This window comes from Patella vulgata, chromosome 2 (assembly GCF_932274485.2).
Source record: "Patella vulgata chromosome 2, xgPatVulg1.2, whole genome shotgun sequence".
Lineage (NCBI taxonomy): Eukaryota > Metazoa > Mollusca > Gastropoda > Patellidae > Patella > Patella vulgata.
The window spans coordinates 49,853,437-49,975,332 of record NC_065880.2 but is presented as its reverse complement, the minus strand read 5'-3'; the positions used below and the strand labels follow the sequence as shown (position 1 = coordinate 49,975,332).

General features: G+C 35.6%; 5 protein-coding genes across 12 annotated transcripts; all 5 read right to left on the bottom strand.

Annotated features, from left to right (window-relative positions):
* Nucleotides 1-307: 307 nt before the first annotated feature.
* LOC126810019 (sodium/calcium exchanger 2) lies at nt 308-20,275 on the bottom strand. 3 transcript variants are annotated; one of them, XM_050534926.2, is made up of 14 exons: nt 20,215-20,275; nt 16,033-16,967; nt 15,713-15,757; nt 14,491-14,550; nt 13,991-14,068; nt 13,755-13,804; nt 12,391-12,519; nt 11,767-11,942; nt 4,811-5,040; nt 4,070-4,308; nt 3,787-3,892; nt 3,154-3,326; nt 2,210-2,539; nt 308-1,429 (listed from the first exon to the last, which is right to left on the bottom strand). In XM_050534926.2, the coding sequence occupies exons 2-14, from the start codon at nt 16,859-16,861 to the stop codon at nt 1,187-1,189; spliced, it is 2,688 nt and encodes an 895-aa protein (XP_050390883.1). In that variant the 5' UTR covers nt 16,862-16,967; nt 20,215-20,275; the 3' UTR covers nt 308-1,186. The 3 variants fall into 3 exon arrangements, with proteins under 3 accessions (XP_050390883.1, XP_050390882.1, XP_050390881.1); XM_050534925.1 differs by lacking the exon at nt 20,215-20,275 and adding an exon at nt 19,962-20,096; XM_050534924.2 differs by lacking the exon at nt 20,215-20,275 and adding an exon at nt 19,152-19,296.
* Nucleotides 20,276-21,561: 1,286 nt separating this feature from the next.
* Nucleotides 21,562-51,683, bottom strand: LOC126810022 (sodium/calcium exchanger 3). Of its 5 annotated transcripts, none has more exons than XM_050534933.2 (13): nt 51,528-51,683; nt 32,605-33,340; nt 32,252-32,338; nt 29,682-29,714; nt 28,381-28,454; nt 28,003-28,170; nt 26,866-27,059; nt 26,348-26,583; nt 25,715-25,947; nt 25,047-25,152; nt 24,497-24,675; nt 23,714-24,043; nt 21,562-23,157 (listed from the first exon to the last, which is right to left on the bottom strand). In XM_050534933.2, exons 2-13 carry the CDS (start codon nt 33,317-33,319, stop codon nt 22,915-22,917), a joined length of 2,598 nt encoding a protein of 865 aa, XP_050390890.1. In that variant the 5' UTR covers nt 33,320-33,340; nt 51,528-51,683; the 3' UTR covers nt 21,562-22,914. The 5 variants fall into 5 exon arrangements, with proteins under 5 accessions (XP_050390890.1, XP_050390891.1, XP_050390892.1 ...); XM_050534934.2 differs by lacking the exon at nt 51,528-51,683 and adding an exon at nt 41,133-41,305; XM_050534935.2 differs by lacking the exons at nt 29,682-29,714; nt 32,252-32,338 and adding an exon at nt 30,397-30,450.
* Nucleotides 51,684-53,902: 2,219 nt separating this feature from the next.
* LOC126810028 (transmembrane protein 26) lies at nt 53,903-62,125 on the bottom strand. Its single transcript, XM_050534946.2, has 3 exons — nt 60,519-62,125; nt 56,312-56,438; nt 53,903-55,141 (listed from the first exon to the last, which is right to left on the bottom strand). The coding sequence occupies exons 1-3, from the start codon at nt 60,704-60,706 to the stop codon at nt 54,086-54,088; spliced, it is 1,371 nt and encodes a 456-aa protein (XP_050390903.1). The 5' UTR covers nt 60,707-62,125; the 3' UTR covers nt 53,903-54,085.
* A 7,793-nt stretch (nt 62,126-69,918) lies between these two features.
* Nucleotides 69,919-88,033, bottom strand: LOC126810026 (high affinity choline transporter 1). 2 transcript variants are annotated; one of them, XM_050534943.1, is made up of 9 exons: nt 87,901-88,033; nt 79,275-79,466; nt 78,683-78,790; nt 76,548-76,703; nt 76,202-76,350; nt 74,759-74,911; nt 74,364-74,493; nt 73,842-74,068; nt 69,919-73,118 (listed from the first exon to the last, which is right to left on the bottom strand). In XM_050534943.1, the coding sequence occupies exons 2-9, from the start codon at nt 79,444-79,446 to the stop codon at nt 72,561-72,563; spliced, it is 1,653 nt and encodes a 550-aa protein (XP_050390900.1). In that variant the 5' UTR covers nt 79,447-79,466; nt 87,901-88,033; the 3' UTR covers nt 69,919-72,560. The 2 variants fall into 2 exon arrangements, with proteins under 2 accessions (XP_050390900.1, XP_050390899.1); XM_050534942.1 differs by lacking the exon at nt 87,901-88,033 and adding an exon at nt 87,543-87,692.
* Nucleotides 88,034-92,922: 4,889 nt separating this feature from the next.
* LOC126810033 (relaxin receptor 1-like) lies at nt 92,923-95,169 on the bottom strand (the record flags this gene model as incomplete). Its single annotated transcript, XM_050534951.2, has 2 exons — nt 94,338-95,169; nt 92,923-93,047 (listed from the first exon to the last, which is right to left on the bottom strand). Coding segments are annotated over exons 1-2 (945 nt in total), but the record flags the coding sequence as incomplete, so codon positions are not given.
* Between the last annotated feature and the right edge of the window lie 26,727 nt (nt 95,170-121,896).

Below are 121,896 nucleotides of genomic sequence, written 5' to 3'. Positions count from 1 at the left end.
CAAGGACAGCTGTTTAGTCATTCTGATGGGACGAAAAACCGAGGTCCCGTGTACATATTGGCGTGCACGTAAAAGATCCCTTGACAGTTGGAATTCGATATAAGAGTAGGCTGTAGTGCCGCCGTCCGGGCATAATGTCCCTTACCACACTGTATGGCGTATGTCCGTCTTCATTAGCCCAGTTCGGAGCAGAACAGTAGAACGTTAAACCCCATTTCATTTCAATCAAAGGGAAGTAACTACAATTTAGGTCTCGCCCTGGCAACAAAGCTAAGTGTATCTCCCATTTGACAATCTGACAACGAAGTCCGTTTATATCAAATTTAATCGGTATTATCTATAGAAGTAGAACATTGTTAATATTAACAACTATTATATTCAATAATGAAACGTATATAAAAATACTGAATTATGCATAGTAACAAAAATAGCTTTTTAAATATAATATAATATATATAACAAATATGAAAAATAAGAAAACAATACATATAAATGGTATACAGTATTTGGGATAAATCTGTTTGATTTAGGTCAAAAATAAAATATTGAAATTGGAGGGATCTTATATTATATTGATTGTTCTATAACGTTAAATATTTGTATATACAGTAGCCGGTCTCAGTGGATAAGACGTTGACTCGCTAACCTTTGTGGGCCGGGAAAGTACGTATGGATTTTAGGGCGTAGTTGCCCCTTGTCAGTGGTGTAGAACAGAGGGCCTGACAAGGGTCAACGTATAGGACGTAATAACGAGGTCCTGTGTACATATTGGTGTGTACGTAAAGGAACCCTTGGCATTTGGAATTCGATATAAGAGTAGTCATAGCGCAGCTGCCCGGGCAACTTTACCTCCATAGCACACTCTATGGCGTATGGCCGTCTTCATTATCCCAGTCGGAGCAGACATCATTGGCTTTATCTGTGGCAAGAATCCCAAACCCGGGGGCGGGGGGGGGGGGGGCGCACACACGGACCCCTTGGCCCACCCGTGCGGCCCACTACCCCCCTGTAAGTGGTCCGTTAGACCCTGCCTTGTTTTGAATTTTGATGTACTCTTTCTGCCAGCATCTTCATTTAGCCTAGTATACGAAATTGTGGACGAAACATATTAGTCAATGGAACTGAAACGTGTGACAGTTATCTACTAGGTATACTAACATAAGTGACTTAAAACACAGTAATACAATCATATCTGAAAACTGATGATTTTCTTGGCTTGTAGAGCTGAAAATAAAACATATAGGACCCATAATGTAATGAATATAACACCACACGTGATCTTTCCAGCTGTAGGTCCACCAAGTTCGGCATTTCCGAAAAATTTAACATTACGTCTTATTACCAATAGACTGAGAGCTATGACAGCAGCAATGGTATAGAGAATCACACTAAATACCAAAGATCCAACCGGAACCTGGAATGTCGAACCCTGAAAAAAGTACAAGGAAACAGAATAACTGATGATCTGATAATAAATTTTTTTTAATTAGGATGAAAAAAGGGTATAAGTGTGTATATATACACTTCCTTTCAACAAAACAAGCTACACTTTATGGCCCACAAATGTAGTCTAATTGACTAGCCTTTAATAAAATTATAGTTAGCATACTTTAAAAAAAAACAACAACTATTTATGCCCTATTAACCCTTGTCCAACATGGCCTTTATACGAGAAAAAAACATTTCATACATGTCAATTGTTTCCGATTGCGCAATATAGTAGGCTATAATTGGCACTATTGCAATGTTCAGTGTCGTAGGCAGTAATTTGGTAAAGGGAGATTGGGTTTGAATGAACGAGAGTCATATATAGCGAGCATGGAAGTGTAGCATTCGCTGAGGAATTCCCCCGAGACAATTTTGAACTTTTGGCTCCATTCAGAAGAGCCTCAGTAAATTTCATACAAAATGTGGGTAAACTGATTGGATTATTAATTCATTAAAATATATTTAATTCAGTGTCAAATTCATAAGTATTCATTGGAACTACAACAAATATTTGTATATATAAAATAAATTCTCCATTGAGAAGTGTTTTCAGATGTAAACACAAACAGATTATCCATCCAGTTTAAAGAAAGTAATCGAATGGTACTATACACATAGCTCCTTATGATCATTTAATATTCCATGCAATCTCAGTGAATTTGGGGCAAATATTTGGTGTATTTTCATTAGTTAACTATGAATGCACTAAAAAATTACTTACTTTTGCCTCCCAATATATACTAGCAATAACCCACGGTAGGCCTAATCCTAGAAACACGTTGACAGAGTTACTCCCGGTTACATTTCCAACAGAACTGTCGGCATATCTTTCCATAAGGGCAGCAGTTTTACTAGCAAACGTATCAGGCATACTGGTTCCCAATGCAACCAAAGTAATTGCGGTAATACTATCCTCTAGACCAATCAAACAACCAAATAAACTGGCCAAATCACCAATGAGAGCCGTTAAGAAACCGATCATTGCTAATGAAATTAAAAAGGTTGGCCATCCACCTAGGAAGTGGACTGGTGGTATGAAAGCAAATATAATCTACAATAAAATGAGAATAATAAATTTATAAATAGATATAGATATTGCTGGTTAAGATATTCATATTAACTATCACGTCCAATTTGTTTTGCGTTTCTACGCATTTGGACAGCGTCGCAAATGTCATCGTTAACTAATGTTACAGCAGATGAGTGAAGAGATTAAAAATGGCCCGATTCGCTGTACAAGGCTTATTACCCACAAAGTTTAAATGAAGCTGCTACCCATTGCAAGTCCAGTCATTAAACATCTCATTTTAGGCGTATATCATCTCATCGTGAGACCAAATCCGGAGGATCCTGTCGTGAGTTTGCTTGTTAGACATCTCATCCTGGGCCCAGGTGCTAAACATCCTACCGTGGACTCATTTGTTAAGGATCTAGTCATAAGCTCGTTATGAGCCCAGATGATTGGCATCGCATCGCTAGCCTTTGATAAAGTTGCCGAGCCTCGGGTGTTGAGGATAACGCAATTATTAACCAACCAAGCGTAATCTGGGATGTATATGATACATGCGACTATTTTGACGTAACCGAAAGAGCCATAATGATGCAAATTATTAATGTAATCTTTGCATGGATTATAAAATAAGATATAAGATTTAATTTAACTACCTTCCAAATAAATGTTAAAAAATGGAATATGTAATCTACAAATGTCGCTTCTTCTATATTTCCACCATTCACGTTCATAGCATTCTTAAATTGATCAATATAGGATGTGTCTTCAATCTCATCTAAATAACTAAATGTTCTGCTCATAATCCGACCCACCATTCCAACAAATTCTGAAAGAGAAAATATATACATGTATTACTTTTTCTAGAACAAAGGATGCTGGTTGGGGGGGGGGGGGCAATATTTGGTGAGCTAGGTCTGTAACAAGACAGCAGCATATCGCCTATCTAACTGTGATTAAGCACCGGTACAGTAATGTAAGGCAAATTTAATATAGCACGAATATTGTGAATTATACCTGCTTTGTGTCCGGTGATCGTTGTCATGACAAGTAAATTATCGGTCAACAACCACATCCAGATGAAAGACGTTAATATTACCATACATTAAATTGTATTATTACCACTACTCAATAGTATGCGAATTCAGAAAAAATCCCTAACACATCTTTTTTGGTACGTTTGCGTTGAATATCTTGATGTTCTTAAGAATCTTATCGACTCATAATTCATAACGGATATCTGGATGTGGTTCATATAAAGATCAGAAATTGGATTTATTTATCATTACCTTTATCATTAACTATAGTAACAATAGTTCTGTTTAACTTTCCTAATTCAGCTCCACCTGTACACTGACCTAATTCAACTTCAAAGCTATCATCTCTCTCTCGTTTCTATTTATAATACAGGACAAAAATATATTTAGACGGATCACCAAAAATGTCAAAAATATCCAGATAAAATGAACAATACCAATTTAAATAAAGTAGATTTACCCCCCCCCCCACGTTGTAGATAAGTAATATTTCAAAATAAAACAATAATGGAAACATCTGTATTATGTAACTTACCTCATTGTTAGTACCAAGAAGTGGTATGACTATGAATTTGTTCGTTTCTCCGGAAACGAATTTTAATTCCCCTTCTCCCCCATCGTAGTCTTTTCCATGTTTAGCTGAGATGTCTTTAGTTTTCCATTTTACAGATATATTACCGTCAGCACCGTTAACTCGCTGTACTGGTATCTTAATACGACTTGCACTCCCCCTGACAATGATGCTTGGTTTAGCAAACCTCAAAAGTCCTGGCTCTATGAAATATTAAAGAAATGACACTTTCACCAATGTTTGCATTGTCAAACTTTTGGAAAGCAGTAACTACAGCTTTCCTTTAAAAAATAGCTCAAGTTTTGTAGTCACTCTTGTCAGTGTGGGTTGGCTTGCATGCTATAAAGATAAACATTCAGCGTACAACTAATCTACTTCATTTTGACCATGTAGACTTGTGTACATCAGCAATCGAGATATTTCGGATATAATTAGTGCAATATCAGTGAATTTGATATCAAATCTTGGCGGAATTGTCTGATATTTCTAACAGTTGCAGGATAAGAATAAAATAGATAAGTAGGACCTGAACTCTATCTAGCGGGGCAAAGAAACTTGTGAATAAATGATATGGATTTACCTGGTGAGGTTTGGGGCTCGCCACTGAAATCTCCAGCGAAACGTTGGGAAGAGAACAGATTATAAAATAATATAAACAGTCCAACAATTGGACTTATGTTCACCGCGCTTTATTCTAAAACTTACCATCATCATCAATGATAGTCACTTCACAGATAGTATGCTCTCCAAATGCAAATACTTGCCCCGGAACAGCAGATAGCCTTACGAAGAATATCTCATCCTCTTCCCATTCGTCATCATCAATAATGTCTATAAATACTTCTTGTAATTCTTCATTAGCGGCAAAGTGGATAATGTCGTTATATTCCTTGTAATCACTCCCTTCCTGTGCTGATCCGTCACCAGTTTCTACCCTATTTAATAAATAAAAGGTCTATAATACTGAAGTATCAATTATCTATTATTATTCTCGAATTGAGGTTACCATAAGCAATGTAGATCATAACATCTATTATTTATGAAGTCGTGTATACGACCAAAGAATATAGTCGTCTGTGGAAATATAACTTTCTACTATCTGGGGTTGATTTGAAGTGATAAACGAGTGTATATTCAAAATTACCCCACAACATGAAAGAAATGAATAAAGATGGCAGTTTAGTACACTGAAAAAAACTTGTGTTGAAACAACACAAATTTTCAACACAAGTTAGGTGTCTCTATTTAACAACACAATCTTGTGTTAAATGTTGAAACAACACAAAACTTGTGTTAAATGTTGAAACAACACAAAACTTGTGTTAAATGTTGAAACAACACAAAACTTGTGTGAAAATCTACACATTATTTGTGTTGAAATTTCTGAAACTTGTTTGTGTTGAAATTTCTGAAACTTGTGTTGAAATTTCTGAAACTTGTGTTGAAATTTCTGAAACTTGTGTTGAAATTTCTGAAACTCGTGTTGTTTCGTACAAACTTGTGTATAACAAAAACTTGTGTTGTATTTTACCAATTTATATCCAGTATAGCAACCTTTCGAATGCAACCCCTTCCATTCGTTCTGTTTAGACTGTAATTATTGATAAATGACATAATAATTTTGTTTGTTAAATTATTATTTATTCAATAAATGATATGAAAAAATAAATTAATGCCTAATTAATACCAATACAGACATCTCGAAGGTTAATAAACAAAGTTAATTCCAATACTAATAAAATTTAAATTGAAAAATAAAGCACCGAGACATTTGGAATATTAATCAAAAAAGTTAATTTCAATACTAATAAAATTTTGTTCAATAATAACAATATCCCCCCACCCCTCAAAAAAAGCTATTTAATTTTTTTTTACAATTAACCTTAAAAAGAACTGAGAATATAATATATATGTTCACAATATCCCTACCCCATGGTCCCAAAACATACATTTTAAATATATCTAAATTTAATATCAACCAAACCAAGCACTAAAGACATTAATAATTAATAATGCACTAAATTGAAATACTTTTAAGAAAAAATAGTCCCTTTAACAGATTAGGAATTCAAAATTTTCTACAGTATATAAATGGGAACTAATAGATAAAGCACAGGCAAATAATTATAGATAGATAAAATAAATATAGCATAAAAATCAAACAAAATGGAGAAAATTAAAAATTTGTAAAACAAAAATTGATTAATTAATAAAACCATTTTATATAAAAGAGGCATTAACATTCGAAATGTTCACTAAATGTTTAAAAATAAAGGTTGATTTCATCCTACAATAATACATTTTTATAATTATCGAATGTTACTATTAATTATTGATGATCCCTCTATATTATTTCAAATTTTCAGGCCAAATCTTTAGTGTTTAGGATTACACTGCATTCTATATAATGAAACAATATTAGAGATGGTTTGGTATTTGACATTAAAAACAAAAATGTGATTAAAAAGGCAATGGTGACATATAACTTTTGGGTTTCCACAATAAGATCTGTAAAAGAATTTGATGACTTTATATTCAGAATTTAGAGTTGTTTTCTTTCTTTGGTATTAATATTCACTAAATAGATATAATTCTCCAAGGATGTTCAAGTGATTATTATAAATACACTTATCGACAAATGGGGTTTTGATGTGGATTTAACTTGGTACACCAGTCATGGGTATAGAGTTGAAAAGAGCATAATTTAACAATATATTATATTATTTTGAGACTCATATGTATGACTACATGCGAATGCAAGAGGGGGGGGGGGTATTTTAGTCAGGTAGCATTATTGCTTACTCATGTACACCAAAAACACGTCATCTCGCCTAAACAGATGTTTTACGCCAAAACAAAAATCATACCCAAAATCGGGGAATTTTCTGAGAGCGATATCTCGTAATCAGTGTGTTTTACTATTTACTCGTTGGATTATAAATGATTTCTTTTTAAATTCCTCAAACACAGAGTGGTTATGCAAGCGAAATGTGCCGAAAAATCGAATTTGACAAACGTCAAATTAAAAAAAAGAAGTATTTGTTATATGGTGCCGGGCGTTTCTTTCATAATGGCCGCCAAATTTGGTAATATTATTATTATTATTATTATTACAGCATATTTATAGCGCGCCCTTTCATAAAACATGTTCAGGGGCACTTTACAAAATTACAATGTAATCATAAATAAACAACAAGATTATGGACATGTTAACAATTGTATACAGAGTCAGTTAAAAGCCTCATTAAATAAATGTGATTTAAGTTGTTTTTTAAAAGAATATAGAGATGTACAACATCTTAAACTAAATGGTAGATTACCCCATAAAACAGGTGCTTGATAACTAAAAGAGACTAGTTGAATAGTTTTGGGCTTTAAAAATAGTTTATCTGATGTACGTAATATTCGACCATTATATCGTGGTTATGTACGCGAAATGTGCGGAAATCGAATTTGACAAACATCAATTAAAGAAATGTATTTTCCATGTGGTGCCGGGCATTTCTTTTAAAAGGGCTACCGAATTTGGTAATACATGTATAAGGCAATTCAACAAAAAAAACATAAATTTGGTAGACTAAAAGGGCATCTCTTAAGATACGTAAGATATGACTTTTGCAATGTCCTTTATATGGTTTTCGATGTCTCTGAATTTGAAGATAAATTTTGAAAATACAAAATAGCAGCAACACCAATTGGCGGATATTAAATTAATCGTCATTTTTCCTGTTGGATATTAGATAGTGTCTCTTAAGCATGATGTACACTGTAGTTCGATGTACCCTGTAGTTCAGATACAGTCTCCAAACCGTGTTTACACTGACTGTAGTTTGGGTGTAGTTCGTCAAATGAAGATGAATTTTACGATACAAAAAAATGAATATATTGTAAACGCGCTTTAAATATCTGGATGCGATAGACTTCGTGATAAAAAATTCAAGGTACATTATATCATTGGCAATAATAAGATCCAATTTTAGTTTTTAGTTACACACTGTTAACCACCAATAGATGTTTTAATGACAATAAATCATAAAATGTATTCAGCTCGACGTAAGACATAAATAGATACAGTTGGTTTAACTTGAATAGAAGTTTTAATTATCTATGCTGCATATATGCATATATCACCTTGCAGCTGAATCACATTACATATCTTTTTAGTTGATGTTCATATCGTCTTACGTATTTGTGAACATCAAGGTTAGTGCGACCCATTTGTGACAATTTCTAGTTCCCAAATATTAGCGATTTAGCTCCTTTAAAAGCGAATGCAAGTTAAATATGTTTAATCAGAGGCGGATTCGATGGGGGGCGCGGGATGAGCCCCCCCCCCCCCTAATTTTCAACAGTGCCTTTTTTTACGGCTGAAAGTGCCTTTTCTCAGACTCAAATATGTCAGTTCCCAACCCGTTGTAGGGATCCCAAATGACTCGAACCATCGACTCAAACACACCAGTCTGGGAAATAGCTCTTGGAATGGCTACAGATGCAAGGAAATGACGGATAATTTTCTTGGGGACACCCCCCCCCCCCTCAGCGGCAAGCACCGTCTCCGCGGTCAATGCCTTCATTTTGCAGCCCCCCCCCTTTTCAAAATTCCTAGATCCGCCCCTGGTTTAATAGTACTTTTATCTAGTGTATCTTTTATTTTGATTTTTCTTATAGAATAAGGCTATATAACAATAATGTGCGCTTCTTGTTGTATAATACTAATAATAGTATGTTCAGCTATACTTTTCGTTTAAAAAATGTATGTTTTATGTCCTATATACACTTATTCGCTGAAATCTATGACATCCAACAATATAATAGGTCATATAAATAGATAATAAGTTTGCATGACGTCATATGAAATTCCTGGCTTCACAGTTGTCGCAACTTTATCTATACACGGCGTTGCGTCGACCAACCATGCAATGTGAAGTAGATGTCAATATGGTTATGTGCATAGGCGTACGAGCTGGGGGGGGGGGGGGCTGGGGGCGGCGCCCCCCCCCCCCCCCCCATTTTGGGAACCAAATGCTGGGAAAATTTGGGCACACAATTGTACTTTGTAAAAGTTGTATAAAAAAAATATTGTGTTCTTGAATGTGTCCAATTTAACAGCGAATTTATTATTATTATGTAACATACTAAGAACCTAACTACATTTTTGGGGCACCAACCACCACCGCCCCCCAGTCAAAAATTTCCCCGTACGCCTATGGTTATGTGTAAGAATATTCAGTTCAATATATTCACGGTGTATGATTTTATTCATACTTCAATTTTAGTGAGTTACTTCTGCAACGTTTTTAGAAAAAATTGCTATTAATTTGGCCAATACTATAATAGCAAGTGTATAAATATTTTCTGTTCACTCTGTACACAGTAACATATCTGAGAACCATATTATCATTTCTGCCCAAGGTTCCCTGTGATTTATAGTTAGCAGTGATACAAGGCAATTACCAATTTTCCATGCTCTTGGCCTGAAGAAATAAAATAATAAAAGTCAAATTTTTATTATTATGCAAGTGGAAAAATACAATTCTTCATGGTATGATTTGAATAAATACAACTGATTTGAAGTTGGAATTATTATTTGTCTAAGATGACTGGGCATTTACTAATTGAAATAGCTACTCTTCATCAAGAAAATACATGCATATTTTTCCCAATCCACCTGGATTTTATTGTAGGTCTTTGTACGTGAAATAGCTTTATTTAACGTCCGCTTCCACCGAAGTGATATTGCAGAAAATTAACAAATTCGGATTCCCTTTTAAAGGAATTAGACTACACTATCGCTGGATTGTATTATATTCAAAATGGCGCCTAGAACACAAAACAAACATTGCAATTCAGGGCGGACTGGTGTCGAGGTTGTATCCTAAGAATGATTTTTTGAATATTTAATCAAACAGAACACAATTATGCACATGCAGTTATGATATAATATTAAATTAGCTTACCTCAAATACCTCGAAATATACTGTTTGGTCAGTTTGTCCGCCCGCCATACATTGTATTAAAAAATACCAAAATCACAAACCTGATGTTCTTATTTTCTGAACAAACTTTTTTCACAACAATATCACTTTTTTTCGATACTAATGCTTAATAATACAGTTAACATTTGCAGTACCACAGGGTTTAATACCGCAAAATTACTTCAATAAATATTTCTTTCTTTGTTTTAAGAGTAATTCATTTTAATTGGTCATTTACAGGTAAGAATAAATTTCCAATTTCGATTAATGAACCAATTAAATTAAATAAAAAGATTAACTCGACTATTTCCACGCCCATTCAAACATTTTTTTAAAACGTAGATATAACACAATTGTTATTGTCTTTGATGTATCAAGTTTATTGGGGCGATATCAATCAGACACTTCCAAATGCAGACATTGTAATAACCTGTCTCTGTATATTGTCTGAGACAAGATGTGAAAATAAACAAAGAGTAGAATCAGAATAATCTTTTATTATATCTAATTAAATAAATAGTTTATATTTAGATAATAATTGACTAAAACTTTGATCTCTTATATCAGTATACTGTTATAAAATACGTTGTTTTAAAAGAGATATTAAATGCATCGCACGATACATACATTGCGATTTCTACTTAATGTTTGTAATAATTAATATAATATCCTTTTAGATAATTAGAAATATTAAAAAATAAATCAAGTGAATTACTCGACATTCAAATTCAGGAAGAGTGGTTTTACATATAGGCTAGGCCAGATCCCTAATCCAGTTCCCCAATCCCATTCAGATTTTCTCAATAAATAAAAAACATAATGTGATAAAGGAACATAATAAATGTTATCTTTAATGTCGACGTAATTAATTATATGGAAAAAAAAACCACATAAGATTTTATAAATGTACAAAAGTTTGTGTTAAGACATTGAAAAGAACACAAACTTGTGTCATTGCAATGCAATACAACACAAACATGTGTTAAATATTTTTAACACAAGTTCTTGTGTTGAGATCCAACACAAGGGTTTTTTCAGTGTAGATATCATGTCTTTGTACCTGCAATGTTATAATTAATAGACAGGGACCATATTTACCCCAATACTTAAAGCTGTATCATGTCAGGTTTAGATAAAGAGCTGACATTTCTTGAAATAAAAGTTTGAAAATTGATAATGAAAACGGAATATATTAAAATGCCAAATTACTTAATTCTGAGCTGAACTATGAACATTTGAAGAATAACGTCGCCTCGATTTCAATTGCTACAGTTATAACGATAATAAACAAATCCTCGATTATCCATTTTTAAATTAAATTATTAAATGGCGATGGTGTTTCAATCCGTTCAAAATCATGACCAACCGATGATCTAGAGAATTGATTATGGGCTTATCGTGTAATGTCGAATTAATAATATAACATTTGGGGCCAAATACATCTTTGCCTTTTGACAGAATAGTCAGAATACGACGAAAATTGTATTAAATGATGTCTACGGCGCTATGAAAGATACACCTAGCTATAACAGCGCGATAGTAATAACCATGAACTATTCGGAACAGTTCATTGTATTCATGGTAAAAATATATTCAGGCCTATCTTTTTTCTCTGTCTTTGCTTAATAGAGCAAGAGATTTCACAGAAAATTTAGCGGTAGATGAAATTTCAGATTGATTACTCACCTGACGGATACAGGTGGCGCTATATTACCAGATCGTCTGATACCTATTCGAACCTGTCCCTGACTTTCAAGAACAGCTACTGTAGGTGAGGTAAATTCTATTACAGGTTTAACACCCCCCTCACTGGCATCTTTATATCTCGTGGCTTTTTCTGACAGTTTAACAAGGTCATAGATCTATAAAGAAAAACAGTATCATCACTAGGCCTATATTAGCACAGAACAAAATTATTTCAAACTCACATGGGTTCAACAAACGAATCCCAGGAAAGCCTGACCAACGATATAGTTAGGTAATGGTCGTAAAGGGATGAGTGAAATTGAGTGCTAAATCAGCGACGGACTGACAACGACCGTCATGAACACGTGTTGTGGTCTGTACCCGACGACGTCCAGCTTGCTGCAAAGACACATTTTAGTCATCACAAAGAATGCACAGGCTGGTTGTTTACGAAATGACGTATTTCAGTATAATTATTCAAGAAATGTTATAAATGTTCAAACGACTGAAAGACGGTCCAAATGAAACTCCCGTTTTACAGTAATGTATAAAAGAACTACAAACTAGAATCCCAGACATTGTAGTCATTTAAATATATCCATATTGATGGTCAAAATGTAATACCTCTCTAATATTTTGTTTTTTGGTTGGTATGATCCTCTTACTACCAGAAAGCCTTCGTATAGCATTAATTCTATAATACCCAGAATTGTGGTTGTGATTTCGCATCATCAGCTTTGCTGCATTTTTTACCTGAAAATAATTATGGGCAAGAATGTTTACAATTCACTATGTAAGTCCAATGTCGGTAAAACTGAAATAACAATAACTGTAATGAACGGATCACAGAGTCCTAAAGATGAGACTGCTGTCTTAGTTATGATGGGTTTTGCCTAATCATGGTATGCCACAAACGTGATATCAGATATGCGACGTCAAATCGTTATAAAATGGAAAATTATTCATTTCTGCAAATAATCAATTTGGCAGAGAGAAATTATCAAAAAAAATAAAAATGATACCTTTACAAACTAGCGAGACCAGAATGGTAAGCATGCGACGTGAAATGGTCAATCCCGTAAATTTTATTAGATAGTTGTGACACGTTTGGCTCTTTATGACTATAAAGATTTTAAGATAAAAAATCAATGACAATATTATTACAGGTCTGAGTCCAACATTCAACCACGAAGTATTTCAAGGTGGAACAGATGTCATACGGGAAATCCATGTCATACCAGAAAATATTTTGCCTGTTACATCAACAGTTTCCATATTATCACTATAGCCGCTATTGTGAACAATTGATAATGAGCCACGTACACAGTATGTTTTCTTTGAGTTTTCTTTAGAATTTCCATGTCACAATGTGCCTCTTTGTTTTGGCACGAAATCATCAATCAACATCCGAGGTTTATTCGGATCGTTAAAAAAATTGCAATGCGATTTTGAAGAAAAATCTAACACACCAAACAAACAATGAGAGCGGCGCTACGGCCTACTCTTATATCGAATTCCAACTGCCAATTAACGCACACGCCAATGTGTACACAGGACCTCGGCCAAAGAAACAGAATAAAGGACAAGTTAAATGAGAAACGTTTGATTGTATAAAGTAACCGGTCCATCGCCCAGTGCCGTATAGTTTAAATTCATAGCAGGATTGATTAAATATTTTAAAACTTATATACAATACATATAATAAACAATGTTTAAGTTTCGCCATGTTATCTAATCGATCAGGATTATTTCATGACTTTACTTTTTGTTTTGTTTTTTTGGCCTACTCTGATATCAATCACCCTGTTTTGTTTCTTCTATGCAAAAGTGTGGATGTTTTAGTATCTCAAAGTATTATTAAAATCATAAGTTATTATTTTCGTTTTGTTTATTCGGTTGGTCATTCAATAAATATTTAAAGGCATGTTAAATGTAAGTATTTGACAAATACCATTTACTAGATCAAATACCACGAAGGTAACTCTTACCTCATCTTTCTTTGGTTTATGCATATTGTCCTCATCATCCGTTTCGTGTTCTGTAAAACATTTAAACAATAAACTGATAAATATATTACTAATATTGCAAATAAAAACTAGTGCTTATAGGTTACATATGTTTTAAAAAAAATATTAACAATTACATTCGGAAAACAAAAAAACATTCTAATTCTCGTTTTTCTACACCGATTTATTTTTAAAAAAGTAGACGATAAATTAATTACCATGATGCTCTATTACAATGGCTGGAACTTTTGCATCATTGACTTCTATGTCATCAAACGATGGATTATCTTTCCCTTCTGAAACGCAACGAACATGAATATAGAATAAACCAAATTCGAAATTGATATTAGTATCATTATTATTACAATACATAGAACTGTCGTCGTTGAATTTCTCCGATGCCCTTTACACTTAAGTATGTACATTTTAAAATGTGAATGATTAATACAAGAATATAAAATACATCACAGTGAGAAGTAAATAAATATAAAAAATAAATGGGTTTTGAATATGTTCTTCAAAATATCTCTAGAGGGTGGCCCTTTGCCGTGTGATACAAAATTTTATTTACAGGGTTTTAATAAACTTAGATGAGAAGATGATTTTAGACTTCTACTAGATGAATATAAAATCGCATAGTGCCATACCATTTTGTAACGATTTTAGATATAAATATTGTAAATTATATCTGTGGATATTCCGGTACAATATTACTTACTGGGTTCGCCATCTTTACTTGCATCTTGATAATACGATTTACGATCTGATAGAGCCATACCTATAAAAATATAATACACGTCTTACTTTTATTTACTATACCTATGTGTTTTAAAATCTTCCTTTTTAATTAGTAAAATTCCGTCACTTTAAATAGTTAGTCATCTTTTAATCACAGTGGCAAATTGGACCTTTCATTCACAAGCCAATATTTAAAACAATTGATTGGGTGTCAGTTTCCGTGCTATTCAATTAACGCTTACAATACAAATGCCCATCGTATATATCGTAATTAATGGGTATTAACAGCAGATAAAAAGGTAACTTCTCCACTAAAAAGAAACTAAATGGAAGAAATGACCAGGGTCGGTGTGTTACTTTAACCCCATGTTGATGATGGTAGTCTGGAGGCTCAGATTGGAGGGTTGTCCATCAAATGGGCACAAAACCAGACCCGACTTTTCTATAGTAAAATTTTGCGTAGAATATGATTCCGAGTGGTAATCAGTCCGTTTTGGGGGCGTTTCGAGATATTCGGGGTCAAAGGTCAAATGAGTTCATTTGCACTGAAGGTGAATTCGCAGCAACTCTTGCATCCTGAAAATAAGCTGAAAATGATCGAAAGTAATCACCCTTTCAATAAAAATGTAAATTTGATAAATTCATCTTTGTTCTTTGTGACCCCGGACGTCAAAAGATGAAATTTTCCGTTTTTGCACTAGGAAGATTTAAAGCAATAAAATGTCAGCGCAAAATATAAAAACTAAAGCGAAACCTGTTCTAATTAATAATAAGAACATTTAAAATGTATCTTTAGGTGGTCTTAGCACCGAATTTTTACTTTGGAATGTCGAAAAAGATCTTGCATAACAGAACCAAAACACTTCGAAACCTGTTTCAAAAACACGTAAGAACTGTCAAATCAAAATCTCTCCGAATTTGTTTTACAACGAATGCTATACATAATGATACTAGTTGTCTGAAAATTTCACCTTTTGACCTCCGAATATGTCGAAAACGCCCCAACGGCGTACTTATTACCACTCGCCATCGCATTCTATGTTAAATAGGTTCCTATTCGCCTTGGTGGTTACATAGATAATATATTTATATAAGTGTCCACCCACATTATGAAATCTCTTGTAGTTATTGAAATACTTATGACTAAGATCTGAGGACAAGCATAAACACTTGCAAGAAGATGAATAATAAATAATAATTACCAGTATTCTCCTCATCATTAACTGTGTACCTGTTGTCTGTATTACCTGGTTGAATATATAATATATACAATACAATTTTCTAATAGAATATAATATAAAATCGTACACCCACTCATTCTTTAGGACCATGTTATACATGTACTTATGACAGAAAATGTTTCTCAGTTTTTTATTTTCAAAGCCTTGTTTTATCTTTATTGACAGATTCAATTCTATTCACATGTATCTTCCTGATTTAGACAAAAGTTTCAATGCAAATCGAATTCTTTCACTCGACCAAAAGGGCTATAAGAAGAAAATAAAACCTAAAAAATATTTACCTTGTTTGCATTTAATGAAAAAGTTCTTTTCAGCCAGGAAAGCAATAACAATAAGCAGGGGGAAGAACAATAAAGTTATGAAAGCTTCCCAAATTTCAACTCTTCCAGGAGATATCCCAACCAATACAATAATCAACCAAACGTAAGCAAATATACAAGAGAAGGCTGTAACAGCAAACACTTTCATATTATTTATACGTCGTACATCGCCACCAGGTATAGACATGATACAAATAGCGGATATAACCAATAAGTTAAACGAGGCAGAACCAACAATGGTACCAGGACCAAGATCTCCTGCTTGAAAATTATTCCCAACAATTTCTATAACAGACAGTAAGATCTCTGGAGCACTGGTACCTAAAGCTAATAAACTGAGATTAGCAACAGTATCATTCCACACCTTGACTTCCCTCACCTCAGCACCCCCTCCTTGAAGAGCTACACGAATCTTCCTCGTCTTACTTGTAATCTTTTCAATTGAGCACATAAAAATATCAGCAATGATAGCTACAGCTAAGAAGCACCATAATAGGGCTACCAGATACAAGAAGGCCCGAACACCAGGATTCCAGGTAGCTTCACTGATTACAGGTAATAACAACGCTTTACTACACCTGTAATTAAAGGGATCAAAAGCCATGTAGCCAGTACTCATGCTCATAGTTGAATTGTTCTGGTCAGTGATGGTAGAGGTTGTAAGGTTCCCAATCGTCGTGATCACGTTTGTAGTGATTTGTTCTGTCGTGTTCGTGGTGATAACGGCCTGGCTGGTGTTCATCGTTTCATTAGTCGTGGCCGGGCTTATGGTATTAGTCGTAGTATTCATAACTGTAATGATCTGGTTGGTCAACACTAAACCTTTAATAGTAGTCTCGACTCTGATAAAACTACTGTTGTAGAGTATCCAAATGATCCTTACTCAAACTAAACTCCTGTAAAGCAACAAAATAAATGAGTACGTGTGAGGAAAAGATACAGAAATACAAAATTGTATGAAATACATGATTGTATGGTAATTCCTATAATAAAGTTCACGAGTTCAATGCATAAGAATAATAATGGGCCAATCTTACAAGAGTTATTTATACAAATCATATATTGAATGAAAACAAATTTTGAAAAAACGCTACATTACTATGTAGGTATAGTGCTATTCAGGGTGTAGTCACTATAATGAAAACATTCAGAGTTTGTATTATTTTGAAAAGATTAAATAGACCTTATCAGTGTCTATTTTTAACTGACTTAAACTAAAAATAACCCCTTAACCTTAAAATGTAAAGTGTAACCATTTATAAAAAAAGAATAAGTAATGACAGAAACATTGACGTCAAGCATACGTCAGAGATGAATGTATACGTTTATTGGTGAGGTATATCGTCCAATCATTTACCTGTTGTCGAGCGCAGTAATTTTTGGTTGAATCGTTTTATCCACCACGCTGATAGGGGAAATCCATATATACAACTAAGACGTATTTGTAACGCGCGATGTAAATTATATTCTTATTGTGTTTGGGCACTACTTTCATACAGAAAATACGAAAGGGTTCATAATTTTTCAACTTTGATTCACCTGGTAACATACTTAAAAGGCGAGGGAATTTTTAAAATTAGAAAATTCGACCCTTTTGTTTATTAAATAGAAATAAACAATTTTTTTATGCCCCCAATGTAATGATATATATTACGTAATTATAGTTAACACGTTTTCTTGCTATGTTTATATCATCTTCTGTATTTAAACATGTCTCCTATGTGCAATTTAGCTCTAAACCAACACGTGTCACGGTTTGAGAGATATTGGCAAATATACTGATACACAAAGTACACAATACACAATTATAAGGTACTTAATGGAAGAGCCAATAATAAATATTGGATGATTATAAATAAAAGACTTCATAATAAACAGTTGGATTGTTGAAAATCTCTCCAGCAGAGTGTTTTATAAACTTTATGAAGAGAAAGTAAAGCAACATTATTGACCATTTGTTTATGTAAACTGAGGTAAGTGTGAAATTATGGCGGTATATTTCAATCTGTAAAATACAAAGTAGTTTAACATAGTTCTGGTCAGATTTGAACAAAATGTGGAATTCGCTTGTTTTCGGTTACAACAAATCAGACAAATGTATTTTGGCACATATGACAAATTTCCCCAAATTGGGTCCTACACTAGAAAGGGGCCCCTCAGCTCATCAACTTAAAACATTTCCAGGCAATGTGGCGAGAGTTTAACGTCCACTCGACACAAATCAGGTTATTTCGGGACTAACACATGGTTCAGTTTTATTTCAATAGTTCGCTTGCGCGTAGGGGTCTTTAGCAGTGGGAGGAAAACGAAGGACCCGGAGAAGACCCACGAGGTTGGACAGGCGACCCTACTCATTGTCACGTACAACTGGGGAATCGAAACCACGCCAGTTGACTCAATGACAGACCTTATGATACTGTGCGAACGTGGGAAGTGATATGAGATGTTCGTACACAGCGCAGACCACTACTTATAATCAGACGTTAATTTCAGAAGCGGCATACTAAAATTTCTCAGAAATACAACACCCACGAAAAAGAAAATTACAAAGGGGCATAAAATGTACAAATCGGGCCTGGAATTCAATCTGGATAGGCTAAAATGAAACAGAATTAAAATTTACACTGAACAAATAAAGAAGTTGGATTATACGTTGGCTCAATTTAGAAATTACATGAATAGAAGAAAGAAATTACATGAATAGAAGTTAGAAATTAGTCAATAGCATGTTAGAATTTTGAATCTTATATACCGCCATATGAAATGACTTATCAGTCCATCAAAAACTTTATTTGAAATGTTCTTTTAAATCTCATACTATATTAATACTATTTGATTAGTGAACCCGCAATTTGGAGCACAGTTGTAAAACATCCATATTGTACTACATGTGAAATGTTAATGGTATAGATAAACTAGTTTTTGAATTATTTCATTTTAAATAGTGTACTCGTTTTTTCTGAGCCCAATATACAAACCCTTTGATCTACATTATACTTGAAAGCCAAATATAACACACATTTAAGATAGTTGCCAAAAAAGGTTAATGATCAATCTTAATATATCTTACATGTACTTACCTGTATTGGCCTGTATGTAATGTGCATGTCGTAATCAACAAGACGTAATATATATATTTTTATCCAGGAAGTAAAGGGACGCCTTTTATGTCACTCCATATTTGGCAATGTTGTAAAATAATCCAAACAAAGATCAGTGGCCTCATATACACATTTGTGTATGTCATAGAGCATATCTTGTACAGTGCGGCAAGTGAATACAATAATGTGTTTAGAATTGGCTTAAGCTCTTTCGACAATAGCCACCATGTTTTCTATAGGTACATGATAATTCCGTTTCGCCTTCATGATATTTGGAAGCACATGCCTACTGTAGCTCAGCGAATACGGCAATATCTCACTATACCCTTGGGTTAGATTCAACTGTTGGTCGAAAAAATTCCGCAAGACTTTCCAGTCTGGTTTACCCTTGTCACTTGTGTCGGACGTAGAGCATGGGAAATCACTTTGTCGTTCGGGTGGTACGTAAAACTCGTTAGTGTGTACGTAAAAGAACCCTTGACAGATGGAATTCGACGTGGAGTCCGAGTAAAACTTCATACTAGCACATTGCATACTGTTGGTGCAGACAATTATGAGGTTAAAACTCATTTTAACTAATTCCCGTCTGGGGCCGATACTTATTCTGAATTCAAACGGCCTAGATTGCCTTTACGTACATGGGACCACGGTCTTTCGTCCCATCCGAACGATGAGACGTTGTTCCTTGGCAGACCCTCCGCCCTGCACCACTGTCAAAAAGAAACATGCCTACCTTTTAGTAATATTAAAAGATTTGAAATCCCGATAAATTAGAAATGACTCACTTACAATATCCGCTGTTGATATAGTGGAAATGACTTGCTTGTTGGCTGACGTTTCACATCTGATATCACAGACAAGACGCAGGAGAAGGAAAACTTGCTCATGTTATAAGAATATGATTTTATAATCTTTCCATTCGTGTCCGCATGGATTTGTGTAGATAGAATGTCTCCCTTTGTTTAAAAACATAAGGACACAATATCTTACATTGTCAATGTATATTGCATATAAAAAAATATATATTGTTGCATATACTCACGATTGATTGTATACAATTATTGATCCTTTCATGGTCGCTCAGTCGATACGATGTGCTATATACTGAGACTGCTTGTTATGTAAAAGAAATGGGGTTTAACGCCCCACTTCTTTTACATAACAAGCAGTGTCAGTATATCGCACATCGTATCGACTGAGCGACCATGAAAGGATCAATAATTGTATACAATCAATCGTGAGTATATGCAAAGAAATGGGGTTTAACGCCCCACTTTGTCTGCGATATCACCTCGGTGGAAGCGGACGTAAAATACAACTAATTCATCATCATAACGCCCCACTGTCCTGCTCCGACTGGGCTAATGAAGGCGTACATACGCCATGTGTGATTTGAGGGGCATTTTGCCTGGAATTCCAACTGTCAAGGGTTCTTTTCTGTGCACGCTAAGCGAACGACTATATATCACTGACAAGGGGGTTCTACGCCAAAAAACCCGGTCAACACAGGGATCTAATACGAAACCTTCAGGTTAGCGAGCCGGCGTCTTAATCACTGAGCCACCGCCGCTCCCTGAAAACAAATGGTTTTGTTGACACATCGCGATCTTACAATTCGCGTACCATCCTCTTTAATTTTCATTTAACTGAACTGATTTACTTTTTAGGAATAGCAGAATCACCCATTTGTTCTTAACTGTCGGTTTCAGGAAAAAAGTCACCCAGTGCGTCGCTTTGCCAAAATTTCATTTTTTTTATAATTTCGTCAACTTTTTATGAAATCATTTCAAGTTTGGATATGGTGTTTTGATCTATAACATGTATTTCCCTGTAGGCCAATTGTTGCATAGTTTGGGCGCCATCGACAATTTAGGCCCACGTCGGTTCTTGTCGGTGATTAAAAACACCCCAATAAAAATTATTGTAATGTTTCAATTCTTTCTATACATTTCAACATATATGTTGGGAATTCCATTGGAAGTTTGCCACACAATATTGATATATTTAAAATATAATAAAAACTTACGTGTTTGTGTATAATGATTATAATATACTTCCTGATATATAATCTTATACCTATATTGCGAAATGAGATGAATATTCTATTGCATTATAGTACAGTGGGTGGTAGACTAATGTATCCACATACCTGTACACCCGTAAAAGTTACGCAAGTGAAAAATACCATGGTAAAAATAGCAAATTATTACTATTACTATTATTGCATATCAATTACTGGGTTTTAAACGTGGTATTTTCTATGGTGGCTGATTGGTATGTCGGGATGTCGTGCTGTCGCTCTTCATAAGGTGAGCGCTGGAAATGAACCAATTTATTGTCAGACCACCAGACGATAAACTGCGTTAAACAAATGAACAACGATTTCATAAATTCTTAAATGTTTTATTTTTAATGAAATTAAGTTAATATCAATGTACAATAAACTACAAATATCTTCTAAAATACGACTATTTGACAATGAGCACTAAAGACCTGACATGAAACTTATAATATCATGATACATAATATTAATAAGCCATGTATTCACCAGTTGTAATAGCCATGTCTAACATTTCAAAATATTGATATACATGGCCTTATTAAGCAATGCACTGGGGCCCTTACCTACACAACCACTTACAAGAATTAATGTAAATGTTATATAGATTAGCATGGGTCCCTGTTGACATAACCATATATACCCATCGATAAACATAACCACAGGATGTAAATCTAGGTATACAATTATTGTCTGAGCGATGATCATCCAGTTTTTAAATTACATCCCCTTCCGTGCATCAGTTCATAACGACTGTGTGTGAGGCATTTGGATGTATTTGCATTCTACGTTTAAAGGCACCCTACAGTGATTTCATTTGAAGATAAAAACCCTATAAATATTTAAAATTATGTAACTTTCGTACAATAGTTTTTATGTTTAAAAAAAGATCACACAAATCCATGAAAGCTGACACTAACAGTAATGAATACAAAATTTAAAAGATTATACTTTGCTTGAGCTGCATGTATTTCAGACACCATCTGATAACTGTACATGAATATTAACAGCAGCACAATAGTTTAAAAAGTTAAAGAAAATAATAATAATATAAAATTGAATTTAAAAAGATAGCAAAAATATAATCAGTAGAGTACAAAAGATGAAAACAATATACAGTTAATATAAACACTGCAACATACCATGACCTTTAACCCTGTGATTCGCCATTTCTTTGTCATTTGCTCACCGTCATGAATAGTTAGTATATACTATCGTTGAGCATATAATATAAATGAATAGAAACATGCCATGTATAATAGGTAATGTTGAAATTTGCACAGTTACATAATATTAATACATTATGCATTGTAAATAGAAACATTTAAGGTTTTCAACTATTGAATTACGGTGCGTTGGATATGACGTTATGAAATGTCTTTTGTTGAAATCCGGATCATTTTAAACGTGCGTTAAATGTGCAGCGTTAAATATACTGGTTCTATTCAGCTGGTCGAACGAATACAAAGCTTTGCTATGGGCAGCGGTGTACCTATTTAAACATAATATATGGTACGTTGTTCACATATGTTTTTCACACACATCTTTAAAAGAGCAAATTTAATGAACTTAGGCACGTTTCAAGCAAAGGCGACTATACACTTAAATATTATTATATGTACAACTTAAAATATTTACTGCAGTGAGCATGAGAATTATTACAGTCGATAAATTGCCATGAACTTAAATTTGGACATTGATAACTTTCTTGGCTTGTAGAGCTGAAAATAAAACATATAAGACCCATAGTGTAATGAATATAATACCACACACGATCTTTCCAACTGTAGGTCCACCAAGTTCGGCATTTCCCAAACATTTAACATTACGTCTTATAACCAATATACTTAGAGCTATGACAGCAGCAATGGTATAGAGAATCACACTAAATACCAAAGATCCAACCGGAACCTCGAATGGTAAACCCTGAAAAGTAGGAAACTGTACTGATTGTAAATTGTATTTGATTAGAAAAAAAAGCGTATAAGTGTGTATATATACACATAATTCCGTTCATCAAAACATGCTACACTTTATGGCCCACAAATCTACTCTAATTGACTAGCTTTTAATTAGTTACCATACTAACAAACTATTTCTGCACTATTAACGCTTGTCGAACATGGCCTTTACAGCTCCCATAGTGTAAAACCGATCGCCATGTTTAAATCCGGTCCTGAGAGTTGACCTCAGCCATTCGTGAATATCTATCACAAATTAAAAATATAATTGGTTGAACGACACTAGCCGTGTTATCCTTCAGAACTACATACCACAACCTCAAATATCACTCATTCTTTTGGATTGAGCCCTGTTTATGTGCCAATATATACTTACAATAACTCACTAAACCCCAGATCCCATCTATTAATGCACCCATCCACTTTCGTGCCAAAGGTTTAAAACGGTTGGCTTTAAATGCCACCCATTTTCGTGCCAAAGGTTTAAAATGGTTGGCTTTAAATACCAATAATTTACTTACTTTTGTGTGCCAATATATACTAGCAATGACCCACGGTATGCCTAATCCTAGAAACACATTGACAGAGTTACTTCCGGTTACATTTCCAACCGAGCTGTCGGCGTATCTTTCCATAATGGCGGCAGTTTTACTAGCAAATGTGTCAGGCATACTAGTTCCCAAGGCAACCAAAGTAATGGCGGTAATACTATCCTCTAGACCAATCAAACAACCAAATAAACTGGCCAAATCACCAATGAGAGCCGTTAAGAAACCAATCATTCCAAGAGATATTACAAACGTTGGCCAACCGCCTAGAATGTGTACTGGTGGTATGAAGGCAAATATGATCTAAAAAGAGATAGAAAAAACAATTCTTTTGACGTTTAGAACACAATTTCGTAGTCTTTTCCGATAAAATTTGCACTTTATTTAGCAATATCTAGGTATAATCAGTTCCCATATAATAAATGATAGCCTACATTTAGATCTTTTATTAGATAATTTAAACCAGTTTCTTTTTATTAATCCGGTTTAATAAAGATTACATTTTTTAAAATGACCAGAGATGAGAATATTTACGCCTAGAGGCAAAACTGGTTTTTGCGATATAACCTTTTTGTCACAATGAGCCAAAAATTAAACGAAAAACAGCGATCAAGCAGGATTCTGATAGCCCCATCAGTAATTTAAATAATACACCAGATCAACCCAATTCAACCCAATAAAACCAAAACAAAGAGGTTTAGCGTCTTGAAGTGGACAATGGCGCCATCAGAGATGAAACTACCGATGAAATATTACCTTCCAAACAAATGTTAAAAAGTGCAATATGTAATCTACAAAAGTTGCCCCTTCAATGTCACCGCCATTAACGTTCATGGCATTCTTAAACTGGCTAATATAGGTAGAGTCTTCTAATGCCAGACCATCCAAATTACCGAACGTCATGTTGACAATCCTACTGACCAATCCATTAAATTCTGCAAAATAAAATGGTCACAATTATTAGAAGATAAGGAAACCACTGCAACTTTAGCATAATTAGGGTATAATTATTTAATTGAAATACAATTAATAAACACCCTTTGCGTGTTTTGCAGATTTTTACTGGTAACCTTTAACCTTTAAATGTCATTGATTCCGATACCAATGAAACATCCGAACACATTTCTTTTACAGTTTTTACTGTCTTGGTTGTGGGGGGGGGGGGGGGGCTCTTCAGAAAAACAAATCTAACACCAACACCATGCATGGGTCCTTGCGCATAGTACACTCGCGGTTACATATCCTTAAATAAAGAGTCTAGATAAGTTGTATTAGGTAGTGTATAATACTCATTTAATCTATTTACCTTCATCATTAACTATAGTTACTACTGTTTTAGTTAATCTTCCTAACTTAGCACCACCAGTAGTCTCTAGTAACTCAACCTGGAAACTATCATCTCTTTCTGGTTTCTGGTATAGAAGAAAAATCAATTAATCTTATTGTCATGAAGGAAATTTGCATGAATATTTCAAGACAGTACAAGATCAGAAATGAGAAGAAACGAAATTGAAATGAAATGAAGTATAACGCCCGACTGTTCTGTAGCAACCGAGTTAATGCATACTTCAAGCAGTCTACTACACTCATTGGATTCCAAAAGCCACTTTTTTTTACGTGCACGTCAACGTGTACACGGGACCTCAGTTTTTCGTTCCGTCCGAACGACTAGACGCTATCCTTTGCCCTCCCCCCCCCCCCCGCCCTACAATGAAACCGCGCTGAAAATTCCTCTTGGTTACCCACCGAGCCCCACAGCTCCCGAAACGTAATTGACATCACATTGGGTTTATACAATGTATTCTCAAAAAGACCGCGGAAGGCCGTCTTCACAACTCGACATTATCCAAAATATATATACACAGAATGTTTTTTTTTAAGTTTTTTGACTTTAACTAATCAGTCGTCAGTCAATATTGTTTCTAATTGTTAAATGGCACAGGGAATCATAATTTAATGCCTCCAAATACTTACATTACTTGGGAACAGGACAAGATCAATTGATTTACTGGTTTCTCCATTATCAAATTTCAGTTCGCCTTCACCACCTTCAAAATCTTTGCCGTCAAACGCCGTCATATCCTTAGTTCTCCACGTGACAGACACGTGGCCATCAGCCCCAGACAATCGTTGTACCGGGATTCTAATACGACGTGAACTTTCCTTGGCAATAATACTGGGTTTGGCAAAATCTAACGTTCCTGGTTCTGTGGAAGGAAATAAGGAAATGTCTTTGAAATTTAGTTTAAATGTTTGAATATAAATAGACCAATATAAATCTGAGCGCTGTTTTCAGGATGGGGAAAAACAAATAATAGTTATTAGATTGAATAGACTTAAAAGGAAATCCGGTACGTGTGAAAGAAATTCTTTGATTGTCGGGTTTCAAAGTAAGGCATCTCTTGTACGATTATTGCGCTATATAGTTCCCAAAGGTTTTGGAAATTGTAGATTGTGCAAGGCATTTACGTTTTAAGGAAATTTCCTTTTTGAGGCGCCCGTGTCGCTGGTCAGAAACGTCACTAACGTAAAACTTACTTTAAAATTTGCCCGTCTATCGACTATTTTTATTATCTTTGAACTGGGGTATAACTGTTTTGTACCTACCATCGTCGTTAATAATGGTGACTTGACAAATAGCTAGGTTTCCTAAAGCGAATTCTTGGTCTCTTGAAGGGACGGGAGCAAGCTTGACAAAGAAAAACTCATCGGGCTCCCACTCAAAGTCATCGACAATCTCGATATATACTTGTCTCAATAGTTCATTAGCAGCAAATGAAACAACTTCATCAAACGCCTTGTAATCACTTCCTTCCAGAGCGGTTCCATTAATGGTCTCAACTCTAATTTACAGAAATAAAAAGTTACACGATAAAAGATTAAAGTTGTAAAATTGAAAATATGACTCGAGTAATCAATACGCGGCGCCCTAGCAGGTGTAATGGAAGCTACAGGAATAAAAATTCTATGATATTCTATGGAATAAAACCAGCACAGAAGTTCCCAAGTCTAATATCCCTCCAAGTGACTTCACAGGTCTGACTAGCGTTTACGATAATCAATAAGACGTCTGTAAATCACAAATGTCAATAAAGAATTATGGTAAAATAATTTTGAGTACGTACCTTACAGAGATGGGCACATCAATTTTACCAGATCGCCTGATACCAATACGAACTTTGCCCTCGTTTTCCAGAACAGCAACAGCTGATGCAGTAAATTCAATAACAGGTTTAGTACCACCTTCACTGTGATCAAAACGTTTTGTAACAGTAGCTTCATCCCTTTCTTCTTCTGGTAGTTGTACTCGATTATACAACTGAAAGATCAAAATCAATAAACCATAAACACTGGAAACGAGAATTACAAAATTAAAGGGAGACAACCGCACAGAGGAAAGTTGTCTAGAAAAACATTTTGAGGAAGTAAAGAAAACGAAATGGAATGCAGTTCTGCTCCTACTGAGCTAATAAGGACGGACATACACCATGCAGTGAGCTATAAGGGAAATTTTTCCCGGGCAGCGGCGCTACGGCCTAATCTTATTTCAAATTCCAACTGTCAAGGTTTCTTTTACCTGCACGCCAATGTGTACACGGGAACGTGGGGGTTCGTCCCATTCAAACGACTATACGTTGTCTCTTGCCAGGCTCTCAGTCCTACATCAATGACAAGAGGGAGCCACACCGGAAAATCCCCATAAACTTTCTCGGCCAATGCAGGGATCGAACACGGGGCCACCAACGTCCTACTCACTGAGTCACCGTGGCTCCTCAGAAAGAAAAGAAGAATATATTCGATGATTGACTTGTGTATAGGCAAAAGCTCCATTGCTCGAGGTAAGATACAAAACAGAAGTGAATGAACGAGGTCAAGGCTTTTCATTCTCTTTACGTCATATAAACCGTCGATAGGCCTATACATACAAAATTCAGAAATACCTCATAGATACATTTTAATGTTTAGAATAAGTCTCCTAATTCTGCTTTATAAAGTTTAGGAGATCACATGTTATCCATATTCAGAATTCACTAGCAATGTTAGAGGAAATGACCTTCATTGGTTTATATCAGAAGTCCAAAGGACTCTTCAAAGCAATTTCATTTGACTTTCAGTTCGTTAGATGTTCGAGATTTATCAGTTTACATTTGGTTAACACTGTCTTTTTAATATAGCAAGCATCTAAATACATATATTTCGATGACATATAAACGAAATTTTAATCTATAAATTTCTTTAATAATTTACAATAGGCAACTTACATCATCGAATGTATTAAGTACTTTGGGTATGAGTTTCTTACCACCAGACATATTTCTGATAGCATTAATTCTGTACCAACCACGATCGTGGTGTTGATGTTCAACTATCTTCTTTGCAGCAATCTTAGCTGCTTCATCTTCGGGTAAGTCTTCAACCATGGCAAGATCCTGGAAATAATTAATAAATGGAGATATTCATCAGCAGGTGAACACACGTACATTAATGATTGGTATTCTAATACACGAGTAAGATCATGCAGCTTTATAATTACCCACTCGGTTCTGCGAATTATCATTACTTAAAGCTCCTGTCTCTTCAATTTTTTTCAATTACGACACTACGATGCTTTTAATTATGGAACTGTGTTATTTACTTACCTTGGCAATTCTATAAATGGAAGCCCGTCCAGAATAGGATTGATCTAAAGCTTCTTGTTCTTCTGGATTACCTTCTGTTTTACAGAAAACAAACAATGTTAAACACCAGTTTCAATTCTTACATAAAAAATGGTTATTTATTATTTACAAAGTCGTTGCAAGGTCGTTGGTTATAGAAGTATTTTTAATTCCTTCATTGAAAAATAATTTATTCGTGAATAAGTCTTGTAGTTAATATAATTCCTCCATTCATTGCGATTTAGTTTATAAGTGGATAATGATTTAACAGTCAATCAACTGGTTAATATTAGTAGGCTAATGGAGAAAAAGAATTTTGTCGACAAATAGGAATAAGGAATAAGTTGTGCCGCCCTTGGCGTCCCCATTGGCCTCATTCCGTTCGATTCCACCCCACCCTGGGTTCATCCATGGGGTATTCACGTATTCAAATTATCTACCCTTATCTACCAATCAATCTTAGCATCGTTGTTTACGTTTGCAACAATATGGCGACTTGTTCGCTCGATTATTAGAAAGTCAACACGAAATTTAATATAAAACAAATGACATGCACACAAAAATATGCCATAAAACATCTTTTTAACGGGAAAGATGTTTCTATGCCAGTCAAAACAGGCAGTGGCAAGTCGTTATGTTATCAAGCGTATTGGTCGATAAAAATAGCACAATCAGCAAGGGCAAATAATTTGAATACGTGTACGCCCGTAGATGAATCCAGGATATAGTGGAATAGAAAGGAATGAGACGACTTGATATGCGAGGGGAGGAGGAGGGTGTGTCTAGACAGCGTCTGTTCCGCCTACTCTTCACCGAATCCTTTTTCATGAACTTCTATGTGCACGCGGTGTACGCTGGCGAACCACAAAGCACACCAATAGCAGGTGAGAGCAGTGTTCTACCACCCGACCACCTTCCCTCCTTTAACGGTGCAGTGGTAGTGCAGACTTTAGTATAACTTTAAGCATCAGCTAAGAATATCGATCAATCGTTAATTTCTTGGCACTTCAACAGGATCATTATTTTCTCTTCTATTAATGCAATAGACGTAAAACACATGTACTCAACAAATAGCATTGTGCAAGTGAAGTGTTCTGTGTTTACATATAAGGTAGTGCCAAGGGGCTAATTTGTAGGGCGACAATATTTGTCCAAGGTTAATGCATTTACATTGAAATCAAGCATGCACACTAAAGGAGATGTTAGTCAATAGTTAGTGGTCATTGGGATCCATTAATTGCGGGTACTATTCAGCAGATTAAGGCCATGCTCGAGGAACTCACCTTGTAGGTCGTGGCGAGGGGACTTGTAGCCAGCTGTAATAAGCCAATCACACAGGTTAATAAAAGGTGTTTATGTTGTTAAAAAGGGTTAAAAGTAAACTGTATAATATGGTTAGTAAATATGAACCCAAGCAAATGGCGAAAAAAGAAAACGTGATTACATAATGAGTAATTTAATAGATGTTTAATTAAAGATTAATTATTGATAAGTAATACCATGTTTTCTTCTTCCTGTGTAAAATGATGAACTAAGTTTAAAACCCGTTCTGGTTATAATGATGTTTAGCGTATACGAATTCTGTCCATCTTGAATCGATAGAATATGAGATGGTTTAGGTACAAGTAGTAAAAACGAATAGCTTTTGTGTTTTTCTAAGTATTAAAGATGGATAGAAAAACTACAATCTGTTTAATACAAAGATTCTAATTCGTTTCATTCTTTAAAGTTCCAAATTTATTTATGTTTTACTTCGTTTTAACTTTAACATCACCTGGTGGGGATCACGTAATGTATGAAAAATCAAACGAAACGAACTATAGATCTGTATTTTAATCAGATTGGAGAAGCTGTAATTTCGTACCGCATACTTTATTAATGTATGATATTAGACAATTAATATGAAAGGTGGTGATTGCTATATATCTATATATATCTACATGTTGGTGAATACTATAAAATTATATTAAACATTCTTTAAGTCTTAAATCCAATTACCGAGTGCCCTTGCATTTTCTGTGTCATTAACAGTATATTTATTGGAAGCTCCATCTGTAATGGTGTTAATATAAAACAATACATGTTAAAAGCAATGGTTTATCCCAAATATATTTACACTGCCATCTCTCATACTGCATAAACTGTCATTCTCCTTATTCTATCGATAATGGACTCATTATTGCATACTGCATATGCTGCCATTGTCCTTATTCTATCGATAATAAACTTATTCTTATATACTGCATATACTGTCATTCTCCTTATTCTATCGATAATGAACTCATTATTGCATACTGCATATGCTGCCATTGTTCTTATTCTATCGATAATAAACTTATTCCTATATACTGCATATATTGTCATTCTCCTTATTCTATCGATAATGAACTCATTACTGCATACTGCATATACTGCTAATGTCCTTATTCTATAGATAATAAACTTAATATTATTATATACTGCATATACTGTTATTTTCGTTATTCTATCGATAATCAACTCTTTATTGTCTACTGCATATACTGTCATTCTCCTTATTCTATTGATAATGTAACAACTCATTATTGTCTTCTGGATATTTTGATAAGACTTTGTATCTCAAGACATTGAAGGTCCATTAGTGTTAAAAGTTTCGTTCCTCCAGAACGTTAGCATTTAACATTTAGTCGAGCGTTAGTCGAATTCCCGATTGCGATCATACTTTAGCAGACCCAATCATTACGACTAAACTTATGTGTTTCAATATATTTCAAACATTTTCAACCAATAATTATGGTTGGTTAATCACACATTGTGCAAGAGCTAAATATGCCGACTGCAGGTCTTTCTTTGGGCCTGAAATGTTATATAAACTATTAATTAGACATTTTTTAACATGAAAAGACCTTAACCATCTTATGTGTCGGATATTCACTGGATTTGAATCCGATTTGATGCTTAACGCCCATTGATAATTAATCCAAAAATTTAAAGGATAATCGAGGCTTTAGTAATGATAATCGAGGCTATGCCTAAAATTCAAACGTTAATATCTCGGTTCAGGTTCAGACTGGAGCAATTTGATGCAATTTTCAGCATATTCCCTTTACATTATCTAGTTTTTAACTATTAAAGTGAGAACTGCCACCTCTTATATATTCTTCCATAATGTCCATTTAAGGATATTACAGTAACATTAGTTTCTCTAATTTTAATCCCCACAGCAATAACACGTCTTAAACAGATTAAGTTGCTATAGATAATAACCCCAGCTAGTATAAGAAAATGACATTTAGCGCTATATAAATCACTAAACAATGATGTTATGTATATAATTGTTTGACATGTGATAATAGAAATAATCTATTGAAATTCTATAAAACACATAACTGCTATTGTCCATTCTACAAAAGAAATTGAACTTTATGATTCTAATTTTTAAACAGCTAAAGAAACGCGATGTCCTGCGTCCACCAGACACCTTTACAAATCTTACTAATGTTTGGTACGCCAGACTCTTTTCGTATAAACTGGTTATGATCGCCCAATGTAATGCCTGGATAAGAAGGCTTTCTGGTACCTCCTTTGTTTATGAAGAAACATTTGAAAGGTTATTGATTTAGCAATATTGCTTTTGTGGCATTCTCAGAGAAGAACTTTGTGTTTTTTTAGCTGTTGGTATATATTGGCGGTAAACAACAATGGTTTTGAATAATGGATGTCTACGATGACTGTCTATAATCACTCAAAACTCTAATAATAAAAGCACAACTCACAGAAAAGTGCAGAAAAGACATTTGTTATTGGTGAATAGGCTTAAAATATGCTACAAATCAAAAAGGTGCTAATTAACCGAGTCAGAGAAAGTGTATACCGATATTTTGTGATGAATTTGTAACCGACACTTGTACTTCATTTGGGTTCGTGGTTTTTCCAGAAGCGTCATTTTTGCTTACTTTTTCTGGAATACATTTTAATTGTCTTGAAATTTAAAAAAAATTTCTAAATGCTATAGCTATATATTAATTCAGTTAAAATCACACATTCAGTTCATGCCATTAGTACATGCAAAACTTAGAGTTAAGAATTCAATTGTTTTCGTGAACGAGACAGTTCAAAAAGTGTGTTCATTGTCGACAAAAAGTGTCATACTAATGAGATCCAGAGAGAATTACTGCATTTAACAACTTCAATAAAGAACACTGATAATATTTTTTAAATACTTACTTAGTGAGATACCGACAAATCCTGAGTCATTTCGTGGTGGTTTCTTTTTCATACAAAAATCTTTCTCCGCTATAAAGGCAATTATGATCAGCAGCGGGAAGAAAAGGAGGGTCAAGAAAGCTTCCCAAATTTCAATTTTTCCTGGAGATATGGCAACCAAGGTAATAATCAGCCAAACGTAAGCAAATATACAAGAGAATGCTGTAACAGCAAACACTTTCATATTATTTATACGTCGTACATCGCCACCAGGTATAGACATGATACAAATAGCGGATATAACCAATAAGTTAAACGCGGCAGAACCAACAATGGTACCAGGACCAAGATCTCCTGCTTTAAAATTATTCCCAACAATTTCTATAACAGACAGTAAGATCTCTGGAGCACTGGTACCTAAGGCTAATAAACTGAGATTAGCAACAGTATCATTCCACACTTTAACCTCTAGTTCTTTGTAGCCTTCTGGTACGGACGAGTCGGCAACGCGAATCTTTCTGGTTTTACTTGTAATCTTTTCGATTGAGCACATAAAAACGTCAGCTATAATAGCTACGGCTAAGAAGCACCATAATAGGGCTAAAATATACAAGAAGGCCCGAACACCAGGATTCCATGTAGCTTCACTGATTATAGGTAATAACAACGCTTCACTACAGGTGTAATTAAAGGGATCAAATGCCCTGTAGTCGTTGGGTATGCTTGAGTTGTTCATTTTGGTAATTTAGACTTCACGCTAAAAAAAAAATAAAAATATATATATCTTTAGTACATATGAACTATTTTTACTATATGTGGTAACACATTACTTCAAAGATAATTTCCATAACTTGGGGTTTTCGCATTATCTAAACAAATCTATGTCCAGTAAAATAGGGCATTTATGTACCTTAAAAAGCATGTATTAGTTATAAGTATTGCCGCTTGTCGTGTACAAGGTAGGGTGTATCTGTTCATTTGTTTGAAGACAAATATTATCAGGAATGCCACCCCCAGTTTCCACTTTGATTAAACATCACCACGGAAGACCTTTCAGTTTGGATTTAAATTTTCTAGTCATACGAAATAATAGTGAATCTTGGGATTAAAGCGAGAATTTCAAATTTTCTAAGAAAGTCAAAACGTAATTATTTCTATGTCTTTTGCTCAATAGGTTGTCAATTCACTATTAAACGATCATAGGCAGTATTTCCCACAATTAAAATTCATTGACACCGGAAATAATAACACAATTACCTCCCTTGTTTTCCTATTAACCCATGGAATAGCTATCTTCAAACGTTTGAATTTGAAGTTGAAAATGATATTTTTGCCAATTTCTCAACTGGCCATAGTGAATTATAGGACTAATAGGATTATTCTTTAACAAGGTAGGACCGTTTATAGATACCGTCTATTTTAAGACTTTATTTTAATACATTTTAAAAATATAACATAAAAATATGAAATTGTAACTTTAAAAGGAGGTTAACTGCTAGCGAAAGTCGAAGATATACTTTACTGCATTATAACAATAAATTAAAGAATATACATTACAATTTTATTCCAAATCCATTTCATAAATAGATATATAGTCATAAGTAAACTTGAAACATGTTTGTATCAGCTCTAAAGGACAACATTACTGACCATTAACTTTCGCCACTTAACAACATAAAAGTATCTCATGAACTGGAAATGATTAATTTTCTCAACGCAATTATGACAACTAGTTGAAAACATGTTCCATGACTTGTTTTATATATTTTACTCTGCCCGTTTCATAGTGTATTTATATCAGGTCAAATTTCTCAACACAATATCGAAGCTATCACAATATTTTTGTGGTAATTAATGGACCAAGCAAGGGACCCCGCACTTCGGTAATTATATTCATGGATAGAAATTAGATACCCAATATCAACAACGCAACGTTTTAGACCCATTTGAAAATGAATATCACGTCTACGCCCAGCTTTATGTAACAATTTAATTAACATATATATATATAAGTATCACTGTAATTATGTAATGTAATTATATGTAGTTGTGAATATTAATAATACGTGTAACTGGTATAAACATAATGAATCATCTGTTTATTACTAGTCTAATAGTGAGAGAGAGAGATAAATGGGGTTTAACGTCCACTCGACACAAACTAGGTCATTTCGGGACTAACATGGTTTAATCACGGTTGGACAGACGACCCTAATTCTTGTCAGGTACAGCCGAGGATTTGAAACCACGCCAGTTGATTAAATGATAGGCCTTATGATACACAGCGCGCGCGCTAACCATTCGGCCATCCAACCCCCTAGTCTACTAGAACTGTAAGTTGATGTAATAATTACACATCACATTCTTCATTCATAATTATTGGCACCTTGCCGAAATGTCATGTCGGTACATTAAGCACTATTTAAACGCATACTCTGGTTATAGCAACATTAGACCAGTGTATTTCGTACCATGTTGGCTGCTTGATGAAATGTACATAACATATCATGACATATCACGGCAGGCGGGGGAGGGGGGAGGAGGAGGGGCCTCTGCGCTTGGGGCTTGAGGCGTCCCCCCCCCCCCACGGAGAAATGTTTTGAAATTTCGACCTGAAATGTTGGTCTGTGGAGTATACCCCGGGCGGGACGTCAAATACTTAGTGATAAGCAGAAAAAAAAACTATCGCAGAGAGGGGGACAGTGGTAAGGGGACCGCACTGCCAGTCAGAGCCCGATGACATTGGTTTGCGATTCTTGTCAAGCGAGCTGGTTAAGTGAGAAACGGGTCCCGACGGAAATATTGGACAGTGCTCCTCCCCCGTAAAATTGTGAAAATTGGACGGCCCCAAATGCATTTTCCAGCCCAGAAAATCGTTCTCTAGCAAACTCTGAACAATGAACATGGACTCCACGACAGTGGGCCATTGGGCAAGCCAGTATAAAATATATGGCAGATAGATGTCAGAATATAACCAATAGGCTAATATGAGACTGGGTGCAAGGTGCCACGTCCCCAAATCAATACCCCACATGATCATCCCTGACTGCTGTCTATTACAAACAGTAGGTATCTTTAGAACTATGTTCAGCAATTTTTTTTCGGGGGGGGGGGGGTCTACGGTGCTGCATCATGGTGCATGAATGAAATTAAATTCGGTTTAACGTCCATCCAAACGACTAGAGGTCTTTTCATTTCTCGTCCCGGTCATGTACCCCTGCAAAGGGCTAACTAGGCTGGGAAATCCCAAAGAGCTTAAAACTGAAAAACTAATTCAACAATACATAATTTTAATCAGATTGAACATACCATAATGTTAAAGTAAGGCAAAAAATGTCTGAGGATCAATGATGTTTAATTTCAAAATTCCAGTCAAACTGTATTATTTGGTCAATTGAAATGTGTAGTAGAACGCAAGGACCGATGTGTAATGTATTTTGTAGGCTATAGTCTATACCTACACACCGTAATGTTTAAGCAATGACCAACACCTATATATAAACAAACTGGTGGAAACTGCAAACATTCCAAAATGTACTATTCAGTTTACCATTAATAAGGCGGGGTTGGATGGCTGAATGGTTAGCGCGTGCGCGTTGAATCATAAGGTCTGTCATTTAGTCAACTGGCGTGGTTTCGATTCCCTGGTTGTACGTGACAAGGAGTAGGGTCGCCTGTTCAACCTCCAGGTTTTCTCTGGGTCCTCCGGTTTCCTTCCACTGCTCAAGATCTCTACGCGCAAGCGAATTATTGAAATAAAATTGAACCATATGTAATGCCGAAATGACCAAGTTTGTGTCGAGTGGGCGACACATTGTGTTCAACATTATTGTGTTCAACGTCCACTGTATTAAACATTGCTAGCACGTACAGGGCAAGTTATTCGCTGGACAAAAAAAATAGTCTAGATATTAGACTATTTTTTGCCCAGCGAATTAAAATATCCAGACTATTTTTTTGCCCAGCGAATTACTTCCCCTGTACGTGCTAGCAATATTTAATAAAGACTGTGTAACAATAATAGTATGTATATAAGAATCTGAATATTCTGCAGGATCATCATTAATTTATGATCTTGTATTATTCATTTATTTTCAAATGACTGATTTTATTCTCTTTATAGCAGACTTCCTTTTCACATCCAAATATGATGGCCTAAATGAACACATGGGACGTTAATAGTTTTTATCTTATCACTTATCGAAGGTCGGTCGGGTATTTAGCAAGTCGCAATATCGTCAATAATTCATGAATCAATCTATTTAATGTGTGTAATAGATGAATTAATATAAGTTATAATACTAATGAAATACTAATGAAATACTTGTCAATTCAACATATACACTCATACCTGATAGATTTGATAACCAATTATCAGAATTATCGTTAATTTTATGGAGGTTAATAACTTATTTGAATGACATTTAGTAATTTGACAGTATGGTTTAAGAATTTGCTTGATAAAGACGAGAGTATACCATCGCCGAAATTTTGCTTGTTAATTAACCAGTATTGTTATTCCATATATACGTTTTTTGGTGTGTTTTGGTTAATACAATAAGATGCCGATTTCGTTAGACGCGGGATAGATCACATAGTGAATACAGGATTCAAACAATAGGAATGGGGATCTAAAGGTCAACACACATTACTGGTCAGCATAATGTGTTTCCACAACTAGACTAGATGTAGAATCTGTCCACACTCGTATTACCAGTAGTGTGAGTGCAGCTCACTTAATTTACCGAAAATCGGCAATGACAATTTTGTGTGGTATGATTTTAGCGCATGATACATCATCGGCACCAACGTGAACTCGTGTGAGCATACCTTTAGTATGAACATTGCCAGCGTTAACAGTTTTTGATGCACTGCAACGAATAACCAGTTATAAAATCATTTAACTTGGGTGACATTTCAATTAGTCATCATTAGGTGTGTTCAATTGTTCTATCATGAGTGTACCTATTGTATAATGTGTTCCAGGATCTTACCACGTTTTGCTCAAAGCATTGTTGAATTTGCACAAACTCTTTAGATATTTTAATCACGTGTTTAAAATGATATTAATACACGTAAGTATATAAGTTTATATGTTGTTTGTGGTAACACGCCCATTATAAATGAGGTCAGTTTAACTTGGTGATAATAATCTCACCACTACTACCACCCACATATTTGCTGGTATTAAACAAAGAGTACTATCCTATAAAATAAAATAAGGGTGTGGACCGACTGGAGTATAAAAACAATACTAGGCATAGGGCCTAATATTTTTAATAAACTATACGCGACAAAAAAACTAAAATACAAGGGTTAAATAAAAATGAAATCGTATTATGTTCCACCTAAATACTAAATATAATAGGACAAGATACAAATGAAATAAAACTGTGGTTTAATGCCTTACTTTTCTGGGCCAACTGGGCTAATGAAGACGGATATACGCCGTGTTGTGTGATATGGGGGGCATTTTACCCGGAGAGTGTGGGTTTCCGCCTACTCTTCCAACTTACAATGGTACTTGAACGTGCACGTTAACTAGTACCCCTTTGGATTCCCGTTTTTGTCCCATCCTAATGACTAGACAAAAATAAATCAAACTGGGACATCCCGAGGAAACTGGGATGGAAGTCTGACCATCATAATTAATGAGACAGTGCAGTACTACTGGTTTCGGGATTTTGACGTTGTGGTGTTCCTTTCGTGACCAAAACTACAAATTACACTTCAAGTTCTTTAAACTGCGAGGCAATTGTTAGTCACAAATCTTCTCCGTTCTCAAGAATAATATCTGGTTTGATATGGCCATTATGACAATCTGCTTGAGTTCTTCTGAATTACACCCCCGCTCCCCGTCTTCTGAATTTGAAACCAATAATTGGTCAAGACCATAATATTGTTACACCAGTACCATACCTAGAAATCGCGGCTCTCAGACACTATACAAACTGTCAATATTAATTGTCAGAAGCCAGCTTGTAGCAAGGTACGTTTCAAATGCTGGCATAAAATAAGTTTTAGACCTGGTCCTCAACGCACACAATATTGCTACAGTACTACCACAGGAGGAATTGATAGCAGACATTACAAATTGGACACTTGTAGAAATATAAGTAAAATATCTAAAGAAAATATCTGTAGTGTACAACCCGCTTTAACCAGTGTTAACAAGAACAGAAAAAAAAATATTAACCAGGTATTTATACAAGGTTCTACTTCAAATATATACATTTTATTCGAGCCAGTGTGTCTACGGTTCAGTTGATTTCACTCACGATTCATCAAACACAACCTCTAGGCAAATATATAATATCTTATAGATGATTCATTAAATAGCTAAAATAAGAAACTACCCAGAACAATCAGTTGATGGTACATCATATTACATCAGATATAATATACCACTTAAAAAATATTATATTGAATATAACACTACGAAACGAATATTATGTTACACCTCTTAGGGAAGTGGGAAGCTTTGTCTGCTAAGAACAACCATATTAGTTATATACATTTCCATGCATATTGAAAGGTTAAGGGACTTAAATCAACTGAGTATTATCTAAATCTCATCTTAAGAGGTTCCTTATTACATTGGTATTTAGCAAATTTGATCCCAACTGCAATTTTGAATATGCAACGTTACAACTGAAGATTTACGTATTGTTGAACCATTCTATCCACTTCCACACGGCTCATTAACAAGGATGCCCCGGTCTCCACCCCGGTGTTGTCTGCCAAAGTTTCTTGTGATATTCAAGACTGGCTTCTCCTTGTAAGTAGCTCAGGGGTGCAGTACACCGTGTGCTTGTTGGTGTAAACGTAAAAGAATTCTTGCAGTCGGAAACACTTTTAGGGCAAAATATCCCCCATAGCACACTGCGTTAAACCCCACTACATTTGAGTTATTCACAAAGCAATAAATATGGTACCTATCTGAATTCAGAAAACTCATGTTAAATTATCAATTATCTAAAGCCATCTAACCTAAAATAGCCCGAAAGTAAATAACAGCAGTTTATTCTCAAGGCCATACGTATCCTACTCAGTGCATGATTATCCGGGTACTACTGAATTAATTAAAACGGCGTTTACTCTACACCAACAAACCTATCATCAGTTATTATAATAGTTTGCTCATTACCATAATTTGATGTCAAATTATTCCTAGAAACCGGGAGTAAGCTGAATGACATCTAGATTTTTAAGAATTGCTCCGAGGATGCTGAAGACAATGGAACAGGTATAAAGCTATAATAACTAAGTCATCTTTGAACCTGTCTGCAAACTTTCATCAAATTCATTTTCGTTATTTAACCTATACTTTTCATGTGTTGTGCACTCAAAGTACAAGATTTCATCTTAGCCATCACAACGGTCCAAGTATGGATATTTTAAGATAATTGTTATCAGTACATAATATTAGGATGGCATGTAAGTTGGTGCATAGTCCCAACAAAATCTAATGTCTGTCAGCTTAATAGGTGGTTGCCGTGGGTAGTCTGTAGTGTGGGTATATTTATTTAAGACAAATAAGATTTCATCACCATTCGGCATTCCCATTGTATTTAATAGGTCAACATCGTAAACATAGCCCACGTTTATTTACTATACCTCCATACAAACTACACAATGATGCGTGGTCTGCATCCTAAAAAGGTCCCCTTTCTGTAACATGGCATTTAGTTCAATATTAAACTGATCGATATCGATATTGTTATAAGAGAAGTCCGCAAACCGTGAATGGGTGCATACAAGCATAACAGAAAAAGTATGACAATTGTTCAAAATGTCATAATTACAGGTACAGTCATCGAGCATAGATATACATACAATATTAGAGAAGTGTTATTCTACCTAGCTAAACTAGGGGATACTCATTTTGCGTCCTTTCCAAACTACTGAAGACCAGATTATTTTATCATTTATTCGCACCTTATGCTTAATCAGTGTATGCAAAGAAGAATGTCGAATGAAATGGGGTTTAACATCCTACTGTTCTGCTCCGACTGGGCTAATGTAGACGTGGAAGAATGTCGAAGTTCAGTGCCATTGCTTTAAAATAACTAATGTACTGCATGGAGCAACTGTTGCAGTGCATTTAAAAACTGCACTGTACTTAGATAAAATTAACCAAATTTAATTTAAACAACGGAAATCATGCGTATTGTTTGTCTGTACGTGCATACAACAAATAATGCATTTGTTCACAATATATATATATATATATATATATATATATATAGAACAGAAAGAAAACTGTCTTGCAGTTTTGGATACTTTAACCATGCATTATACATAGTTAATGTATAATAAATAGCCCAATGCGATAGACGCATGGCGTATTATAATAGGCCTATGCAACTAAAGCAATATATTTACTATGCAATAAAATATTAAATAACAAATACATTCGTCTTAAAATGACGAATTAAAACCAGCTGTCAAGGCTCTGACATACTATTGACGGTAAAACTCATTTTACACAACATTTGGAAAAGGATCAAGAATGTGGGTAGTTATGTCAGGTAAATGAATGAGCTTACCTCGTCTTTGAGCGGAGACTAAAATGCGGCCCAATCCAATTCGAAATTAATGTTGTCTTCACAGATATTAATTAAACTATCTACGCTAAACCAGTAACTTTAACAAGAAATAATAAAATGTGTAGGTAAAAGGGAAAACATGTAAAACGCCCATACAACGTCACGGATACTTGTTTTCCTCCAATGGCGTTCGAGCGTCCCACACAACGCTTGGAAATACAGGTCGCCGCTGTATTACGACCACACCTAATATCATCGCCTTGATCATCACCTGGTTTTAATGTGGGGGCGATATTAAGACAAAGACAGTGTTAGTTCAAGTGCAAGAGATGTTGAACATTTTATATCAATAACTGAATATATTTAACTTCGATTTTTACATTTTCTAAAGTACACACTGTTTTTGTTTACGTTCGAGTTCACACATGTGACCCGTTGTTTACTGTACTAGAGAAATTGTATGAACCCAATTACTTTGGGACAAAGGGTGAAAGATGCGTCAAGTTATTTTGTCTATTGTATATAAAGTCGAGTGAAGCTCATACGGAGCTTTGGCATATTTAAGACAAGACATTGTTTTAAAAAAAGGAAACAAAAGTCTATTCATAAACATTACGTTAACATAAACTTAATATTTACCAATTATGACCCAGTTTTAAAGTGATAAAATCAAATGGTCAACAGGTTTTGTACCAAGTGGGCTAATCATGACGGGCTTGTGCCATTCCCGACGGGCTTGTGCCATTCCTGGACAGCTGCGTTTCCCGATCTCTTCCTCGTCAAAATTGGAAGCGTTCTTTTTTACACGAACACCAATGTGTAAATCGGGCCTCCTAATGCTTCGTCGCTTTCCCTTACCAGGTCCTGAGTCCTCGCACCGCTGGCAAGGTGAAAACAGTCCGGAAAATCCCGAGGAACTTTCTGGTCTCAGATTGAAATCGATCTCGGGTCCTACTGGTTAGTGAGCCATTAGTTTTAAAATCAATTGACTAATTCGCCGAAAAACGTGAAAATGGACTAATTATTGGAGTTTGTACAGAAAGTTCATTCATGGATTGTACATACATTAATTTCGCCAAATCAGCTGATTAAAATGATTCAGCGTTAATATTATGTTCTTATTTGGTGGTGAATTAATTTTCAGGGCAGTGAAATGAAATGAAATGAAATAGGGTTTAACGTCCTACTGTTCTATCCCCACTGGGCTAATGAAGACGGGCATACGCCACAGTGTGCTACGGCTTACTCTTATATCGAAAGACAACAGCCAAGAGACCTATTACGTGCATGTTAATGTGTACACGGGACCTCGGTTTGCGTCGCATCCGAACGACTACGCAGGGCAGGTGAGCTTTGATACTCTTGCGTTAACACCCCCCCCCCTCCAAACAAATTGGTTACCTCAAATTACGGAGAAGCATATACTATATATCTCTTTAAACTGTATATTTTTAAAAATAGAATGACGGGAATGTCCATGTTACATGTGAAAAGTGACACCAAAAACAAACAATACTTTTCCATGTTCAACTACAATTTAAAAATATAATCCTCTCTACAAAACAGGTGATTACAAGTCGGCTTTGTATTACTCATAATATGAGATGAAATATAGAAAACTTGTATACTTTTTACATTGTATACAGTAGGTATATTATACCTACATATAGGGTGGTGAGGGTGTTATTGTTTGATTCGGCACCCAATTTGGCTTGGGGTCTTCTTTAAAAGTACGATAATCCAATTTTAGCGTTAAACGTTTGCATGCATAATAGGGCATCACGTTGCAATACAATACTTTTTGTAAGATTTAGATAAATAGCAAGTCGTTCTTACTACAATATTTTAAAAATAACAATGAAAAATGAATATATTACAAATATCAAGTTAAATTACTTTACTGTGAGTCAAGTTATGAATGTTTGAGTTTTGACAAGAAATATCCTAAACTGTCCTCGACAAGACGATTGACAGTTCATATTCTCGATTGTACTATTGCCATGATAATCAACAAACTCTTGATTTTCCAATCCTTTAATCGACAGTCATCTTACTATCGTTTAACGAAGATATGGCGGGCATTGTCTAGTCCATTCAATATCTAAGCCATCCAATATGCCAGAGAGTTGATTATGGGTGTTGCATGTGAATATAATAATAATTTATGTAACATATGAAGCCAGAAAAAGAGGATGTGCAATTGGCAGTTATAGCTTTTGCATAATGTAGGTCTAAATACTAACAATAAACAGTTGGGTTGTTGAGCAGCTCACTATTAGAGTGTTTCATAAAAACAATGAACCAGCGGCGGCCAAGCAGGATACGCCCGCATTTTGCAAGAGATAGATAGAGAACAAGCTAAACAAAAAGCGATTTTTTGTACAATCAAGGGCCATAATTCAGGAAGACACAATCTGATATGCACGAATATCGACAGGAACCAAATATTTAATTGTTTTTTTTTCAATCAGAAAAAAATTGTGACCTCTAGACGGACCACAAGCTAAAAACGCGATTTTTCGTACAATCAAGGGCCATAATTCAGGAAGTTACGTTCTGATATGCACGAATATCAATAGGAATCAAGATCTTTATATGCAGCTGCTCAATATTTCCTACTGTTTGCTCAGTCTACACGATTGATCAAATTATCTGTGATTCAGAAAACAATATGTATATTCACTGGATAGACTTGCTATTATTATAATTCTTGTTGGTATAGTCTTACATATAGGCTGTAGCGTTATAATAATATACAGTGTTATGTATTTGTCATTAGGGAGTGACCGTACAGTCATGTTTTATTAACAAGACCTGTGAATGCGAACACCAATAGTAATCTTTTAGCGGGTGCAGATTATATAAAGAAAGATAACTATAATATCTGTCTACACGAATGTTGCAATTAACTGCCATAAATATCATAAGGTAGTTTACCACGCAACGCAGTCAACAAGTGTTGTCGCTTATTGTTTTCGTTTGTCAGTAATGAAACAATTATACATCTTAAAGATTAAACTCATTAAGTAATCATCAGAAAATCATTAAAATTTGGCGTCAACTCCTGCCCCTGCTAACGTTTAGTAAACAAAACATTTAGTACCATGGATTTAGCTGTTCAATTTATTAAAAATCATTTAAAATCAATATACTTGTTTGTCTCAAGACCTTAAACTCCGTGTATGAAACTGAAGTTTTGGCCTATAGGCATTCGCAAGATTTTTTCTAAGTAGTCAAGGACCATAACTCTGGCAGTAATCATCTGAAATCCCTGAAATTCTATAGGTGTCTTCGTCCCATGACCGTAAATACTGTTTATAAATTCATAATCAATCGAATGATAAGTTTGGTCTCTAGAGCACCAAGAAGATTTTTCAAGGTTACCCAGGGCCATAACTCTGGCAGAAATTATCGGAAATCGTTGAATAGCAATCCTATATTAACTTTAGCCTCTAGAGCGTCCACAAGATATTTCAAAGAGATCAAGGGCAATCATTATCGGAAATCGTTGAAAATCACTTGATTTCTTCGTCTCCTGACCTTAAACACTGTGTATAAATTTAAAGACATTCAAATATTCACTTTAGCCTCTAAAGCGTCCACAAGATTTTTCAAAGTGATCAAGGATCATAACGCTGGCAGTAATTATTGTAAATCGTTGAAAACCAATAGGCTGCTTTGTCTCATGACCTTAAACACTGTGTATAAATCTAAAGTCAATCGGATATTAACTTTAGCCTCTACAGCGTCTACAAGATATTTCAAAGTGATCAAGAGCCATAACTCTTGCAGTAATTGTCGGAAATCGTTAAACATTAATAGGCTTCTTCGTCGCAATACCTTAAACACTGTGTATAAATTTAAAGTCAATCGGACGGAGGCGACGCCAATATACGACAACATTTCAACGTGAAGGTATAAAACGCAGCAAAACTAAAGTGTTAATTTAATAACACATACGAGGAATGTGCAAAGACTACCACCAACCCCAAAAATCACCCCTCTCTTACTTTTGGGGGCTTGTATATAAAAATAGATGTACATGTATAGCGTTTGAATACGCTAAAAGTAAAATAATTCAACATTGATCGTACAAGTTTAACAGGTTATATATGAAATAGTGACAAGATGATTGAAAAGATCTTTGATATATAACCCTATTGACCTAGCTCTTATAAGTTAACATCTAAACGTGATAAAATGTTATAGAATCTGGAGAGCCCTCATTAACTTTCTACACATGTCAACAACTGTTGACATTAGTTAATAACTTCTACATAAACAAATATGCAATTTATAAGGTGCCTTCTCTACAGATAAAACAGTGGTCTGGTCAGGACATACTAACTATTATATACATTCCCCTCCCAACTGAAATAAAGTAGATAAACAAGTCATTACAGTTTGTGTGGTTAGACTTGGACTGTCTGTGTTATAATTAAACGGACAGTATAATAATAAAACCCTCTAAACAATCACTGAATATAATGCATCGATATTGATCAATGCAAGTTAAATACAATAATTACTGATCATTTGAACTTCTAAATCTAACAAGAAGTAGTATCATATTAAGTGTTCTACTTCTAGTAAAGATACCGATATATACATAAAGTTGACAGTTTGTATTCGAAATATGTTTAGGCCGTAGCGTCACTGTCCGGACAAAATTCCTTTATTGCCCATTGTATGGCGTATGCCCGGCTTTATTTCCCGGTAGGTGCTGAAAAGTAGGAGGTTAAACCTCATTTTATTTCATTTATGTATAGCAAAATCGAAAACTAATTTGTAATCATTCAGCACAGGCCCCCAAGGCCCAAACTCCACTTCAATCCAGGCACGATCAACCTGACAATTATACATGCATTTTCTCAAGACAGGTGTTAAAGTTGCAAAACTAACCCTTGCCATCACTTCTATTTAGTCATCGTATCGGTATTTTTTGTTGTGGTTTTTGCATTTTAGACTTCCATTGACTAGCACATAACTCCCTTAATTTCCAATTATTCTCGCCCCAAAAGGTACTACAAATGGCTTAACATATAATACATTAATACACTTTTGTGTGTACAGAAAAAGTGTCGCCTGCAAGCGTAAACGCATTACCTAAAGAGAAAGGGTTCGGTGATGACTATTTTAATGGTTCACACTTCATTATTTATGATAAAATATTATTTAAATGCAAATGACTTGCGCAAATCATCAATGAATGTACTAAATGTAGAGGCGACCTTGTCGACGCTATACAATATTGCAGCTCATGGAGCATGGCTGCGAGGGTTGAATTTCAGGGAGTACCATTTAACCTTGTATTTTGAAGATGATTTAAATGATGCGAATGCTCCAGCGGATTCTAAAACAGATACAGTTATATAAAACAAAAAGTAGCATTAGACCTCTACAGCATTTATCATTTTAACATATCATCTTCCTTAATTTAAGAAAGGGCATAACTAACTAGGTCATCCGCCCACTCAGAAACCCGTTTAGCCAATACAACCGCGTGTATGTCATAGTTGAAATATTTCTACAGGTAAATAAAATAGATTGTATAAAGTCTAGGCGTTAGCCTACTTACAGTATGCGTCTACATTTATTGAATAAAGTGTAAACATGCTACCCGGCCTCTCATAATAAGAATAGGAATTAAATTAAAGATGCATTATATTGGATTTAGATACAGATCTGGCCGTTCTTGCTATAATAGTTCAAAAATAGATTATCTTAAAAATTCCATTCAAATTACTTTATTCTGTGCGAAGTTATAACTGTTTGGAGTTTAATATCGTAAAATTGGTACTTGTTATTCGAGACTTAGCTTCGATTCTCCATTTCTAAATTAAATCATTAAATGGCCGAAGCGTTCTAGTCTACTTAAAACCGGGGTCATCCGATCGCCTATGATTATGCACTTGACATGTTAATAAATGTTTATATAATAGTTTATTTGACATTTGAAGCCAAAATAAAGACTTGCAATAGGCAGATTTAGCTCTTACATAATGCATCTATAATACATCTTTAAGAGAAAAGGGATTATCATTACACTTATAATTCATAATACCTCAAAGTTTAAAGTCTTATTTAAAGGGGGGGGGGGAATCCAACATTTCCTCTTTTTCATATTTTGTAAGGGTTGGACATTTCAATACATTAGCGAATTCTAAGTTTGGATTTAATTGAAATAGTGAGGGAACGACACCGACACCCCATCCTCCACTCACCTCCCAAACAAAATACGGGAAGCCGTTTTCATGGATACCCACAGTATACTACATCATATGCCCGTATGTACATCTATCTATACAATGACGTGCAGGTATTATTTCTGCCACAGCGCGATGCGTCATTTCACAGAATGATAAATAATAAATAGATGAATTTTTCATGAACACGCCATCTCATATTTCTGCTTTAAACAGATCGATATCTAAGATAAAAAATAAAAAAAACGCATAGTATTAAATATTCCTGATCCCGAGTCTTATGCGATGACCATAACAGTACAAAAACTAAAGATTTACTACATAAGAATGTAGAACTATTTGACCCTGATCTAATCTGGAATGTTATAAGATTATTTACATGCCTTTACGCCAACATAGTTTTTTTTTATATGATAAATAATGTCTGATTATATCTAGTTATATAGTATATTCTCAAGGTTTTGGTTTGAGTGGTAAACTTGCGACATACTGTTTTGATATTTGTTAGGTATTAATTATTGATGTTGTTCATATATATATATATATATATATATATATATATATATATATATATATATATATATATAGAAAAGAACATGTATATTCTTTTGCATCAAATATTCCCGTTTTTTGGTTGGGTATCACTTTTGAGAAATTCAAAGATGGTGGACCATAGATGGGGGGGGGGGGAGGGGTAAGAGGGACCCTTAGATAAAACGTATCCCCGAAATATCCCAAAAAAAGGCGGGGTCATTCACTTAATCTAATGCGGTCATTATGCTATCTATAATATACAATGTGCAAACACTGAAACCAAAGGAAAGATGATATGAAAGAGAATAAACAATGCATTGTGTATACACACCACGCAATTTAATCAAGCTTTACGTAATTGTAAGGACGGATCAACCGAGTTGTTCTTCGATGTAAGTTTAAGCTGTCAAGCGCAAATTCTTAATAATCATGACCTCATATTTAAAATATAATCTAGCCAAGGGAGATAAATTAAGCCCCACTAAAACAATATTAAGTTCGTGTAAATATTATTTTGTTCTATTTAGATGTAGTCATGGTTATATTTGTTACAGAAAGGTAAAATTGACAGTCAGCATGTCTAGTTTAATCAATATTTGGGTTATAACGAATAACACCTGTCACTCATACTTGACATACTTGACTACTTTTATTTATAATTAATCGATGCTGTGATTATACCTGAATATGAACTCGATTATGTGTTTTAATTTAATGTCGTGAACAACTGTGATCTAAACCACGCTAATTCACTCAATGACAGACATTACGATCTAAAGGTTTGAATGAACATGTTCTAAAAGACTGGTTGCATCTGCACGTTATATCGATGGGTTGAGCTTTCATGGTAAATCTGCAATTTCAGCAAATATTTACTAAAATATATGCATGTGTAACACATCTAATCTATTTGAAACATGCGAGAATTATAATTAGGATTCTTCTGGCATTACGTTTTTGAGGATGGATGATCCAGGTCAAGCGACCTTCGTTATATGTATGTGACCCGAATCGAATAACCAGAGTGCTGATTTTCAAAAAAACAAAAGGACGTTACTTTCCCTTTGTTACTAAGCCAAGTATAATAATAGTAATTATATGCCATATTGTAAATAATATTCTCTTATTTTCTAATAACGTCAGCAGCTGTTTTTATACTGTGTATAAAAGAACTAAATACTGTCGGCTAATAATTATGTCAAGCAATAAACCAGCTGTGGCCAGACTTTAGTCAATTGAAAATATGCCTTGATTATAATTTAAGTTCACTTAAAACATTGATTTTTGACAAACTATGAATTAAAACCCAGCAAGCTGTCTGACATAGGTTATATAAAACACTTCAGCATATAAAACTTTATTTCCACTAAATAACTCAAGGCAAGCTGTTAACATTTCTTGATTCTTAGTCATTACTAATGGGGCAATTTTGGCAAGCAACTTTACATTATTAAGACGATGAATGTCTAGTACATAAAATTCACAACCCTCTTCAAGCTAACAGTCATTACACTATTGGTGAATTATCACACCTTAAAAAGGGCGTATACATGTACTACGTCTCATCAATTTTACATAATATAATTATAGCCACAAGCTACATTTTTAAAATGACTCATGAGTTGATATCATGATCAATTGTACCAATGAGCATAATAATTATTTCATACATCATCGAGGCCCTGATCGAAAACGAGAAGGCTTCATTGACTAACGAGTAACGAGTATATATTTTTTAAAAAAATAATTGCATTTGTCTCTCCATCCATTAAAGGACAATATTGGTGCCAGTCATTATCACATACGTGATAGAGCTGGTTAAACACATTCCAAATATAATTTTAACACATAGATCATTGATACCAAGAAATCTTAGATTTCAGTCTCAACTTAACTTAGATGTGCCTACATGGAAATTGAAATCATTTGGATTCAAGTCCTTGGAAGTTGCAGCTGCAATTAAGTGGAATTCACTACCCGTTTCTCTCAAATCTGCACCGTCACTAACAGCATTTAAGTCACGTTTAAAGACATACTTGTTTAATACTTCATACAGATGAACTTAGTTTTGTTAGCGCTTTGAGCAGACACTTTGTTCTGGAGTTTAGCGCAATATAAGAATCCTTATTATTATTTATTATTATAGCTGAGTAAAACAGGTTTCCTGAATCGGAAGTGACGAACGCCAAAGGAAAACACGAGTCATATCTCTATATAACTGACTGATGTGACGAGTGATAACAGATACACGGCCGAATTTCTGCTCACTAATAATTCCTTCCAAGACCAAAAGTTGTTATATAGGACTGTAAGAGGATACCTGACAATTCAATAAAGTAACTGAATATCATGTTATAAGAGAACACGAGGAAAATAGAAATAGTCAGTACATTCCCTTGTTTATATTCATTATATACCTTATAAAAACATGGTAATGCACGGACTTTTTCTGTTTTTCTTTCGTGTTCTCTTATCTAGTGGCAGTCAATTCTTTTTAGGAATTGTCAGATATCCTCTCACAGTCTCACACAACAACTTTTGGTCTTGGAAGGAATTATTAGTTCTATCACATATGTGATAACGACTGACACCAATATTGTCCTTTAAAGGAGAAATAGCTAACATCACACATTTTGGTGACTTATCTTTGAGTCATCTCATTTCCATACCTTCTTTCTATCCATTGTTTAAGTTTAAACCTATAAACAATCCAGTTTCTTATATATGAGAATACACGCTATATAAATGAATACATGACTGATACGGAAATGAATCATTAACCCAGTTAGTTTTGTTGACAAATTTAGACATCCTTGTTTGATTCAGATGGATATTTTAAAACGTAACTAATTTTCTTTCTGTGCCTTTTCCCCAACAAACTCGGCATGCATTTTAAATACTAAACTTTGCAATATCAGTTTCAATATTTTCATAAAAAAAAAATTCACGAATTCCAAATCTCACTATTATAGACCTTATAACATCGATGAATTTCTTATATGAGGAACAGGCCGACATTTTTGCAACCAAGTGTATAATATTTGCCAACAAATGTTTTATACATGACTATTTTGCACTAACAGCATCATTTCCTTTAATTATGAAACACAGTCAGTGATAAATGTTGTATATTAGGCCCACCAACAGCACGGTATGGATGTTAGCCTTGTATGTGACTAGATAATTATTATGTTTACAAGTTATTATACATCAGTAAGGCTAACTTTATTTAGGTGGGAGGTTGGTAGTATTTATATTTCCCGGTGTAAATTAAATGGGGTTTAATATAATACTTTTCAGCACCAACCTGGCTAAGGAGGATGGTCACCATGTCTGTGCTATGAGTAAAATTTGGCCCCCGATAGTGGCGCTATGGTCTCCTCGTATTCCGATTCCCAACAGTCAGGGGGCGTTAGCGTGCAGACTCCCAGATTAGAGTTATTTACACAGGGTTATGTAGTTATAATAAAACACATGACGGGTGTAATGCTAAAAATAGTAAAATACACTGCTATAAATGTATTAATAAACCTACTTATCTTAATTTAATAATACGTTCTGAAAATTAATGTGCAACATAATGCAGCGCATATGAAATCGATATCAATGTTCTCGCCCGACAAATGCTATAAAAGTAAATTATAGATTCACCTACCATGCTAATTACGTCTAAAGGAATCCATAGTCTTAACACAACAGCGGTATTCTAGAAGTTATTATAGTGTAAGATACTAATCGAGGCCGGTTTGCAGAACTGGCTGCTGAAAACGTTTGCCTCGTTGTGGCGTGCCGCATACACGATATATTATAGTGGTCGGACGAATAATGTGTCTAGTAATAAAAGCGTTTCTAGTACTACAATATTCATTTATCGATCTTTAAGCTATGTAATGTTGACTGTTGTTTATGTTCTGTGCTAACAGAGATGTAAAACATATTACTATCCTCCCACTGGTTACTAGTGACACCTTTAGTCGTCCATAGTATAATATATAGATTTTCGACTGGGTTTTGTAAAACGTAAAAGAGGTATATCGATTAATTGTTTTCAATTATTTTTTTTATCAGTTTTCAAAGAAAATGTGTTCTCTACATCGAAAGGTGTCTTGGAAGGTATAGGGATAGAGAATAATAGTTGTATACATGAGCAAATAGTGTAACTCATCAGAATTATATACTGGACAAACACGAGTTCCATCGCAACCAGTAAATATTTTTTTTTATAAAGTATCCTAAATTTCTTCATAGACCAGGCTATGAAAGACAGTTATGGTATATGCAGCGTAGTGTACAGGAGAAAATGTACACAACGACAAAATTATTCATTCGTAAATTGTACACCAAAAAGTGAGCCGCACTTTACCTCAATGGGGCGCTTACTTGGTTTCTGAAATGCCCTGGACTTTGGGGAGAGATTTTGCAGAATTCTGATGGTCAGAAAACACCCCATTAATTCATTTAGTCTGAGACCGACTCCGGTGAGCACTTTTTTTTAGACCGACTATTTTTTTGCCATGGGGTGAAAAACATTTTTTTCAAACATGATAAGTCGACAAGGTTATTTTATACTAAAGTTTTGCGTGAGTAGAGTGACGTATGCAGTGAGCACTTATTTTAATACCGACTGCTCATATCTTACGACCGACTGCACTGATTTTGCGACCGACTTGTATTTGGGATCTATTCTGGCATTATTTGTTTACCTCATTAATTCATTAAGACGGCGATACATAATTTTGAGACCGACTGCAGTGACTGCACTTATTTTGAGACCGACTATTTTTCTCCCTGGGGGAAATTTTGTTCTTAGACCTACATACTCACAACAGAATAAGAGTGAAACCCATCATTTTTTCAAACATGATAAGTTGACAAGGTGTGTGTGTGTGTGTGTGTGTCTGTTGCAGGGGGGGGGGGGGGGCGTGAGTAACCTACTTCCATATACGTTGACAATTAAAGTTAATAAGGGAGACAACTACACTCAGTGGCGGGCACATAAAAGATCCCTTGACAGTTGGAATTCGACAAGAGTAGGACGTACCGCCGCTGTCGGGGAAATTTTCCCTCTTAGCACACTGCATAGGGCATGCCGTTCTTCATTAGCCCAGTATATGCAGAAAAGTAGGACGTTAAACCGCATTCCATTCCATTTCATCTCATTCCTGCACTTGTAACCTCTCATCTAGACTACGCTAATTCATTATTGGCTGGAACACAGATTGCGAGTTGCGCAGCATAATGCTGCTCGGATTATATGTAGAGCTCGAAAAAGGGAACACATCACAACCTATATGAACGATCTTCATTGGCTACCCGTAAAATCCCGCATCTATTTTAAAATACAGTGCAACACATACAATTCTCTATACTCCTATTCCCATCCATTCTATCTTAAAGAACTTCACACATATTATTCCAACCAATGATCTAATCTGAGATCAGCCGAGGACAGAACTCACCTTTCGATCCCAAAATTTAACAAACGAGTTGGCCATTTCTTATACCCCTGTAATTCTGCAAAACTCTGGAACAGTCTTCGTGTAACCATTAGACAATCAAATTCATATTATATATTTAAGCCTAAACTGAAAACTCATCTTTTCGGACAGTGTTATGATTAGTCTTGTGGAGCGCTTAGGAACATTTTGATATGTAATGTAGTGCAATATAAATGAAACGATAATAATAATAATAATTCCATATTCGACGCCAGATTTCGGTAAAGCAACAGAAAAATTAAAACCGGGACAAAACAGAGTTATCTCCCATAAACCTAGATAATCCTACCTGAACGAAGGGCAAGAAATATATCTGAACCATTAGAGAAGAATAGATGTTTCGATCTGTTTGAGTAACAGATACAGAATTATTAATAAATACAACAGCTTTTCACATCACATTGGAAAAAAACCCTACATGGACGTAGCCGGATAATTTGACTTTAAAGGAAGTACATATTAATAAAGCTGTTTGAAAAGACATTCGGATTTAATCAATTTCTTTGAATTTATTTATACGATCATTTAGTAGAATACCTGTTGTTAAATGCAGTCAAGTATGAATAGACATTAGGTTAGCTATTATTTGAGTGTAATATGATATGATAATTGAATATACATGTACTGGGTTATTAGTATGAATAAAGACAGCTAGAGTAGACTAAGCCCAGTCTCTTCCATTTCTTAGTTCGGATATATATAGGATTGTTTAGAATTAAAGTGCTGTTTTGCAACTATCAGTAAACATATTGTCTAATTCCCTTATTGGAGAAGGTGTTTCTTGATTATCAAAATCACTAGAGATATCATTTTTGTCCGACTCAACTACCAAAACCACTTTCTTTGGTTTCGACTTTGTACCGTTATTGTTAATAATAGAACCGTTATTTTTTAGAGTTTCTTGAACACCGGAGGCTGATGGTCCGTCATTGTCAAGTTGACTTTCTAAAACTTCACCACCGTCCCCGAAATCGATATCAAAAGTTTTATCGAAAGGTATGTCTTCTTGCACAATTGTTTGGACAGTGATGTCCGATCGCCCTCCGTAAATGCTATCAAAGTTTGTATCGGGCTGCTGTTTTGTTTTCCGTTTTCGTACCGTGTTCGCGTCTTTCATTAGAGCAGCGATGATGTCTTCTCGAGTCAATTGGTGTTGCGACAACTTCTTAATCTGAAAGTCATCATCATTTGCACCTTTGTCGTCATCAGCATCTGGGCAGCATTTGTCCGAACATTTCACAAACAGTCTGTAGAGAAGTAAAAGAATAACTAAAACATTTTTCGTGGTGAAAAATATTAAACTGTAGTTCACGAGGTTAAACTCTATAATGGTGTAAAGGCGCATGACAAGAAAGGGGCCATCTTGCATGAACAAGCTGACAACGGTTGCTAGCACCTCAAAGGAAGCCGTGCTTTTCTTTTTATCTGGTTCAATGCAGATCATTTTGCTTTCCTCTTCAATAAGACTTATTCTAATTGGTTTAGACGCTACGGTTAGTACCATGGTGAATTGGAGTAAACTCCATGACCACACTCCCAGCAGCGCATAGGTGAATATTAAACTCCCGCGAACCGGTTCCTCATCAAACAAAGCGAATAGTTCCATGATATCAGAAGCTATGCCAATAAAAGTAAACAATAGTTCGGACAGCTGTTCACGACTGACGCGTCCACGAGGAAGCAGCCATCGTCCAATTATCATCAGATACAAGAGCGATTCTTCTATCACTAGCACCCATGTATCTGCTGGTAGTTTTAATGGTATCTTTATCTGAAAAATAATTTGATGTACAGTTACTGTGAAAAATAGTTTGATGAACAGTTATTTTTAATCATAGAATCATCCGCAGTAGCGGATCTAGAAACTGTGAATAGGGGGGCGCTAACCATAATCCCCCCCCCCCCCCCGATGATGTAAAAAAATAAAGTGCATAAAATAACACAATCTGATTAAAATACAGATCTATATTTTGTTCCGTTTTTTTTATACTTTCGATGGCCTACACTACATGAAGATCTGACAAGTTATAGCGATAGGTCACGTCAGGGGTCAAAAGACCGACTTATGACTTTATGATGTCAGACATTTGATTAACCAATCAGCATTGATGTTACTAGTGGATTACCCACAGTTCAGTGCAAAACACGCCTAAAGCTCGCCGTGACAGACCGTTTCATTGGCTTATCCCTGACACCATTCAGAACACGCGTTAAATAACAACTCTTCCAGATCCAAGTGTAGTAAAGACAAGTAAAACGAAATTTTGAACTATAAAAACGAAACGAAATAGGATCTGTGTTTTAACCAGATTGAAAATAACACTGCGCCCCTCGATAGAACATTGATCGTATTACTTATATAGCTGTTTGCCGATCGTTATCTCGCCGGAAAGCAGTTTTATTCAAATTGTCACAAAGTTCATGTCATATTATGATTGTTATTGATTTTGTTATTAGTTTTATTTGTGAACCTTAACGGTACATACTTGGTCTGATGGTGCGGGGGGGATCACGTGGCTAAGTGGGTAAGGCGCTGGCTCGCTAGCCTGGAGGTCGGGTGTTCGATCCCTGCATTGGCCGAGAAAGTTCATCTCGATTTTCCGGCGTGGTTTCCCCTTGTCAGTGATGCAGAACGGAGGGCCTGACAAGGACAGCTGCCTAGTCGTTCGGATGGGACGAAAAACCGAGTCCCGTGTACACATTGGCGTGCACGTAAAAGATCCCTTGGCAGTTGGAATTCGATATAAGAGTAGGCCGTAGCGCCGCTGCCCGGGCAAAATTTCCCTCATAGCACACTGTATGGCGTATGCCCGTCTTCAATTAGCCCAGGTTAGGTGCAGAAGAGTAGGACGTTAAACCCCATTTCATTTCATTTCATTTCTGATGGTGCGGGGGGGGGGGGGCTATCGCCGACAGTTGTATTCTGCACAATGATACTTACCCCACTAATTATAACATCATCTACAGCTGTTGTATTAATTGAACCGAATGTTTTAGTTCTATCAATTTCTAGTAACCATATATTTGGTATAGTGGCCAACAAATATAACACAAAACATGGACAGATCCTGAAATAGTAGACAAGAACGTAAAGTTTTCACTCAGATAAACATAAATAGTTCATGGCGTAAAGTTTTAAAGGGCGAAATGGAACAGGAACTGTCAGGTGAAAAATTGATCATTATATCCAGAAATGATAGATATCGTGTTCTAGCAGAATAAACATGCATTGATTGGGGGGGGGGGGCGTTGAATTAACTAAGGTTTTTAACTTTATTTTATCTATTAGCGACAATAATTCTGTCGTGGGCGTGATTAATCGTAGGTGACGGCTACTAATAGGTAATAAAGCGATTAGGTGTTTCGAAAGTTGTCTTTGTTATGTTCTATGTTCTATTACCATGTTCTAGTGTTGGATTATTATAAATTTGTGTCGGATGTGGCAAGAAATGATTCCTTTTGGCGATCAAAGAAGAATCACGGTGAAAAATAGACGGTAAGGATTCCAAAATAGCCTTAGAACCGAGATGGGGGAAAAGCCTTATTTTTATATTAGTTGTCATTAGGACGCGCCAGTAACGAAGAGAGAGCACTAGGGGGTCTCTAAGACTTCGTTACTAAAGTAACTATCCATATATGTGAGTTGGGGGAGGGTGGCACACCCCGGGTTCCGTGAAAATTTAAAAACAATTTCTGCAAGAACAATTTCGGTTGATTAGCTCATAACAAAAACAAACGGACAGTCTCCCCAGAAGTGGATTAAAAACTTCCAGAATTCTCATATTTACTTTTATAATCAAATAATTCATAGAATTGACAGATTTATATTTTTAACCGAGTGCGAGTATCATTGGCAGTCCAAAGTCGATTCAAAAGCAGTCGAACCTTCACTGTCACCTGCACCTGACGTTTGTCTCATTTGTTCACCGACGAAAACGGTTAATTTTACCAGGCTTAGCAAAGAATTGAATTGAATTGTCACCCCCATTTGTATCAGGCGATGTGACATATTGGACTATCTGTGGTTATAAAGATTAATTTCATCGGAATTTTAAATTATATAGGTCAAGAAATGTCATGGATTTAACTCTGAAGTCAATGAGCAGGTATCTGACACCAGAGAGACTTGGGACGGTTCGATTTTCTGACTAGTATATCAAGATTATACCTGAAAAGTAGTTTAACCTGCATAAGTAGCTATTATATATCCCCCAATAAAATAGTAGCTTCCAATTGACATTAAAAGCAATTTCCTTCCTACCTGATCAAATTGAAATTATTGACACTTTCTAAATAATGATATCAGTATTGAGAGAATACGTTGTACTCACATTATTGCATTCTTTACGTTTTGACATATTATTATCCTTTTGAATACTCACCATAATCCTGTATTATCATCATTATTAAAAACGTCTACATGAATGACACCGAACTACAGAATTAAAATTAACCATGTTGTTAAGGTATCAGATATTAATACAATAAAAACACGTACACGATTTACAGTTTAGAAAAATAGAAAAGTTATTGGATAGCCTCATGGTTTGTGGTTACGAACAGTTTTCACCAACTGTTGACTGGTTATTATGAATAGCGTGTATATATTTTACTGATTGGCATCTTTACATTCTTTACTTACATTGTTAAGTATATTAAATCCAAGGACGTTTAACTGAACCCTTTCAGGTGTGAGAATCATAAAGTTGATCTTTCTCATCTCGGTTGATTAAAATTGCGATATTCTTTTATTAAGAATTAAAGATGGAGTCAAGCATAGATAACGTTCCTTGGAACTTATAACACGTTAGTAAATTCTAGCTCTGGGACAAATGTCACTCTTTATTTAAAAAAAATATCTATGTTTTCCTTTCAATAAAACTTTATATTTTTTTTATTGAATTTTAAACTAAAGCGAAAATATATAACATATATGAAATTCTTCCTTTTCATGGATGACAAAAACAAGGATTAATAAGTAGCATAGTAACCCCCATAGCATGAATAGAATCTAACTGTAGTCTCTTTTAAGCGGGGGGTGTATGGTAGGATTCTATATAATTATAGTAGGCGTTGTACATTAAAAGATTATGACACAGACTGTGTACTGATCGAAAAGAATGATAACTGATATTGATATATCAATAAAAATGGAATGTATAGGTGAGACCTGAATGACGAAAAATTCGTTTAGTACACTTGGGCTAAATCTACAAATATCAATACTCTATACTAACACTTAAGTACAGTAATATCATGTACTAATATATGAGTCTACCAATATAACACAACTTTTAGTAACATGTTCTGAACAATAAATAGATCGTAATCGATCAACGTAAATTTTTGCCAGACTCCTCACTGGTGCTTAGAGGGAGATGGGAACGTGGGACTAAAAGTCCGTGCATTTATTTAATGAGGTATCCAGGATTGAAATTAAAATTAAGTGGTCTGCATAGAAGGAGGTGGGGGCATTTAGGATTGAAATTAAAATTAAGATTTTTAAATTAAATCTATCGATATTAACTTCGTTGTACGAGCTGCACTAATTAATTTAAATAAAATGTTTACTTCATATTATGTTCTACATATTTAAATTGTCCTCCTTCTCACATATCTCATTAGCCTATTAGGTCCTTTACTGGAGTCTTTGGAACATGCAAATCAAAGAGTTGGCCCTAAGCATCCACAAACTTCTACACGCCATTGGCCGGACTTGCTGGGGTTATCTACCAAGCAAGATGGAAATAAAATTGGTGTATTTATATTTTTGTGGAGTTAGTACCACTGTTTCGAACACGGTGTAGATCGTTTAGCTAATATTAAGCAGGATTGAGTTTCCTTTGCATAAATTCTTATGCTCTGTTATCAAAACTTGATATTGTTTCGATATACACAAGGCGGAAATTTGAAAGGAAAATGGAGACACTTAATATTATTTTGGTTCAATTTGGGTTCAATGCCCGAAACGTCGCGTTGATGTCCACGTAGCTGATGGCTGGTGGGCGTATTTTAATATAAATGTATTTGATAGTTCTCTTATTTGATCAATAATGAAGGAGTGTTAGAAGATTATATTCACAAGAACAGACCGACGATTGTTAATCGTATCTCATATACAAGAATTATTAAAAAAGTATGTTACAGTTATATACAATTAGTTATTGTTGCACAAAGAAAAGAACTGACGAGGTATAAGTTCTGTAAAATAAAACATTAATGAGTTTATATAACTATACTGTATACATATCTATAAATCATTTATAGGTAGCTGTAATTTTATCCCCCCCCCCCCCCTATTATTCAATTTTTCATAAAATAAAGTTCTCTTTAATCGATTAAAATCCAGTTTCAAATTCTTAGAACGTGGGATCTTCAAGGGACTTCGCCTGCTTGACTCCAGCTAATGCTCTGTCGTTGGCCCACTGGCCGCTCACTGACAAAAGAACCGCTTGCACGCCAACCCATCCCACTACCGCCCCACCCCCCAGCCTACCCTTACAGAAAAAGATGCAACTAGCCCTTAACCAAGGAATATATCTTATTAACAGGTCAATGAACCATACGGTTCGTCGAATATAATGTCATTAACACCGTGGCAAATATATTGCACTGCTTGATATAAAATATAATGAAAATAACACATGAGGGATATCGTTATTATAATTCCATTGGTCTCACGACATGCCTTTCTTGCAGGGATGTTTGTTTTATAAAAAAAATCAATACCATAAGCTATAGAGATTTATTAAAGGTATATATTTCGTTTACACCCAAGATCATAAATGCATAACCCTCGATTGGAAAATGCCTTCAAACAATATGGTAATATATTTATTACGAGAAACACTATAATGCGAGATATTTTAATAGGAGCTATATGCAAATTTGAACGTTTAAGCCCTTAGTAAATGTATAAGAATGCGACGTACGGCACCAGCACTCTATTAAGATACCAACTACCAAAACAGTGTTTAACACTATATAGTAATTTACGTATTTACTTATTGTTACATTATTACGTTTTGAGTCCGTAATCATATTTTTCATGGACATTAGCAACGGCATACTTTCAGAATAAAATGCATTTTGTGGATTGAATAGACCCAATGTTATTACGTTTCTAAATAATTCAACATGCTACTTACCATTTCCATTCAATACCATTTCTTTTTATGACAGTGTATAATCCTTCCAAGATAAATGGTAAAACTGCCAGGAACAATAAGTAATAGATGTCACCATACACTATACTAACCCTCCATATAGTAAGTAATGTATGTAATAATAGCATAAGTCTTACAGAGACGGCTTTTAATATACTAAACAGCGACATGTTGAAAATATGTTTTCTATTGCACTAATATGTCTGTAAGTCAAGAGCTTAAACTCTACTTATATTAAAAACCTTGATAGTGAAAGTTAGCTGTTTACCCAGTCGAGACAAACTTTAATTTATGTCAGTGGCTTTCGATATTGCTGTTTACTTTTGGCATTAAGAGAACATGATAATGCTTGGATAGATATAAAGTTTGATGTTATTTATATATTAAGACTTCGAGCTGAATACCATTAATATATCATCTAGTAAAATATTGGCATTACTAGAACTACTAGTGTTGGATTGATTTGGTAACCTTTCTAGATCACAGAGTCTAATTACAAAGCTGTTCTCGATCACAATAGAAACACTACATAAAACATCCCACACAATACAATATATTCGGGATTCCACCTGGAAAATAAATGACATTCCCCTTCTAAGAGAAGCATGGTACTTATATCCTATTTATATTTGAATTTACCAATTGTAGACAAAATGACATACTAAGGCACCAAATGCACTAGAATTTAACTCTTTTAACTGGAAAGTACCTTTACGTAACTGAATAATTCCGATCTTCATTCACAGTAACAAAACGAAAGTAGAATTTAATAATACACGGCATTAACACCCCCAAAAACAACATCTGAACAAAAATATTTCAAGATCGACACTTAATCTGCATGTTGTTCCAGAGAACACGTTATCTTGGTGTGAGCTGTTTTACATTAGTATTGTAGTAATGCCACCTTCTTTATAAACTACCTGTTCCAGTGTTCGCCTTTTACATTATACACCATACCTTTCAACAGTTGACTGGGTTTAAATAACGTCCAAATAATAAACTCAGATCTACACTGACCGAACATCTAATAGCAAGTCATATGTTAGGTTCATGAAATCTGATAAGTTTTTCTAAATGTTGTAATGAGTTGGTAAATAGTCGGTCACATTACTTCATTGTAAATAGATGATCAGATCTGACACGGGCCCATCGTTATATGTTAAAACGGTGTGATGAGGTGATATGCCTTCTCTTATTTTCACTCCCATCAAGCCTATAAAGGTCAAAACGTTGCCTCGTTGTTTAATAGCTGGAACACAGGTCCTGCTTGTTGATTTTGGCATAAATCGTGGTATAAATATCATAAACAGTAACCAGATGACAAAAATTAATATAAGTAGGCTGGAGTATAAATCGTTCTTTTTTCATCGTCGAATCTATATATGGTTATATTTTTAATGGGGAATTAATACAGACACTTAGTCCACAGTTGGTTTAAAATTCAAATCATTACTTAACGAACAGGTTCTAATCCCAATTCAGCTCCAAGTTGTCTTCCAAGGTAATGGGTTAAATAAAACGGTTATTTCCTTCTATCTTGTTTGCGTTTTCTTTTGGTGATCTTCAACAAATAGTCCAAACATTTGTTTTAGTTTGTCTGTCTTACGGGTAGAATATCGTATTACACTTTAGTAAGGTAACATTGACAACAAAACGTAGATGTTGGACACTTGACACTTCATTTTAAACAAAACCAAGACGGCATTTTGTTAATGCTCATATGATGCGTGAACATTCATTTTTGTGAATCACAAAAGAGGAATCACATAATCCTGCACTGAATGACTACACATCGCTTTAAACATGAGGATAAAATTTTCTTGTACAATATATGTTTTTTACGTCGTTAAAACCAACTGCTTTTAATTACGTTCTCCGTCAAACCAAACCACCGAAATATAAATACCGTTTTATCTTCGGTTCGTCAATGATATACGATATTAACAAAGCCCCGTCTGTAATTTTTGATATATGTTACACTGTATATACTATTGATAATAAACACCTCTACTAGACACACACCAATAACCACCTCTCACCTATATAGTCCACATCTGTCCTCCAGATTTTCATACAAGAATTCTTTAATTCATACATGTTATATGCGGATATCCGATATTTCGTATATGCCTTACACAGTTTTTTGATATATCATACACTTATGAAAGCGATTCTTGATTCTTGTATAGTCATATACACCCTTCAATGAGTCTTTTCAATGAGGCTTATCTATAGTTATAAAGGTAATTTGGGGGAGTAATTGATTCACAGACATGTATTCAGTGAAAAATTGCTGTAAATTTGCTTTTTGATCAGATAACCAGGTACGAAGAAGAACGTCTGCAGTATACAGTTTAACATGATAAGGCATAATGACTCTTATCGTTGTAGACATTGGTTGTAAAACCTGCTTTAGTGTCAATAAAGTCGTTTTAATTGTGCTATTCTACATTGATCTGGTTACTGCAATGACTTGGGATTGAGGTCTCGTTGACAACTTACCTGGGTTATTTGAAACCAACATCCTGTTATTTTTAATTACTTGTTTACATGTGCAACACGAGCAATGAGAAGTTCGCCTGGAAACTTCTTCGAATTGTAACCGTCATTGGTTCTTTTACCCGTACGCTAGTGTGCACACGGGAATCTATATGGTTGTTTTCTTTTACTCGGATAGGTATGATGAATTGTTCATGTCATCTCCACAAACTTTACCTCTTGGAGTTTTGCGGGAGTTTCCACGACCTTTACATGCGCGGTATTATGTTTGCTATGGAGGACTTTCACCCAATGAAATAGTTTTCTGTGTGTCTTATAATCCATATTCCATAACCGAGGCTAAAATATGGCGGCATGGAGAGATCGCTATTTGATGCACAAGCATTATAAAATTATGTGCACGTAAAAGAATCCAAATTTTCAACTTGCTCCGTAACCACCCGATGGATTCCAGCCAAATTTGGTTTACATGTCGCTTGGGTGATTATTCAATGGGAAAATTCAGTTGTTTCAATAATACTTCATTATATATTTCCTACTTAAATCTTATTCTAAAGTGAGGAGGCGAGTTTTACCGTTACAATTCTTTGAAAGTCCTGCCATTGATTGATATTTATGACTGACAGAAGAACCTATTTAAAGATACATTATGTAAGATTTCGATAAAGAGCTGACCGTTCTCGCTATAATCGTTTAAATAGATAATGTAAAGGGAATATGTTGAAAATTATTTCAGTCAAATTACTTCATTCTGAGCGGTCTTATGGCCGTTTAAAGAACAATGTAGTCTCAATTGTCATTGCTACTGTTGTTACGATTATCTAGTTTTAAAATCAAATTATTAACTGTCAATCGTGTTTAAATCCGTTGGAAATCAAAACCATTCGCTGGTCTATTGAGTTGATTATGAGTCTGATTAATGATTTATACCCGGTCTTCCCAGGACGTTAAACCCCATTTCATTTCATTTCATTTCAATGATTTATATAACATTGGAGACCAAGTCGATATAAAAAAGAATAAACTCAATCGAAGTAATAATATATAAATTAGACTATTATCGTTGTATAATTAGTCTACAGAGGGAAGGCGAGATCCGTCAATGGTGTATTTATATTTTTTGATGCATCAGCTTACAATTCATTAACAACATAACTTATCACAGATTCTCTAGTCTCTACACAAAATTAAAACATGCACACATTATCAAATAACCAATTAGCCACGCTACTAAATGTTTAAACAATCTTGGGTTGCACTCAGATGCACAATTGTAAATTTATATAGTATTAATTTAACTGTCACACACAATTTGACATTTCATTCAGAGTAAATTTTAAAGCAACAGGCGAAGTCCTTCGCACATTGAAGATATTTGTACTGCAGCGTTTTGCTGACAAAATAAAGCAAATAATTCTCAACCTTTGGCTTAAAACGAAATTCTAATTCATGCCATCTTAGTTAAATTAATCATCGCAACAGTCGTCATCACGCTATTGTGAATGTTGATCGGTGTATCTTGTTTATAATTGCAGACCAACAGTTCCGTGGGTAGTGTATTGGACAAAATTGAGGAGATACCAAGGTACTGGCGAGCCTTTGTTTTTCGCAGTTTTGTATCTTATGTATAAAATAAACGCTATCTTGAGTGGAGGGAATCGCAAGATATTGCAGTCTAAGGTCACAGCAATTTTATCTTAAGTCTTGGTATCAACTGAACTTCGTAACATTACTTGAACATCTGCCTCGTCATTTTGCTTTTTCATTTATATTTAGAAATGAAAAATTAAATTCTTGTCTTCCAATGAAACATCTGCCTCGTGCTTTTGCTCCTCGAGAGATTTATGTTTAGAAATGAAAAATTAAATTCTTGTCTTCACTTAAATAGCAACCATAAAATGCGCGTAGACATGTTGAAATATAATACTTTTCCTCGCATATTTCAATGAAATCGCAATAAAAGGCCCAGAGTGATCACCATGCAGTTTTATGGTTGGAGTTAAGCGAAAATAGGTTTAACGTCCTATAATACGCCGCCTTCATTATCGCGGGTTGATACATGGCGTATGCTCTTCTTCGTTTGCGCGGTTGGTGCATAACGGTAGGACGTTAAACCCCATTTCATTTCGAGATAGCACTCTCACATTGCAATAGTGAAACAGAATTGTGGCTTTTGATTTGACATAATGGGAGTCTCCGCTAAAAGCATGAGCGGAAACAATCAGTTTGGAGATATAATGAGGCAATGGTCCAACAGAAATCATATGAATTATACCAATAAGCCAATATTGCAAGGATGGGAAATTTGGCTTATTGGTCAAAACGATTTAGAATTATAGGCGGAATTGTTAGCAAAAGAGCTAGTTGACATTTGCACAGACTGTGTATTTATCCATTCAGAAATTAGTGTTTTGGACTCCTTGAAGTAATCATAATTAACGTTTACTGATGAAATGTACTGTGATACTGTTTAGCTAAGTCAATTGTTTTTATTTCAGGGTTCTATTTCTATTTTTACTGATACATTGTTGTTAACGCATTGAGATGTATATGTAATGCGTATAAGAAATAATAAATTAAAATTAAATGTTTAAATCGTGTTCTGTATAATGCTAGTTATCGTGTTTGTTATCCTAATGATGTTCCAGTCATGTTCTTATCTTAATCACTTCATGCTATTGATAACCAGTTTAAATATAAATGCATGTACACTCTGAATAGCATTTGGCAAGTCGACAAAAACTATATTAATGGTATAAATGGTCTGTAAAAAGTGTCCATATATGCTTTCTCTTTCTACCCCCTATATATGGCTTACCACATATTTGGGATCGTGGGATCAAAGTGATCATCCAAAGAACAGATTTGGATTATTGCTTACAAGACACGTTGGAGAAGTTTGGTAGCGTGGGACTAACTAGGATCGTCACTCACGGTGTAATACTATAGGGGTTATTTTAGTACTATAAAAGGGGCTTGTTTTAATATATTGAAGTCGTTAAACAAATGGGCGACAACGTGAAATAAACTATCAAGAAGTGTGTGACGCTCGCCACCTTTAGGACTCTAAAGTATTTTCAGGCATCATTTAGTATTCCCAGAAGGACTCCCCCACAACCCCCTCGGCTGAGAGGGTGGGAAACAGACATCATTCAGAGTTCCTAGTGAAGACATCATTTAGACACCAGGCAGACTTTAAGACGGCAAGATGTAGCAAGTTCTATCAGTAGACGCGCCCTAGAAAGATATATATATATAGAGAGAAATGGGGTTTAACGTCCACTCGACACAAACTAGGTCATTTCGGGACTAATACGTGGTTCAATTTTATTTCAATAAATCGCTTGCGCGTAGGGGTCTTTAGCAGTGGGAGAAAACCGGAGGACCCGGGGAAAACCCACTTGGTTGGACAGGCGACCCTACTTCTTGTCACGTACAACCGGGGAATCGAAACCCCGTCAGTTGACTCAATGACAGACCCGCCCCCCCCCCCCCTAGAATGATGGTTGGGGTCGTGCGATAGAGAGAATGTCGTTAATTGTAATCTATGCTTGTAACCTATGCATCTATCGCTTAACATAAAAATGTAGAAACGAATTATGATATTGTTATTCCTGAGCGTAACCATAAACCGAATAACCGGAGCAAGATGCAAATCACAACGTGAACTGTGACATTTGAAGAAACATTTTAACGGCTGAGATAAAGATATATACTCAATGTTTAAAGTGGAGTCCTAGAGTAAAGAATTGTAAAAATAACCAGAGACATTACTAGACGATCACAAGGCTATTAAAATATGTAGCAGGGAAGAGGGTATGCGTCACACGTTGGTTGTTGGAAGCTTTTGGTTAGATTGCCTTTACCACATCTAACCATCGACTCATAGCGCTGCATTTGAGTGCTACAACGGGAAGAAATCGAAAGGAGACGCTTATCGTTCAATCTGTATTCTCCCAAAGAGCACTGCCACATAGTTTGTGAAATGGTTTTCATGTAAGTGTAGAGAACATACTCCCCAGACACTTTTGACCACCATGACGTGAGATTTTCTGGTGCAGATATCCCAATTAATGAGAAATGGGTTCGGGTAATATTGGTAAAGAGCGTACAAATTGAACAGACCCCCACTTTGGCAGAAAGCTAAATTGTATTGTATCCTCTACGGCTGTCACGCTTCGACCTCTAGCTGGCCGGTCACCTCTGGCTTGCGGTTGTAGTTTCGATCCCTGGTGTGAGCATATATGTCTTGGCGATAGGGCGCCTTCCAAACTCGTGGGAGCCACGGTGGCTGGGTGGTTAAGACGCTGGCTCGCTAGCCTGGAGGTCGGGTGTTCGATACCTGCATTGGCCGAGAAAGTTCATTTGGATTTTCCGACGTGGTTTCCCCTTGTCAGTGGTGCAGAACTGAGGGCCTGACAAGGACAGCTGTCTAGTCCTTCGGATGAGACGAAAAACCGAGGTCCCATGTATACATTGGAATGCACGTAAAAGATCCCTTAGCGGTTGGAATTCGATATAAGAATAGGCCGTAGCGCCGCTGCCCGGGCAAAATTTCCCTCCTAGCACACTGTATGGCGTATGCCCATCTTCATTAGCCCAGGTTAGGAGCAGAACAGTAGGACGTTAAACCCCATTTCATTTCATTTCTCAACCTCGTGGGTTTAATCTGGGTACTCCGGTTTCCTCCCACAGAAAAGACCACGGTGCGTGCGTTTAGATAATGAAACTAACAAAACGACAACTAGTCTGCGATATCACTTTCAGTGGAAGCGGGCGTTAAACACTAAGAACAACAACAAGCAATGCAAAAACCGTCCCTTTTATAAAGCTAAGTGCACGATTTCACGCTTATATTATTATTTCATTTTTCTTATTTTGGTCATAATTAGGAGATACCAAGTCCTAATAAGTCCTAATTAGGAGTTACTAAGCCCTAATTAGGACATACTAAGTCCTATTTGGGAATTACAAAGTCCTAATGAGGAGATATTAACTCATAATTAGGACATCGTATCTCCCAATTAGGACTTACCATCTCCTAGTTTGAATCATTGGGGTTTTGAGAGGACGAATCCGATCGTTATTCAGCCTTCCGCACCCCCCCCCCCCCTTGCTTAAGTACACCCCATCTAGAAACCACAGTTTATAACTAATATTTTTCAAATTGTGTCTGAAGCATTGATGGGAGGACAAACCATATCGCTATTCAGCGTTCCACGACCTTCTATTCCGGAGTTATCCCCCTTTCCGAACGCAATCGACGCTATACTTTTAACGTTTATTTTAAAGCTTTTGCAGGACCTTCATCAAATGATCACATCCATGTTTTAATTTCGGATATAGCTGCTCAAATATAGCCGCTCCGCAGCTATTTTTTTTATTTATTTGGCCCTAATATTAAGCCCTAATTAGACGTTACTATCTCCTAATCAAACATTACTATCTCCTAATTAGGCCTCAGTATCACCTAATTAGGACATATAAATTATTGAAAATTGTTCAATTATCTATTTGGCTCTAATACGCTTCCGTAGGTTTTTCTATGTATGTACGTATTGTCAATAATGCGACGTCGCTGTTTTTTCTCCATCGATTAAGGAAGTGGTCGAAAGAGAACACCATAAGTAGACGATTTACTGTTCGATATCCTGCTGATAATCATCAGATTTGTAAATAGAACAACTAAGATTTATCAAAAACTGGCCTACATTTGCACATGGATCAAATTCAACAAATACACCCTTCATGACGGATATCCCTCACTTAAGTTGTTTTCCTTAAATATGCATCATTCAAAAGCTAAATCTGCATATTGCAGGTCTTTCTTTAGGCCTTAAAGTGTTATATAAATTATTAATTAGAAATTAATTAACATGACAAGACAATAATCAACTGCCTATTGCAGGTCTTCCTTTAGGCCTTAGATGTTATATACATTATTAATTAAACATCAATTAACAGGACACCGCCAAAAAATAAAAACGAGAAGTTGTACCAGTTGAGTGTCCCCAAATGCCCCGTATTCTTATTAGGAATGTCCATGATATTCATATTTTAACGTGAAATTCAAAAGAAAATGAACTAACGTCGGGCACGTCGACCGGCAGGCGAGCAAGTTCGACGATTTGCATAATCGATTTGGCAAATCGTCGTGGTAAATACGACAATTAGGTGAAAGCGATTAGGCTAATTTTTGACGTAAATGTGTTTGGAAAGGAAATGCCCTTACTTTTTAAGCATTGGCCTATATAAATCTGACACAAATTATCAATTAAATGGCCCGCTTATTGTAGAATTACTATGAGAAGGGTGGATCTGGAAGCGCCAAACTTCTATAGCCTTTATTTTATTGACCATAGAAAGATACATATTTGGTTCCTTGGGAATTTTTCTAACGAGCGACAAAAAGCGCGAAATATGCGTTGATATTAGAAAATGGGATTTAAGCAATTATTTGAGTACATTTTAGTGTATATAAAGACGTGAAAATTGAGGGTTTTTTTCGGGAAAATGGAAATGTCGATAACTTAAAGTAGCTAAGTCTCTTATTCAATATCATCCAAAATCTTTGACATTGAAAACACGAATTATTTGTCAATTTAAATCAACATTGATGTTATGATCTTACTGGGAAAGGTGGGCTTCTGATCCAATATCTAAGATAAAATAAACATTTTACCATTGGTACACGAATTGTGTACCAGAATGCGTTTCAGTGCCATTTGTAACAAGAGACTCGAAGAACGAGGCTAGACTTATTCCACTGTGACGCCATATTTTTATCTTGAGAGCATGCGCAATAAATACTATCGGTGTAGACTTCTGGCGTATTTCGCCGAACATAACTGATTTGAAATTACGGTGAAAACAGAAACCATTGAATGTAAATCAGTTTATATACATTTGTATTACATTATTATATGCGTTGCTACCCATTTGTGTCAATTTCTAGGTCCCAAATATTAGCGATTTAGCTTCTTTAATAATTTGAGATCAAAGGATTTGCCTTTTTCTGCATAAAAATAAGGATGTTCATTATAAGATGGGTTATCTTTTCCATGTCATTTGTTAAGTGGTTACTAGAATTCCATTTCGTTGTTCTGTTTATCTTCAAAACCATAGAAAGGCAAATAATGACGACACGGACAAAATCAACGGTTTCAAAGGGAAATAACAGCCGTGTATTATGGATGCAGACCCCCATTAATTTACCCATCGACTTCAATGTTAATTCTGGTCTCTTTGACTGACTCCTACTTTTCACCAAATTTTTACTGGGTTAACTATTTTCACTACAGACATAACAACAAATGATCATGTCTTTGCTCAAGATTTTGTAGGAAGTTGACAAATGAAATTCTAAGTTATACAAACTTGATGTAGCGTACTAAAACCATGTAACTATTCACCGTACATATCACTGTAACTAATCTTAACGCTGTTATCCTTTCGCCTATAAATCATGAATATTTACCAAACCCTGGCAGCAAATGTTAATTCACACCGTCTACGTCCATCCGAAATGGCCTTGCAAACGAGCAGAAAGTGGAGAGAGAGAGCGAGAGAGAGAGAGAGAGAGAGAGAGAGAGAGAGAGAGAGGAACTACAATTTGTTCCGAGATAGTGAAATTTAATGATGGTCTGCCTCCGTATATCAGGATTAATTTCAATATTCGGCTCTCTGCCCATTAACCTGAACACCCTACACTGCATTAAGTACACGATTTAAAATGCTTTGTCTTTGTGTAATCTCTCATACCCCTGGAAGTCAGCTCTTTATTAATATACTTCTAACAATAATTGTAACCCCGTTTTATCATTAATAGTCTTAATTACAAATACAGAAATTATAACATACATATATATTTAACTAATATAATGAAAACAAAAACAAGAAGTTATAGTGCCATTATATCACGAAAGCTTGGGTTTTTACCCAGCTTGTTTGGTCTGCACTGTTTTCATCTTAGAACATTATCTTTTTGACACAGCCGACGTGGACCAAATATCAAGTATTATGCTCACTTAAATTTCCACCAATCCCTTTCTCTTTAGGTTTCCCCTATGTCTACATATTTCAGCGATTAAATGTACCCTTCAGAAAAATCGAAAGCGACCCTATCTTAAAGACTAACACGTTGACAGATCTATTTTTTTTAAAATTACACCCCACATCCAAAATGAAAAATTATCAAAGCAATTCACCAACATAATATTTGAAACAAACTTAGGTAATAAAAGTGACTAAGAGTCTGTATCAGACTGATTTGATTGAACTAGTTTGTGCTGTTTGAAGTTATAAAATAGTAGCCTACCTTATGATATGAGATAAATATTACCCTAATCGAGGTTATAAGGGTAATATTTGTCTTACACACCGACATCAATGTTAAATCTATCCTAATTGATTTCACCTATATAAGACAATGGTTTATGACAAAATTAAGAAAACAAGTCGTAAGTTGCACGAGCATTACATTTTAGTAACCACGTGTTCACAAACTGGCATTCATTTTGTGTAATGTTGTGAAACGATTCAGACGACGAACTGATCCGCGCAAGTAAGTTTGTAGAAAATATGGCTGAAAAAGAAAACGTAGATTCTGACAAAGAATTATTTAAAGCTAGCCAGAGTGCAGAATTTATGCTGAAAATATTTAAAAAGGATTTATGTACTCTGATATTTCAGATTGTGAGATACAAATGATAAACGCTTTTCAATTTCGAGTGACAAGTCGTTAGTGAATGTGCAAACAATACCGTGCCCATAAATACCTTATGCAGAAATCAGTGGGTTGTGAACTTTTTTAACAGTTGGTCAGTGTGGCAGAATAATAAACACGATAGTGAGCGAAAAATCCTGTGTGCGCTGGAAGATATGAGGATATAAGATCGTATTTTATGGATGTCTAGATTCGTCTGGGAAGTAAGCAAAATAAAATGATGAATATTACCCACCGAATTCCGTATTTAGTTATGGGGATGGTTTCACATTTTCCGGATTAAGAATAAAACTGATATGGATATACTACATACTCCAGAATTTGAGTTTCAGACAAGTTCTTGATGGTCAGATGAAGAAGCTAAGTAACACGGGCCTGACAAAGTTCGTCTTCCGAATCGTTTGACAACATTGTACAAAAAAGTGAATAAAATGTTAAAAGAATTTTTGTCCTTTTTCATTGCAGGGTGATGTAAACCTGTTGTGACGTCATCAGAGGGTGATATTGGATATCGCCCTCTGATGACCTCACAACAGGTTGATACGTTTTATAACCTGCATGGGAGATCAAAAAAAAAATATCCTCCCCAAGGTGTGTAATTGTAAATATTACTTGCTATACAGTTGTAATTTACCTTTACTTTACATTTTAACGTTGGTGCAACAGTTCTTGAATAAAAGATATTCATTGTTGTCTAGGCGCCTTCCTTTACAAAACACTCCCCGATGCACCCACAAATTTATTTTCTTTCCGAACTTTCAAATTGCAAAATGCTGGGAATGAAAATATTATATTGTTTAATTAGAAGTGAGATCAAAGGATTTGCCTTTTTGTGGATAAAAATCAGGATGTTCATTATAAGATGGATTATCTTTTCCTTGTGCTTTGTTGTGTGGTGGCTCCTGGAATTCTATTTCATTTTTCTGTTTATCTTCAAAACATTTAAATATATCCATACTTTTGGGTAAAATCTTGGCCGTGAAAAGGTAGTGTGTTAACGACGACACGGACAAAATAGATATCAACGCTATTAACATCGACAAGGTTTTAAAGGGAAATAACTGCTCTGTGGTATACCAGGGGAATAAAATCGTAGGAGGAACTCCAAGATTCGGCTCTCCGCCCAACACTCTGAACAGCAAACCTAGAATAAATCCCATTAATGAACCATATGTGTTAGAATACTTAAAATATACAACGCACGTGAGCTGGGGAAACAATATAACATAAACTAAATCTGAACATAAGTAAAATAGATAATATATGGATTTGATGTATATCGCCATTAGTGTTGCTGCTGCCGCTATCACAATTTGTGCGCCTCGCATAACCCATACTACGGCGATTTCTTTAGCCTGCAAAAATAAAAAAATAAATTCACTCTCTAGTAATAACAAGCCAAGAGTAAAGCTAGTGTGCTTCGCCTCAATCCCAAAATAAATAAACGACACAGATAATTGCATAATTGTTTTTTTTGTAAAGCATGGATTAATCAAACTTATTCTGAGCAGTAAATGCTCATGATTGGATTTATATACAATCACGGTCTTGATTTAATGAAACTATACACCAAGTTTCACCACTCTCCAGCAATTAGAATCAAAGTTATCGTGCTCCGAAATCAACCTTTCTACCTTTGCTTATCGTTAAAAGAAACTACCCATAATCGAACTCAGTCAAGGAACTTCCGTAATAAAACGATACACCAAACTGGAACAATATATCTCAATTAGAAAGTTTCATCACTTTCACTCATTTAGAATCAAAGTTACCTTGCTCCAGATCTCGACCAATCAAATTCCTTAACATTCAGCTTATCTCTGCTTTACCTGAGCAGAAACGGTATTGATGTAATGAAACTATACATCAGGTTTTACCACCCTCGCTCAATTGGTATTTTCTTTCACCGTCCGTACGACCTCCCCTGGTAGCCACTCATGAGCTACCCCTGACTTTTGACAACCCGAAAAATCTTCTCTACCGACCCAGAATTCATACCTTGGACATTCTAGTCGAAATTTTGATGGTCGAATCGTGTCAGTTAGTTAAGACGGTCTATAGATAAGAAACAACCCTACCTTACGGCCAGTGATTTTTAGCCAAATAACAGCAAATACATTTCTGGAGAACATGGAACTTGCTGACAGAATAGATGAATCGGTAGATGACATAACAGCAGCCGATACAGCACCAAGACCAATAAATGCCACCCAATCAGGACAGAGATATCTTAATACCAATGGTAGAATCATACTCCAGTTTTTTGATACATCTTCAGGTTTGGGATAACTTGTCTTTGTCCAGTCTGAAAGAAAATTTTGTAGAAAATAATATAATACAATATTTTTCGTAATAACACGAAAAATAGTTAGGTTCATTTTACTTAGGATTTCAAGAGTTAAAATATTCAACCGAGATTACCAACTGGAATCGTGCTTTTTTTCCGAAATGGAGCCGTAAAAGACACAATATACATCTACAATGTTGTGTGGTCCTCATACCTCTGTGAGAGAAGATGCGGCAACGATACGAATCTTAAAAACTTACCGGAAAATAAGATACGCGGAACACGATTGAGGCCGGACTTGAATTGCACTTACCTGCTGAGGCTCCAGCAGCTCCCAATAAAATGGCAGGAATAACCATAACAGCACAGCCAACAGCTGCTGCGTACGATAAAATTTTGGCAATTCTCACATTACGAGATGATAAAACTCTTTGGAAATATACCTACAAAACAAAGGGACAGAATAATGGATTAGAAAAGTGGCCAGTGTGGCTGTGCCCTTTGCCATTCGTTTATAGGTCATTATAGTATTTTTTCGTATTTAACAGTTCATTACTCATTTAACCATAGCAGACGTGTAATATATGATATCCGAGTTCGGTGTAACGGATGAATTGTTAGGTCGATAACCTAGCAATTATTATATCTTCTATTCTATCACCGAAAAGAACTTAAAATAATTGAATAACAAATTGTTTTAAAGCTTACCTGCCATGGTATACCACCAAGTATTAACAACAAAAATCCATCAATATATACTCCTATGTAAGCTGACTCAACTGGTTCTATCCAATTAGTTGTAGCATTAATAGTTATAGATTCTACAGATTGGTGAGTTAAAGCAAAAGGTACACTTAACCACTGAAACAAAAGTAAGAACAATAATAATAGTTCTGTTTTAGAAACCCTATTGATTTCAAGAATACGTTAGTTAGGAGTCTAGGTGTATAGCCTCCCGAGTGGGACAAAGAGTAGGTGGTGCACGTCTAGTCATATATAGTAGTCTATATCAGAATAATACAAAAGCATTTTGTTTGTTTATTATGGGTGGTGCGGTTCTCCCAGGGCTACCCCTGCAATAAATGACACCTAACATTTATTATATACTAGCAGGATACCCGGCTTCGCTCGGGGGTCATAACTCCGAAACCGGAAGTGGTAGACTAACGCCACCTGGTCTATGTTACTCCCCGGTCCGAGCTACCCCTATACCCCAAATTTCAGACTCGGGGCAGACCTAGTGTAGCCGCCAACCCCGAACAGACCGGCTTCGCTCGGGGGTCATAACTCCGAAACCGGAAGTGGTAGACTAAAGCCACCTGGCCTATGTTACTCCCCCGTCCCAGCTACCCCTATACCCCAAATTTCAGACTCGGGGCAGACCTAGTGTAGCCGCCAACCCCGAACAGACAGACTTCGCTCGGGGGTCATAACTCCGAAACCGGAAGTGGTAGACTAACGCCACCTGGCCTATGTTACTCCTCGGTCCGAGCTACCCCTATACCCCAAATTTCAGACTCGGGCCAGACCTAGTGTAGCCGCCAACCCCGAACAGACCGGCTTCGCTCGGGGGTCATAACTCCGAAACCGAAGTGGTAGACTAACGCCACCTGGCCTTTGTTACTCCCCGGTCCGAGCTACCCCTATACCCCAAATTTCAAACTCGGGGCAGATGTAGCCGCCAACCCCGAACAGACAGACTTCGCTCGGGGGGTCATAACTCCGAAACCGGAAGTGGTAGACTAACGCCACCTGGCCTATGCTACTCCCCGGTCCGAGCTACCTCTATACCCCGAATTTCAGACTCGGGGCAGACCTAGTGTAGCCGCCAACCCCGAACAGACCGGCTTCGCTCGGGGGTCATAACTCCGAAACCGGAAGTGGTAGACTAACGCCACCTGGCCTATGTTACTCCCCCGTCCGAGCTAACTCTATACCCCAAATTTCAAACTCGGGGCAGACCTAGTGTAGCCGCCAACCCCGAACAGACAGACAGACAGACAGACAAACGACAGTCACAAATATATATATATATATATAGATTATTGCTCACAGAAGGTACGTCGCTAGCGCATAGCTGGGTTACAAAAATGTAGCTTTAATCCATAGTCAAGGCATACATTGTTATAGTGTTTATAAATTAAAACTCACCAATCCTATAAACATACAGATAAGCTGAACGACATCCGTATAAGCTACCGAATACAGCCCTCCTAGTATGGTATATAATACAGCTATTATAGCTGATACTATTATGGCTATATTTGTATCTAGATCTAATATTACAGCTAGAGTATTACCTGTAAAGATCATATGCACATAAGGTTTAGTCAACAGTTCATAAAAAATAATCAATTTCTTTCATTAAACTTGTGATTATAAAATTAATAATGTTAGCTTATGTTTGCATGTCATTTTCTTTCAATAAATTTATAAATATAGAAAATAATAATGTAAACTTATATAGATATTAAGTATCGTACACGATTGTACTAACCTAGAGCGTTCAATATGGCAGCCGACCAAAATGTTTCCCCGCATAAAGCTGGTAAATATAAAAGGGCGCCCATCAAATCTCCATATTCTCTTTGATACGGATCCAGCATGGTGGCATACCGTTTTTCTCTTAATTTTTCAGCAAAAAATAATCCCCCTGTAACCAAATTGAAAATACATACTTTACAAATAATGTAAAAAACGGCCATTAGGGGTGTTTAGAAATAAAAAGTGAACCCAATCTTTAAATTGATCATCTAAATTGCAATTTAAAGGATCAATTTAAACTGTAAAACAAAGAATACTGGAGAGACAGCTGGTGTTTAAGCAAATAATACAAGACAATATGGAATAGATATAAATTGTAAGGTGGGGGCGGGGTAATTAAGATGGATTAAGATCCATTAAAATATAGTTTACTGAATTAAGTAATACTGTGCGGATTAGCACGGCGTATTAAATCTTTACTACTGGGTTGATATTCACCCTACTACAATATACTACTATATTTTAATGGACCTTAATCCACCCCCGTTTATATATTTTTCATATTGTCTTGTATTATTTCCCTAATCACCTGTCTCCAATATTCTTTGTTTTACACTTCAAATTGATCTTATAAATTGCAATTAACGTCAACGGGCTATTGCGTTTTAGTTACCGTGGTATATTGTTTGTACATTGTACGATAGAATACAGGTTAAATACCATATATAAAGCATGTAGGTATATAGATCAAAATGAGTTAGTCAGCGGTGGACCCTGCTACAGACGTGTCATTGGGAAATCAACTTAGATCACATTCTTAAGGACAGACGTTATTCACCTGTATTTGGGTATTTGGAGACACAAGTTTATGTCAATTCACTTATCAATATTGGAGCTTATCTACTATTAAGCATTGAACCAATATTAATTACATTAATTGTCTGATGTAATTTATGTTGATAATTTGTTAATCAAACAATAGAGAAATATTAACTATCAACAATATTCATGTTTTCTTTTATTCAACGACGAGCATTCAGGAAAATACAAAATAATTACACCTGTACAAATGGTAATTAAGGTGGATTAAGATCCATTAAAATATATATTTTTTTTAATTAGGTAATACTGTGCGGATTAGCACGACGTGTTAAAATACACTACTGGATCGAAATTCGCCCTACTACAGTAATCTCCGAAACCAAGATCATCTATTGTGGCTATATACACCTTTCCTCTTTCTACTGCTTTGTATCACTGATTACAAATCACTAACTTTACACACTACCCAGTATAACAGTTCTTGCGAATTGTGATTTAAAATACTATACGGTAAGTACATCAAGCCAGACACTGTTATGTTTAGTGTTTCAAGGTCATTATTTACAATTGGTCGGCAGTTAATGGGTTGGAGTTAATATGTCATAAATATTAATTTGGTATTAGAATATTACCATGTTACACTTATACATATATGTAGATTACTTTCATTAAGACATGTCAGCTTCTTTGAGGTATGTATGTGTGTCTAAAAGCTTTTCTGTAATTAGGTGCTAATGTCTGGTTATGCTAATTTTGTTGTAATTCTGATACCTATCATGAATGACGTGGCAATTCTTGCCCTGTCAGTAAATTCCCAGAAAAAACGGACACAACAGTACGTTGTTGAATCACAGGCGTTTTCGTCTTTAAAAGACAAGAGTTGGATAAAATATTCCCAGAGATCATATAGCGTTTCTTGATCTCTACAGGCATCATGAATCGGTGTAATAAAGTAGATGGCTTAGATGTTAGAAGTGTGCGTAACGTTTAAAACGAAGTATGTACTATTTAGCTTGTATTACTGTTTAATAAACATAGAGTTTAAAGGGATAGCGGATTCCAGATTTCTATTATTTAAAATCACAACGTGAAGTTAAAAATTGCAAATAATAGCTCTCTGGGTATTACTTATGATTTACACACTTATGATTTATTTTAGATCTCATACCAGATTTACACGATGATTAGAATCATTTTTCTAAGAGTTAATTTTTTCTGTGTGTGCAGTACTTATGGGATATTTTAGCACGTAATATGTAATCTATGATGTGGTGAGAGTAAAGCAATTTTGTATAAACCAGCATCAGAAACAAAATCAATACATACCAAAGATGAGAGCTAAGCCATAACCAAATGGGGCCTGGCACCAAAGTAGACCAAAATCAGCAACGATTTCAGCAGAGCCATTGATGTAACCGCCTCCAACCCAGGTAGCTGAAAATGTTGATAGCAACTTGAAACTACAATATATATATTCAGTTTTATTCACTGAAATACATCTGAGGTTTCCTCTTTAAACAGCATAGCGGACGATTTGTCGCCCTTTTATAAAACCAGTAATTATCATTCACCTGAGAATACATTTTTCGCTCTCTATTAAATTGAGATGGTTATTATTACCCCGTGATATAAGCATAACGTCCCACTTTTCTACACTGACTGTGGCGCTATAGCCCACTCTTATATCGAATTGCAAGTCAAAAGGGTTCTATTAAGTTCACACGGGATCTTGGTTTTCGTGCCATCCGAACGATTACATCCTCCGCCCTGCACCACTGACAAGGTGAAATCACGTCGGAAATCCCGGGATCTTTCTTGGAATCGAACCTCTGACGGATCCCTGGTTACTGAGCCAGCGCCTTAACCACTGTGCCACCAGGACTCCGGGCACAAGAGAAGTACTATATATTTTATATACCTGTCATAGTAAACATGCCGACAAATATACCAATATTCCTTCCCGCCAACATCATATCTTCACTATCCGCACTACTGTTACTTTTATTTTTTCTTGATGCCCATATTCCAACACCCAATATTAATAAATAAAATATAATGATGGCAATCAAACCAGGTATATGTATAGCCATGGTGTTTACTGGGTCGACACCTGAAATTATAATGCATTTAAATATGAGGGCTACCACTTATTATCATCCATAATGTATATTTTATGTATTATTGTGGCTAATGAGTGTGGCTTATGATTTATTTCTAGCCTCGAAAAGTAAGTAGGTATTTCCAGCTTGTTCAGTAGACGGGTATTGTCTACGATTGGCCGATTTTTAATAAATTAGTCCTATAAAATAGATATTTGTTAGTGTATGCAGCAGATAGTCAATATTTTGATTATTCGGACGGATAACTGGATAATAGGACTATCCATATCTGTCTTTAGACAATGCTTAGGGTCGCTTAATGTCACCAGAATGACAGATTACAGTTTGTTTAAAACTACACATGACGTTTTTGAGGGATAATCTACTTTAAGACTGTATTTGTCATTAGTCGCTGTCCATTTACCACAAATATTGAAGCCCAAGTAAATTCTTGGATTATCCTCTGCCATTTTCTTTTCCGCCTTTTAATCGCAGACTCTCTCGATGTTCTCAAAGCCGATAACCATTAGATCAACCCATAAGAAGCGATTCTTAAGTCACACCCTAACATTTTTGTCATGAGGGTGCGCCATGTATTTCGGAAAATTCAGTACTTTCCTAGTACGATTTCAAAACCAGAGAGGCACATTAATCAAATCATTCTAGAATACGACTTACTAAATGGATCAAACAAATTTTTTGTGAACAGCATGTTGACACATTAGTGATTAAGTCATCCCAATTCCAAGACATTACGAGAAGGTTTAGAGTCTGTACACAGTCTATACATCAGTATCTGGTGTGTTCACCGCGAGTGTCAATAACAGCAGCGCAGCGTCTGTACATGGAGTGGACCAGACGATTGATGAACGCCATTGGCACCTGGAAACACACTCTCAGAAAAAGCCTGGTGCAATCCATCGGCTGTGTTTGGTTTCGGTACGACGTTATTAAGTCTCCTCTGAATTTCATCCAAAAGATGTTCAATCGGGTTTAAGTCCGGACTGAGGGCTGGCCAGTGCATAACGTTGACACCGTTCTGCTGTAGAATGTTCTGAGTAACTCTGGCGGTGTGGGTAGGGCGTTGTCATGCTGGAGAACGTTGTTTCGATGACGTGCAAAATGTGGTATGACGTGGGGTCTGAGAGCTTGATCGATGTAGCGCACTGCTGTGATGCCGCCTCCTCTCCCTGGACCAAGATTTTGGAACACCACATACAGGACCCACTCTCTGGTTCAGGCTTGTGTGAAACACTAATTTTTTGTTAAAATAATTTTTCTTATTATTAATTTTTTTTCTCCATTTGAGTATATCTCAGAAACTATTTGTCGGATCAATTCGATGTCTTCGGTTTTACCACGAAAGCGGCAATACTATATACCGGAAAACACCGGAAAACACAGGAAAGCAACCGGAAAACACCATTTTATACTGAATACCGGAAAACACCGGAAAAACACTAAATACCGGAAAACACACTAAATACCGGAAAATACCCTAAATAGGTAACCCGGAGACTGGCACCCTAAATAGGTAACCGGGAGCCTGGTCCTCTGTGTGCCTGGGTTAGGGTTAGGGTTAGTTTCCGGTTTACAGTATAGCCCTTCTCCGGGTTACCTATTTAGGGTGGTTTCCGGTATTTAGTGTGTTTTCCGGTATTTAGTGTTTTTCCGGTGTTTTCCGGTATTTAGTGTTTTTCCGGTGTTTTCCGGTATTCAGTATAACATGGTGTTTTCCGGTAGTTTTCCGGTTGTTTTCCGGTGTTTTCCGGTATATAGTATATCCCCTAGGAAAATGGATTTTAGAGATTAAAGCTATTTTGAACGTTCTGCGACAATGCGAAATGACCGAAATTTCCGAAGTTGTCGTTTTTTGAAATATTGCCGTAATATTAACAATAATTGTCAGATTTTAACATTTGATACAAGGCATATAGCTACGGTAGTTTAGATTTTCGATTTTCGACGAATCTTCGCAGATATTATTAGGCGTCACATTTTGAAAATTTAAATTTTTACAAAAACCTTTTTTATTTATGAATATTTTTTGATGGTATTTTGCACAGGGTTAAAAGGTCTTCGGACTTGAGCAAAAGTATGAAAAAAATTCCCCCAGTACTTTGCACTAGCCGCCATTGGTTAATTCAGTTTTTCGGTTCTAGATTAATTATTTATTGTTCGATTTGTATAAAACAAAGTTACCATGATCTATGGTCACAAATGCCTTTTTTTTTTACCGATAAAGTTTTCTGTCGGCACCGGAAGTGATGTCATTTTGACAAAAACTGCAATTTTGACAGTTTGGAACGCCTTTTCGCAAGTAAATATTATTTTTTACAAATTTGAGATATCAAGATGAATGTCCCTACTACTACTCGGTGTTTTTAATTTCCGTTTTGTATTTGCGCCATTTCGATTTAAAGGTGAAAAAAGATGTAAAAATGGGCTATTTACAACCCATTCAGGCTTTTCATATTTTAAAATATTCCTTCGTAACTATCATAAATATTTAATATTAATCCATACGAAGAAAATGTTTGTCAAAATTAGTTTGCAATATGAGCAGTTTCCGAGAAATAGTCAATTTTGCATTAGTCACTTTTTACACTATTTTGCCTGTAAAACAGCCAATTATTATTCGATTTTCACTTTTCTTTCACCATTTGATGCCTAATGTCAATTATGACTAGGTCAAACCAAAGGCGTATATTAAATAAAGTTGCTACAACTGTGAAGCTAGAAATTTCATATGACGTCATGAAAATATGACGTCAAGTGTACAAAGACGCCATCTTGGGTCCCAAGTATTTGTACCTATTTTATGTCCTATCATACTGTTGTGTCGAAGTTAGCTGCCTCCGACAGGGATATAGATAGATATGTCATAGAATTCCCCAAAAAAGAAATAAAACATACATTTTTTAAACGAAAAGTATAGGTGAAACAATTATTATTATTATTATTATTATTATTATTATTATGCAACAAAAAGCGCACATTATTGTTATAATAATATGGTCTAATTCATAAGAAAATGAAATAAAAGATACACCAGATAAAAGCGCTATTAAATATATTTAACTTGCATACGCTTTTAAAAATCAGTTTTTTTGTGCAGAAAGGTAAATTGAAAAATGAAAATTTAAATAGTAATTTGGGAGATAAAACCTTTTGCCTTCTAGCTGGCAAAATAAATGCCTGAGAAATTCCATGATTTTTTTGGTCTGGAGCCATTCCGGATTGTGTGTCAGTTTTCGGTCATCGAGCATTACTTGTATCATCAATTTTTTGAAAATAGAAATTTCTTTAAATTGAATAATGGATAAAACATCTAAAATCAGTGTAACTTAAAATCAATGTAATTTAAAGGAGCTAAATCGCTAATATTTTGGGCCTAGAAATTGGCACAAATGGGTCGCAACACATATAATAATGTAATATGAATTTATATAGACTGTTTTACATTCAATCGTTTCCGTTTTACTGTGAATTGTCATCAGTTATGTTCGGCGAAATACGCCAGAAGTCTCAGCCGAAAGACAGTTTCTAGCGTTTGGTTATTCCAGTCAACACCGACAGTATATATTGCGCATGCTCTCCAAATAAGAATATGGCATCACCGTTTGACATGACTTGTGGAATATGTCTAGCCTCATTCTTTGAGCACCTTGTTACAAATGGCGCTGAAACGCATTATGGTACACGATTCGTGTACCAATGGTAAAATGTTTATATTGGATATCAGAAGCGCACAAATTTAACAGATACAAATAGTTACATGTTATTTCACAGGTAGACATACATTGAAGGGACCCAGTGAAGAAGACGCAGTTGGTTTAGAGTTTGTCCGACTCCTTTGGGTATTTGCGCCCCATTTTCAATGAAATAATCATATTGTTCTGATGCTCAACTAGTATCAAATATATATCGTGTCTGAGGTTTGTTACAAATCGCCTCGAGCATCTTCCACACATCTCAACATTTATCTGGGGATCACGTGGCTAAGTGGGTAAGACGCTGGCTCGCTAGCCTGGAGGTCGGGTGTTCGATCCCTGCATTGGCCGAGAAAGTTCGTCCAGATTTTCCGGCGTGGTTTCCCCTTGTCAGTGATACAGGACGGAGGGCCTGACAAGGACAGCTGTCTAGTCGTTCGGATGGTACGAAAAACCGAGGTCCCGTGTACACATTGCCGTGCACGTAAAAGATCCCTTGGCAGTTGGAATTCGATATAAGAGTAGGCCGTAGCGCCGCTGCCCGAGCAAAATTTCCCTCATAGCACACTGTATGGCGTTTGCCCGTCTTCAATTAGCCCAGGTTAGGTGCAGAAGAGTAGGACGTTAAACCCCATTTCATTTCATTTCTCAACATTTATCAACTTTTTGTTCAATCTATAAAAGTCTACATTATATTATTATATTATCAAATTTTGCAGTTATTTTGAAAGAAATGTCCGCCACCAAATGACAGATACATTTTTGAGCTATATGACGCCATGATGTCATAGTTTTTATGGCGTCAGAATTAGGACCCAAAATGGCGCCTGTAAATGAGTTGTCGTAACAGGGTTTTGGCTCAAACCATTTTAACACTTCAATGTCACCGGAAATGACGTCATTTGGGAGAAAACTGATTTCTTAGCCTTCAAAACACATATTTTATTCAATTGGGTCGTATTTGTTAGTTGTTTGAAATTATGATATTTGATTCCAATCACCAAATAGAATGAAACAATACTATCATACATATTTCACAAAATGGTATGAACTTGTACGGTTGCAGAGAAATAGACGATTTTCTACAAGTCACTTTTCAAGGTTTTTGATCAATAAAAGCGTCAATTTTTAATCGCTTTTCATAAAATTGTCACCCTGTGATGCCTTATGCCATTTATGATTTCATAAAACTTAATTCAACATTTTCAATGTCACCGGAAGTAATGTCATTTTGGTAAAAGCTGTATTTTCAGTCTTCAAAAGAAATATTTTTTAAAGTGAGTTATATTTAGTATTCGTTTAACATTATGATATGGACATATATATTGGATCAATACGATCATAGAGATGTCAAAAAATTGCTTCTATGCTTCTAGCATCTTCCCTTGTCGAGAAAAAAATAATTGTGTCGGGAACATTTTTTAAGATTTTTTGCCTGTTTAATTTCAGTTATGGATTCTAGGTTAATTATTTATTGCTTGATATGTATAAAACAAAGTTCTTGCGTTTCATGGTGCAAATTCTCAACTTTTTTGTTACCGATAAAGATTTCTGTCTGCACCGGAAATGACGCTATTTTGTCAACGGTCTTTTCGCAAGCAGATATTATTTTTTACAAATCTGATAGATTAAGAAGAATATCCCTATGACAGGCCCAAAAAATGTCGATTTAAAGGTGAAAAAGAGTGTAAAATTAAGCAATTTACAACCCATTCAGGCTTTTCATATTTTAAAATATTTCTATGTAATGTTCATAAACTTGTAGCATATATTTATAAGAAGACAATCTATGCCGAAATTAGTTTGTAAAATGAACAGTTGGCGAGAAATGGGCAATTTTGCATGAGTCACTATTCACATTATTTTGCCTGTAAAAGAGTCAATTTTTCATGGATTTCAATAAAACTGATAATATTTGATGCAGAAAACAAACATACGTTAAATCAAATTGATTAAAATTTATAATTCACACCAGAAGTGACAACATGTTGTCAAAAATTGAATTTTAAGCTTTAAAATAAATATTTTTTAAATTGATAATTTCTTGCTACGTATTGAAAATGTTAACTTTTAGTTTAAATCAACATACAAAATAAAAGGATACAGTTATATAGATATCAAAAAATGGTTTCTAACTTGTTCCGTTGCGGAGAAATAGACGATTTACTCCAAGTCTCTTTTCAAGGTTTTTGATCAATAAAAGTGTCAATTTTTAATCGATTTTCATAAATTTTTCACCATGTGATGCCTTATGCCATTTACTTATTCATTACACAAATTCATTATCACCGGAAGTAATGTCATTCTGACAAAAACTGTATTTTTAGCCTCAAAAACAAATATTTGTTTGAAGTAAGAGGTATTCATTATTCGTATAAAAGTATGATTTTTGATTTCACTGGATAAATAGTATGAATCAATACGATCATAAAGACATCAAAAACAGACGTGTTTCTAGCCTCTTCTCTTGCCGAGAAATAACCAGTTTTGTCAGTATCACTTTTGTTTTAGGTTTTTCGCATTTTAATAAGGCTTTATAAATGGTTATTTCTGCTTAAGTTTTAATCAAGTTTCTGTCATGCAAAGGACAATCGAAGTGGTTATTTATGTAATCCAATTTAAATATTTTGTTGATAACGAAAGTGATGTCATCGTGTCGAGACTTCGTTGTATAAATGGAAATGATATTGCTGGATTTAAAGACTAATTCTGCGTCCATTTTAAAACACGTGTGTAATGCAAATGTGGAAATCTGTTGAACGTTTTCATTGTTTTGGGTAGTGACGTCAGTTCAAGAGTAACATGGCACCGGTGAAACCCGTCATCACCGCATCGCAGTTCTATTTCCACATTGTTCATATAATGTAGGTCATAAATGTACTGGACGATAAAAACGCATTGACCTTTACTTCCTTTGAGGCCGATTTATTTCGTCACAAATAACCCCGTCTGTGCCAGAATAGCATTGAATTAGGTGGGGTTTTTTTTAGAGTACTGTGGCAAGTATAGGTGACAAGTATTATAAGTAGATATTCGTTCAAAACTGTATTGACACATCGACCAGTTTACTTTTAAAAATCGACAGAATGATTTACATGCTTGCTTCGTAGAGCATATATTGGTTGGAGACTATTCACTAGGGTTAATTGAAAGTGTGTCATGTTTTTCATAATTGATGCACGAAAGTTTGTAAGTTAAAATGAACAAAAACACATTAATTAGCCGGAGTTCGAATCTGGTGACATAAAATCATTCATTGGCTGAGAAAAGGCTGGGTGGTGGCTTGAGGGCGGGGTTGTTAGATCATACCATGTGCTATTAAGGAAAAAATAGCCTGGGTATCCGTTCATAAAAAAAAAGTCTAATTGAACAAATTGAAGACTAAGATATGACGAAATAACTTGTCTGAAAGTTTCAGTGCAAACTATTGAGCAGTCATTGGTACGCAACTAATTTAAATGTCATTGTTTCCGTCCACCAATATGTGATAAAATAGGTTAAACATATTCCAAATTAAATTTCAACACATAGATGGTGGATCCATAACATATACTCTCAAGTTCTTGGTGTGGCGCAAATACAGGAGACCAGTCACCATTACTGATTGAAGAAGAGAGCGGTAATAAGAACACAAATAGTCGACAAACAGTTCGAGGAGGCTGCGTGGCGTTATCAGTTCAACCGCGAATAGGCGTCCTCCCATTATAGTCATACGGCCCATTAGTCATACGGGTTGCAACAACAATGATATGGTTGACTACACCGACAACTGCCTTTGTAATACCCCTCAATATAGTGGTATGATCCAAAAAACGTAAAAACCAATAATCTTTAATACAGATTATCTTTAGCATAGTATACATACATGTTCATGTACTACAAATAGTTCTCATCATCAACGACCTTTAAATAGTTCTCATCATCAACGACCTTTAATCTTCACCAATTAAATAAAGTACACTTTCGTTAACACAAATCTTCATTTATACACACAAATAACTAATTACCACAACAGCAGAAAAGTCAAGAAAACGTAATTATGTACGCTTGTATGTCTGGCACACGCGATAACCACTGGAACACAGTAATAGAACGGGAGCCAGGGGGTTAACCTAGCTGAAAAGTGTACCAATTTTCTCCTATATGGTTTCAATGCATGTATATCTGGTATCATCAGAATGTAAGTCTGCCGGGTTTCTGGTGGTGGGTGTGGTATTTCACGCCCAAAAAGCCATGCCCCCCCCCCCAACTAGGCTAGATTAGCTCAAAAGTGTAGCACTTGAAAATCGTATTTACACCCCAGGGACCTTGACGAAAAAAGATAAGATCAAGCAGTAGTAGAGAAATAAAACACAAAATATTAAGATACTGTACCTTACTTTGTTGAGAACCCAATGCCCCGATCCGTGATACCCCTCTACGAGTTAGAAAACGTACAGCGTCATAAAATACTAATATTAGTATTTACACTATTAGAAGTATACTGTTAACCAGTGGACCATTACATATTTTGAAAGCATGTATAAAAATAAAAGGGACGTATATAAACGGATACACAAACATATCATAATAAGACGCTATCCTATATTTAGGATTTTTCATTTCTTTATACCGTCTATGTCATGACTTGAATCAAAATAAACAAAGTTCTCCATTAAACCTTTATAGGGGATATTGAACATACTGTAATTCAACGTATATAATATCTACTACATAAACATGTACGACTTACTGTTATTTAGGCTATAAATCCTTGTTTACGTCTTCTCACGACATCACTCGTTCACCCGAGTTGAAAATAACAATGCCCAGGAATGCCTAGTTTGGATCTAGCCTTGGGCGGGACATTCTTACTTGAACCTAAGGGGCTACTCTGGGCGCATATAGAGCGCCAAGGAGGTGTTATACAAATCAATGACAATATTATACAGACATTTGGAAGGGTTTTCATTTTTCATTCATTGACATGTTTATTGGACAAGGTCTAGATGACCCATTTTCGGGCGTCGATTGCCCTTGAACAAACATATCGTTTAAACCCACCCAACTGTCTGTACCGTGTAATGCCCTCGGTAACTGATACAATTTAAACATCGTTAGTTTTCCGCCTGGGTCATCGCCAAACTGTGTTTAAGATAACTAGGATATAAATTGAAATAAGTTGTCTAAAATATTTTATGATACACCCCTTCGGGAAAAACGGTTCCTCGAATATTCGGCTTCAACGCAGACGACTCAAATATCTAACAAGTTCGATTTCACGAATATTTTGTCGAAACATTTTACTGTGTGATTTTCTACCCACAGATGGTGAATAAATTAATCGGATCAATGTTTTCCTGGATATTATTCGATGAAAATGTTCCATCGTCTGCATTTGGTTATATTTAAACAACTTTGGTGGTGATCATGGTTATGGTGGCGGAGAAAAGGTTTTTCATGTTTTTTTGATTTATCATAGTTTTCACTGCGATTTCTCACATGAGGTAAATTACAAGAAAAAGGTACAAATCACCGTATGGCACTAAAAGGCCACCGTACATGGCTTTGACCAATGTTCCGAGTTATGTCACCTAGTTTCAGGCTAACACGTCAACGTACTAGGTCAGGGTTACAGAAAATAAGTAAATGGAGTAAGCATACACTATCACATGCACGACACGACACTCTAGTCCCGTAGTAAGCGGGTGGGAGGGAGGGGGCAGGAGGGGCACGTTGGTCATTGACTTCGTATTGCGTCCAATGGAAAGAGCGTCAAAAGCGCACATTGGGGGAACCGATTCTTTCCCAATGGGCAAAGACACCATTGGGTGCGCCGATGTTTTCCAAGGGAGGCAGCTGTCCATCTTGCCCCCCCCCCCTCAAGCTAGCTACGGGCATACACTCATCATCACTTAAAGTTAAATGGAGCGACGGTTTGGAACTGGATTCAATCACTTTCATTTTGGTTAATAACCGTCTTGCCATTCGGGGGTTTCCTCTGCTAAAACTGGATAATGAAGAATAATCTACCTACGCGTTCTGTCCACTGAGAAATATTAAACGCAATCACTTCAGGTACAGAAGCACAACGTCCCAGGATGTTTTATCGTGCATTCTAGAAATTATTAGCATACCTTGTCGCACACACTTCGTTCCTTTCAAATTATCGACAAGAGAAGCGATCGTTGAATTTAGATTTCAGATGTCAAGTTGCTTTAGCACGTCAGAGAGAATACCTGATGTTACTTATCATTTGCAAAATTCACATTGCTAACAATTTTTGGTTGTATCTTGTATCTTGTTCGCCGCGGTGTTAGCTTCGCGAGATTGTCCTACCCATTTCTCCCTTGTCAGTGGTTTAGAACGGAGGATATTGCAAGGAAACGTGTCTTGTGTTTAGGATGAGACGAAACCACTAGGTCTCATACAGCAAGTTAAAGACCATATTACAGTAATTAATCGAAATAATAGTAGGCCCTAGCGCCGGTGTTGGGCCAAAGTCTCCCGCAAAGCACCCGACCCGTCTTCACTGACCTGAAAAGTGGAGAAACTAAATGCCTTTCAAATAATTTCAAACAATATACTTTTATTTCAAAAACGTGTTTAATAATATGAGATAAAAATAAAAATAATACATGTAGAAGTAGTATGTACATTATCAAAAATGACTTAATTAATTATATATGAATATTTGAGTTTGTCAATAAACAAATTAAAAGTTGGGTTGTACAAAGACTAACATTCGTCCTCTTTATAATGCAAAGGGAGATAACCATTCTTTAGAACCAAATCGACTGTACTTCCAATATTTGTACAATGAAACAAATTTGATGCAATCAAATATCAAATCATCATATACGCAACTGTTTATATGACATTATGATCCTGTGTAAATACAATTTCCCTACCAATTTCCCTATCATTTTATCGGATGCGTGTTGCAGCACAATCGGCTTACCTGTTGTCTGTGGCATCCACAATTATTACTGGTTGTGTGTGACATCACCAGTATCCGTATACCGGTGTTTGTGGCATCTCAAGTATCTTTATGCCGATTGTTTTAGGCATCTCAAGTATCATTATGCCGGTTGTTTATGACATTACCTGTATCGTTATACCGGTTGTTTATGGCATCTGTGCCAATGCAGTTTACAGTTGTCTAGGATACCACCAGTATCATGTGCTACATGAAATCTAAAAGTAGGCACATTTGAAGGGAAAATTCTTTATAAGTAACCATTTTCGTGAAATGTAGTAAGAAAACAAGTAAAATTAAATGGCTTACGTAGTAGACAAAAATAGGGATACTTGGCATGCCATAAACAACTTGCATAAGGATACTTGAGATGCCATAAACAACCGTTATGCGGATACTGGTGATGCCACACACAACCGATAAGATATTATAATATGTGTTTGAAACAATTCGAATGTATTAATTACAGAGGTAGAGCATAAGTACTTATTTCTATAAAACAGAGAATAACTAATACTGAATACAAGGAAGCAATCGGATAAAATGCGACTAGTCTTCACGCTGATGCCATCCACAGTTCATTTTATGCCTGTGTGTGTGTGACATCACCAGTATCATATAACCGGCTGTGTATGGCATCGCCAGTATCATATTACGGACTGTGTATGGCACAATCAGTATCACAAGTGCTTGTCACCAAACCAAACCATGCCCGTCTTAGTTTTCTTGTCGCGTACAGTTAAAATCGATATGTTATTAGAGATATGTAAATATCAAAATGTCGGTTATCTACAAGATACGTTAATTTGGTTTAAGTACAACATTAAAAATGGGTTTTACATAGATTAAGCCTGTTCCCCAATCCCATTGTATCCTAAATAAAAATATCTTTTAAAAACTAACTATTAAGATGAATGGTTTACCAAGTTCTTATTTCACAAAGTCAGGTTCAGATTGTAAAGATAGTTTGTAGGTCAAGGTCACACACGCCCACAAGCATGCTCTTTGCCTGTTCCATCACAGCAAGATCTTTAGTGTTCACTAAAATGCGGGAGCCGTGGTGGCTCAGAGAGTAAGACGTTGGCTCTCTAACCTGGCGGTCCCGTGTTTAATCCATGTGTTCGTCAAGAAGGTTCATCGATATTTTCTGGCATAGTCCCTGCATGACAGTGATGCAGGGCAAAGGGCCTGACAAGGGACAACGTATAGTCGTTCGGATAGGATAAAAACCCGAGGCCCCGTGTACACATTGGAGTGCACGTAAAAAATCCCTTGTTATCAAGGGCAAAAATTCCCTCATAGCACACTGTATGGCGTCTGTACGTCTTATATAGCCCATTCGGAGTAGAACAGTAGGACGTTAAACCCTATTTAATTTCATTTCATTAAAGAAAATGCGCATTGTCAACTTTAAAAACTAATAGATCCCGAGAAATTACCCACGGTGTTCATGTAAACAACATATGTCGTCCTTGAATCAACAGATTTGTTCATTAACTCTGGGGTTCATTGTGTTTACAAGAATTATCGTCTACACGCTGGTCCAATCATTCCAGCTACAGTAGTTTGAAGGTAACTCTAACCCGTGGACGGGCATGCGTGACGATAGTATACCAACCATTATTATGTTGGTTTATAACAATCTATATATTTTGATCCAGCTATTAAATGACATCGGTACATACCATATGCCATTTAAATAAATTTAATGTCAATATACCCAGGTCTCACACAGGACCTGTTCTAACTGAACAGTAGCTTAGAACTTTAGGTCTATTTCCTTTCACGAAGGGCCTGTGCTGACTGAACAGTAGCCTAGAACTTTAGGTCCATTCCCTTTCACATAGGTAACTTTTCCTTCACTATATTTATACTTCATCTTTCCACACCATGAATTGGCTGATAATCTACCATTACTAGGAAGAGACTCGAGCTGTTCATGAAAAAGAAGAAACAAGAACACATATTTTGAATTATGTGAGTCTATCAACATGAACTAATATCTGTTCGAGAACACGATACTTCCATAATAGTGATACCCAAATATGATATTTCTTATTTCTATAGTTATGTACACTGCTATATGTTTTGTATTTATAAACTTAAGAATCACATTTGCTTAATTATAACAGAAATAACACGATGTTCGCCTTTATTTGCGGATGTTTAGATTAGCTTTAGACATATAGGTTCATTGGATATAGGTTTAAATCAACACTAGGTATCATCAATGCATAAGCGAAATGATAGTCCATATTTCCCCAAAAGATTTTCTGGTGTGTGGTGTACAGACTGAATAGTATAGGATCAAGTACTAATCCCTGGAGACGATGAGTGTGAATTAAGACAACTCGCTTTCCACAATTTTCAAGATATGAAGCAATACGGTTGAGCGTAGAGTCAGATATAAGAAAAAGATATGACAAAATTCGTATTTAGAAATCGTTTTTCCACTTTCAGACAAGTATCTTTTGAATTTCTTTATGCCCCCCTCTCCCACCTGGTTTATTGTCCAAAGACCAGATGATATGAAACCATGTAAACCTGACATCCATAGGCGCTAAGCCAATAATATCCTAATCAGAATACTGTATGATGATCTGAAACTGACTAAAGTACAAAATAGGCCGTGATCTTAAACTCAATGCTTTCCCCTTTGTTTTGTTTTTAAATACAGAACACGTTTCTTACCTCAGTTTCTTGAGTGTTTCTCCTGGAGTAACGAAATTTACTTATAGAGTATGTAGAATATGCATCAGCTGGCATATTACGTCGTCCACATATAACGTTATTTAAATGTCGACAGAATGTTTGTTTAAATAGTTTAGTTGTTAATGTATATAATAAAGGATTAAGGGCACTATTCACTGGTAATATAAATATCACAACCCAGCTGTACAAGTTACCACCTATATCCAAACCTGAAATATAAAATAATCTGTATAAGTCTCAATTCTTGTTGAAATTTTATTGCACGTCTTAGCTATATGAACAAGAAGCTTTATTTTAACATAAAGAGTGTGGAATGACAGTTGGTTTAAAACAAGATTTGTAGTTTATAAAAGTCTCAAATATCGAAAGGTGTTCCGAATAGGACCTAATTCCTAGAAATTAAGAAATTGAAAGGTATCTATGATCTAGTTGTGTTCTGGGTTTTTGTATTCAATTACACTATCAGTGAAATTTCAACTAAGTTTCGGAAAAAATAAAACCTTGAGGCTGATTGATCTGATGTGTTATTTCGATTAGTAGTTTGATATGTCGTACACGATTAAATTATCATCTCTGAATTCTGTTTGTTAAGTTTGACATACTTACCGCCGTAATCTCAAAATAAGGCGTGGATAAGACTTTTATTCGTTTCGTTTTATTGTTTGCAATTTTGAAAAAAACAGCAGTTGAAACTCCTTATTAACAGTTTCATATAATCAGAGTCACTGCTGTTCGAGCGGTTGACGTCGACTCCATTATACATTTGACTTTAGTTAACATAATAACATTACAGCAGGACCGTAACTAGCTCAGTGCAACGAGGAGGAGGGGGGGGGGGGTGTTCTCAGGATAATGTATATCTATTTCTTTTATGGTCGAAAAAATTTTCAAAGGTGGGCGGGGGGCGAAACTTTTTTCGCCCCCCCCCCCGCCTCTGCGCCCCCTAATTACGGACCTGCATTACAGAATGATAGAACGTTGAAAATAAGTTAGAAACACAAGTGATTTTAATCGAATTGTTGACACATCATTTAATGAACGACAACAAATAGAATACCTGAAACGTATAAAAGTGGAAAGATTGAACCAATTTATTTTCCAGACACATTAAGTGTAATTCTAAAGAAATATACTGATGTAACTTGATTATTTTCAAATGTCATATACCAAAGATAGGTGTGATTCATTAAATTTAATCATTTGTATAAAACTCGTGACATAAACTACTTATTTCTGGTATGCTGTCATTCTCTAGGTGGATCTAAATAAAATTCTCAAAGATATCTAAATAATTAGTACGACGCATCTCCGGACACCACCCCAACCCATATTATACATTTATTCCAAACAATTCATAAATATAGAATAGGTATCAAAGTAAATTTTGACATATTGGTCTCTGACATTTTTCCGGTATCCTCGAAGGTTGTACAAGATCATTATGAACTTCTTTTTTAATTAGATTAATTACAAAAAAGGCATTCAAAAGAATATCTTACCCACAAAAGCAGCCACCTTTAAACAAATGATAGGCATCCAGCAGATGAAATCTGTTAAAACAATGAGGGAGAATCGTTTCATCAAGCTTCTCTCTTGTTCATCGTGTGTACTACGAAACAACATCCTAGACTGACGAATTGATGCGAACATTGAGCAATACGCATACGTTATAAAAGTGAAAGACACAAAATTTAAACCGAGAAACATGAAAGCTGAATATTCCCAACCTCTACTCCACGGTTCGTGTAATAATAAAGGTATACACACGGCATTGTTCCGGTAAAAATAGTTGCCAAAATATGTAAAACCCATCACCGGAAGTACTGCCAAAGCGAGACTCAAAGTCCATATGAGCGCCATCACAGAATAAGCCAGGCGTATGTTCCTTTTTCTTAGCGAAAGTGGGTACGTAATACACATATAACGATCTAGTGTTATTAAAGTTAATGTTAAAACGGACACCTCACTACTTATTGTGCTCAACATCCCACTGACGTCACATCCCCAGCTATTTCTCCATTTATAGTCATAAAATAAGTAGCGACCTCTATATCGCATATCATGTGTACCAATTACTATTAAATACATCCCCATAACAAGATCCGCAAACGATAAATTTTTAATAAAAAAGGAATGAATCTGGTTGTCTTCACGGATAAAGAAGCGTCCAAGAAGCACTGCGAGGTTTCCAAAACAGGCCAAGATGGCCACTATCCAAACAGTCACACGTAGTATATGACTTTCTAGAAGATTATATTGACTTGATATTCCGTCGCCTTGTGGGTAACATCTTTCAAATCTGGTAATAAAGGCGCACATGTAAAAGGCATCAAAATATCTGAAATAAATTATAATAATGCATTGTTTATGATGAAGGAAATTTATAAAATATATTGCGTGCGATTTTCAGTTCATCTTGTATATTTCTGTCCACAATATCAGCACATGGTTTAACAAAACTGGTTGTTATCCATAATTCCAATAATATTGGCCCATTTCAATCAATATATACTATTCAAAAAAAGTAGGGGATATTTGATTTTGGGGGCATAATACTAAAATATGCAAATGACTACGAAAAAAGTCACTATAGAACCTAACAGAAGAAACATTTCCAGTTACATGTGACGCCCAAACGCACCAATAGCTACCACATGGAATGCAGGTGATGCTTGGGATCATCATGGGGATTCCAACCTAAGATTTGCACGACATTCATTGTGGCATTGAATTCCAGGGTGGAAACATCAGTTTAATTGTTTTAGTGACCAGAAAACAAATTTTGATATGCGTCGGCTTACCCAAAATGAAAGGTTACGTGCCCTTGGCATGCTACAGATCGGCACAACACAGGCGGTTGTGGCGCGGACGATGAATGTTTCTCAGTCTGTCATAAGCAGGCTATGGTCCAGATACCGTGATACACAATCTGTACAGGACAGACCACGCTCAGGTCGACCAAGGGCGACAACTCAAGCCCAGGATCGATTTATCCGTACCTTGGCCTTGAGAAATCGTGTCATCACAGCAAATCAGATCAGCGCTCGTCTTCAAACATACACTGGTGTGAGAGTGAGTGGCCAGACGATTCGGAATCGACTGCATAGGGGTCACCTTTGCGCCCGACGTCCTCGCGTGATCCCTTGTTTGAGAGATCATCACATTCAGGCAAGACGTCGTTGGTGTAGGGATCGTCAACACTGGGATAATCGACGCTGGAGCAATGTGATGTTTTCAAATGAGTCAAGGTTCACTGTTGATTTTTTGGACAGACGTAGGAGGGTGTGGCGTCGTCGAAACGAGCGCTTCCAAGACGTTAACGTCATCAGACATGATCGATTTGGGGGTGGTTCTGTTATGGTGTGGGGAGGCATCACTGTTGCTGGAAGAACGGCTTTACATGTTGTTGCAGGGCGTGTTACAGGCCAGTACTACCGGGACAACATCTTGGCAGTCCATGTTGTGCCGTTCGCACGACGTCATGGCCGCCGTTTCATCTTCCAGGATGACAACGCAAGATGTCACAGGGCCAGGATCGTTACAGGTTACCTCCAACAACAGAACATCACCACATTACCTTGGCCAGCACTGAGTCCCGACCTCTCCCCCATCGAGCATGTCTGGGACATGCTTGGACAGAGGTTACGTCAACGTCAACAACGTCCTGCCAATGTCCAAGAACTTGCTGCTGCGTTGCAACAGGAATGGGACAATCTGGACCAAAATGACCTTAGACGTCTCATTAGGAGTATGCCACGTCGGATCAATGCTTGTTTGGCAAACAGAGGAGGATTTTCCCGTTACTGACTTGGTTGTGATGCTGTGGTAACTTTGCTGTTTGACCCCGGGTATCATTTTACCCTTATAATGGTCAGTCTGTGCCTTACTTAGTCTAACGATCATTTGGAATAAATCGATGAATGTGAACTTCATTTCATTTTGTCATTTGTTTCTTCGTCAGTTTCATTAGGTGACTTTAATAACACTTAAAAATCAAATATCCCCTACTTTTTTTGAATAGTATAGATGTTGTTATCTTGCCTTGAAAACACAGATTCCTAATATACAATATTTAAGACAAGTGTGTATCACGCGGAGAAATAAGGGGGTCTGAGAAGAAATTTTGGGATTGTGGGATATCTTCTGTTGAAAAACACCACGTTCAAAACAAAATCTTGTGGAATGTGGTACCACACGGAGAGGGGGGGGGGGCTGAGAAGATAGCATGTGGAGATCTTGTGGAGAGAAACAGCACGACACAAACACAAAATTACATACACAGATTTATTTAGTCGAATTCCACGCATAAGTCCCAAACCTTGTCATAATTGCCATGATGAACACTTTAAAATATCTCACAGTAGTCTCGCAAGTCAATCAGGAAGTAATTAAAATGGCTGATACACAAACGACCTTAGAAGGTGAACATAAACTTGCTGACGGGATTAACCAGGCGAAAATGATTGTCATTCAATTTTAGACTGCTAGCGTAGTTCATCGAACAAGGCTAATTAGAAATTGCAATAAAAATGTAAACAATTGGATGTAACTCAGTTTATACATTCAAAGCAAACTTATAATATGTGTTTTCGTCTATTTTAAGATTCGGAAGAATAGAGCAATAAGCCCTTTTCAGCAGTAACGTGAGTCTTGCAAGAAGCAGGATATGTTTACTTTGTCAAGAAGGCATCTTATCATATGAGGTGTTGACATAACGTTTTGTTATGTTTTTATTATTTTAAATTATTTAAATTATAGTAATCATTCTGGTGTGTCTATTGCTACAAAACACTGTTCTTTTATTCTATTATACTTACATGTCTTGGAGGTTTGTTAATGGTTCAAATGTGTGATTTGCAACTTCCCGGAAACTGTTCTTCCGTAAATCACTGTTAAAAATAAAATAACCAGCCATTTGCAAGGAAAATGCTGCTGAAGTTAATTAATTAACGCACACAATTTACAAATACAAACACAATTCTGAATTAAATAAATAGTTACAACTTTTGCGTCAGATGTGTCTATGTCTTTTTTTTGGATAATGCTTTCTCCCGTCGTTAAAAATTTCTACAGTTTGAGAAGAATTATTTTCAGACTTTATACGTCAATACTTATGTCAAACATATAAATAATGGCACGCGCCATACAGAGATGGTTCGAAAATATTAATGCGAACGGAATACTTACAGTGAACTGAGATTAGAAAGTGGTTTCATAGCTGTATCATCAATCCAAGATATCTGATTCTGATGAAGATCTCTGGGGAACAAAAACACCAAACATTGAGTTATTGATAAAACGAAAAAACAGATTGTATAAGCAAGGTTATATCTGAAATAAATAAAGGCCCCTTTTAAACTGTTTAAATGGCACTGAACAGGAAACATACAGGACATAAGTCTATAAAATACAATTATCGTTTTTTATACTGAACGACGTTTCAGCGACAGGATTCTTTGGTCTTTGTCATTTTGTTGATAAAGACTACATTATTCAAGGCGGAATGTGGCCCAGTAATCAAGAATAATTGTATTCCATAGAATTGTGTCAGGCATGCTAACAACTATTCAGATAAAATCGGTAAACCCACTAAGTAACGATATAGATATTAATAACCGCAGTAGCAACGTCAAAGCTTATCTTGTTCAAAATAATAAAGCAATTTATAAGCAAATATCTATTATTCCAAAAATCCACCGGTTTGTTCAAAAGTCGGGGGATTACTGTAATGCAGCGTTTGTTTTTAGTATTTTACTTACAAGAAAGTTAAGTTCTGTAAACCAACAAAGGTATTAACGTATATCTTCTCTATGAGATTTTCAGCTAAGCTCCTGAAATCACAAATGGATGATTATGAATTAGCTACTTGTCGAATAAATATTTCAACCAGTACCAATTGATAGAAATGATAGCCCTTCTTGCTGTAGACAAGAAACAATAATTTCAAGAAAACTTACCATATAACAGCTATCACTTTATAAACGCGACGAAAATTTAAGTGATATGATCGTTAATTCTGAGCTCTATTCGTTACCTCTCGTATTTTTCGGATACTTGTGTTCAACGGGGGTCGGGGATCAGGGGTCGGGGTGTCATTATTACATGATGTGTGGACTATTTTCATGAGGCGAAATATCTGATTATAATTTTAAGGAATTGACAAAAAGGGATTGGCATCGCAAATGCGACACACAAATCGGTGCTCTATTTCCTGCAGAGGTAGCGAATACAACATCAGGTCATTAAACAAATGCCTTAAGAGGGTATTTTCTATTAGAATGTAAGGAAGCTCTTTTTGGTCTTTTCTAGATTAAACAATGGTGAACAGTGGGGCGATAATAATGTTTAACTTACAAACTTGTTAGTTTTTCCAATGACAGAAACGAACTGGAAGCGACATAGTGTATCCTGTTACCATAAAGTGATCTGTTTAAAATAGACAAAATGGGGTAAATTGTCTTTTGAACATAATTATAACATCATCAGGTTTTATAGACGACTAGCGCTGATGGATGAATATCAACAGAATGTCTGCAAAACACATTTGATTAAATCAGTTTTCTAAAACAAACTAAAGATAGCATAAATGGGGATGTCTGAGCAGTGGATTCACATAAACACTGCTCTTCCTCCTTGTTTTTTTTATATTGGCGAATCTCGAAAAACGAGCTACTAGTTTTTCGATGTTCAGTTCCAATATGGAAAAACAAGTAGCTCGTTTTTCGGCATTCGCCAATATCAAAAAACAAGGAGAAAGATCATTTTTTATTTGAATCCACTGCTCAGACATCCTCATTGATGATATCTTTACTTCAATTTAGAAAACTTCTTTAATTAAATGTGTTTTGGAGACATTATCTAACTATACATCCATCGAATTTGCTTTTCCGAGATTCAAGTTTGAATATCGAAAAACGAGTAGCTTTATATAACAATAACAAAAAGGGACATGTAAATGACATTAAAGTTTATACAGAATATGTCAAATACAACAGTAAATAAAAGAGGGAAAGACGGTGAAGGTGAAACACCAAAACGAGAAAGTAAAACTAATAAGATGGAAGACGATATTACAGATTCTCCACAACCCAGATCTATGAAGTGGTGATGAAAAATAGTGGCAGAATTGTGTGAAAAACAAATATTTGAAGATAAATTTTAAACGTGATTTAATAAACAATATTGACACAAAAGTGAATATATTACATGACGAGATATCAAAAGACATGGCTTAAGAGCGAGACAGGATTGACCAAGTTGTTAATACTGTTCAAGGTATACAAGCCAGAGTATCTGAAATTGAAAAGGCTGGCCACAATACTACTACTCACCAAACCCCAACCTTTAACAATTATATCACAGTCGTTGTATTTGGAGTAAAATATGATGATGGTGAACACATTGAAGAGAAAGCTACCCTTATTATCAAAACAGTTAGTGACGAGATCTCTAAAAAAATGTTAAAATTACAGGAGTGTGTTGACTAAGGTCAAGAAACCCAGAAAAACAGGGATTAGTCAAAATAAGCTTTGAAAACATTGAGCAGAGAAATCTAGTCCTACGAAATAAAGCTAATCCGAAGAATGGTGCCTTCAATGATGTTTTTCTATCAAAAGCCAAATCATTTGAAGAGAGACTAGTTGGGATGAATGGCAGAACAGCACTTAGAGTTTACTCCAATGGGCGTATTTTAACACAACAAGACAAACTAGATACACAAATTGTGATTTTATAGCCATCGAATCGACAAAATATCGACACTAATAAATGAAGAATATGTTCGCTGAATGTATATGGAATTAAATCAAAATTACTGTCATCTGATTTTGAAGATTTTATTGCACCCGGGCCTGTAGTGACACAGACTTCACTCAAATTTGAAAACAATCAGGAATACAAAAAAGACGTAACAGAAATAATGCGACCAATCTTGACAGTGGTCGTCTCCTCAATGGCGATAGTCTGCCAATTGACTCATGATTTAGAACGTCAAATAATTAATTAGTTTAAACGAAATAATTAATTAGTTTAAACGAAATAATTAATTAGTTTAAACGAAGTAATTATAATTATTTCGATTAATCGAATTAATCGATTTACGATTTAACACGTCGACTAATAACCCCAATGCTCCAAACACCGAATTTGAAAAAAAAGAAAGGAATATGTTAATAATACAATTGTGGTCTCTATCGTTATCGATATGCGGTCGGGCTTGCGGTGGTAACCCTGGAACTGCGACACAGACATTGTTATTTCGGGATTAACACATGGTTCAGTTTTATTTCAATAATTAGCTTCCGCGTAGGGGTAGTTAGCAGTGGGAGGAAACAGGTGGACCCGGAGAAAACCCACGAGGTTAGAGAGGCGACCCTGCTCCTTGTCACGTAGACGAGGTCAATGGAAACAATGCCACTTGACTCAATGTCAGACCACTCAACCCCCTTTCGCTGGAACTGCAGGTTACGGTACATTGAAAATCAATAGGGTTCATACGCTTATGAAACCAATGCCAATAGTTAATACCCAAATTGAAAAACAAATCTGTTAAAAACTATTGCTTCTATCGGGTTTGCAAGGTTTACGTAAAGGGGATCATGTGAGGGGTGGGAACTCTATGAAACACTGGTGACATAAAGGGATGAACCGGGTTCCCGGGTTCCTCCTCTCCCTATTCTAAAAACCTAATGAACACGAATGATGATACATTTTAAATCATTTTTTTTCTTCATAAATTGGTGTAAAGCTCGTTTTTCGACATTTGCCAATATAAAAAAGAAAACAAGGAGAAAGTGCAGTTTTTATGTAAAGCTCAGTCATCTTCATTTATGATATCTTTAGTTCGTTTTAAAAAACGTATTTAATCAAATATGTTTTGGAGACATTCTGTAGATGTACATCCATCCAGTCTACTTTTTTGTGATTCAAGTCTGAATATCGAAAAAGGAGAAAATGCAATTTTTATGTGAATCCACTGCTCAGGCATTGGTGATATCTTTAGTTCGTTTTAGAAAACTTTATTTAATCAAATGTGTTTTGGAGGCATTTTGTTGATGTACATCCATCAAATCTGCTCTTTTGAGATTCAAGTTTGAATATCTTAAAACGAGTAGCTATATTAGCTATCTTGTAATTACATTTTTCAGAAAATTTTGAAAATCCAAGCCTGAATGTACACCAATTAATTATTAAAGAAATCAAAATCAAGATCGCAACGATATATAATTTGCAGGCTTGGATCCAATCGAATTAAATAGGTTCAGCGAAACGTAAAGAAGGCAACGGCTTGTTTAAAAGGGATATAGACGAAACGGCGCTAATCCAAAACTACCAAAACTTATATGACTGTATGAAGTTAAAACAAACGAAAACAAAACGGCTAAAAATGAGATAAAAATCTACCTAAATTTACGTCAGTGAGTTCTTATTAAAGGGCGTATGACTCTATTTTTTGGAACCTTGAAATATACAAAAATGGTTCTATGAGCACATATTAATGTAATGTGAATCTATGTAAAATGATTTATATTCAATTTTTGAATTTTTTTTTATTTCTAATCAATTATGTTCGGGGAATTACGCGAACACTTCAAATTGAACGACAGTCGTTTACGCCTGCTTAGTGCATACTACACAGTTTTTAAATCATTATTTTGTCGTTTGTGAATCAGCCTTTACTAATTACTTCCACATTGTGCTGTAGGATATGTTTTATTTGTTTGTTACAAAATGGCACCCGAAACCATATAGGGTACATTAATCGTGTACTGATTATAAAATGTTAATTGTGTCCTAAATATTGGATATTATGATCCTCTAGTTTCACAGCAAGATAACAACATCAATATTCATGTTTTTAATTTCAAATATTATGGAAAATATTTAGTTAGATGACTTAGCTCTTTAAACATACATTATGCAAGAGTTAAATCTGCCTATTGCAGGTCTTTCTTTAGGCCTTAAATGTTATATAAACTATTAATTAGACATTTATTAACATGACAAGACAATAATCAACTCCGATTTTCACCAGATTTAAATCACATTTGCTGTTCAACGGCCGTTCATCATTAACCGTAAAAATGGTTTTTATTTCGTTCGTTTTGACTTCGCACAGTTTTTAATTTTCTGTTGAAATGGAAAAAATCGCTAAACTCGGTAACTTCTACAGACAATAAAACTGTGTAAAGTCAAAACAAAGGAAAACAAAAACAGCCAAAAATCAAAAATCAAGTTTACCGAAAAATATTAATAGCGTTCTGTGGCTTTAAAGGGGGCATGAAAATTGACGAATCATGATATTAATATGAAGTTGGTGGAAGTATGAAGTTAATGAGAGTATGAACTTTATGATTTTAATGGAGGCATGAAAATAACGAAAGGTATTTATGGGAGCATGACGTGAATGTGGCGATTCTGTAACATAAAATAAAGTACGGCGTTGACCTAGCTATTCCATAAATCGGTGTATGGCGACCTTAAAATAAGTTACTCATGGGCTTCTCCGTGTCTTGTAATTACAAGATAGTCAGATTTATTTTCATTTGATTGACCCTAATGGGCTTCCGTAGTCATGTAAATTCTCTGGTGCTTCAGACAGTATCTCCACTGTTTTATTTGCCATAATTATAATAAAAGTCTATATTACAATATGTTTAGTATCAAACCCAACTTCAAATTACTAAACAGGGAAACCAATAATAAAGGTAATTTTTGACAAGACATAATAACCCAGTCCAAATGTCGGACGAAGAAGAACACTTGAAAACTTGAAAGACATGACAAAAGTTGATTTTATAGACAAAAATCTAAAAACAAAAAATGATATATTTCACAAACTTTATATACATCAATAAAATTTCTGCGATATTAGAAAGGTAAAACATAAATCAATATCTTTTCAAGAGATCTTTAATGTAAAATATGCGCTGGATAATTCAATATGAGTTCAAATAGCTAAATATAAAACGAAATGTTCTAGTGTATATTTTTCATTTTAATGGATATATAAAAAACCCATCATATTCTTACATGGCTGTGAACTTTATACATGTATATATCAGAAACATTTTTGCGATATTAGCATGGGAATCAATATGTTCTTCCAAACCAAGATATGTGCTTGATAATTCAATGAGATCAAATAGCTAAGTAAAAAAAAACCCAACACACATGTCAAAATGAATAATTTGTCTCGTGTATTATGGGTTTTTTTTGTAATTGAATGGATATACAAAATGCATCATATTCTTACTTTGTTCTGAACTATATTTCTAATGGGTACGAAGCTAAATTATTTATTCGTGTCAAACGTTTTCACGGCCCCATTATACAACGTCAAGTTTTGCGCGAGGGCTGGGGGATTACCCGAGAATTGTATAAAATCAGAAGCTCCTGAGACAATCTTTCTGTTGATTTAGGTGCATACATGTATAGGGAGAGGGAGAGAAATGGGGTTTAACGTCCACTCGACACAAAATAGGTCATTTCGGGACTAACAAATGGTTTAATTTTATTTCAATAATTCGCTTGCGCGTAGGGGTCTTTAGCAGTGGGAGGAAACCGGAGGACCCGGAGAAAACCCACGAGATTGGACAGGCGACCCTACTCCTTGTCACGTACAACCGGGGATTGGAACTACGCCAGTTGACTCAATGACAGGCCTCATGATACAGCACGCACGTGCTAACCATTCCGCAATCCAACCCCCCTACATGTATAGGATTAGACTAGAATGGATTAAGGACGGCGACAATGCTCCGCACGTTTGTTTGTTGGACCTTATTTCGATATATGTAGGAGGAAAAAATAAGTTCTGCCCAAGCAGGGGAGTGTAGACGATATATAGACACGCGGCTAAAACGTTTTATTATTAATATTTAAACATGTAATTATTAATCCCTAAACGTGTAATTGTTTATTTCTGAACGTGTAATTATTAATCGCTAAACTTGTAATAATTATTAATATGTAAACTTATAATTATTAATATCTGAACAGAAAAAAAGGAAATAATAATAATTACACTTAAAGATGGGTTCCCAGAAAAGTATTTATCGGGTGGTTATTTCCAATAAAAGTATGGTAATTTTGGTATATATGGAAAGTAGAGATATCCAATCTTACTAGAAAAATACTGGATTCCCCGAAAAACACTCATGGAGCGTATACAGGACAAAAAATGTAAGGATTCCCCTAATCAACAGCCCGACGATTAGGAATTTCTGCAAACGTGATGTCAAAGGTCACACGAGAACATTGAGCGCTTGATGTACAAGTTGATAAACTTTATGAAGATTTAGACGTACAACACTTTCTGAGGCAACATCGTCTTATGTATGCAATGAATTCTCCTCTGACTTCCAAGAGAGGTAAGTCACGTGACGTAAACATGACCTGGTTTGATCGAATTTTTATACCAGGACATTCCTTCGCAATAACAATGTTTGAGAAGGATTTGAAGCAAAATTATGACAAATTAATTAGTTTTAATATGTTTTTAGTCCATATATACCATTAAATCACCCAGATTGTACGCGGGAGCCCATCTTTAAATGTGTTTCTCTATATTTTGGATTATTAATATCTGAACAAAACAAGCGGTTGTCATGCAAGATACGCCCACATTTTGCAAGAGATGGACAGAGAACGAGCTAAAAAGATAATGTGATTTTTTTGTACAATCAGGGGCCATAATCCGGGAAGATATGGTCCCATATGCGCGAATATTGAAAGGAACCGTGATCTTTGGGTTATGAACATAAATTTCAAGTTTCATCAAAATCGGATAAAAATTGTGACCTATAATTAGAGGGTCCACAACCTTGATATACCATATTTTTACACTATTAGCGTACGAGGTGCGGCCATTTTGTCCTGCAGTTTTGGTCCGATTTTCACGAAATTCAAACTCAACCACCATTAGGGTGTAACGGTGATATATTCAAACGTTTTTTTTAAATTGGATAAAAAAAAGTGTTACCTCTAGAGGAACCACAAGCTTAAAACCCGATTTTTCATACAATCAAGGGACATAATTCAGGACGTTACGATCAGATATGCGCAAATATCGAACGGAACCAAGATCTGTGGGTTATAAACATGCATTTAAAGTTTCATCAAAATTAGATGAAAATTGTGACCTCTAGAGTGTCCACAAGTTAAAAACGTGATTTTTCCTACACTCAGGGGCCATAATCCATGTATTTTCGACCCGATACATGCCAATATCGAAAACAACCCAGATCTTTTGGAGATAAACCTATATTTCAAGTTTCGTCAAAATCGGATACGAATTGTGACCTGTAAAGTGTCCACGGATGGACGGACGGACGGACGGCCGGACGTCCGGGCGGACAGGGGCGACGACAAAATACGTCCACATGAAAATGTGGGGTATAAAAATAATTACACTTAAATATGTTTCTCTATTCTTTTGATATTTGATTTTTTGAAATAATTGTTGTTTGGGGATAAAAACATTAACCTACTTGTATACCCAGCTCTCTTGTGACGTAGGGCCGAGTCTATAGTATCATTCTGAATTGCGTTTCATGGTTAGTAGTACGATGTCCGAACGACAAACATCTCAAAGGTGTATTAATTAGATCACTGTATACGCAATACACAAAACACATTGATCATCATGAGACGACCGAAACATTTGTTTACGGATGGAGACAAATAAATGCATATTATTTATTCTACAGTGCGGCTCCAATCTTGCTCCGTTAACACCACCAATCACTCGTGAACGACACAAGCGATATGACTTAAAGAATGCATAGTTTTATTAGAGTAAATAAGTATAGACATTTTTTCACAAAACAACACAAACTCAGGGGCCAATGAAATTTTTAACTCATGGGATTTGCACTGTGTATTTATAATATGGATAAAACACTTTGGAATTAGTGTGTTGTGTCGGTAAAAGTGATTATTGTACTTACAATTTTCGTAGCTCACTGAGGTTTGCAAAAAAATGTCTGTCGATTTTATCAAGATTATTTCTGTCCAATATCCTGTAACACAATACATAATATTAATATGATTTACAAATGGCACACACAATGCAGCATTTTGTTTATTAATATAGCTACAAAGGTTTAGAGACACAATTTTGAAACATGATAGGGACGCCCACAAAGAGATCTGCTATTATTTTATAAATTATATAAGTCATAAAAATGGCGGTGTCGTTATAAAGTCGGTTCCTATACTTACAGTTCCTGAAGACGTATATTTCTACTGAATGAGCCAGGCATGATATTTTTTATCATATTTCCATCGAGGTATCTAAGAACAAAATGTTTAAGTAATTAGCATAGTTCCATGATCTAATATATTATGATCGTTTGTGAAGAATAAATGACGCTATTTGTTTTATACAGAATTGACATGATTGAACTATAAATAAAAAAATAGAAAACTAAGGTTTTAACCCCAACACGGGGAGAGTTATTCATTCCTCATTGCAAACATTTTTTCAGTCCTTTAATATAGGCAATGGCCATTTACGTGTCTTTATTACCTAAAACAAGGGCCGAAGCTGCCTGATTGCCCGAAAAAAGTCAAATTTCAACCACCCATTTGGAGCTAACAGCCTAAATTGAACAAACACATCAAACCGAGATGTATATTGGGCAAGATATGGAATATTTAAAGTACAGCTATCTGTGATCTTGCATACTTACAATGTTTTGAGAAGATGAAGACGTTGAAAATATTCAGGTTTTATAATTTCCAGTCTGTTATGACTCATTCGACTGTGTAGAAAAAGAACTCCAATTAAATAAATTCAAACATTTAAACGGGGAAATTAGGGGACTGATGGAAGGGTGGCGCGGGGGGGGGGGGGGGACTGTCTTGTCAGATCTAATAAAGCAAGAGATTGAAGTGAAATAGAAGGTAACCGAATTTTATAAATGACTAATTTCCAAGAAATCCCCTTATCCAACTAACCTTACTTTCTAGACCACCCGTAATCAGTAAAACAAAGGGTAGCAGAACTAGACAAACACAAATACATGATTATAGTAGAAACACGTCGTTACCTTGCTGTGTTTAAAATCAATGTCAAGAAATCCAATGGAGCAATTGTTAAGAATTCCAAAAAGAACTCTCAAATTCATAAGCTACATCAGTCAAAATGTAAACGAAAAGTTAATTCCAAAGCCAGTGTTTGTACCTGCCATTAAAATGCCCATTAAAAGCTTCTAACATTATATACCAGTGAACAATCCCAAGACGTCTCCAAGAAGTTCATTGAGAACTTGATCATGTATCGCTACACAAGTAATAATCAACATCTGACAACTGTTCAGCAGAATATTCACATGGAATAAATGAACGGAGAATGTGATGATGATATACATTCACATTACATGCCAGCATATTTAAACAGATAAAACCCCATATTCCTTAAGCAAAAACAATCATCTGCCACACTTGATAACAATTAAATTAGTTCATTAGATTTGCTTGCAGACTTATCCAAACAGTCTGTAATATGTTTACCCACTGCTTCTATGAAACCTGGTCGGGGACTAATACGCCCATGCTTACATGTAGTGTGGCACTGTCCTGGTCACCGGCTTCTCCAACCTCTTTGTTGTACTCTGATCCCGGGTCACGATTATGCATCATTCAAACGGGCTTCAATGGGGTTTTTGGTAATGTATAGTCCATTCAATTCGCGTGGCATAAGCTGAGGAATTGCAAGTTAAAGCCTTGAAACAATATACGATCCATAATAAAAACATTAGCAGGGTGTGTTTTACCTCTAAGACGACGTTGGAACCGGATCATGAGTAATCAAAAAGACCACTTTAGCATAGTAAGCGTAGTAATGTTTAAAGAACTGTACTCTTAACTTTTGCATAAACCTCAAAACTAACACAAAAAATTAAGCTGTTTTGTCAAAAACTTAATGCATTCAAATTAAACCGAAACGATGGTCATATTACTGACATCTTGTAAACGTTGTATTAATTGACGTCATATTGTAAATTAGGCAATGAAATTAATTTTCTTAATTGTTAACTTACACTTCTTCTATGATATTATCTCCTGGAAACACATCTTCTGTTAAATCTGTTACTTTATTATCTGTCAGGTATCTAAAAAAGCAAGATGCATGAAAATGTGTTACGTGAAGCCATTGATTTAAGTCAATTCTATGAGTACCGAAACTATATTGTTAGAATATGATATCTTGCACATGGCCGGGTTGTTTTATAATTGCCCCTTTTCTTTTGATTGAAGAAAGTAAAAAAAATATGGCTCTTTACAGCTTTCTTTATAATAACAACTGACACATTGTAGTGATTCCTGGGTAATTATTTTTGTATCGCGTGTGCCATGTTATATGCTATAATAATGCTTACATCTTCAAGATCTTTTTAGAGTTAGCAAAAGTTTTGGGCTGTATGTTGTTCAAAGCAGAATGAAGAATGAGTCTGAAAATATAAATAAACAAATATTAAAGCAAAATACAGTAAAAAATGTTCTCAATAATGATTAAACAAAGAATCTTTATTTCAAAATACCAGACGAAAGATAGGTTGTCATTGATCATACTTGTTTCTCAGATACAGAGTGCCATCTTGGTCGCGCCTCTTTCCTCAACCGTTTTCTACTCTTTGTAACTTTGAATTTATCATTGTCGTATTGGAATCTCAGCGGAACTTTACATTAAATTGGCTTTGCACTGGAAGTACTACTGCATATATAAAGGTATTTAATTGTTTTCGTTCTTAAAGGAGCTAAATCGCTAATATTAGCGACCTAGAAATTGACACAAATGGGTAGCAACGCATATAATAATGTAATATGAATTACATTCAATCGTTTCCGTTTTTTCTTTAATTTCAAATCAGTTATATTCGGCGAAATGAAATGAAATGGGGTTTAACGTCCTACTGTTTTGCTCCGAACTGGGCTAATGAAGACAGGCATAAGCCATACAGTGTGCTATGTGGGAAATTTTTCCCGGACAGCGGCACTACGGCCTACTCTTATAACGAATTCCAACTGTCAAGGGATCTTTTACGTGCACGCCAATGTGTACACGGGACCTTGGTTTTTCGTCTCATCCGAATGACTATGCAGCTGTCCTTGTATTCGGCGAAATATGCGAGATGTCTCAATCGAATGGCAATTTCTTGCATCTGGTTATTCCAGTCTACACCGGTAGTATTTATTGCGCATGCTCTCCAGATAAGAATATGCGTCACCATTTAACATGACTTATGGAATGTTTATTCTGCTTTGATAACCGTGGATTTAAAACATGGCATGATGCGACAGGCGGGTGACAAACGTGACAAGGTATACCCACCCGCGGCAAGAGAGTGACGAACGTAAGACAATATCCCCCAGTTTTTGTTTTTAAATAGGTTAAGGTGACCCAACTTACAATTCTCTGAGTTCCGTCAAATGATGAAAATCAGCTCTTGATATCGTGTTAATGGCGTTTCCAGATAAATCTCTAAAAAAATATATTAAAATATATTACGGAAAGAATTCCAATAAGTGTGTTATTCTATATATTGACCATAATTTTGCCCACGTCATCTCTAAAACTGCAATAACTAGAATGTATATATCTTTGAAAGCAGCCTGGTAGGGAAGTCGACGTAAAAACATCATCTGCCATGTAATATGTATAATTGGATTAGACCATTTATTGCATGTTAGAATATTAAAAAATATATAAAGAAAGCTGTCTGGTGCGGTCGCGGAAATGAACAGTAATATAAAACCATGTGTAAAGGGAAGAGTTCAAAAATATTAAAGATATGGTTATTCTAGGTTAAGTAGGTCAGCTAAATGTATATTTCTTAGCCCTAGAAAATTAAATCAAAGACTCATAATAAAAACCATAAAAAAGAAATCCTTAAATGTCAACCAAAAGTTTTAAAAACGCCACCCACACCGCCAACGAGAACACGGGGCATCGGGTTTTCATTCATTCCGAACGACTAGACACGTTTTCCTTGCAAGACGACCCCTCCTGCATCATTGACGACAACGGTCTTTAAGTCACGCCTAATAAACTTATAAAAGAAACTTACAGTACAGTGACGTGGGACGAGATATTAACTGGCACGGTGGTTAACTTTTGATTTCTACAGTACAAATACGTCTCAGCCTTACATTCACACGTTGTTGGAACGGCTTTAAGAACTGTAAGAAGAACAATTAAATTAGTTCACAAGTTATAAATTCATATATTTGTACATCCTGCGTCACATTTAAGAATACGTATGATCTTATATGTAATCCCCCCCCCCCCTATTCAATACACTGTAACTGGTGCTGTGTTCAAATCGGAGTTTACAAACGGATTATAAAACAATTGTATTGTAGTTGGCGTGATAAACCTGAAATGAAACAGGAACGTCCTACATTTCTGCACCCGCCCAACTAATGACGACGGTCATTCGCGATGCAGTGTTGTGCTATTTGAGAAAATCGAGAAAATTTGCCCGGACAGCTAGGATTATCTTACTTGTACGCGAGACCTCACTCGGTTTGTCGTTCCACCTGAAGGATTTGACACTGTTTATTGACGGACTCTCCGTCCTGGTAAGAAGGAATCAACCTCTGGACGTCCTGGGCCTTGTTTCTCGAAATCTTAAGTAAAGATAAAATCCAAATTTTAGTAGATACTTCAATTTTGATTGGCTAAGCCCTAAAATCAGTCTAATATTATCCAATCAAATTACTAAAATTTGGATTTTATCTTAGTTACAATTTCGCGAAACAGAGTCCTGGTTAGCAAACAAGCGCAAGCGCCTTGCCTATAAGCCACCCTCGTGATTCACACGGGGTTTACAGACCAAAATGACCGACAACTAGTATGCATCGTAAAATAGAAAACACTTCCCCTGCGTGGTTTGGATAGTTTCATAAACCTGTTAGAAACTATATTCTTGAAAATTGTAAAAAAAAAAGTAAAATCGGTTTCGATCTGGTTGATCCGATGAATAGAACGTTTGTCAAAATTGCTTAAAACCTTAAATAGTTTAGTCAAATATTTTGATAAAAAAAAAGGAATCTCGAGTGCAAATCCGGTTGCTTGGAAAATGATACGAGGTGTTCCAGAAAGAGCAAGCATAACCCACCTCGCCCGTGACTCCATTACTATTGTATGTGTAGAAACAGCAGAGCTAGATAAAATTGAAATATTATATTTGATCAAGTGTACATGTAGATCTACAATAATAACAGATGCAGACATAAATGTTTTACCGATCGATAATACAGTGATGATGGCAATAACGATTTTTAAGCAAAATCTAAAATCTACACAATACACGAAGCGGCCTACACAGTATTAAAAGCCAAGATTTCGTGGAAGAGAGTAGGGAGAGTCTTAGATTTTGTAATTCAAAAAACAAAACCCGAAAAAGAATCCTAATATAACAGAAGATTTCTGCAATCTTCAGTAACTAATTCAAAGAACTAACTAACTAAGTGCATGTATACGATCTAATGGTTCAATTCACGTGGTATATTAACGAAGATGTCGAAAGATGTATTAGTGAATACAATTGATTAATTCCAAAGCTGCTAATGTGTGGTAGTTCTTCATACCGACGTTTAAAAGCTGTTCAGTTACATTTAAGCGTTTGGTTTGCATACTTAAACCCACATTTACCAAGTACCAAATGTACGTATACCCTATGCTAATAAAACCTGATTAACCTATAGGTCAATCTCTAATACAATATTCTTTTCGGAACATGACTCTATATTCAGTGCATCTTCCTGGAAGGGTGTATTCAAGTAGTGGTCAAGAAAATATATATCCCTTCAAAATATCTAAGTACATCGTCCCCTTTGTATTCGACATGAACAACTGGAATATTGTTGATAAGGTATTAAGTTAACTTTGGATACCATTGTAGCTTTCAAGAACAGCTCAATATAACTAGACAATAGAAATTTAAAATCTATACTTATAAATTCTTATTTTTTAGTCGAATGTAACACTTAACATTTAAATCCTGCTTCTTCTTAAAACGTGGGCGGATAAAATTGTCTTACATAATTCCAGCTTATTTGTTTCTAAAGACGAGTATACACCATACAGTGTGCTATGAGGGAAATTTGGCCGGAGAGAGACAATTCGCCCTACTCTTATTTCGAATTTCAACTAGTCTTTGAATGGCATTTAGTAATTGGGACATAATCAAATAACACATACACAAATAGATATAATACAAGAAAAATATGAATATTGATATATAAAAACATCAGTGTGAACTATACAGTGAAATTCAAGAACAGTATATAGTAATTAAATTACATAGACGTATATATGATAAGGTAAATATACAATCAAAAAGATCAAATAATGTATTTATAGAGATAATATTGAAGACATACAAATTTATTCACATAATGAAAAAAGTTTACGAATTATAAATATGAGGGTTGTGATATAGTAATAAAGATATTTAATGATATAATATACATACAATATTTTTCATTATTGAAAAATATCAAGAAATATATATGGGTTCAAAATGGGGAATTACATTGAACGTTCTGACGATGCGGTCATATGCTCTAGGGATGTAAACGTCTGAGTCTCGATTCAGTTTTGGATCATGTCTTCTAATGTTAATAGCTTCATGTTCTCCCATTTCTTTCAATGTGTCGGTTTACAGCTAACCTTTCTTTACTCTGGACCTGTTGACGTGATCAGCTGTTCAGCAACAGCAGTTTGTTTGTGGGGGTTTTGTGCATCTCTTTAATTCGGAGGTCTAGGGGTCGTTTGGATTCACCAATGAAAAATTCCCCACAACTACAGTTAATTTCACACAGTCTTACGGAAAGATATGTTTTGTGGGATTTAACTTTCCATTAGCTTTTACTAAATTTTTAGTTGTTACGCCTTTGAGAAATGTGGCTTCTATGTCTGCTTCTGTTTTCGATAACTTTCTAATTTGGTGGGAGATGTTGCCGTGGAATGACAATATAAATTTTATGGGCCCAGCCTTTTCTTCGTCACCAATTATGTTGGTGATCTTCTATTCTTCCAAATGTGATTTCAAAATTTTCTCATAATCTTTGACATGTGTATTGGCGGGATGTTTTCTAATGCGTCGATAGATTGGGGTATCTTTAAATAGGTCTTAAACTATGGTGTGGTATTCATATGCACTAATCACTACAATAGCCTTTCCTTATCAGCTGCTGGTACAATGGTTATCTTGGAGTCGTCGCGGGGGTCTTTTAGTGCCCTATTCTGCTGCAGGGTGATGTTACTGGGTTGTGGGTTAGCTTTAATGATAAACCTGTGGACCAGAGAAACTACATGAACATTGCAGGAAATAAACAACAAATATCAAATCAATTGAATTAGCCCGGGTGGGGGGGGGGCAGGCCGTGACCGCCACTACGCTGTACAATGCCTGATCTGTAATAATGCAGGTTTCACTCGAAATGAAAAAAAAAAAAAAAAAAAAAAATTACAAGAAAGACAAAACAGAAATAATGCGACCGATCTTGACGGTGGTTGTCTCTTGAATGGTGATAGTCTGCCAGTTGACGATAATCTGGACAGAATTTTAGAAAACGCTAAAAAAAAATAAGAAAATAAAGTGTAGTGAGCAAAAAGGAGCAAAGCCCAACAGCGAGAAGGGCCAAAAGTCTACACTAATGGTAAGTGCAGGAGGACAACACTACCCGCAAAACAAAACCGACAACTGGTGTAAGACTTTTGTAGAATTTTTGCTCTTTTGGTTTGTAGCATTATATTAATTAATACCTTGGCCAAGTCGTATCTAATGCACTCTAGAACGCGTGACAGTTTGGTATATAAAAAAGAGTACTAATTCGGTAAACATTAGCTGGTTACATGGAAATGAGAATATCATGTTTAACACGTGATCGGAAAATTACGATTGCATCATTTTGCCTAATTAACCAATCTCTATAATTATTTATATCATATTTGACCAATTAGATAATTGAAGGTCCAAACCCCAAAGCTACAAAACTATCATATTTGTGAGCACTGGTCAGACAGCAGCTTGATTCTGGAAGGGAAAGGGTGTGGCAATTTCCATCAGCAGACTCGCCCCGGCGAGTATTGTAATCTAATATGCTTGTATCTATGTATCCAGCTATGATAAATAAAATGTAACAACGAACTCTTGCATTGTTATTCACGAGAATACAAACGCCTTAACTATTTAGATAAGAAGAAGAGAATACCACAACGTAAAGGGGAAGCCAAAGACGACAAGTGAAAATACTAGACGATCACAAGGCTACTAAGATATGTAGTAAGAAAAGATGCATGGGTCATACGTAGGATGTGGCGACCGGTTTGGCGTGGTCAACTCTCCACGTCTGACAAAAGACGCATGGTTCGATCCCTGCATTGGCCGAGAAAGTTCATCCAGATTTTCCGGCGTGGTCCCTCCTTGTCAGTGATGCAGGACGGGAGGCCTGACAAGGACAGCTGTCTAGTCGTTCGGATGGGACGAAAAACCGAGGTCCCGTGTACACATTGGCGTGCACGTAAAAGATCCCTTGACAGTTGGAATTCGATATATAAGAGTAGGCCGTAGTGCCGCTGTCCGGGCAAAATTTCCCTCATAGCACACTGTATGGCGTATGCCCGTCTTCATTAGCCCAGTTCGGAGCAGAACAGTAGGACGTTAAACGCATGGTGCTACCCTGGTGCTAGTTGTCGTACTCCCTTTTCAATTACAATATTAGCTATATTGGCTAGATGGTACAAAACTGAGGCCCTTGGAGAGTAGATTAATTTCTTCTTCTGTTAAATTACGGTCACTTATGTTAACAACTGTTTTGTATTGTTTTTCGTTTTACGCATCGTTTTGTCTTGGTTTGTTTCAAGTTGTCGAATTGCTTCGTATATTTTAGTTTAACTTGTTTATTTAGACTGGTGTGGGCTTGCTGCTTGATTTCGTGGAATTTCTAGAGATCAACATTGGCGATGATGTTTTGAAGCTGATTGTAATGGAGAGTATCTGCTTTTCATTTCTGTAATTCTGAAGTCTGAGTAAACATCTGCTGTCACATCTAATGATCTTTGCTGCATCATTTGAGTTTACTGGAGATATAACTGTTAAGAAAGTTACACTGTTGCTTGCATGTATATACTTATCCTCGCATTTACTTATTTGAATAATAAGGTTAACAACCACATCTCCATATTGATGTCTAATACATTCTTTGAATGGCATTTTTAGTAATTGGGACATAATCAAATAACACACTTTTATGGAATAACAATTACTATGGTTTATTACACTGCGACGTTTCAACAAGATTCAACAAGTCGTTATCAAGCATATACACAAATAGATAAAATACAATCATTGGTTCTTTCCTTCGTGCGGTTTTACGTCCGCTTCCACCTTGGGTAATATCGCAGACAAGTAAAATAGAAAGAAAAATATGAATATATAAATACAAACATTAGTGTGAATTATCCAATGGTATTCAAGAACAGTTAGCCTGATTACATTGAATTATATACTGTGATTAGGTAAATATACAATCAAAAGATAAAATAAAGTAATTGTAGAGATATACTGAAACTATACACATTTATCCACATAATGAAAACGGTTAAAAAATATAAAATTTAAGGGTTATGTTATATAGGTATTAATTACATAGAGGTATAGACTGTGATAAGGTAAATATACAGTCAATAAGATTACATAATGTATTTATAGAGATATTTTGAAGATATACAAATTTATCCACATAATAAAACAGCTTAAGAATTATAAATATGAGGGTTGTGGTATAGTAATAAAGATATTTAATGATTCACGACCAAAAACACAGAAAATTGAAGATTTATACCATGTTAATATATTTATACCTTTCGTTCATTTGAAAGGAACACACTTGCAAACTCTGATTATCATCTAATCACATAGTTTCTATAAGTTTATATTAACATATGTCTTTTTCATAATATTCTGAGGTGGTCACCCCACAAGCACTGGTTCACTTGACGTGGAATATCCCACACGGAACGTATGTTTTTCGTTCCATCCAAACGATAAGACGATGTCTGTCCCACATCACTGACAAGCTGTAAAAATCTCGAGAAACTTTAGTGCTCACCCAATTTAATTACCCATTTTATTGATTTGCTAACTGTGACTCTTTGGAATCTAACATGGCCTTTAATCATTTACTAATCTCAGAATAAGAGCCTAGTGCCAAAGTGTGAGTATTCTTGCTTCAGCGTCTAGTTAATGGCGATCACCTTTATATGCTAAATGGATTATAGTGATTTAACTTAAAAGGTCAAAAGTAATCCCTTAATTGTAAAACTACCTCATAACTCAGAGTTAGTAGTTCTCTAGCAGGAATTAAAAATGCGCTAAATAAAAACTCAGACAAAAAGCCACATGTGGGTTTCTGATAAAAAAAAATGTCTAAGTGGAAAATTCCCAATATCTTTAAAGCTATTGGTTTAAACCGAAATATTACGCTACCAAGAGATTAATTCTAAGTGCTTAACAACCTTGTTATTTCTAGAATGAACTTCTTTATTATACCAATTAAATAAACTTATTTCAGCCCAAATGTTACTGAGACGAATAACCCTTAAACCAGTTTGTTCCTGGTCAGATATACAGCTCGGTATAACGATGCAACTTGTTATGAAGACAGAATATGATGACGCTGTCAATTATTAATAGCATGTCGAAATATGGCAGTAGAGTCTTTTTCATTTTTATTTCGAAAGAAGTCCATAGACTGGATAATTAACGTAACAATATCAGACGACTAAATCCAGTACATTACTGCCAAGCGCTTCTGTCATAATTAAATGTTTTGGTTCCAGACTCTTTAGTGACCATGGTTGGTCAAATTTCATATCGTCATCATTACTAATTTTGTCCTTATTGTAACTTGAACCTGGGATGTGAAATGTCTCACGGTCTCACAATTCGATAATGACCCTTTAAAAATGTACTGGGTAACTAAATAATACAAGCATACTTACTACAGGCATCTGATAAATGCTCTCTATCAGCATCTGGTCTTTTCTTAAAAAACATGTTCCAGTATTCATCTTGGCTTTTATCAACTACAATAATATAACAAACGATATGAAGTAAATAATTATACAATATCTACTTCAAAAGTAACTCGGCGTACCTAATTTGGCATTAAGAGAACCCCCAGCCACACAGTTTCACAGAGAATGTATAAGAACTGCGTCCATATATTTTAGATATATGATAGATTCAAAATATAATTTCAAAATATAGATTTCTTTTATGGTTTATTCATAAACCCGATTCGCATATTCAGGTATGGCGCAAGTAAGGGAGATCAGTTGATTGACCTACATTAGTGCTATCAGGAAACGGTTGTGATTTAAGCTAATATTTTAGGAAAACATAAAATAAGGTATTTCACAGATAATGTTTCTGATTCGAAAAGACACCCATCAAATTCCACTAGAATGGATCGCAACGGATGGACGACATGGAAATAAGCAAAGAATAGTAAAGTTTTTGTGAAATTTATTATCCACACAAGGAGAAAGGTTACCGCCAAAACAATCACCAGATTCAAAATTTAATCACCAAAAATATATAATGTTTTTTGTCGCAATTCGCGGAAATGGCGATCGACAGGGTGAGTTCTGTTGGGGCTATTATCTTTCTATGGATAAAGAACAGAATCAGTAAAACTAGCTCCTTTCAATCAAGAAGAGTACGTTTTATATAAGTCAGTCTGTATTCTAGAGTTTGTAATCTTCATCTAAAAAAATAACCTCAAAAATGAGATTTTAAAAATAGCATTACAATTTATACAAGCGAGCAGTTGAGCAGCTAAATAATTTATCTAAGGAAATCTTATTTTCTACGTCGATTATAAAAATAACAAGTCCTCGACGTCATATATTTGAAATTCATCAAAAGTAATGCCTTGGAGAAAAGTCATTAGTTTATTATAGACATTGCAGATTCGATTCTTATTAAAAATTTCTTTTACGAGTGAAAGAATAATTGTTTGTGTTCTGAACATCATTGTTTTCTCGTGAAACTGAAATCTCTATTATGATAAATCAGAAATAACCTTTCGATTTTTTTTTACCGCCAGATAAATATGGTTTAAATAATTAAAACCATAAATAATTCTCCAGGAAGACTGAACATTATTTCGTCATTCCTGCAATAACTGTAAATGGCAGGAAAATAAATATACTCATTCTAAAAATATTTAATTTAATGTCATTTTAATTTCATTTGTCTCAGCAGGAATGCTTTAAAATGGCACAAGAAATGGACAACATTTCTTCGTTTTGCTGTTCATTCTATTACGTTATTACATGCTCGTTACCTCCATCTTCATCTCGTATTTAACTGAAAATTATGGGGTACATATTATGGTTGTTTAAGTTTGCATGTCCGGTTTGCATGTCCGGTAGAAGTATGAATAAGTAGGAGCGTACTATATGGACCCAAGCATAAAGTCATCGTATCAAAAATCAAATTCCGTGAATCGATGCACAATAAATTGTCCAAAGAACAAGTGTGTCAAGTTTCATGTCGTTCGTATTTAAATTGGCCGATCCTTGGTTATTTTTCGAATAGCCCTGTCCCTAAAACAAGAACAAAAGAACATGAAGATGATGTCGGGGATGTGGTGGCCATTAATGGATCCATAGGCTACATCCCTTGATTAAGTTGGCGTTCATGGTAAAAGAATTGTCTAATACCTCATGCATCTATTTATAAAAAAAGAAGCAACAACTTACGGCACATAAGTTCATCTGACCTATCTTTACAGTCTATTATCTTATCACATACAAAACGATCATGTAAACACTCTCCAGACCGACACCGGAACTGTAACCTTGGACACGGTACTACTGGACCAGTCTTTCCTCCTAAAACCCCTGAAAAAATATATAAAAATATCCTCGAAACCTACAATACAAACTAAAGTTTTAATGAATATGATTAAGTGGTCCTTGTTGTCCTAGAAGTAGTCAATTTGCCCACGTTTTCATCATACATGTCTAACTACACGTGAAAATAATATAGTATTGAATTCTAAAATCAAACTGGGAGCCACGGTGTCTCTGATCAGTGAGTAGTACGTTGGCTCGGTAACCTGGAGTTCCGTGTTCGATCGGAATTTTCTGGCGTTGTCCCCCTTTGTCAGTAGTGTAGGACAACGAACTTACAGTCTTTCGTATGGGACGAAAACCCGAGGTCTCGTGTACACATCGGCGTGCACGAAAAGAAGCCTTGCTAGTTGGAATTCTGCATGGCGTATGGACGTTAAACCCCATTTCATTTCAGTTCATTTCTAAAATCATAAAAAATAAATGATAGATATCATTAACGATTGTAATTGGATTATGTTAGTGACCACAGCAACACCGTTTCCGAGTCAGGACTGACAAGGAAAAAGTGCTTGATTGAACTAAATAATTCAATAAAATACAGGCAAACAAGATAATCTTATAGCTTTATTACTTGGATATAGATTATAGAGAATACTATTGACATATGTATAACAGAATTACACAACAGTGTCATACTTATATCAGTTACGTGAAGGAAATATGAGAATATAGAATAACGAATCAGTGGGGATGTCGGCTATCATTGTAAATTGTCGCAGATAATAAATAAAATATACACACATTTCTATCACACGATTTCTTGGGTCCAATGTAACTAATACAAAATATTAAGCCCAAGGCTATCCTTTTCGAGATTAATAATACGCACAACGGAACACATAATACAATTATTACCGATGTTACTTTGACAATAATTACTGAACGAGTAGAATTACAAATATCACTTCCCCCGTGGTGGCTTATTATTGTTTGGGTTAATATAACACGTCTATGTTCATGTGACCAAATCTCTTGATAATTCAATAAAATGATCACTGCGTCATAAAACCAAATTTGGTGTATGTGTTCCTGCTCCTAAACGATGAACGTCTGAACAAAAATAAATATAGATTGGTTCCCCCAGATAGCCTGTCAATTTCATCGATCAGAGAACAAACTGCTGGAAAATACGACAAAGATTTCACATTTGGGCCAATTAATATAATCGAGAAGCTTCTCATAATCGGTGAGTGCTAAACTGTCAAAGAATTTGACATTGCTTGCATTATGGCTGGCGCCATTTATTCAAGATGAATTGTTGAGTTATGCAGGTATGAAAATATGTGGGCGACACAAACTAACCCCATTTTTCTTCCTAGTTATATGGGTGTTTTGCCAGTTCCCCATTAGAGGCTTAACGCGATGAAATATTTGGCCTTTGCCATTTATTGATAACTTAAAATTTGTATACGATAAATGTAATTTTAACATGGAGCGCCCTATGACAATTGCATATACAGTAAACGCATACTATTATTCGGTCGGCGCAAGGCTCAGTTGTAAAGAATGATGCCGCTGGTGCAAGACGGGTGAAATTGTTCTGAATGGATTTACAGCTGTACAGACTACCCTGTCACCTTCCAATTAAACCATGTGTATAAATATGAGCTTACTGGAGACACCAGCCTTTGACAAAGTGGGTTTCATGCGAATAGCAAAAGGTGGATTACCATTAGACTTGTTCGCGAGAGTGTCTAAATACTATATGGAATTCAAAGCGATTTTGCAGCGATGCAATTTTGGTAACATATTTCTTCAATCTGTTTCAAGAATAAAAGTATCAAAGAAAACACAAATAAGTAAAAATCAAAAGCAAAAATTACATACAATTGAACTCCAAAAGTTCATCACTGCACTTCAAATTCCTAAAATAGTTCACTTTAACCTAAGCATCTGTCAAAGGAAATCTTAATTTGGTAAATTGGTAAACCATTTCTTCTTCTTGGATTTCTATTTGTCGGTTTCAGCTACCATAGTCTCAAGTTGAAAACTTTCTTTTTCTTCTAAGTATGATTGGTTTTGGACAAAGTACAAATGTATCCAATCAAACATGTCATTGTCATCAGACCAAGAACTAACTATTCCTAATTAAGAACTTTATTTTAATATTAATC

Bases quoted from the DNA above. Each gene is read 5' to 3' on its own strand.
- LOC126810019 (XM_050534926.2), bottom strand. From the start codon at position 16,861: ATGAATACTACGACTAATACCATAAGCCCGGCCACGACTAATGAAACG. The intron at 4,309-4,810 runs GTAAGTTTTAGA...AATATTTCATAG, and splicing joins GACTATCATTGATGATGATG to AGCCAGGACTTTTGAGGTTT. The intron at 1,430-2,209 runs GTAAGTAATTTT...TACTTTTTTCAG, and splicing joins GTATATATTGGGAGGCAAAA to GGTTCGACATTCCAGGTTCC.
- LOC126810022 (XM_050534933.2), bottom strand. From the start codon at position 33,319: ATGAACAACTCAAGCATACCCAACGACTACAGGGCATTTGATCCCTTT. The intron at 32,339-32,604 runs GTAAGTATTTAA...AATGTATTCCAG, and splicing joins ATTTGTCGGTATCTCACTAA to AAAAAGTAAGCAAAAATGAC. The intron at 28,455-29,681 runs GTGAGTTCCTCG...TCTGTAAAACAG, and splicing joins CCCTCGCCACGACCTACAAG to AAGGTAATCCAGAAGAACAA.
- LOC126810028 (XM_050534946.2), bottom strand. From the start codon at position 60,706: ATGTCGCTGTTTAGTATATTAAAAGCCGTCTCTGTAAGACTTATGCTA. The intron at 56,439-60,518 runs GTAAGTAGCATG...CTACTATTTCAG, and splicing joins AATGGTATTGAATGGAAATG to GATCTGTCCATGTTTTGTGT. The intron at 55,142-56,311 runs GTAAGTATCATT...ATTATTTTTCAG, and splicing joins ATGATGTTATAATTAGTGGG to ATAAAGATACCATTAAAACT.
- LOC126810026 (XM_050534943.1), bottom strand. From the start codon at position 79,446: ATGGCTATACATATACCTGGTTTGATTGCCATCATTATATTTTATTTA. The intron at 74,494-74,758 runs GTAAGCTTTAAA...TTTGTTTTGTAG, and splicing joins TTGGTGGTATACCATGGCAG to GTATATTTCCAAAGAGTTTT. The intron at 74,069-74,363 runs GTAAGTGCAATT...ATTTTCTTTCAG, and splicing joins AGCTGCTGGAGCCTCAGCAG to ACTGGACAAAGACAAGTTAT.